This window comes from Rhipicephalus microplus, unplaced genomic scaffold (genome assembly GCF_043290135.1).
Source record: "Rhipicephalus microplus isolate Deutch F79 unplaced genomic scaffold, USDA_Rmic scaffold_339, whole genome shotgun sequence".
Lineage (NCBI taxonomy): Eukaryota > Metazoa > Arthropoda > Arachnida > Ixodida > Ixodidae > Rhipicephalus > Rhipicephalus microplus.
In genome coordinates, this window is record NW_027464907.1 from 1 (window position 1) to 134,771 (window position 134,771).

The 134,771-nt window shown below is 46.5% G+C and overlaps 2 protein-coding genes across 7 annotated transcripts; one reads left to right on the forward strand and one right to left on the reverse strand.

The window, feature by feature from the left end:
* Positions 1–744: 744 nt before the first annotated feature.
* On the forward strand, positions 745–12,716 carry LOC142793841 (uncharacterized; the record flags this gene model as incomplete). Its single annotated transcript, XM_075885812.1, has 6 exons — positions 745–878; positions 1,418–1,518; positions 2,447–2,547; positions 5,255–5,455; positions 8,334–8,397; positions 12,346–12,716. Coding segments are annotated over 6 exons (621 nt in total), but the record flags the coding sequence as incomplete, so codon positions are not given.
* A 24,597-nt stretch (positions 12,717–37,313) lies between these two features.
* On the reverse strand, positions 37,314–109,006 carry LOC142793842 (uncharacterized). 6 transcript variants are annotated; one of them, XM_075885816.1, is made up of 17 exons: positions 108,807–109,006; positions 72,032–72,159; positions 71,037–71,321; positions 68,888–69,130; positions 67,632–67,892; positions 66,415–66,471; positions 60,609–60,798; positions 59,617–59,927; positions 58,435–58,521; positions 53,510–53,807; positions 51,806–52,890; positions 47,962–48,186; positions 46,802–46,901; positions 43,053–43,283; positions 42,006–42,094; positions 41,097–41,456; positions 37,314–39,023 (listed from the first exon to the last, which is right to left on the reverse strand). In XM_075885816.1, exons 2-17 carry the CDS (start codon positions 72,104–72,106, stop codon positions 38,829–38,831), a joined length of 4,092 nt encoding a protein of 1,363 aa, XP_075741931.1. In that variant the 5' UTR covers positions 72,107–72,159; positions 108,807–109,006; the 3' UTR covers positions 37,314–38,828. The 6 variants fall into 6 exon arrangements, with proteins under 6 accessions (XP_075741931.1, XP_075741932.1, XP_075741929.1 ...); XM_075885817.1 differs by having other exon boundaries at positions 71,085–71,324; XM_075885814.1 differs by having other exon boundaries at positions 71,037–71,324.
* Between the last annotated feature and the right edge of the window lie 25,765 nt (positions 109,007–134,771).

The following is a 134,771-nucleotide window of genomic DNA, read 5'->3' on the forward strand; positions in this document are numbered from 1 at the left end:
GTCACATCGTGAGAATGCACGACACACAGAAGAAGAGACAGTGTACATGTTCTCCTATTTTCGTTCCTTTTTTTTTTCGTGCTTGCAAGCCTTGACTTGTTTAGTGAGAGCAATCCTATAATCGTAGCTGCGTTGTATAGTTGGCACACCAATTAACACGCAGTCAATGAAACACAGTAATGAAGTGTATTTTAAAAGGGTGCGGTTTGCTGTTTCTTTGTATGAACTCGTTGTTTTCACGCTGTTTCGCACCGTCAAGCCTACCATGCAAGCTCAAGCCCAATAATAAAATTTGGAAGGCTCGGGGAAACGTTTGTTCTTTTTATGAATTCATGAGTCTACTCGGTGAACACCGACGGCGACTTCACTTCGTCACCGAAGAATTCATCGGTTGTTGAATGGTTCTCACTACCTGCGACGAGAACATCGATTCTTCAGAACTATTTCCCTTTACACCACTTTTCCTGAATAACCGATAAATTTTTTGCACCACCATAGCTCTTCCCAACCACAACAGGCCAAAAGAAAAAAAAATGCGTTGATGGTCACACAAAATAACACGACTGCTGCGGTGTGTCCGGCCATCACTGCCCAATAGAATGGGTGCAAGATAGCATCGGTGCATCGTGGTGTCGGCTAGAATACAAAAACAAATTGTAGGCAGGCGCTAAAGTAGTCAGTTTGCCCCAAAGGGAGCGTCGCGAGTTCGATTAAAAGCCGCACCACCCGCCGGTGCCGTTTCAGCTGAGCGCCTCCCTTCGTAGCCTAAGAGGGCGCTACGAGCGTCGTGTACATCAGTCACGGCTGCATCTGCTCCCACAAAAACGCCGGATTGCCCCGGAACTTCTCTTCCTGCCTCCAAGATTCCTGTGCGCAAGGTCAGTAAAGCTGCTAAGACTCTTTTGCAACCAAAATCTTCGGGACTTAAAGCACAGAAGCGAAAAAAACCCCACAACGAGGACGCGCCCGGGGTACGTTCAAGGCTAGGCCTAACAAAGCACCCGCGCCGACCCAACACTGGCGCGGGCGCAACGCCGGCTACTAGTGACCCCAATGCCGAAGTGCCCATGATGCTGTCCGCGTTCGACATGGACACCACACCACCTTTGAGTGCAACAGACAAAGCACACGTGTTTTCCATGCCTGCACCGCTTGCAAGTCATACGTTCATTACTACAAAAATAGGTGTAGGAGACGACAGGGGCAGGAACTATCACTTGGCTGTGTGTAAACTTATTTTGCCATATTTGGCGGAATCTGAGTGACAGCCGTGAGGTACGATTGGTGCTCGCATTTTGCATGCAGGTTGTGTTGCATCTTGTTATTGATTTACGTGCTCAGGACCAAGTAGTGCTAGCAGTTCATTTGTTTGGTTCCTCACTTGTCAAGTTTTTTGGCGCACTCTTCACTTGTTCAGCTCAGTGGTCTCTGGCACCCTACGTGGTCAAGGCAGGCGGCTATTGTCAGAGCTCTCTCACCTTCCTGCGAAGTCCATCACCTGGCACACATCACAATCAGGTAGGCATTTATTTCACCGTTATCGATCATTACCTATCTTATAAACAGTTATAAGGTGCACTCGCATGCCACAGCTCATACGAGCTAGGCATGTAACATGTCTGTCGCTATTATAAGGTGAATAATGAAACACGTGTTTGCCATGCTTGCATCGCTCATACATACCTTATTACTAAATTAGGCACAGAAAACAGTAGGGGTAGCAACGGTAACATTACTGTGCGTAGGCATATTTCAGTGCATTTTGTGGATTTTTAGTGTCGGCTATGAGGTACGACCATAGTGCTCGCACGCTGTGTTGCACCTTTATTGAGTTGCGCATGCAGGAAGCAGTACAGTGAACAGTTTAATTCTTCGGAATTATATGAAGCATTGCTTGCACTCAGCAATAACGGCATTTTTCCTTTGTTAGTGTCACTTAATTGTATTATTGTGGTGAAGCCTGCTGTTGAGTTGCATCTTTGTAGTTTGAGGATGTCACAGGTCTGTTTGTGCACGCACTCATTAGTGATCTCCTCGGTGCCCATGCACATGGCTGTTATAAGGTGCACTTGTAAGCCGGATCAGCAGGAGTCTGCTGTCACGTACACACCAGGCGTGTACGTGTCTTTGTCGTCTTATCGAGCGCAGACAAAGCACTCGTGTTTTCCATGCCTGCATCGCTTGCAAGTCATACGTCCATTACTACAAAAATAGGTGTAGGAGACGACAGGGGCAGCAACTGTCACTTGGCTGTGTGTAAACTTATTTTGCCGTACTTGGCGGAATTTGAGTGACAGCCGTGAGGTACGATTGGTGCTCGCATTTTGCATGCAGGTTGTGTTGCATCTTGTTATTGATTTACGTGCTCAGGACCAAGTAGTGCTAGCAGTTCATTTGTTTGGTTCCTCACTTGTCAAGTTTTTTGGCGCACTCTTCACTTGTTCAGCTCAGTGGTCTCTGGCACCCTACGTGGTCAAGGCAGGCGGCTATTGTCAGAGCTCTCTCACCTTCCTGCGAAGTCCATCACCTGGCACACATCACAATCAGGTAGGCATTTATTTCACCGTTATCGATCATTACCTATCTTATAAACAGTTATAAGGTGCACTCGCATGCCACAGCTCATACGAGCTAGGCATGTAACATGTCTGTCGCTATTATAAGGTGAATAATGAAACACGTGTTTGCCATGCTTGCATCGCTCATACATACCTTATTACTAAATTAGGCACAGAAAACAGTAGGGGTAGCAACGGTAACATTACTGTGCGTAGGCATATTTCAGTGCATTTTGTGGATTTTTAGTGTCGGCTATGAGGTACGACCATAGTGCTCGCACGCTGTGTTGCACCTTTATTGAGTTGCGCATGCAGGAAGCAGTACAGTGAACAGTTTAATTCTTCGGAATTATATGAAGCATTGCTTGCACTCAGCAATAACGGCATTTTTCCTTTGTTAGTGTCACTTAATTGTATTATTGTGGTGAAGCCTGCTGTTGAGTTGCATCTTTGTAGTTTGAGGATGTCACAGGTCAGTTTGTGCACGCACTCATTAGTGATCTCCTCGGTGCCCATGCACATGGCTGTTATAAGGTGCACTTGTAAGCCGGATCAGCAGGAGTCTGCTGTCACGTACACACCAGGCGTGTACGTGTCTTTGTCGTCTTATCGAGCGCAGACAAAGCACTCGTGTTTTCCATGCCTGCATCGCTTGCAAGTCATACGTCCATTACTACAAAAATAGGTGTAGGAGACGACAGGGGCAGCAACTGTCACTTGGCTGTGTGTAAACTTATTTTGCCGTACTTGGCGGAATTTGAGTGACAGCCGTGAGGTACGATTGGCGCTCGCATTTCGCATGCATGTTCTGTTGTGTCTATTGATTTGCGTGCTCAGCAGTTCATTTCTTTGGAATTGCACGACACATTGCTTACACCCGACAACATTGCGAATTTGCACGTCACTTAGCCATACTACTGCTTAACTGCAGCTAATCCAGCATGGGAGTCCTTGTGTGTACCCAAGAAGTTGGTGTATGGCAACAGAATCAAGCGATCGCATATGCGAAGTTTTGGGTGCCCTATCTTGAAGCCACCCATTTCCATCTCTTGCGCGTACTACTGGCAGGCTACGGTGCAATTCATACTTGGTATCAACTGTTTGATTAGTCAATATATCACAAAAAGCTTTAAGTAATTGTTTAAAGTAATTATGTTTCAAGCTAAAATTTTAAAGTAATTGTATTCAATATTGGACCTGGCTGCACTTGAGAGGCTGAAGCTGCTTTCACATATGTGCAAGATATGAACATCTGTTGTCAACATTAGCGATATAATGGATAGCATTACTTAAGTTGTGAACATGTGTAATGTTGGAGCATATGCTAAGCTCACTTTTGACTGCACATTCAGGAATAGCCTTTTAAGAGACCCAAGTTGCGCAAGTATGGGTGCAGTTTTCTGTAGAATTTGTGCAGTTAATGTTACAGTCTCCGTCATTATTTCTTTTCCTTGCGCCGCCTGCTTCAACTTAGTTTAAACATTTGTAGCAGGTCAAGAATATTTATATTCACTGTGCTCTTATATAGAGGACTGCTTAAAAAGCATTGGCTAATGTTCATATGAAATTGAACATAACCTGACATGCTAACCAGATATTGGAATGATTCTACTATTGTAGACTGTAAGGTATTATTACCATTGTAGCAGTGTTTTTATTATAAAATTGGGCGGTCTGAAAAAGTGCACAAGCCAGTGAATGTAATTTAGCAAAATAAGTGCTCTACCTTCATTGCAGCCATAACATCAATGAAGAATGCCCACTTGCCGGCATTGCGCACAGACATTTTCAACATTGACCGACTACTTCGAGCACTACCACTATCACAGCAGTGTGTTGGGCGGTGCCCTTTGCCCTTGTGAGCCTTGTGGAGCTTTGTTTAAAAACTATCAGAGCCTAAGAAGTCACGTCTTCAGACATCACAAGAAGCGATGCAGCAAACAGACTGATGATGCGTTTGTCTGCTCTGTGTTGTCATGCGGGGCGAGTGTGCCTACTCGCACGGAGCTTCTTGGTCACATAGCTGCCCATCTGGAGAGTGGAATTGATGCTGTTATGTGTCCTTTTGTGGGTTGTGGTAGTGTGCTGAGGTCAGCAGGTTCCTTCAGAACACATGTTTCAAGGTATCACCGGGGCAAAACTGCAACACAGTGCACGGAAGTACCTGAAATTGAATCCAGTTCAGATCAAGAGCACAGTAGCACACCCCCTGCTGATGTTGGAGATAACTGTGAAAGGGAGTCTGGTTGTGACAGCGATTTGCCGCTGAACCCCTTTTTTTTTTTATAGTGATGTCATAATCGTGGAGTGCACGCCATTTTCCTGCTCATATGCTTTGGTGTTTACAAAAACAAAAGGAGCCTTTTTTATTTTGCAAACAAAATCTGTTGCAATCAATGCTCTATCTCGTCCACTTCTTTTTTTCTTGTCTATGTGGTTTACGTCCCTACCTTTCTTCAGCCTGAACCTACTAGCCAACAACATGTTCTAGTAAGCTGGTGCAGTAGTTTCAGGGTGGTATTCCCCACCAGTCTGTTTTTTGTCTTCTTTTTTTGGCGTGTCACAGCTGTTGCACTCAATTGTAGGGTGGTAATATAGTTCTACATTTCAATCAGTTTTCACTTTAATATCTCTACAGATGAATTCATCTATTATCAAGTAACTGTTATTTACTTTGATTTTTGGAATAATTGCAGGAAATCTTCCAGGAGAGGATGGCGGCCTGTGCGCCTGCATTATTTCAGATGATGGAGGAGGCGCCGACGAAACATACTATGGAACTGGTGGTGCGCGTGAGAGACGAAGGACAAAGAGAAAAAGCAGTCCAGGTAGCTGTGCTACCATTCCTCTGCGCGCATTTTAAGGAAGACAAGAACTACCTTTACCAAGTATTTGAAGTAAGTTTCACTTTGTTGCATTATGTTAGTACAAAACTGGACAGTAACATCTTTTCAGAAAGTGATGTATTGGTTTGTTGAGAACAGCTTTAGGTTCTAGATTTTATAGAATACAGTCGATCCCGGGTATATCAAACTATGATATATCGAATTATTGGCTATATCAAAAAGTTGAGAGATCCCCTTGAATTTCCCATGCAAAAATACGGGACTGCTGTACACATCTATCGAACTCACGCACAGCAGAACATCCGCTAAATTGAACTCTGAGCCACGCTAAAGCCCACAAATTGCATTTTTCCTAACAAATAATGATCATTTATAGCCACAATTCGACAAGTTCCGATCCCTTTTCGCGTGCAAGTGACTAAAAGGGGGTGCTGAAAAGTGAAACATTGAAACTCCATCTTGCTGATCTAGCTCGTTGCACAGCACTTGTGAGTGCACCGGTATGCTTGATGTGCGATCTGCAGGTTTTAACGTGGGGGCATGGTGATGACCGAGGGCACCAAAACGAAGTGGAATGACTTAAGGAAGTTTAGTGATCTCATTGCGATGTTCGCATTCAATCGTGTATGATGGCATGTGGGACTGAAAAGCGTGGCCTTCGAGATGTGCAACTTCATGAGGTATTTTGGTGCTTCCGGTTTTAGAACGCTCATTTCGGAGGCTACGCTTTTTTCTAGCTTTCCGCACCAAAGCAACAGCTGTCGGTTACAAAATGACAAAGCCACAAGTGACATCGCTATCACCAACATGCTGACGGTGGGAGCTTGCTCGTTTGTGGGCAGCATCGCCTTTTGTGGCTTGTGGACCTGTGTACTTCTCGCCTCGTTACTGATAAATCATCATTTGGAAGTCGGCGCTACACATTGATACGCTCGTAGCGATAAAAATCATGGCTGGTGCTAGGAGCGACCTCAAGTAAAGCACAGTCGTGAACTGTTTCTTTGCGGGCTTTGTGCCAGGTGACGACTTTGAGTGCGTCATGACTGCTGTCAAGGGCGTACAATGCCTCAGTAAATTCTATGCCTTGTTAGTGTTTTCGGGCACCATCTCGGACAGCGAGCGGCTTCATTGGAGCAGAAGACGACGTCGCTGGTTCTGACTGCATGGATGCCGAGATGATGCCCAATGTTGACGGTGCCGTGGAATTATTGCTTTCGCCACCAACGCTCTACGGAGCTTACATTGGCATTCAGTGCCACTCAGCGCTGTTGTGGCCGAATGAGCTGAATTTGCTTACTTGGAAGGGTCCAGTGATATTGAGGACAACTGAAACTTGGTGGCACGCAAAAAGAGAGAAAAGTTTACAGACTATTTTCAAGTGAAATGAAGTGCGATAACTTGCAAAAGTAGATGTTCAGGCCTTGTTCTTTATCATATTGTGAGAGAATCATTCTTTAAGTGCTTGTTAGGATTTCAAAAAACTGTTTTTAGGTCTGAGATGCTCTAATTTATGCCTTAAATACACATATTTTGTGTTTCGACTCATCGATATATTGAACTACATATATCGCGATCCCCTTCGAGTTCAATATATCTGGGATCGACTGAATGCTGTGCAGGTTTTTAGCACAAAACAATAGCTTTTTCAGTTGAATTTTGTGAAAAAAGCTGCTTTTGTATAAAGGAAAATTAAACTTTGACTGCTGAAATCAGTTTTCTTCTAATTTCACAATTTCTGAACTTTGAGCAGACTTAACTTTTTTACACTTCTTAATCGATGTATTTTCTTCCCATAAAGAACAAGTGCAATGCTACCGTATGAGAATTTAGTGACCGCTGCAGCAAAATTTTTTGACAGAACAAATATGCTAAACATCCAAAAATACCTAATTCATGAATTGCTGGACACAAGTTAAAAGGAGGATAGTGTAGCTTTGCATATCTTTTGCCTTTGTGCTTCATTTTAAGGTAATTTTGGTGGCTTTGTACAGCAGCATTATTCATTAAAATTACACCGGAACACGCGCTTTGTCACAAGTATCAGCATTTGAAGATAGTGTAAAAAAAAGGCAATTTTCAATTTTTTTGTGGAACTTACTTTGGTTATCCGCATTGTGTCGTAGTCACAAAAATGTTCTGAAAAAAAAAATACACTGCCCTTGAGCCAACAGTTAGTGCGGGCAGGTGCCATTGTTTCATCAGAGCCACTAGGATAGGGAGTGAAGTCCCCAAGCATCCGACTATAAAGTTCACAGAGTGAATGAGAAGGAACGTAGCGCTGTGAAAAGTGAGACTTCATGCAACAAAAACTGTGTTGGGGCATGGTGCACGCATGGTGAACCACAGTGCACAAACTTGGTTTACTAGCCTTTTTCAGGCTCAATGGGAAAAAAAGTGTTTGTGTGCAATCAGAGTGCTCCACATGCACAAAGCATTAGTTTTTTGCAATGCACTGCAGAACAATGTTTCTCGTCACTTTGGCTGTAGTGCCTCATTACGACGCAGTGAGGAGGGCACTAAGAATGGGAATAGGCCAGAGTTGTTGCAAGATGTTGCTCACTTTGTCCCTTGCTGTCGCACATGCAAAATAATTTTAAGCAATACTATCACCACTAACATTGATATATTGACCTGCAATCATTCAGAGTTGTCTATGATGTTGCTGTAATCCAAAGAGAAAAATGAATCAAAATGTGAGCAGGTTTTTTTGCGTGCTCGCTATCCATTCTACTTTGCTCTAAAATTGTTCCAAGTTTCAAGGCTCCTAGGTAGGTAATTTGTACTTGGTGCACACAGCCTGCAATAGACCAGGAACCATGGTGGAAAACGGAATTGCAGGGATCGCATCTCTGATTTATATATTGGAATGGCCGCAACTGTACATATCTCTTTGTGCTTTTGTGTACATGGGATATTTTTGCTCATCCAGGAGGGAACAAGCATCACTGAAAAGCTTGCCGAGTTGCCATCAACGCCTACAATCATTGCACTGGGTGAGTTCCCTTGTCGATATCATTATGTGTTGATTGTTGTGCGAGGAGGTCAAGTAAATTGATGACATTTTACAACATGAGTGTGAGCCTAACTCCAGCTACAAGGTGCAGTAGATACTTATACACTTAAATAACAGATGTTGTCGGAGGAGAAGAGTGGAAGATGAGGGCAGACCTGCAACTGGGTTTTATTCAGTACACTCATGCAGGGAACCTGCGTTCATTCTGATAGTCTGAGTGAAGTATCACAGACACAATCATTGCTTTTGTTCATTAGGAAAAAAGCCTAGGCAAGCTCAAGTGCCATTGGGTCACAACTGCATCTCAATTCTTGTCTTTGCCAGTAAAGTCTGCCATGGTTTACTAAAAGTAAACAATTCGTATGCATTTAAGTTGGGCAGGTGAGAACCTTGTCTGGTCTTTATCAAGGGCTGGTGTTCCCTACATCATTCATTTATACATTGACCTGTATGACCAATGTTAACATTCCTCCATGTCTGAGTGACTTCGTTATCCTACTTGACGAGCGCACGTCGAACTCAGTGGGGTGGCACTTAGTGCAATCTTGCACACCTCATAGAGGCAATGCGGGGTCTTAGCATTTACCTTGAACGGCACAGAAGAGTAACCTTCACCCACAAACTAGCTCACCAGACAAAATGCTGTGCTTTAATATTAACCCAACTTTAACATCAGATCATACATTCTGAACATATTTACCACGAGCATGTGAAGACTTATTTTATGATTGTGCGTATTCGAAGACTGAAAAAGGCCATTGCACATTTTTTCAAAGGAAGCCTTGGAAAAATTTTGGGAGCATACAAACCACTAGTAGGGTGTGTAAAATTGCACTAAGTGCCACACCTTTTAGTTTGTTAGTTGCTTATCAAACCAGGAGGAATGTTTACATCAATCAAACAGGCCAATATATATATGAACGGCGCAGGGAACACAAGTTGTTGATTCCTGACAAGGGTCTTATCTGCCTCTGACTTCAGTGAAAGTCCATTGATTACTTGTCAGAAACTATGACAGCCATTACTGGCAAGAATGAAATTCGGAGATGCAGCCTTGACCAATTGGCTCCTAAGCTTGCTGAGGTCTTCTTTTTTTTTTTCAGGAGGAAAATGATTGGGCCAGCGTATTTGGCTCAGATTGTACAAGAATTAATGCAAGTCTATGATGCATAGATGAGGAATTTGCAGACTGTAGCGTGTAACCATACGTGTTCTAAATGAAGCCCATTGACGAGTCTGTACCCATCCTTGTGCTCTTCTCATATGTTTCATTTGAACCACACCTTGATAACCTTAAAGGGCTCCAACACGAAAAAGGGCAGCAGGTGCGAAGGTGGCCAGAAGTCTCGCACAAGTGTGCACACAAAGATAATGAAGTTGGCCCAGAAGCTGCGTTTCAATCAGTGAAAGTGTGAGCATGAATCATACACATTTTCTGATGATATCCGGTTATTAGAGCTGAATATTATCTTGATTGTGGCTTTGCATTTTCAATTTAATTTGTTTGTAAGTATTATGAGCCTGGCGTTTTCTTTTTTTTTGTCCTTCGGAGTGTAGTCAAAATATACTGCTATTATTTCACAAGAGCCAGCACATGAAAATGCACTCTCAATTGAGATTTCTATATACTGTGAATTGTGCCAAGGACATATAGTATGTTGTGAAAAGAGAAAAATGGAAGGTTTGGCCTTAATTTTATCCTAGTTATCAATCTCACTGATGCTTCGTTAAAGAACCCCAGGTGGTCGAAATTTCCGGAGCCCTCCACTACAGCGTTTCTCATAACCATATGTGGTTTTAGGACATTAAACCCCATATATCTATCTAATCTCACTGATGCTTATGTTAAACAGGGTTTGGAAATTCATTCATCTAAACCAAGGGCATACACAGAACTTTTTAGGGGGAGGGGGCCCTTTTTGATCTGAACCAGAGGTCTGGGCAGGCAAATGGTAATTTTGCGCTAAGTATTTCATGGAGAAAAAAGTTTGGGGGGAAGGAGGGGAGAGGCACGGGCCCGGTGTGCCACCGCCTGGCTACGAATAAGTGTAGTGTATATTCACATGATGTTTCTTAGTTCAGGTCAAGCTCTTTCAGTTTTTTTACAGGATCCTCAACCCCCCCCCCCTCCCACCTCAGCATAGTGAAAAAAAACATTCTGTGATCAATAAACAGTGCTTAAAAAATTTCACTAAAGCTGCTGCTTGGGCGAGTTGGTTCATGATTAAAATATGTGCCGTCTTTTTTTGCGCTGGTAAATCTATATTAAGAAAGTTCAGCCATAATTTGTAGCTATATGTGGCACATAGAGCTTAACAGCAGAATGCAAAGTTGAAAATCAGTATAGGTATTCACCCGTGCATTCTGCTATACAATAGCAACAAATATTTCTGAAAATGTAACTGCTCATTCTGAGCATGATCAGAGCCAGTGGGAAACTTCTCAGGAGCGCCGGGCAGGCCCTATACATCCTGTGCATTTTTGCTGATTTTAGGTAGTTTTCTCAGTGACTAAAAGGGATATTCATATAATCCATACATCATTTTCTTCCAAACTTTTTGCTCTTTTAACTTCATAATATAGAATTTTTGTGAATTTTTTACCACTAGAGCTTGACTTTTGAGTTAATTGGCATCTATGAAAATTTGTAACACAATAACGGTAAAGTGCATAGCTTCTATTTTGCTTCAGTAGCTGTATACAAAAAAAATAATCAACTGGTTATCTTAAAATACATGGGAAATAATGGTAGCTAAGTAATAAAAAACTGTTTTGAGATATGGAATAAAGTTCAAAAACAGGTGAAAAGTGATCGCACTGTCAGAAACACTGTTCAATTATTTTGTTTAGTAGTTACAAGCTTGGTAATCACTGCCAAAGTCAATTTTTCGCCGTGGAGCCTCTCGCAATGCTTGTCTTGTTTTTTTTTTTTTGTGAGATGTCATTCAGCTCTATCTGCAACGTATCGTCAAGTGTGGTCAACGATTTCCAGCAAATTCATTGTAGTTTGGCCAAGCTTCAATCCTATCTCAGAATAGAGGCTCGTGTGATACTACCATTATTAAATGCAAAAAAAATATTCAATGTCGCCATTTCTAGGACTCTCACCCTAAACAAAGAAAGGAAAGATTCTGTGACTCAATTCCCATTAACTCAACACTTACACTGAGTCGTTCTCACACATTGTTATTCAGTTGCATCAGAAATATTAGTCCATGTCCATTAGAGCATACCCGTTGTCCCCATGTATATACGTGATTCACCTCGAAAGATGCTGAAAAGGCTGGGAGGTTTAACAATAAAGAGCTTGCTGGTTCAGCACCTCAGTACGTCACAGGGATTTATTCACATTAACAAGAAAACTGTACGGGCTTCAACGAAATTTACACTTCCTCAGAACCTTCTTTACCCCCAGCATCTAAGGTTATCGACAAGCACGGCAAATGCAAGGTGTAATGATGCTAGGAGCTGAAAGTGTTCCAACCTATGTATTCTGAAGGCGGATTGTGAATACAAAGGTGCACAGTGTCTTCGGACTGCTTTAGAAGTTACCCGACAATCTTCTATACACAGCTGACTCTAGACAAGCATTTTGACTTTTGTACGTCAGAAAATTAGGCCGTAAGCATAGAGCGAATGCAAGGGGCTTGCACTAGAGTGTGTTTTCACTGGCTACTTCCTTTTGGAAAAACTGGTTTTGAGCCACCAAAAATGCTGTTTATGAAAAGCACGAATGTGGATGCACAAAGGGACACCCCTCCCCAAATTGCAAAGAAAACAAAGCGATTTTTTTTTTCACATTTTGCTCTACCACGTGCCCCTACTTTTTGTATCAAGGGCCATATACATACACAGAGAAGGCATTATAAAGTGTGTGTAAGTTGCTTCTTGCATTCATTTGATCACTTGTTTTTCACATTCTTTTCAGGCATAAACATGCTGAAGTGATGAAGAATGGTGATGTAGCAAGCTACAGCACATGTATTATATGTAAATAAATTCATCTGTGTTTTGTTAATGTTGCATTATTATTTATATGGTATGCAGCAGCAGGGGTGGTTTACACACACACAGTACATAAAGACTGCATTAGTGTAGGTTGAAACAGTACATAAAATTGGACATAAAACTCAATCATGAGAATCTACAGGCAGCCACATAAACATTCCATTCCATCCCGTAAAACATCGGCTTTTCGACAGTACTGGTCAACAAAAGCTTGTGTTAGTTTTTCACAAATTAAGTTACTACCAAAACTAAGTTTATTTTATGCTCAGTGAAACAACTCTTTCCTTCAAGGCAAAGAAACTACACAAAACCTTAGTCAAGCACAGAAAAGCCATTAAACGAAACCAGGTGTTTTACTGAAGCTTCTGTTTTCATTAATAATAACGGAATAATTTACAGCCAGACTGCTCTACAGCGATCTCCGTTTATTCCTCCTCTAAATACAGCAAATTCTGTATTCCTACAAACAGAGTCATGATGTGTTTGAGATAACAGATTTGCTGTGTTTGGGATAACAGATTTGCTGTGTTTGGAATAACAGATCTGCTGTGTTTGGAATAACAGATTTGCTGTGTTTGGGTTAACAGATTTGCTGTGTTTGGGTTGACAGATTTGCTGTGTTTGGGTTGACAGATTTGCTGTGTTTGGGTTAACAGATTTGCTGTGTTTGAAATAACAGATCTGCTGTGTTCAGGAATACAGATATGATGTGAAAGAGAATACGGAAAAATGTATAACAGAGACTTCGTGATACGGAGCCTGCTGTTACTCATTTACAGAATGCCTCCGGCAACGATTTACCAGCAGCTTTTGCTGTGTACCGAGACATTTTTTTTTACAGTGTACGGAAAGCTCTTTTATCTTCTTTTTTTTTATCTTTGATTATCATTAACTCATCACTGTACCGCCCTGCATGTTGAGGTGTGCTCGTATGGAGAGACAGTTACGCGCGGCACTTTTTTTTCTTCTTTTCTTATCACAATCACTTAGAGAGAGAAGTCCTCGTAGTCTTCTTCTTCTCCGACGAATCCTCTTTCTCGCTCCAGAGGCGTCGTTACATTATTATTCCCGTTTACCCAACCCCGCGTATATGATATAAAGCCAACCTAGTCAAAGATATAGGTGAAGCTCCCTGCCTTTCCTCTTCGTTTCCACCTCTTCCTCTTTCTCTCTCTGAAGCAACAATTCAGAAGTATCGACAGAGACCGTGATTTAAAAGCGCGCCTTCTTCATTTTAGAACAAAGAGCAGGCATTGAAGACAAACAGCTAGGTTCCCTACGCACTAGAACAAGACGACTCAAATGCGAAAGCCAGCTTCTCCTTCATTTTCTTTTAAATGAAGCATTTCTTAGCGAACTTCGGCGACTTTGAGCGTATCTATCTATCTATCTATCTATCTATCTATCTATCTATCTACCCGCTAACGTTTGGGTGTTCGCGTGGTTACACCCTTAACCTGGTGTGCACCAAAATTATCATGGGAGGGTAAGATGATTTGAAGAATATGACGCGCTTGTCAAAACATGAATGATCTAACATCCCGTCACGTACGTCGTCAAACACTTCCCCCCAGACAGTGGCACATACCCACGGGCGGGTATGTGCTTCTGTTATGCGGGTATGTGCCACAGGTGATTGACACTTAGTATCTACCCTCAAACGACGAGAACAGAATGGGCAATTTTAACACGCGAGCGTTAAGAAATGCCCAACATCGGTATCGTCGACCCGACGAATGCAAAGAATAAATGTCGGGGTCACAGCTGGAATCGAACCCAAGCATTCTGCGCGGCAACGAAGCATTTTACCACAGGGCTACGCCAGGTCTCGGAATTGCTTTTCAAATGCACGCTAATCTTCTAAAAGCGTCAATGATAGTTATGGTGCTCGCTACCCAGTTTTATTGCATGTATACTCATTTTATACAGCCGTCACATCGGGTTAACGTCAATTGTGGTTAGTTGCCATGCACTGAAGTTGATTTATGTAGCAGTGTCTAGGACCAGCATCCTCGCGAGCATCAGCGCTTCTTATCAGCTTCCGGTGTTGCTAACACGCATGTTCTAGTTGTAATCATTGCGCAAGTGCAAACAACTGGTTATGTAAACATCTGCAACTCCTCAACATAAGTCTGTGCGTGCAACATTTGTACATATTTTCATTGAACATTTTTTTTGAACCACACGTCACTTCGTTCAATAAAAAAAAAACTTCAACACGGTCACCTACCTTCCGCATGCTTCGCCTGACGTCAATTCCCAGGTACGTGGGATCTGCCGAATTTTTTTTTTGTTCTCGCCCTATTGCATCCATTCACGCATCTTCCTTCTCCTATAGCTTACTGCACTGCACGCACTTTTGCAGCACTGCCTTCGAGATGAGCGCACGTTTCGCTGCCAAGTGACAGTGACGGTCGTGTGAGGACATCGCATGGTGGCGCGTTACGTGACCCCATAATGACGTCACACACTGCGGAGACCTTGTTGTGACGTCATATACCAGAGGTCTTCGCGTGATGATATTTTCGCATCACACCGCGTTGACGCCGACGATCACTTTTCGTGTCTGAGAAGGCATCCGAGGCCTTATAAATCGCATAAAGACGGGAGGGTCACGTAGTCGTTAAACGAGGCTGCAGTTGGTTGTTCGCTACAGCGAACCTTCCCTGTGTCATGCAAAGCCCAGCAGAGCCAACGTCTGCACGTGTGACAAGCTATTTCTTTATTTTTTATATATTTACTTATTCAGTACCTGCATCACCTTTGGAAGCATTACATCAGGAAGAAGGGGGAGGAGTATATACATCACTCTATCAATTGACCTTCATTTCTACACATAACTCATAATGAAATTTAATTTCTTCAGTATTTGACGGAAGAGCATTTCACTCACTCGCGGTTCTTCAAAATAATAAATAACATATTGTGCCACCTTAAAAAGGGAATTCAAGAACTTTCAAGGCCTGGTCCCTTCTACGTGAAATATATGATGGTAATGCGATATATTTGCTTCTGTCAATGCCTGTTTTTTTATAAATATAATGCTGTGAAAAAAATTTGAGTCTCAGTGCTTTCCGTCTGTCCTTTAAGTCCGGCCAATGAAGTGCACGCTTACTTTAAGAAACGTGCACCTCATTGGCAATTGTAGGTCACGTGGATCGGGTGCGAAACAAGACAGCCGACATAGTGCACCAGGCTAAACAGTACAGCTCACGTAGCAACACTTTACCGGCTAATATGCAACGATCAATTGAACTTCTGAAAATTCATACGCATGCGAAGATCGGATCGGTTCACTTAAACATATATATATATATATATATATATATATATATATATATATATATATATACATATATATATATATATATACACGCTTGTGGCCCTGTTCTGTTCGTTCCAGTGATACCCCGACTCGGACAATTTTCTTCATACTCGGTGAAAATGCAGCACGACTTGGACAACTGAGGCATATTAGCACAGAGCACGAAACGACAGGCGCAAGAAGAACGACGAGGATAAGCGCTGTATGTGGTGCACACTTGCACTTGGATGACGACAGGGAACACCGACTTCAGATCTCGTATGGGTCTCCAGATAATTGTACGTATGCTACAGCGTTTGCTTTGGGAGCGTGGGTCGCTTGGCCCTGGTCGTGGCCCTGGCATTTCTCATGACAGGCGCCATGTAAAACATGACCTCGTAAGAGCTCAAGCAGCAATTCGTAACTGTCCAGTAAGCCCAATGACAGGGTCGTGAAGACTGACATCCCTGTTCTAACGAGGGAGTAGTTATCAGTTACAGTGAATTCAATCAATTTAATTTCTCCCACTCCTGCATTCGTCTAGGCCGCGCTTCACATCCCCGTGCATTCGATTCAGTCTCCAAGATTCGTGCACCCCTGATTTCCCACACGTGGTTCCACACACGTGGGAGACGCGCGCGAATAACCAGAGCCAACAGTTGTCGCCGCCGTCTCCGGTTTGTGACGTAGGTGGCCAGGTGGCGGCATCTGTCGGGAACGCGTCGAGCGCCTCCTCCAAGGCCGCTCCTGTCGTCCTACTTGGATGTCGTTCACCTGCGCGGCTGTAACCCCCCCCCCCCCCCCCAATCTACACCCTCCTTGTTCTTTTTCGCCTCTTTTGCAACCCCCCCCCACCCCACCCCCCAAAATCCCCCCTCTATCTCGCAACACTTTTTTTTTCTCTTTTCCTGCTCGTTTTTATTCGACCGTTCTCTGTTGACGCGTTCTCCGTCTTGTCTCCTTTCACTTTCGTCTCGTGCCGCGAGATGCGGTTGCACTTTTTATTCACTTTCGCTTTCACTCGAGTGCACCGGCACTCTTCGAAAGCCGCTGAGGCAATCGAGAAAGCCCGAGCGAGCGGGGCAGTCCAACGCCGTGCAAGCAGGAAGACTCGCTACACAATCCCAACTCTGGCAATGACGTTCTGTTCTAGTTTCGCCAAATCTTGAGTCGCATAGTCAGCCGATATACACAGCTTGAAATTACACGTCGTGACTTCGTTTTGACTACAAGCTAGCCGGTGCTTTTGAGCAGCTATTAGTTACCGGCAGGCATTGGTCCACGTTTTTTTTTTTTTTAGGGAAAGGTGTCCCACTTTGATGAGGTGCTTGATCATGATAACTGCACGGATGCTTGTGGATAAATACAATAACAATAATTAATGTCCAAATGAGCGCTCCAGCGACGCTGCAACAGCTGGGGAATAATGAGTGTGTATTGTTATGTTCACACTAGGCGTTTGGGGTTTATTGGTACAAGCCTAGGAGCCGTACACTTTCAAGAAAGATCTTCCCCTCTCCTCGCTTCTTCCTCCTTTTTTTTCTTTAGTCCGGCACATACGCCGCGTAACAATACATACATATATATATATATATATATATATATATATATATATATATATATATATATATATATATATATATATATATATATAATGAACACTTAATAGGTTTATTTTGCATTTTTTAAAAGCTCTACAAAAAGTTCTCACGTCGTCTCCAGGGTATCATCTAACCATTTTGTGCATGGACGGCTTCGTTTTCGCGGACCCCTCAATTTGGCTGCACTTACCTAATTGAGGCAAAAATACTGTTATCAGTATCCTTGTTATCTCCTCTTCGAGCAGATTCAAGTTCCCAACCTTAATCTCTCTCTCTCTCTTCTCTCTCTCTTTCATTGAAGTCTCGTTCAACTGCACTCTACCGATAGGCGCTGGCGTGAGGGATACACAGCGGAAAGGCTTTCAACTGGTAATCATGGAAATACCGACATTCCATGCGCTGCCATACAACAGGTCTATCACACAGTATGAGCGGCAGTCACACAGGAGTACGTTATTTATCGCCCTATGTGCAGACGGCTCAGCATGATTATTGCCCGTCACCGCGCCGTCGGCAATGTTTAAATTTATAGCCGCGGTGTTTTATGACCGCGGTGTCATTGCCCAGGTGTACGTAGGCAAAAACACTGCCCGCTTATACACGTAGCGATTAAGTTATAAAAACGCCTTACGATTTATAGCTGCACTCACAGGGGTGCCACCGCACGCCAATCGGCGCCGAGATCAGTAGTAAACTTTCACATCCACGCTGTCATCTGGATACCTCGATATTCGGCAGCTATGCCATGGAAGTGAAGTGCACGCTTACATAGAACGAGTGATCGATTCTCGTATGAACGTAGACCACGTGGTCCGAGCTGATGACGTCATCGGGATTAAGGCAGAACGAATTGATTGATATGTGGGGTTTAACGTCCCAAAACCACCATATGATTATGAGAGACGCCGTAGTGGAGGGCTCCGGAAATTTCGACCACCTGGGGTTCTTTAACGTGCACCCAAATCTGAGCACACGGGCCTACAACATTTCCGCCTCCATCGGAGATGCAGCCGCCGAAGCCGGGATTCGAACCCGCGACCTGCGGGTCAGCAGCCGAGTACTTTAGCCACTAGACCACCGCGGCGGGGCAAGGCAGAACGAAGACTGCACTCACGGCAGTCACTAGTGGTGCAACCTTGGGCTTTGTAAACGGATTCGTAAGAGACTTTTTGGGCATATTGAAGTACGAACGTGTGCAGAAGCGAAGGGAGAGAGAAGGACGTCTTTTCATTTCATATTCTGCAGTACTCGTTTTTGGTTTACACGTGCCATCTCTCCGTTTTTTTTATTTTACTGAAGGTCACTGCCATTGAAGAATACCGCAGGGAAAGCTGACCATATATATATAAAAAACTGACATTTCCTTAAGCGTTCGCGGGCGAAAGCCAGTTTCGTTTCATCTCAGTCGATTCTATTCATTCACCCAATCTGCACTCATCTTCTGTCTTAATGTTTAGGTAATAATTGCTGGGTTTGAACTTCTCATGATTACGCTATAGTGGAGGGACGCACATGCTTCTACTACCTGAAGTTCTAAAACGAGCGCCCAAATCTAAAGCACACGGGCTTCCGGACCTTCTTCTTTCGAAATGCTGCCACCGTGGCCGGGATTCCATCCTGCGACCTTCGGGCCAGCAGTCGAGCTTCATAACCACTAGACGACTGCGGCGGGTGCTTAACGTTCAAGTGTATAGAACAAGAAACCAGGTCTCATTATTTCGCGAACAAGAGATGAGTTTATCAATGCTCTATACCACAATCATGGTTGACATATAAGATAGCGCCAAGAACCGAGCACAAGAAAAAGAAGGAGACAGACAGTGGCACTGACTTACAACAAGATTTATTTGCTGGAATTCACCGCGCAGTATGTACTTTAGCAGTGTCTGACAAATATATCAGGAAGGACAAAACAAAGAAAACATAATTCCCCTAAGACCACGAATCATCGTGATAGCACGCCAGGAATACCACGTGTGTCTGCGTTCTGAAGGAAATCTATTTCTTTCAGTGATAGCGCAATCGAAGGCCTGCTGACACATGCATTGCCCAGTCATACCATTTCGGAGGCCTCATAAATTTCGCGTATCATCTGATCCCGATGACGCTTAACGACAGACAGCACACTGCAGAAAAGTCGAGGGAACAGCCGCAGTCTCGGCAATGAATGCCGAAGTGCCCCGATACTGTGGAGACCTTGTGAGCGTGCTCTTTCAGCCGCTCATTTGAACACCGGCCAGTTTGGTCGATGTATACCTCTTGCCACCGGACAGAGGTAGAGAGTGCACCACCCTTTCTATGCATGGAACTAACTTGTTTGTTCCGGTGCTTGTTTTGGCAGGCCCGCACTCCCCTGGAACCAGGATTCACGGCCTTGCACATCCTAGCTATAGCTTTTCTGGAGCTGAAAAACCAAGCCTATTATACGTCACATCTGCTGGCCACTTATTTGAGGTTGTGGGTGCCGCCGTGGATATAGGGAATAACGACAAAGTTTCGTTTGTCACGTCCCTTTGTACGGGTTTGAGCATTAGTCTCTTGGCTCATTCTGATTTCTCTGAACAGACAATCAGTACGGCGGTCAATACATACATCGGGGAACCAGCCTCAATGAGGCCTTCGGTTTGCTGATTAAAGCTGCGTCGAATCATCTGATGGCAAGACTTCCGTAGTGCGTGTGTGTAGCATGTCAAAAGAGCATTGTCGCTCCGTCGGATTCGCTCCCTGGATTTCGTGCCGACCGGTTGTGCGCCCGCGCGCTCGCGACCTTCGGCGTCATCGTGGCTCTGGCCGACTGGGCTGGCCCTACGTCACCTCCTGTCGCCGATGGTCTTCGGTGACAGCGCAGCCCTGACCTACTGGACCTGCTCTACGCCATCTACAGACGCCGACAACATCTCTCGCAAGTGCACCCCGTCCTCGGACTCCAGTGACCGTTTTCCATCTTTCCTGTCTCTCCTATCCCCTCAGTTTGTTGTTGCTTCACCTCCCTCCCTCTTTCCTATACCTTTACTTCTACCCTTTTATCCCTCCTCACCCCCATCCCTTGTGAGCTCTGTGGCGGTGTCGCTCACTGAAGCAGACAATAACGGGGCTCACTTTTCTCTTCTTTTCTCTTAAGAACCACTTCATGTCTTTACAATAGCGCGCTTCACTACTTTCGAATGTGCCGATCCAAAAGGAAGGATTGGCTTGTTTGCACGCGGTGCATACGCCTAACACACGTGAGAAGGACTTAACGTTAACATCAAATCTAGGAACATGATGGTCCCTCTGTCCGGTTTGTAGCTGTATTGGTTAAGTAGTTTTCAACGAAAAAAGAGGATGTGTGTGTGTGTGTGTGCGTGTGCGTGTCCGTGTGTGTGTGTGTGTGTGTGTGTGTGTGTGTGTGTGTGTGTGTGTGCTTTTTAAAGACGTAAAACAGCCAGTTCAAGCCCAACATTAGGAATTTTTCGAACATTGTACGCTAAGTTAGCAGGCTTTGCGGTCACCTGCTATTCGTCACTTAGCGGGAGCCCACAAGCGGTTAGCGTACGATTCATGCACAGTGGCGGGAAACACTAACGCAAGGTTTTGCGTACGCTATTATAGAAAACTCCGCGCGTTGAAAGAGAAATGTGTCACATCACTAATGAAAGAATAGAAGGGAAAGAAAGACAGATATGACAATGAGGAGTAGAAAAAAAAGCCGTTATATTTTTCAACGGTTCCTATACGTACGCCCCCGCTCAAATCCGCTGCTACGCTTTGGCTAATACTGAATTCAAAAAATAAAGGCAGTTTCCCGATTTTGACCGTTAGGAAACGCGTTTTGTGTTCCCCAATTTTCCTAACATACTTTTTTACCTTGATTTTTTTTTAGCCCGGAACTATACACCACTGTCGTACCTCAAAATGAGAGAGATGGGGTAAAAAGAAAAACGGATACACGTAGGACGGGATCGCACATTCGCGTATCACTCCCCACACACCCGCCATGGATCAGTGCAGCTGGATATTCCCTCTTTTCGACCTTCCTAACCGAAATTCCGACAACCTTGAAGCCTTTCGTATTTCCACAAAGCCTTTGGGCACGCGCGATGCTTTCTTCGTCGGTGAATAGAATAAAAAAAAGCACAGAAAGGTTTAAAGAAAACAGTGGTTCAGACCTCGAATTCGACCAGATACCGAAAATCTATGCGAGGTGGGGGGGGGGGGAGCTTATCTAACGAAGCAGACGAAATAACAAAGATTTCGAAGCAGACGACGCGTCGTCTGCAACGCGATTCTGTAATGCATAAGTGCACACACAAAGAGTGTACGTACGTGCCGCTATCCGGGGAACATTTGTAACCGCAAGATGACACGGCTGTAAAATTAACAAAGGAAAACTACTTGGGCGGGTGAAAAAAAAAAAAAAAAGGAGCACGCACCCGCCATGCATGCACCGGCCGGCCTTCCCGCATCCGCGTCAGAGAGAGCATCTCTTTTTCAAGGTTGCCGAATTTTCGGTAACCTCGGAAAGCCTTTCTTCTTTTCCGGGATATTTTTGGAGGCCATGCGATGGGTCACCCTCTCAACGGGGAAGCGAACGGTATAACGCGAATACCGAAGGGAACTGAATCGAGCGTAGAACGTAGGGGCAGAGCAATAATGGAAACCGATCTCACGAAAAAAAGAGGCCCGGCAGGAAAGGGGGTAGACAGGAAAGAGGGGTAGACGCACCCGGAAGGGTAAACCAGAAAGCGTGGTGGGGAACAGAAAGAGGCTATTAGGGTGTACACGCTCGTATTCGCGGAAAACGGGCCAAAAAAACCCTTCGATCCCGACCGTTTGCGCGTACATAAAAAGGTGAGGATTAGGGCAGGGGTTCGATAGCAAAAAAAAGGGAAAGAAAGAAGCGGCAGATTTCGTCGGGGATGGGTTAAAATTCAAACACAAAGGGCAACACAAAACCACAGGTGGTGCAGCGGCGCGCGCTTAGACGGTGCAGCGGTATATACGTAGCGGCGGTGTTATACAATTGTGGGGAACGTGTTACGGTGTTGTATATACGTATAACTTTGAAACCAACCAACTGCTGCACCACTTTTTTTTTCGCTCTGTCTTTTACTTTGGTCTTTTACAGAAATTTCTAACCACAGGCAAACATTCAGTGGGAGTTCTACTTTTCTTTTTTTCTGGGCAGGCATAACGGCAAGCCATTCGCGGCAACCGCCGTTGCGAAGACAGTCGCCACAGCTGAACCTTTTCCCTGCCTTCTTTCTGAAGCTAGGAATCATGATGGCGGCAGTTTCTGGCAATTCGCCGTGTTTCGGGCGCAGATGCGTGCCTTCCTCTGCTAAGCAATCGCAGATGGGAAAGTTGATCCATTTCGTATACTATAGTGGTATAGACTTGCGACATGCATAATTAGCGCACAGAAAGAGAGAGAGAGAGAGAGAAATCATTGTTATTATTTGATTTGCACACACGAATATACAAGGACACAGAGTAGAGAGGGAGAGAGAAAGCCGGCAAGTGCCACTTGTACCCCGCCGCGGTGGTCTAGTGGCTAAGGTACTCGGCTGCTGACCCGTAGGTCGCGGGTTCGATTCCCGGCTGCGGCGGCTGCATTTCTGATGGAGGCGGAAATGTTGTAGGCCCGTGTACTCAGATTTGGGTGCACGTTAAAGTACCCCAGGTGGTCAAAATTTCCGGAGCCCTCCACTACGGCGTCTCTCATAATCAAATGGTGGTTTTGGGACGTTAAACCCCACAAATCAATCAAATCAAGTGCCACTTGTATAGAAGCACAAGGCCTGTTTACTCTTTCTGGCAGAAGGGAAGAGAGTGATATTGAACGAGACTAAACAAAACAAACGGTTCAAGTTTAGCGCTGTGCCCCCCTGGTCTTGTCCAACATATTCTTCACGTTTAATTATCCGTTTAATTACCCGCAGCTTATCCGTTCGCCGTGATGTCACATGTCGCGTAGTACAGCGAAAGCTGTTATGAGATCAAAACATGGGTCACTAGCGGCTCCGTAGTTGTCCGCCGCCGCCGGTGTCCGTTACCAGTATCGAACGAAAAAAAAAACTCGGTAAATAAAAAAACACCAATGACACAATGAGATTCGAGCCCAGGTCCGCTGCGTTCCAGCCCAGTATTCTATCACTGAGCCACGCCAGTTTTTTTTTCTTTATTTACCTGAGCCACGCCAGTGCTTCGATCTCGTCTCTAAACTGGCCTTAGACAGGTTTGATGCCGGGAAAGGAATCGCGTTAATATGAGTAATAAAACGTTTTAGAACACCAAAGAAACAACCAGGCGTCCCACAACGCGGATCACGTGACGAGTGGGTCGTCCGATGTTCCAACACATTACAAAAGTTTATTCTTCATCACCTATTAACTGTGGCACATAGTCACTTCAGGCGTAATTCTTCGTTGTCGTCAGCCACTGAATGCAACACAAAATTCGTTACAAGTTTTTGGCGCCCCGCCACGGTGGTCTAGTGGCTAAGGTACTCGGCTGCTGACCCGCAGGTCACGAGAGATCGAATCCCGGCTGCGACGGCTGCATTTCCGATGGAGGCGGAAATGTTGCAGGCCCGTGTGCTCAGATTTGGGTGCACCTTGAAGAACCCCAGGTGGTCGAAATTTCCGGAGTCCTCCACTATATACGGTGCCTCTCATAATTATATGGGGGTTGGTTTTGGGACGTTAAACCCCACATATCAATCATATCAATCAACAAGTCTTTAGCGGATACCACGCTTCTCCGAAGAATCCCGAATAATAGCATAGTGAATGCCACACTACTACGCAAAAACTATGAATATTTATGGCGTAGCGGGTACCCAGCAAAAGTACGTCTAGCATTTACCCCAAGAGTGTTAAGAAAAGGCTCTGAAAGGCCGCTCTCCATGCTCAGTTCGCTGTAACTGTGCTGCGTCTTCTGCGCAGGCACGGCGTTTTTTCAGCAAGGCAGATAAACTGTTCGGTACTGTTTTGTAGGTAGGTGGGCTAGCGCAGTCGGCAGTTGCCATTGGGCATTGTTTATCAAGTACTGATCGCCTAGAGCATCACGGCGACACGTCAGTATTTTGAAAAGACTTAGTCTGCCGATTACTTCGCGTGGTGGTGACGGTAGACTGAGCGACATAACAAGGTTTAATGTTTCATATTAGGCGTGGCTACAAGGGAGCGGAGAAAAAAAAAGGTGATAGCTAGCAGATAAGAAAATGATGGCAAGACACTTGTCGACCATCATTTGTTATGGTCATCATCTGCCCGTCATGCCTTGCATTTCGAACACACACTATGTGATAGCGCCAGCCGCAGCGAAATCTAGCGCTATTTACGGTGCCGCTGGCCGAAAGCACAGATTCGCCCACTGATAGTCAAGGCATGTTGAAGTTTCAGTGTACCGAAAGTCACGCGTTACTCCACTCGCGTTCATTTTCATTGCAGTAGTACATCACCACGAGCCGTTGGCGAAATCTAGGCGCCAAGTGAATCAGTTCCGAGACCACGTCTCTGTCAAGGTGTTACGAAGTTGGCTTCTTCCACATACACGGTTGCTGTGAGGCGAAAACGTCAGTCCATCAGGACGGGGATTTTCGACAATCTCTCGACTTTGGCCTCTTCCACTACCAATCTGTAACGAAGCAAGGTTTCAACTACCATATTTACTTGCATACTACAAGAACCCATGATTATTCATCCAATGTAAGCTTATACAGGCTAGTCTTGGCTCCTACGTATATTTGACACATTTTTCAGAGTTCAGATGCGAATCCTTCAAAAAGATTTGCGCTCTTGTCAATATCCGCATGTCATTCGGTGCCTGGCAGCCCCGGCATACGTTCCTTAGAGTATAATAAAGACGCAATTGTTACTTGTAAAAAAATATCGTATCTACCTTGGCTGTGCGACTTGTAAACATGAAGCCGAACGGCGTGATCGTTAGATAAATAATAATCTTACAAGTCCTTCAACATGTTCTGGCGTTGTGTAGCGGGTAGAGTAACCGGTTCGGAATCAGAATGTAGCGAGTTTGAATCATCTATGCAGACTGTTATGCCTGCGAGTCGACAGCGAACGTCCGTGCCTCTGAAAAAGGCAATCTGTGTCGAGGCCAGCCCGCAAGTCCGCCTGACGCGAACAACTCAACGGCGTCAACAGGCGACGGCGCCTTTCTGGTGCCCACGTGCAGTGAGTCAGCGCACGTGCAAGCGAGCCCGTCGAGTAAACAACCGGCGTCTTCCTGTCTGGCGGGTCTGACGCAATGCTTGCGACGTCACTCGTCCTTGGGTGCAGCCACCTGCAGCGCAGCCTCTCCAGATTCGATGAGAAAGAAGGACGCGGCCCAGCGGCGACCCCCATTGGAGGAGTCTGCCCTGACGACCAGCGGCGCTTCTGGTTGAACATTTGGGTTGGACCCGGTGCATATAAAAGAAGCCCTGCGGCGCGTCGCGATCGGCGGTCCTAGGTGAAAGAAAGAGACCTGTCGGAGGGCAGACATGTGTGTCGTAGCGGACTCGTTTGAGAGCAGACCTATGTGTTAGAGAGGAGAGCTCGGCTCTTCGAGTCTCTGTCGGCCCCAGTGCCGAATTTGTAACGCCTCTGTATATATGCTGTACATAAACCTTGTTTAACTCACCCTCGTCTCGTCCGCTCGTCTTATCAGCTCTGCGCAGAAGCAGTCGCGAGCTGAGAAACATACGCTACCAAACGGCTGGTGACCTTCCCTGCGGAGTTCGAAGCAGTGGCGCCTTCAGGACCGTGTTGGCGTCGCCGTCTTTCGAAACAGTGGTTGCAGCGGTGAGATTTCGAGGCGCCCTTCGTAACGTCGTCGGAGGTGCGCTTCACAACAGGACTTACCTTTTTTTTTTTTTCATGAAACATTTCTTGTTTTATAATGCATCAATACGCTCTATATCACTTCTTTTACTTTTGTAGTTATTTATGGCGTATAGGCACCCTCGTCTTAAGCTGTAAAGCCTTTTTGCGCTGCGTACCAAGCGCCTCCAAGTAACATGCCGCCTCAGCGTCCCAATATCCAGCGCAATACTGGGCCCATATTCCGGCATAGCACTGGACGCTGGTAACCAGTAGCGCTGGGTTTCGCTATAGGGCGATGATTATTGTTAGCAGGTACCTATGATGGCTAGTTTTGGATAATGGATAAACGATCGCTCATGTTGATCATAATAATGGATCTGTGCTTTAATAATAGCGTGGTCATTAAATGCCTATAATAACACCATTGTTTTCCATTCGATCGCATTCCGATGATCGAATTGTCCCCATTCTTCCTGACAAGTTGAAACACCTTATTACGATCTGGATCTGAGCAAACCTTAGGCATATGTAGACTTCTTCGCAGACGGCTTCATGGGCGCCCCCTTAATCCTCTTTGCAGGCTGAGCTAAAGCGGCGTGACCTGGTGTACCGAGCGGGAGGCAGACAAGCGGCGGCGTTTTAGCAGCCAGGCTTGGAAGGAAGGAGTTGACGAGCCGCCTTCAAGAGAGGTGGCGTTGCCGTCTTTCGAGGTAACACCATTAATTCCGAAAGAAGCTGGCCCCTTTTTCTTTCGGAAGATATTGCTTGAACCCGACTGCATGCAGAGCTGATGGAGCCATGGCACGGTCACGTGGGTATACCGCACTGGTCGCCATGGCAACGACCGCGCGAGGAGGTGACATAAGTGACTGCAGTAAATGGCAGTCTAAATAAAATACGAGTTCAGGGAAAGATGGGAGCTTGAAGATATATTGTTATTAAAGTATTTCACATGGAGAAGCAAGAGAGGCACCAAGGAAGACGACCTTACCTTGGCGTGTGGGGGGCGCTTTCCGGCGTAATTTTTCCTAACGCAAGGACCTATAGTGCCAATACGTCGTAAATATACCTTGCCTCCTTGTATCACCATCACGTGACAATATGAAAAAATTTTTGAACTTTGTCTCAGTGTGTCTTTGGAAAATTGTTTCCAAAGACCGCAACAGACCCATTGCTGAAACTTCGGCTCCAGCGACCCTCATGTTCGCGTTTTTTTTTGTCTTTGCGTTTTATAAACGATAGCACATTGATGAGTTGCCCCCGTATGACGATGACCCGAAGTAATGTTCCTATACAAGAGTTTGCTTTAACCTTGTGAAGCCCGTTGTCTTACATAACCTTGTGTTATCTTACGCAACCTCGTGCAAGTCCGAAAGAAAATAAGCTTTGCAATGCATGCAATAATTAAAATGAGGCGATGACGTTCCTCTCACGGCGGTCTGCCAGTGGTCCCTTGGTTAACGATTCCCGGGAAGGAAACAGTTCATTCAACGCAACATCAGGTGTGTCCTTGTTCGCATTATTGTCGAAAGACACGCGTATAGCTATAACGATGCGCATTAAAAAATGACGTGAAAGGTCTGACTGTGTAAAGGTATGGGGGCAACATTTTCATAAAATATTTTATTCTTAAAGAAACTACTGTGCGCGATGTCTCCTTTCCCTTAATTCATACTAAAGGAAATGTGTAATGTTGACATAGTGTGTTTGATTTCATGTGTAATCATTCGTCTCAGTGTGAACAGGTCTTATGTGTGGAACTTGTGATACAACACTTGTGTACACATGAACCTATTAAGCGTATCCGAACTATCATGTGATGCTCAGCTGTGCTGTACTTTCACATCTACTGAAATGAATTTGGTGCCTTTATAATTTTTCTTACAACATATTTAGTCTGTTAAGTGAGGAGGAGTATAGCAGGTGCCACAACAACAGCACCAACCTCTCATTTTTCATCATTTCAGTAAAAAAAAAAAGTATGGAGGCAAAGCAGGCGCTCCCTTTACTTGAAAAAAAAAAAGAATGGGGGGTTGGGGGGTCTGTCCCCTCGAGCAAGCCCGATCGGATGCACGTACAAACCACATGCAACGCATGCGAATGGCTTCTTATAACCCGGTGTAAATTCTACAGCGCTTACAGGAAGATACATACACTGTGATCTGCTGATATACCCTGCTCACGGAGACCATGTATAGTCGGAAGCCGTACCCGGTCAATCGGGCGCCTGCAGTAAAGTTACGTTTAACTCAGTCGTTGCATGTACTAACCTTATACGCAATTCGATGAGTGCTTGTATAGGTGTATCTGCTGTAATCTCTTATAGGACCTCGTAAACGCGTGCAATACATACTATAGCGCGGTTCGCTGTACGAAGTGTCCGATGGCTTTCACGAAGACACGTTCAGCGCTGTGCGGCGACCCATTTTTTTTTTATATACCAGCGTAGGACGCTGCACGCCTACTAATGGGCCTCGTTCTCGGCGGCCACTTTTAACGTGCCGCCGGTCATACGGGCACCCGACCCCCTACATGGTGCGCGTTCGCACTGAGCGCGTAAATCGAGTGAAAGCGACAGCACACAGCTTAGAAGTGTGGCAGCTTGGGCTAGTTGGTATGGCATGACGATAGTTATAGCGCGAGAACAGAACGACGACACAGAGACAAGAAGAACACGAAAGACACGAGCGCTCGTGTCCTTCTTGTCTCTGTGTCGTCGTTTTGTTCTCGCGCTATAACTATCGTCCTGACACAGCGTCGAGACGAGACTCCCGAATCCGTCCTCTATTTCATACCGATACGGACGCGATATAGAGTAAGGCTCACTATACCGGTACAAGTGGAAGTGTGTGTTTGAAGCTGTATAGCCCTCCATGCTTCGAATAATGGTACGGAGAAGTGAAAACGTCGCCATTTGCCAGAGATATATTACGCGATACCGAACACGTTTTACGTCGCAGAATATCCGAAGGAGGAAGTTATTTTATGAGGAGATAGCCCGCATTAGCTGTTTCACTCACAAGCGTAGGCACCTAAATAGCGGCTCGGAGAAGGGACTGGCAAATGAGAGAGAGAAAATAGAGCTGGAAATAGGAATCGGTATGACACGAAAGACGTGTCATTACATAAGTATAGTTTAGTGCTTTCTCTACATTGATATCTTATACAATGTCTGTTGGTGTTGTTGCGATCGGCCTTTGCAGGCACCAGAGACCCGGGATGATGATGTCGAGGCAGCAGGAAGGTGAACTTAACAGAGGATTTGTTTACGTAATCTACATGGCGAGCTCTCTTCGAACGAGCTGGATGGATCATTATAAAGAGTACGTTTTCCCCAGTTCCCTAGATCGGGGAATGTGTGCATATCGCGCTGTCCGATCACATACAACTTGCGAGGGTGACGACCACACCCGCCCAAATAAACGTACGCTCTTGGGGCGTGGTCACAACACTGCAATGAACCTAGGTCCGCAGCGTGCCAGCCCAGTATTCTACCACTGAGCCACGCCAGTGCTTAGAACTCGTTTCTAAACTGGCCTTAGGCAGGCTTGATGTCGGAAAATCAATCGCGTTGATATGAGTAATAAAGCGTTTTAGACCAGCAAAGGAACAACCAGGCGTCACACAATGCGAATAGCGTAACGATTGGGTCGCCCAATAGAAAACTTCTTGATCACCTATTAACTGTGGCGCATACCCACTTCAGGCATATTTGCACTGCACAAAACATTTCCACGAAATTCCTCATCAGTGTCTAGCGAATATCACTCTTCTTCAAGGAATGACAAAGAATAGCGTAGTGAATTCTGGCCTACTACACAAGATTTACGATTATTTATGGCATAGTGGGTACCCAGCACCAGCAGTGTGCTTGTGGCATCCCAAAGATTGTTTATACAGTCTCTGAAAGACCGCTCTTCTGGCTTCCGCTGTGACTGCGCTACGCGTTCCGCGCAGGCCGGGTATTTTTGTATTTTTTTCGTATAGATTGATGATATATGAGCCACACCGACGCTTTGGGTGAGGTCGCCACTTGGTAGAGTGTTAGAGGGTTGACAAAATTACACTGCTCCTATTGAAAACGCACCCAATAGGACGGACGCGTAGAAACGACATGTTGAAAGAAGTAATCGTGGATTCCCCGGTCGTGATGCATTATTACACTTTACCGAGAGTACCGTGAGAGGGCTGTCGTAGACGCTTACAACGGTATGTGGCCGTGGCGCAGTGGATAGCGTGCCCGGCAGCTGATGTCGCGGGCACGACTCCAGTTGACGGCACTTTTTTTTTCTTTGTCTTCTGATCTATATAAATTTTAGACTCATTTCTGCGATGGAAGTACATCTCTGAAATCTTGGTGGGGTGCCGGCATAAAACCCTTACGTGTTAAAAAAAAAAATAACGCCAAAGCACGTCGTGCCGATGATTAACCAGCGACGCTAAAACGCGCGGCCTCCCTTTTGTCATTGGGTTAATCCCGACGGTTCATAGAAGTATTTCTCAGTTATTAGTTAAGGTTTTTTTTTCAAAGTCTTAGTGCTTGCAGGCCATGTGTTCCCTTCTTCAATGATAGTAGACCAGTTATGATGATTAACCAGCGACGCTGAAACGTGCGGCCTCCCTTTTGTCATTGGGTTAATCCCGACGGTTCATTGGACTATTTCTCAGTTACTGGTTAAGGTTTTTTCAAAGCCTTAGTGCTTGCAGGCCATGTGTTCCCTTCTTCAATAATAGTAGACTAGCCATGAGTAGTGTCACCCTTACTGCCCCCCCCCGGAGAAAATATTTAAAGTATTTATACGTATGTGTATACGCGAATAGATAGATACACGCACTAACATGGTGAGTCAATACCGCCTCCCACATACACACAGAAAATAATGTCATGGCTAGGGTCCAGCTGGCATACGCGTCTTCAAACTAACTTATCCTCCCTAACAAAATAAGAAATGCGAAATGTATCGTCACCGATTTCAGTGACGCGAAGTAGAGTTTGCGCTTGGCTCGAAATACGTACGCATATGTTCCGGTTGTAAAAATGTAAAATAAATTCAATGATATTTTATCTTCCTTTTTTTTCGTCGACAGAACCATGTTATTACGCACTTAACAATGCACATTCTTCTGCAGAAAGTGAATTTTCAGATACTGGCCCCACCGCGGTGGTCTAGTGGCTATAAGGTACTCGGCTGCTGACCCGCAGGTCGCGCGATCGAATCCTGGCTGCGGTGGCTGCATTTTCGACCCAGGCGAAAATGCTGTAAGCTCGTGTGTTCAGATTTGGGTGCACGCTAAAGAATCCGATGTGGTCGAAATTTCCGCAGCCCTCTATTACGGCGTCTCTCCTAATCATGTGGTGGTTTTGGGACGTTAAACCCCGCATATCAATCAAATCAACGCACGCTCCAGCGCTCGGTATTTCAGACATGATACTTCACCTCAAGCATAGCAGTCGCAAACAAGAATAAATAACAGTGATGTCACTTAGGTGTACTGGCGTCGACTCGGTCCGGTTCAAAACAATATATAAGAGACAGTCGTTTTATTTTCCCTGGTAGGAATGAACTGCTCCTTTTTTTTCTCTCTCTCTTATATATATATATTATATATTCGTTGTACCTGTTCCTTATCTATGATCGTCGACGCGTGGGGCGGTGTGTCCACACGGTTTCCGTCGATGTAAACTCCTCCAACGAAATTGCGATCCCGCGAGTCACACGGGTGTGCGAAGGAAGGAAGAGGCGAACCGCGAAAGCGTATTCTCGAGCTACTCAACGATCCTCACCATCGTGCGCGCGCGGAAGAGACGCTGATCGAGCCGTCTATAAAACCTCCGGAATCGTCGGCTGGCGGCAGCACAATCACTTCGTGGGGGCGCAAACGATCGGTGCGCCCCCGTCTTCCTCCTCCCCACCCACGCACACGTGTATACAATCCGCTTGGCGGCGTCGCTATCGACGTCTCGGTGCGGCGGACGCTGCTGGCATTTCCGTTCGCAATGTTTTGCGACCGCGCTGCGCTGGCGGCTTTGGCGGTCGTCGCCGTTGCCCGTCGTCGAACCGCCGGTGAGCGATGAGGCGTCGCCCATTTATTTTCATTCCAGCGCCTTTCCTCGTCTCACTTTTTTTCCGCTGGCTCGGTAGAGAAAAGCGGGGAAGAAGGGGGGAGGGGGTCGAGTTTCGTCCCCCTCCCAGCGATCCGCCCCCCACCCCCGTGCCTGCCATACGGAGCCAGGATTTAGTGCGTTGACCCGAAAACGTCAGTCGCGTCCGGAGAACCCATCGCGGGAACATAAATTCGTCCCCTTCGGCCGGGCGTGCAACGCGTGTTTACGGGAAGTCAACGGCGGCGACAGCTTTTTCTTCCGCGCTAGAGAAACGGATTACGGTGCGCAGAGCATACTGAACTCGCTTCCTTTCGTATTTCAGTGCTAACATATCATTTTTTCCTACACGGCACCACGATGGCTCTCGGAAACGCGCGAGGAGAAGTGCGTCGTATGCGAGACAACGACACCTCACGAACAAACTAACCGATGGTTAAAAAACAGCGAACTAGAGCACCGCTTGACTTGAGAAAGGCGGATAGAAAAACATGGCTTTTTAAGATTTATACACGTCTGCCGACAAAATTAAAAGGCCTTCATGTAGGAAATAGAATACATTCTCGTCAAGATGCGTAACCGCCAGCGCGTTTGAATGCACATGCTTGTCCAAATTTTCATAGGTGGTCACGGTAGAACAGGCAGCGGCATGGGTTTAAACACGCAAGCACACAAGGAAAGGATCTCAGTCCTTACCACAAACTAACTTTTCAAACTGAAGCCGTTGCCTCTAAACCCCTTACCACCAGCGGCAACGACTGCCCCGAATTATTCCGAAACTATGAACATGTGCGCAAGGTTGTGCGACCGCTCATGACAACCAACTTCTTTAGACATGAAGAGTGACTCCTGTATTCGTCAGACGGCACATTTTGATGCGGTATGGCAAACATCACGTTCCCACGAGGAATTTTCACGTGCGGAGCATTCAAGTTCTCGCAACTGCACCGAAGATTTGCGCTGGAGCAGTGTACAACAGTAAACACAACTGGGTTGCGCTGACCGTAGCAGCTGTCATTGATTATTCGAGTAATTCATTCCTGCGCACAGACTGCGAAACAAACGAGCGCTGTGAAACGGACATGGGCGTAGCCAGCGGAAGATTGTTCACAACCCTTCAAAATTCTTTTGTTTTTGAGTTTTGCTTGCGTATTCTGGTTTCATAGCGCTCGTTCGTGTCGTATCAGCTACGAACTAACTTGCCCAAACACGCGTCTTGTTAATACTGCGGACCCGAGTGCATGTTGCGTGTTCGCAGCGATAGGTTCGCTGCGCGGCACACCGTCCCGTAGGTACCGTGATACTCGATATAGCACCTTTTTAACGTTTCAAACTCCTTAAGTTGTATTTTCTTTTGTTTTTTTGTCATTACAAACGTACGTTGGATGTTGGTAAATGACGGGTGTAGAACATACCAATCTTTACGTCTCGTAGTTCCTTAAAGGGGCCCTGAAACACTTCTTCAAGTAACCGTGGAATGAACTCTCTGAAATAGCTTATTGCCTCACGAATTAAACGGCGAAAAATTTTAAGAATACGTCGAGTGCGAGTGTAGTTACAAAGATTTGTCGCATGCTGCAATTACCTCTCCTCTCGTCCCAACGAAAGCGCTGCAAGCTAAGCAGAAAAGGATGGCAGGGAAAACAAAAACATCGCCAGCTCTTGCGATCTTTAGCGCTTTTTTTTTTTTTTTTTCGAATGCGCGGCTTCCTCAGTGTGATCGCGCGCGCACGGGTGGACAAGTCGCGGCCTCCCGCGGCGATCTCTATAACGACCGAGCGCGCCATGTTCAAATCAGCCGATGGCTTATAGACGGGCTCTCTACAAGTGATTTCGGAGCGTGTTCCGTCATTTGTCGAGAGAAGAGAAAACAATTTTCAGCTGACTTTGGTAATTTATTGTGAATTCAAGGCAGCGTGCTGCGCTATAATATTTGGCTCGCGTGTTGTCGGGAGCATCTACTACCAATCGGCAGCGTTTTCTGGCCATGCTAGTGTCCTTCTAGTAAGTACAATGTAGCCATGCTCAAAGAGTATTGCAGGGCCCCTTTAGGAAAAGATCGAGTGCTTGGGCACCATCTATCTCACGCGCTTGCCCCGTAACGGTGGTCTAGTGGTTAAGGTACTCGGCTGCTGACCCGCAGGTCGCGGGATCGAATCCCGGCTGCGGCGACTTCATTTTCGACGGAGGCGAAAATGCTGTAGGCCCGTGTGTTCGTATTCAGCTTACATAGCCTCTGTCACACATAAGCACATCAGTGAGGCAACGTACTACATATTGAAGTCGATAGCGGTTGCTTCATGAAATGGAATCGAGCACGTAATGTGCGCCCACTACCCTTTTCCTGTCTTATTTCAGCCGAAGCAAACAATGAAGTAGTGTGAAAGCACGTTCACATGCATGCTGAAACATTTTTGGTGCTGTGCTGTGGCACATTAAGATACATATGACGAGGGGGTCGCCACTCGCCCTTTCCTTGTGTATTTCCGCCTTTTCTGCTAACCTAGTGCCTATTGTGTAAGCTCTGAGGTTATTATTGCACTGAGGTAGGTTAGACTACCTCAGAATAAGAAAGAAGCTGCGCCGAATGTATAAATATATCAAAACCGACCTAGTAACGTATCGAACTAGGCTTACTTTCGGTCCGAGGTGCCGGCGGTGCTCACACGTACCCGCATATCCACTTGAGATTCAGCCGACAGTGAAGTGTCCTTTCGTCCTCGTTTTCCACGTTTCTTGGGCTACTCTACATCACTTCAACACACGGAAGAACTAGTCCAGTTTCCAAACACCGCACCTGGGCGAATCCCGCCGTCTTTCGCGCTCGTCAAAGGCATCTCGAAGTAGCTTGCGCTGCATCTGTTGTTTGTGCATCGAGACACGGACGCGGTGTCGCTCGGGTGACTTCGTTTGCTGCGAAGCGGCTTGGACAGGATCATTCCGCACTTAGGAATCCTAAAGCTGAACTTCGCCGACGTCATACTTACAAGGCGCAGACATACGCACTTTCGCGACAGCGAACTACAAGTACTGTGTACTTTTTCGCGGCTAAACTGCTGTCGTCCGAGTCATTTGGGTTCGAGGTTATCTGTTGACTTGGCCAATGCCTTCTAATGACTTAGCTTGACCAGAGTATGACTAGAGCGTGTGGTTCTGGTTTCGATAACGTGCCGAGTGTTTTCCGAGGCGTTGTTTCAGAAGCACGATAAGAGGGCATGTGCCGCCACACTCCAAGGCAAAACGGGAATGTTCGAGGCTTCTTTATGTCCTTCGATCATTTTAACCCAATTTCCTTGCGTTTCCATTCTTGAAAACATTGCGGTCACTGCGCTCCTATCAAGAATGATATGTCACGCTGATAACTGCACGCTGTCCGTGACCCGGGAAGTCATGTGGCGATAACGCAAGGACAGCACTCGAGGTTACGATTGTTTTACGTGGCAAAAAGGCGCCCCAAGAAAGTTTTTTTTTTGCTCCTAGAGTTCATTGTTTTATATCTAGTGCACAATTTAAGATAACAGCTTTTGATGCCATGACCCCTTCTAGAGTATTTTTATCTGTGAAGAATTCAAGCATGATAACAATTAAAGAAGACCGGCACATTTGGGTGTTGCGGCGATGAAGGTCACGAAGCGCACTAGAAGAAGGATGCACATAGCAGTGCCCAGTCACCATTTTGATTGCAGTAGCACAGCCAATTGGGCTATAATTTGCATTGATTCAAGGACAGTCGAAGGGAGAACAAAAATGCAAACAACACAGGCGATTGTGTATGTGTTTTTTTTTTCCTCTTCTGGGGTGGGTGCGCACCTTATTCAATTTAAAGATTAGCATGTTGTTTGGTGGTTAGGAAAGATCGGCCTACTTTATTGAGATAGTAGTTACAGAAATGTTCCGAGCAAGAATTTGCTGTTGCCGCTATATTTCATATAAAGTACAGAGTACAATAAAGTACTATCACGCCCCGCTTACATCACGCGCGTGCTTCACAGAAATGATTCAGCCGAGAGCACCAAAGGGTGAAGCTGAGTGCATGCAGACGAGGCAAGGGCGACTAGAGGTGAGCATGGGGCAGTGGAACCGAAAGGCAAGCGCATGGTAAAGGGTGTTGTGTGTAAACAGCGGTGGTCAACCACTAAAAGCGTGCACGATTTAAATCCGGCACGCACAAGGTTCGAAAGCACCATGAGGAAATACCTCACTCATGGTTCATTGTCGTGGCATTTTAGACGACAAAAAGCATTTGTAAACTTTTAGCACGGAGAGAATCGCACACAGTTAAACAAGATCTGTTCGGTAATACGTATTGTCCAACTTCTTGAGAAGCTTAATCAAAAGACACCACTCCCTGTTCACTAGTGTCATTAAAGACAAGGAGTATGTCTGTTTTTTTTTTGTTTTTGTTTAAGACATAGTACTTCGCTTGTAGCAGTTAGCAGCAAATCAATTTCTTATGTCTCACTATGAAAAGAGCTATATTGACAGCCACAACAAATGGTGCTTGAGAAATTTCAATTAGTACAGTATTAATGAGAACAAACAATGATGCCAAGGCATCATTTGTCATTCTTTGACATCACTGTCTGTTAGTTCAAATTAATATTGTGCCTAACAAAGGAAAAATATGAGCCCTTAAATTTCTACTTCTTCAAACTAGTACAGTGTTATTTAGGACGGCTCCACTTGGGCATGCGGGTTAAAAGATTCAGGAAACTTCAAAATGATGCCCACACAAAGGAAGTGTAAGGCTTATGTAAAAAGCAAAAAACTTAGAAGCACTGCCAATTTTGCAAAGTATAAAAATTCAAATTTACACACAGCAAAAACTATGCTGTACTATACAACATAATGGTGCCATCACATTTGCATACCATACGATACAGAGTTCGATACCATAAAGTCATTCTATAATCTATTGCTTACTGTGGCTCGTGTATATTCGGCTGAGGCCCAAAACGGGTTGGTCGGAATTCTCCTTAAGCCTAGTGCTTCATATCTCCTCAGTGTGATAGTGTACTCTGCTCCATCAGCAGGGGTGAGTGTGCCGCCGTATAACTTTGCAAAAGGCTTCCATAGGAGAGGATACATCATTTTATTAACATCTGGGAAAGTACTTTAAGTATAATTACACAGTGATTCTTCGAGCATGACAAATAAATATGAAATATTTGATTTTATAAGTATGAATCTCAGCAATGCAGCTTCATATAAGAAGCTGCAGGAACAAAAACAGGAGGGACATACAAGGAAATTCATTCTGCTTTCCCACATAAAAGATACTTACAAATAAAGCATGTGTAATCAACAAACGCAACTTCAGCGTGCATACTTCCATTTACTTAGAGGCATTATAGAATAGCGATGTCGCCTGATCAGTTCCACAGAAAAATATGCAGATCCATATCTAACGAATATCGCTTAACTAAATGTGTCCTCTTGCATTCAAGCAGATGCACAAACTTGCACACAACACTAAAAAAAACAGAAAGACCTTCAAGCAACAGACACTATAGACTTTGTACATGAGATGCCCACTGCAAGGCATGTCAACTCTTCTGGCTAAAATGAGATTTACAGTATGCTCTGGCCACAATGCCATGCAGTGAGCTCAATAATTAACATTTCCTCACCATTTTCACACACAGTCATGCAAAATGAATAAGGTCTACCTCTCAACTCTCAAACAGGATGTACAATAATCTTTACCGCGGGCCAACAATAAATTAGACGGAAACAAACATTCACCCACGTCGCAGCTGTGCACTGCAGGAACTCTGCAGGGTGTCAGGGAATGTCACCAAAAGTTCACACACAACACTAGAGGCAGATAGATGCTGTAAAAAATGGGGTAGTACAGCTCACACACTATGTCTTTACACACCGTAAGCAATAGGCGAATGCTGGTGGTTTGCACAGCGTCCTGGCTTGTCGCACTGCACATTTTATCAACATGTTTACGAAGATATTTATCTACAAAAGTCAGGTGGTCGTGTGTAGCTTCAAGTTGAGTTCCATTAAGAACAAGCTCCTTGCCGGGCGAGTTGTCAGGGTGATATCAATCCAAGGGCGACACGCTTGAACCAGCTTTGAAGGATGAGGAAGGTCAACGCACCTCAATCACGGTTGCTTCTCTGACAAAATCAGCATGAATCCGCACAGCAGTGTCATAGAACAGTGTCCCAGGATACGACACATAGCTTGACAAGAAAAAGTCTCGTAGATGAAAAAGACGCGAAGGAATGATGAACTTTCCTTGCGGCACTTCTCGCATCAAAGTCCACGAAGCGCAACCAACATATAGCGAAAATCGTCGTGTCTGAAGTTCGGTCACACCACGCTCACAGGGTCACGTCTGGGGTCCGCTAAATTTTCTCGTTATATGAACCTGTATACACAGACGCATGCACCACAATGATCGCACACACATAGCTGACTACACTATGACATACGCTCACTCATACTGGGGTGACTATATGCAGCACAGTTTTGGCTTTCTGAGAGCTTATTTTGAGCACGAGATGAAAAAAATAAAAAGATGCGATGAAGTCCGAACACAGACGATGTGAGAGGCTTCCGAGTGTTTTTGCACTACTGATCCTCTCGCAAGGCATTGATCTTGGCACATATCTTGAGTGCTGGGCCGAGCTTGATGTTCATGGCTGTCATCAAGTGATCCTCCTTAAGCAGAAGCAACGCCTGACCATCGATTTCCTGGGAGCGGAATTCCTCGGCATAGTCTGTGCAGCCTGGAAGGTCTTGAATGTAGTCCGCCACCTCTTGTACCTGAAAGTAAAGACAAGAAACTTCGATAAGTTTCAAACAAAAGCTGAATGTAAAAATTGGATATATTTGCACTTTCAAAAAACTTCCACAACATAGCTGGTAGGAATGCCCGGAACTCAAAGGGCCAATATCTCAAGCTAATAGGGATTGTCAAGCCATTGTAAGATCAGAATGTCCTTTCTCCCTTTACGATGAAACCCCAATTATATGACTCTGAGGGGACGACGAAAAATCATTGCATAATCAGGGTGTTGTATAATGAAAAAGTCAGAATATTGGCATTGGAACTCAGGCTCACCCAAAGAACAGGTACAGACAACTTAAATTAAGCCCTTGGCACGACCCCTGTGCTTTTCCAAAAAAAGGTAAATTATATTATTTATGAAAATTGCAGCTAAGCATTCAGGTGAAAGTAGTGTGAGCGAATTTTCGCCCTCAACCTTAAAAAGATCGAATCTAATGCACATTTTTTACCCTATGCTAAACGGAATTCAAACGCCGTACATGCATGAAAACGAAACTGAAGCCACATTGGTGACAGCCTCCAGTGACAAAAGTCAGATACAGTGTCATCGCCAGCCCGTTTTGTTAGGAGTTTGAACAGGATGCTTTCATGCGCAACTGAGCTGTGCGCACCGCATTGTATTTGTTCCCTTGTGAAGTGCAACTGTTGATGTGCCAACGCTCATATTAGGGAAAAGTTATTTTGTGCGGTGAAGACAGAACGTCGCACCCTTTATGCACCCTCAAGGCCGTCACTGCGAGTGCTGCAGATGAAGGGAAAGCCTCAGCCGCCTCTCAACCAGGAAAAGTTTCCACAGGTCAGAAACATGAAAATATCAGGATCCCAATAACAAGCTTTCTGACTACCTTACGCTACTTCTCTTGTCTATGCAACAGCGTTGGATAGGCACATATTTGAGACATATCCAGAAGTTACCTTACAGCTAGGAAAACTGAATCACAGAAGCACAAGAGAATAAATCGTCCTGTCTGTACGGTTGCAACCACTCAACTTTTTTGAACTGTCAACCTAGGGGCAGGGCACGTAAGTTTTTATTTTGGCATTGAACATTTGGTCAGAGTTAGATACAAGCAAAATGGTTATTTTTTTTTCACTGGGGTACTCAATGAATTATTTCTATGGGAGTTTCAGCGGCACTGAACTGTTTCGTTGCAAAATGCGGGTCGTCGCAAAGCTGAGAAACATAAAATCGAGGTTCCACTGTATAGTGCACTACTCCAGTATCAGCAACTTCAAAGCAGCAATAGATTTAAGAGACATTTACCACATTTAATTACGTGGACAGATGAGATACTAGGAAGTTTTCAGGTATAACGTGGCAAAAGAAAGCACAGGACCAGGTCGATCGGTGGGACATGGAAGAGGCCTTTGCCCTGTAGTGGGCGTAGTCAGGCTTCTGCTGCTGATGATGATGATGACAATAATAACGCTATCACAATAACCTGTCCCTCACATAAAAGCCCTTTTCTGTGGCCTCTTAGGTGTTGAATAAACAAACAGGCACACCAGCAGTTTTCCTGACTGTCTCTGTTTTGCTTCATCCAAACTTCTACACTGTTTGTGAAGTAGGCACACAAAACCATTTGCCTTCCGACTTGAAAAGAATGTGATTGCAGGTCAATGCCTAACGAAGGAGAGCAGCAGCTGGGACAAGTGACAAAACCTGTCACTACAGACTGCTTCTGTAGGCAGCATGCACTAATGCGTAAGCATGCGTGAAATGAGTGCTGCTGAAATGAGGGCTGAACTTCATGCGCACTCCACCAATGCCAGGACACATAGTACAGAATAAGCACATCTGCTGGCATCAACCAATGGTGTTATCGTCACTGAGAGTTGCGACATAGAAAATTGTATGCAAGGTTCCCACCACATAGCCGAGTGTGACACCGTCGAAATTAGGTGCTATAATTTACGCTCACAACGCTAAACTTGCCATCTCGCCCTCAGCAGTATTCACACTGCCATTTCAGTTTGTTCCTGGCTCCATCACTCGAACTTCACCAGCTTTCTAATCCACAAAGCGCTGCAACTCCCACTAAACTCACCGTCCAACTCCTTGGATTCTTGACCGGCAGGGCGGGTGTTGGCTCGGGCACATCCACTTCCATTTCTACAGGTGGGGCCGGTGCGGGCGACTCCACCGAGCTCTCGGGCCTCAGCAACTGCTGCTCAGGTGCAGAGGCATTGGCAGCTGTCTCCATGGGTGTGCTGGCATCTTCTTTAGCTGGCTCAACGGTGTCCATGTTGACGTCTTTGTTTTGAGCCTGCTGCTGTTGGTCTGGCTGAGGCTGCTGCAGTTGCTGTGGTTGTGGCTGTGACTGTGATTGAGGTGCACCCTCTTTTGGCTGCGGCAACTGCTGCTGTTGCTGCTGCTGTTGCTGCTGCTGTTGCTGCTGCTGCGGTGGCTGAGAAGCAGAAAAGTGGGGGTAGTAAATCAATCGTGAACTTCTGGTCTTGTTGATATGGCATATTTTATTGTGTTCAGTGAAGAAACTTTTTTGTAGATGAACACAAGAAGAAACGCAAACAAGCACTATGCTTTGTAAACGAGGTAATTGTTTCAGTAAAACTTCAAATGTGGGTAAAGAAGTCAAGACGAAAACAGGCGTAGACAAAGCAAAGCGCACATTTTCCAATTTACGTCCCGCCTTCTTTGCACAGTTTGGATTCTTGCTGAATCTATTAAGCCCAACAGCATGCTTTGTTTAAAGTTTCATGCTCAACATTTTGGGAAGTGAACCCAGTAAATGTCAAGCAGCACCAACATGAGTTCCATGCAGAGGAGAGAAAAACCACCACGCCTGGAATAAAATACTTTCCCAACAGTTTAGCATTGTGGCACCTCGGCTACTGAGTTAACATGGCAGCTAGGTATTCCCACTTGGCGCCCCTGAATTCGCACCACAAAGCCACTTCGATGAGATGAGGGCATCGATGAGATCAGTATATCTTACCCATTTTTCGGGAGAGTACTCGTTGAAGTGATTTCCTTGCGGTTTTCGCCAGCTCTTCCTTCCCATTTTCTTCTTCTTAGTTACCTTGCCTGCATTAGAGTAAAACGTACAATTTAAAAAATCGATATATGAATTACGTCTACTACACACAAAAGATACTATCCTCTGGAAAATATATATTCAAATATAATGATAACATCATCATATTAACGAGGACCACAATGGCATTTCAGTTTACTTTCCCAGCGAAGCAATGTTCACTATCACGAAGAGCTTGTTAACAGACTAATCAAATGTGTATGCAAATTAGTCTGCATGAACCTCGATTTGAAGTGAGATAAGTTCAATCATTATGAAGAAGGCAAGCAGTAACGGTGACCTTTTTCACTGCTGAAGTTTCTGGAATAAAATACATCTGCTTTTGCAAGCCTTTCATGACACGTTCACTTGTATTGGAAGCGTAGTATCTTTAAATGAGGCTGTTCTACCTCTGAACATCACAGAAAATTGTGGGTATGATTTTTGTTGTAAAGTACTGCAGTGTCGCTGACAACTTCTGGTGTCACTACGGACATCGAAATGCTTGTCAAGATATATATAAATAAAAGTTCTTTAGGCTCGCCTACTTGTTTTTCTTTACCTTCCTCACTAGCTAGCTTCAAAGTTGCTCAACTGAATCAGCAGCCCACATTATATGACCACTGAATTAAGCAAATTGGTTCTGCAGAATTACGAACTGGAGGGGAGAGGTTCACGAAAGAAATAAGTTGTCAATGTGTCTGCAGCATGATGCTACAAGGAAATTAATTTCTCAGAAAGAAGGTATCCCAAGACCAGGTACAAAGTTTGTGTCAACCAGGATGCTTTCTTTACAAGAAATACAAACAGATTTCTTCAAAGCTTCATGCTACAAGACAATTGGATGACAATTTTTTTTCATTTCATGACGCAACCAAAGTAAGAAAGTGTTAGTATCGTCAAGCAGTCTGCCTTTTGAAGCCACACGAGAGCAGTGTGCAGCTATGGGAGATGGTGAGATGGCCTCACCTGGGAGCTCGTCCTCGTTCTCAGGCTCCGAGGTGAACGCGAATATGCCCAGCCGCTCAGAGCATGCCAAGTTATAGCGCTTGACGCACGACGACGAGCAAAAGCGCTTGGACTTTTTGAACTTTGACTTTGTGCCTAGCTTGCCACACATCTCGCACTTGGCCAATTCCACCCGGTCCGACCCAGGGGCCGCAACCTTCGAAGGGAGAGGCTCGGCCTCCGAAGGCGGAACTGCAGGGACCACAGGAGAGGGAGGGGAAGAAGGAGAGGAGGAGGAGAGAGAGCATGCATGTGAGCAAGGGAGCAAAGCATGTGACAGGAAAGAAGAAGCAGTGAGGTGCCAAAGGCTACAGTAAGTACGGTGAAACCTCGTTAAACCGCAGTTGTCCGGAGCTCGGAAAAAGTATGTTCTAAACGGTAGTACTGCTCAACCGAAATAGCGTCGGGTCGCTCACTTACCTGTCAAAAAAAGAAACCTTCAGGGAGTGCGATGAAAGAACAAAAAACATGCAGTAACTTATTAACTTCGCATGACAAAGTCTGTTCTCTTCATTTGACGACGTGGCGGCCTAGCAGCAATGACAGCGGCCTCAAACTCACTTACGCTGTGAGCCAGCTTTTCCGCCAGCCCCCTCTTCTCGGCAAATACCCGCATGACACTGACGCAATGCGCAGCTTCGGCCACTGTCGGACCTAAATCACCCGTGTTGTCGTTTTCCATGTCGTCCTCATCACTACCATTTGGCGACACTTCGACAACCGAGGCAACAATGGCTTCGTCGGACATGTCCGGAGATGTCTGCACATCGCTGTCTGCGTCTCTGAAGTCGGGGAAGGAAATGCCTTCCATAACGCCCTGCCACTCCAGCACTTCAGCTAGTAGAGTTTTGCAAGCTTCGTCTACGATGTCCGAAGTATGGTCGATGGTGTCACTGGCGTCATCTGCGTTGCCTGCACACACACTGAAGCCAGCAAGCTTGAAGCAATTTTTAACTGTCGTTGCTTCAACCTGCTGCCACGAGTATTCGAGCAGGTGAATCGCGCCAATCAGGTCGATGGAGAGTAATTTGCACCATTCAACGGCGAGAAGAAATCTGCGGAGCAGATTCTTCTTGTAGAGCTGTTTTACAGCTCGAATGATGCCTTGGTCCAAGGGCTGGGCAATCGCTGTTGTGTTTAGTGGCAGAAAGGCCAACTTCACAGCCGTCAGGTTGTCCAGGGCGACGTGCCACCGAAGCGTTGTCTATAATAACTCTTCTGTTCTTAGCCGCAAAACGACGATCGATGAGGCACACATACTCCTCAAAGAGTTTTGCTGTCATCCATGTTTTGGTGTTGCTGCGATAGATGACCCCTGATGGCAACCGGGCGCCTTTGAAACATCTAGGCTTCGCCGACTTTCCAATCACGAGGAGAGGAGTTTTGTCGGTTCCAGTCATGTTTACGCAAAACGCCACTGATATTCTGTCTTTTGCATGTTTGCCGCCGGTGCACGTCTCACCTTTGAACGCGAGCGTTTTGTCTGGTAGCAGCTTAAAGAATAGCGCCGATTCATCCATATTAAAGATGTCATCAGGTGCGTAGTCTTCCTAGATGTTCTTCAGCTGACCATTTTGCAGCTGCTCCACGCCATCCACGTCAGCAGCATCACCTTCTCCCGAAACAGTCCTCGTGGTAATGCCATGCCTCACCTTAAATCTGGCCGGCCAGCCATTGCCGCACACGAAGTTGTCATGGTTGAGCTGCGAGGCAAAAACCTGGGCCTTCTCCACGAGCAGGGGTCCGCTGATAGGCAGATTTTTTGACCGTGCAGCTTTTAGCCACTTCACCAGCGCCTCCTCTACATCCGAAAACGCCGAACCGCGTAGCCGGCACCTTTTCGCAGTTGCAGCAGCACTGCGGAGCAACTTCTCGCTGGAATTTCAAATTCCACACACCGTGGTTAACGGCAGGTCCTCCTCGCGTGCCAGCGCCGTTTTTTTTTTGTGCCACATTCAATAGCACGAATTATGTCCAATTTCTCCTCTATTTTCAGCACTCGATGCTTTTGTCTCAGCTTCGGCATGACGCAAGTACGAAGCAGCACAAGCACACATACACAACACGTGAAAAACGACGCGAGAGCTGTACGGCACGGATCAACCAGAGAACACCTATGCACGGTGCCAAAGGAACAAAGAAAGCAAAGCAAACGCACACCGTTTTTGCGTGTTTGTGCAAAGCGCCATCGTGTGGACAACACCAGAAGCCTAGCCGGCTGAGTGCTTCTTGTTGCAAAAAAATCCAAGAGATGGCGCTCACCAACACAGCCACCATCATCATCAACACAAACAAGCGAGGCGTGTTTCAATCTCTGGGGCTTGCTGTTCTGTCGGGACGCCCAGTGGGGGACGACATGCCGCGGCGAGTGCGCAACGAAAATTGAAAAAATTACTTATTAACCAATACATACACGATAAGCTGGTACGGCTTATGAGGATACAAAATGCATTATGTTCAATGGCCGCCGAGTCGGGGATTCGACTTCACTACTTTTAAAACGAAACTACTGTTTACGCGGGTACGGTTTAACGAGGTTTCACTGTTCAAGCAGTTTGCGAGGCACAGGAGAAGTGAGAACCGAAGGCCCTGTACTGCATAAATGACCACTTTCGGGGATGCGCAATGCAACTGCTCTCAGAAGACGGTAACTCAAAGCACAAAACTAACTTGGCTGAACGAATTTGTGAGAACCAACATTGGAATTGAAAGTTGTTTTTCTTCTTTCATGCACGGGCACAGATGTAATGAATGAGGCACTCTTCCCGTCAGTTTCCCTTGATTCATGAGATGGCTATGATCAACAATGAATGTACAAGAAAACCCCTAGCTTGAACCAATGCCATGACATCAAGATTCGCTTCTGTTGGCTCTGGGCTGATGCTTTCCCTGTTAGGTCACTTCAAGGTCACAAGTGTTTTTTACAAACCTTCCACCTTTTGGGGAGTTGATACGTGCATGTTTGGGCTGAAAAGGTGGCTTACGAGACTTTGAAGATGAGACAATGAATGCATGTCACCGAAAGTGGTCACTTCAAAAAGAAAAAAGAATCCTACTTCCGATACCAAAAGATGACAAGCAGTGCGTGGCTGCAGCACCGTGTTCAGCTAGAAAAGAAAGTTGCCAGGAAAATGTCGGACAGATAGATAGCGAGGGACTCCCAGTTTTTCCTTGGTGCCGAAACGTTATATGCTCAATCCCTGGACAGCCTTCTCGAAGTCCACATGCAACAACGAGCTGCTATGCTACAATGAAATAAGCCTTGCTATGCACTGCCTTGACAGTAATAAATGCAAAAAAAGCATAAATCAATTTGGAAATTCCATATACACTCAAACCTCTGCAGTGAAAATGTTTTATATCCGAAAATTCGTTATAAACATATATTTGCAGCACCATACCTATACTTCATGTACTTTGTTATAACCAATAATTTGTTGTATTCGGGTTCGTTATGTCGAGGTGTGAGTGTGGATGTCATTGAGCTAGGAATGCCACAGGAGCCAACGCATCAACCAGGGGACAACACCCCTACTCGAAACACCTGCTTCAATGAAATTCCCTGTTCAATGACACCTCCTATTCTCTAAGTGGCCGAGTTGTCAGCTTTATTTATGCTGAAAGCAAATCAACCAGTGGCTCGCACTAATGAGCGAGATAATTGCTGTTTCACATTATCCAAACGCATAAAAAAAATCAAAGCGGCGTACCTTGAGCAATGTGTTGGATTTCGTCACTCCCTGCCTTGCCGTTTGTCTCGACAGAAGGCTTGGGTGATTCGGTCTCGGCAACAAGGGATGAGCGGCTGACCTATGCGTGGAAAATGGCCCGCATGAGCATGTAGAAACCTCTCTAATCGCACGAGTCATTTCAGAAGAAAAACAAAATTGGTAAGACGTCAATTAGCTTTTTTCAAAGCATCGGGACTGCAATCTAATGTAGTAGCCATATATAATTCAATATTTTCTGGAGCATTCTCAAAATGCGGCCAATCAGAATCTAAAAACAGCCATTGGATCCAACATGCACATTTCAAATACAACAGCAGCATCGTTATATTGCATAGACTCAGCAAGCTCCCATCAGACTAAGCAGCTCTGAATATAATCCTAAATTCATTCCAAGCATTCGAAGCTTAATTTACCATCCTAGTGTGACAGCCAAAATTGCAGTTTCCCAACTACCGTACAGTAAACTTTTATGGAACCTGAATGTACTGGAAAAATATGTCCCATTCACCAGTAGTTCCATTTACTAAGAAATGAACAAGCGGTGTAGAATACAGGTAATAAACCAATAATATCAGAGACAGTTGTTCCATTTAAGCAACAAGTATGTTTAACAAATTTCCAAATACCGAGTCTACTGAACTACACAGCCTTGTCATCACCATTATGAGACCAGCCCAACTACGCCCACTACAGGAAAAGGTCTCCCGCATGTTTTACCAACTAACCCGGTCCTCCACTTGGTAAGTCGTTCACCTTCTTTTGGAATCCAGCCCATCACTCTTCATGGCTACCGGTTATCTTGCCTGCACACTACATGCCCTGCCCATTTCTCCTTCTCGTATTTTGAGCAAAATGTCCCTAACACCCGTTTGTTTACTCCTCACCCTGCTCTCTTCTTGTACCTTAATTAAATGCTTACATAGTCTTGTAGGCTTTAATAATCAAAGCAGGTAATGCAACACAGTATGAGTAACGTACACATTTCATTCTTTAATATTAAAGATAATTAAAAATCCTACAAAAATGCCGTAGTGCGTATCGCATACCTCAACCTCTTTGGCTGAACACTAGGTCTCAATCGTTACACGTACAGCATGAAAAAAAAAAAGCAAGGAAAAACATCATGTAAGAGTTCTCACTGGAAATGGCTCAGGTCCCTCTTGAATGATGTATCCTTCAATGACATGCGTTAGAACGTTGGGCTTGACCACTGGCTTCTGTGAGATTTGGCGAACGGGCTCCGACGCCGTCAACATGGTCATCTGAGGCGTCACCGCACCGCCATTGGTCATGGCTTCGGGCTTCTGACCCGATTCACCGCCTTGCTTGTCGTACGGCATGGCAGCCTCCGGGGGCGCTGAAACCTGCAAAGCAGCTGAACGTGTCACGTGCGCTCGTAGCTTGCATGTGGCATTTACGTTTCTTGGGTTTTAACGCACTTTCCGCTGTATAAGCATCTCAGCTTTCACACCTCAAGGAATGCCAAGTGCAATTTTCGACACCAGCAGACAGCTAGGCCACGAAAACATGGAACATTAATCTGCTTTTTCCACAACGCCACGACGCAAGCGCCCTTGTCTTAACAGAGAAGTCAAGAAACGCTTCTCTGATATGGCATGAATAGAACCCTCAAAGGGTTCTATTCATGCCATATCAGTTGTTCCGGCCCCAACTAAGACCCTACCGCAACGGCAGAGGGAAGTCGAGTTGTTCTCTTTAATAGTAATTATGACATAATTAAATCAAACAGTATTGAAGTGGGTGAAAATTGCCTTTTTTAATGTTGGAATCCGGTTCCAAAACCTTCGAATTATGCGTCCAATGCCCTACCGATTGTAACCGAGATGTGATGAGGCACTACCCCATTTGCTTTGTTGAGTATTGATGTACATTTTATTTCAGAGAGTGTTAGCCACCACCACTCAAGGCCAAGGCGGCAAGTATGAAACACACTCGTTTTGCCAGAGGGTGTCACATCGCACATGAAGCAGCAGCTGACCAATAAAACGCTGCACACTAACCCAAGGCACTAAGTATGCCGTGGCAAGGCTCGGGCTATAAATGAAAGAAAAAGGGGAATTTCATGCGATGTTGTGTGACAGAAAAATGACTTGAGAGCTTTTTTTTTTTTCAGGGTAACACCGACAGTAACGGCTGCGTGTTCTCACCAAGACAAAGAATTTGTTTCGTACAAGCCACACTGGACCTGGTAACATTGTCGCAAAATTCCTCCTTATCACTAAGGGCAAATACGAGCAATCCAAGTTTAACGTCACCCATGAAATTTGAAACTAAGCTTTTTATAAACACCTTGCAGGGCCATGGCGACCTCGTAAACTTGCTAAGCTCTCCCTCAATGATGACAACTTGCGTATCGACAATGGAAATTTCTAAACGCAAAGAAAATAGCATTCCACTATCATAGCACTATCTATGTAATTTTATTTACATTTTCAAAAAAATATGTGCATCTGATATCTGAGTAGTGTTAACATGGTGCCATCAGCAGCCTATTTTAAATATTCCCACTGGACAACAGCTTAAGGAAGAAAAGTCCAGGATTACTAATCAACATCTCATCCAGTGCCAGTTTGAAATATTTCGCCCTCACAAAGTTCCCACTTTCATTGCTTCATCCTATCTTCTGCTATTAACAGAAAAGTGGCTCTACACCAGCTACACGATCACAAATGTGCACTGCCATCTTTTGCACTTGTGAGCATTACACGTCATGTTGCGTTGAATTTCATCGCTTGCTATAGCTCTCCTCCATCATGTACATCACTCAGACCAATTGATCAATGGTGGCCTACATAATAAAGACACTTTTGTGTTATTCCACCACATTAGGAATCTTATTGCCGCTATTACCCCCATTTCTTCACACTAATACAGCCCAATGCACTAAAAGCAAAACAAAATTTAAAACAAGCCATGGAAACCTTTGCACGGTGAAACTGCACCAAGGTGGTTGTCATGACAATGGTGATGAACTTTCCAACAAAAAGTCTTCATTCTCATTTTGTTTTAATTATTTAACCCTACCCCCTGGCCGTCTGACCTGCGCGACAACTACAGTCGAGCCCACATATAACGGGCCCACTTAAAACGAACAATATCCGCGTGACCGTGAAAATATACATTAGTTCAATGGCACAAAATCGCAACGAACGTATTTGAGCGCCGCTGATCGGTTACAGCCCCGAGAAACCAGATCAGGCATTGGCGAGGTGCCCATACATTCTTATTGTTAAACGCCGACCCTGCCTCCACGCCCTTCTAGTTGCCGCTCTTCCCGACTGCTTTTTGTTATGCACCCCTCCGTCCTTTGTACCCCCCCGCTACTCTGAGCACCCTGCATCGCCAGATGCGGCCTGTGTTTTCATACTGCCACCTATCTTTCGAAGACCAGTCACCCATCTTTCGAAGACCGGTCACCCATCTCCCCTGTTTTTGAACGCTGGTACTGTCATTGGCATCGCCGGCCTGGAGTCACCAGACCATTTGCCAACATCTTTGGCCACCAACTGTATCCAACCGTCTGTGTCTAGTGCACGCGCGTACACTACCCCACCGACACTGATAATTTGCGATTCGTTTCGTGTTTAGGACTTGTTCTCCCTCACTTCGCACTCGGCTCAGCATGCCCCCCGCACGCGTGCGGAAGCATGAAAACGACTGCTAATTTGCGCGGAACGAATCGCGAAATATCGAAGTTGGTGAGGCCACGCAAACCCGCCGGTGCAACAAAGTGATTTTTTTAGCACCGCCGCGCGCACCGATCCAGGAAATCGAGCTTTAACTTCTGCGCGCGCAAGCACTCTTTCGAGCTTTTCTATGTGCGAGTTGTGCGTTCCGCGGACCTTTCAAGCAAGCTACCCAACCTGCCTCCTTCCTATATGTTTTGGTTTTCAAGGTCCCCTCCCGCCGCATCCTCCCCTTTCTTCACTCTATCGCAACTCCTTGCCCTTCTTTCACAAATATGCTCTCCTCTCTTGATCACAACCTCATCGCCCGTCTCCACCACTCCGCGACACCAGCCACGTAGGCTCGAATTAGTTTCGTTTTCTGACAAGATACGGACCCAGAGCTGTTCCACGCGTTCTGGCATGTGTGTCACATGTGCACGTTTTGCTCACTTTTGGTGGAGGTGTGTGGTCAGGATGGCAGGTGGGAGGACTTGCACGTTTTTTCCTGCCACTCAACAAAACGTCGTAAGTGTGACCGCTTGGCTTGAGCGTAATTCGTGCGTTAGGTGCTGCGTCGCGAAGCGCTTGCTCATAGCTGTTGACCATCTGGCAGCCAACTTGCCCCTTCGGGCCTCCCGGTATTCAGCTGCGGTGACGGCTACATGCGCACGAAACTGTTTTCGCGAGGCCAACTTCATGGACCTCGGGCCTGATGCAGAGCCTGAAGCTTCGGAACAGGATCACTCCGGCAGCGATTTGTGGCAGCGCATTGTCGACTCCGACCTGGGAGAGCGGGTGGGACATCTGTTGCAATGGTTTAATTACGGCCGATGATGATACCGACACTGCGGAACCGTGCACGGATTAGGGCATTGTGAATGAAGTACGTGGCGAGAGCGATTTGGAGGAATCAGACTGCGAGAATGACGAAACTTGGGAGCCAGTGCCTCATGCTGCTTATGCCACGGGCCTCGGCGAACGAGCACCCTGCCGTTTAAATGAACACGAGACCGCCCTTATTGCTTCTGCTCTTTGAAACATGTGCATCACGAACTTTCTAGGCAAAAAAAGTGTGTTTTCACTTGCAAATTTTTAAATAAAAGCTGTGTTTCATTTACTACGAACTTCGGGATACAGCGAACGGATGCCGCGTCAGGCTCAGGTTCGTTACTACTACTACTACTACTACTACTACTACTACTACTACTACTACTACTACTACTACTACTTCCTGAACAATGACAACAACGACGATGGCACAGGGTAGACTCAGATAGCTTTGCTAATAACTCACCTCAACCTTATCTTCAGCCGACCCCTTGACAGCTGCCGGTGGTGGTGCTGCGACCGGCGGAGACGGCACGCCAACAGTTGCCTTCTGCTGAGGTGCAACAGCCACATGGCTGCTCACGCTGAGACCTCCGGACACAGCATTGCCAGTCAAGTGGTGGTTACCCATGTGAGGTCCTGGCACGTGAGCAGCGGCGATGTGACTCCCCACCGGAGCGTGGACCATGGTCGGATGCGTGGTGCTCGACGTGTGCGTGACCGACGTCGGTGTCACGGACACGTGCGTGGAAGTCATGTGACTGACCGATGTGTGGCACGGACCCGAGTGGCTGGTGATTCCGTGCACTGTTGAGCTAGGAAGACTGACGTGGATGGAAGGAGAATGGTTGGGTGCCACGGTGAGATTGCCTGTCGGATGACTCGGCGATGCCGCGTGACTCGTGGGCGTTGCCGCACGACCCATAGTCGAGTGACCGGTCACCGAGTGGCTGTTCGGTGTGCCGTGACTCGCCGTCGGGTGACTCTGCGTGGTGTGAGATGGAGCCGAGCTTGGCATGGGCGCGTTTGCAGTGGCAGCATGGTTCCCTGGTGTTCCGTGGTTCACCATATTTGTGTTCTGAGCTTGCTGCTGGTGACTCTGGGACTGGTTGGACTGCATGTTCGCTGGCTTCGGCTCAATGTTCACCACGGCTGACGTCTTCGCTGTGCTTTGAGTTGAAGTGCTCTTCATCTCGGGAACAATACGTGGTTGAATGGGAGTGTGCTGATGGTGGTGGTGGTGATGATGATGAAGCTGCTGCTGCTGCTGTTGTTGGGGCGGATGTTGTGCAAGCTGCATCTGCTGCTGCGACACTTGTTGCACCTGCACTTGCACTTGCACTTGTTGCTGTTGGGCCTGTTGCTGCTGCGCTTGCTGCTGCTGAGCTTGCTGTTGAGCCTGCTGTTGAGCTTGCTGGTGTGCTTGCTGCTGTGCTTGTTGCTGTGCTTGTTGCTGTGCTTGTTGTTGTGCTTGCTGCTGCGCTTGCTGCTGCGCTTGCTGCTGTGCTTGCTGCTGTTGCTGGGCGACTGCTGTCTGGTTGGCTGCATCAGCTGCAAAAACAGAAAAAGATACTTCGTTGCAAGCTCCAGGCCCAAAATGAATTGTGATCAGCTCTAAAGTAAGATAACAGTGAACAAAATTTTAATAAAGTGCACATGCGACTTCTGACAGACATACACCACACTCATGGTAATGTGGCACTGGTGTGAAAGGCGCAAGTGGAATTGGAATCAATCAACCAGACATGGCTCCCTTCATGCTATCTAGGTCTTAATGCCGTCGTGGTGGTCTAGTAGCTAAGATACTCTGCTGCTGACCCGCAGGAGGCGGGATCGAATCCCAGCTGCGGCGGCTGCGTTTTTGATGGAGGCGAAAATGCTGAAGGTCCGTGTGTTCAGATTTGGGTGCACGTTAAAGAACCCCAGGTGGTCGAAATTTCCCCACATATCAATCAATAAATCGAAAGGGTGGTGGCTTGGAGAAGGGCCAGCCCCCTTCACTGAAATGTGCGAAACCTGGCCTCCCGTACGTACATACATATATACAGCCACCATGTGAATTGGGTGAGGCACTCGTTGGGCAAAAACAAACAAAAAAAGCTTCATTCCAATGTTACCCAAAGGCAAGTGTGTGCCAAACTATGCTAACCATAAGGGAGGGCCTGCACACCTTTTTGTTGCTGCTGATGCTGGTGAATTTGCTGATGAATCTGTTGCTGGAACTGAGCATTTGCATGCTGGTGAGGGTGAGTGTGCTGGTGCTGGATGTTCTGCTGATGTTGATGATGATGGTGCTGCTGCTGCTGCTGCTGCTGTTGTTGTTGTTGCTGTGCTGTCGTCTGCTGCTGCGGAGATGGCACAGCAAAAGTCTGCGTCTGCGTGTTAGCCGTCTGAGTGTGAATCATATTCTGCTGCTGTCCGGGACCTGGGGAAGTACGGTTTGTCTGGGCTCTGATCCTTGGCTTGGCCTGTCATATGAGAAAGAAACGAAAGGGAAAGACCATAAGAGATCGGATGTGCACAAGGCATGACCCACTGCCAATACAATATCTGCAAATGTGCAGCAATATATTAAGATACCAATAATGGAGACAAGCGTACATGAGGGTAATTGAGAGCGAACTTGGGACAATGCCTAAATGTAGGTTTTTTTATCAATGAATAACAGCATGAGGCACTATTCAAAGAAAACAAGCAAAGCATTAGATTATACCCATTTACACCATAGAGCTTTTCCATTTTCTCGTTTGACAAAACTGGTTATGAGAAGATGGCCGAAACGTTTCGGACAAATAACCCGCAGGCAGGCTTACATTGAACGTAGAAACTGAGCTCCCATTAAAACTGCGTGAAACTTCTATGAGTCACTACAGAGAAAGGTTTCCTCGATTAGTAACCTACTAAATCTGTACAGCACCCCAGAATTGACACGTGATAACTTAGGGCTATTAAATGCACATAATTTCATATGCAGCAACTACAGTTCGTGTCACATCGACATAATTTCAACTCGAATGCGTATATAAGCAATATGACGTAAGCAATGCGTAAGCAATATGACGTGGTTATCATGCGCAATCACTCAAAGTACTCATTATACTAAACAGAACGATGTTGCATCTCAATATGTGATTTCTGTAATTTAATTGGCCCCCAAAGAGAAAAAAAAAAGATATTTATTTATTCATTCATATATAATACCATCAGGGCCAAAATGACATTAAAGAGGGGAGTGGGTAAATACATGAAAAATACAAATAAAACAGTGCAATAAATAGAAGTAAAACAATACAATAAAAGACTTAGATAATATCAACATTTCTGCAGAATATACAATAATAGTTATTTCGAAAATATAAAAAAAAACAGAAGCAATAAGTATAGGTAACAGATTTTCCTGGTTATACAATGTTAGCTAATGTTTCGAGAAAAAGTTTGAAGTGTGATGGTTGCGACATTCGAGGGAAGGTGGTTCCAATCACGAGATCTGCGGCGAATAAATGACTGAAACGAAGACTTAGTGTGACATGATGCGATTCCTACCTTATTGCGATGATCAACACGGTTTGAGATGTACAGAGGCCGAAGTATCAGATCATTATGAAGTGTTGGGTGATAGAAAATTTTATGAAACAGTAAAAGACGGGTGATTTTTCGTCGATGAGCCAATGGAATAAGCGATAAGTTATTTTTCATTGAAGTCATACTTGCAGTGCGGTTGTAGTTAGAGAGGATGAACGTAGCAGAGTTTTCTTGTACTAGTTCAAGAGAGGTGATGCGATTAGCATGACTGATATCCCATACGGCAGATGCAGACTCGAGTTTAGGGCGTATGAGAGACATATTAAGTATTAGTTTTAAGGAAGAGGGTGCCTTAAAGAAGTTACGTCATAAGTATCCAAGCATGCGATTAGCATTGTTAATTACATACTTAATTATGTACATGTTAATTACGTCTAACTTAAGTTATTTGTGATGTGCACACTACAAGATGGAATCTAAGAGAATGTTGTTTAGATGGTAGGTGTTATGATTCGAGTTAGTTTTTAATACGTGCATTATCTTACATTTCTTAATATTAAGTTTCAGCCACCAGTTATTGCACCAATTAGCTATATTATTTAGGTCAGTTTGAAGTGTTTTAGTATCATCGACATTGGTAATTTCACGGTAGATAACACAGTCATCTGCGAACGGATGTATGTGAGAAGTTATTGAAGAAGTTAGATCAATAATATATACAAGAAATAATAAAGGTCCCAACACTGAACCTTGAGGCATACCTGAATGTACTTCAGTGAGTGGTGAATGATGGTCATCAGCAGTTACGAATTGGAAGCCATTAGAGAGAAAATGTTCTATCCATTGAAGAAGGTTAGTGTCGATATTTGGCAAGCTCAGTTTTAAGAGCAGTACGGTATTTACTCGATTCTACCGCGCCCTCGATTGTAACGCGCACCCGATTTCCATGATGAAAAAAAAAGTAAGACATCGATTGCAACGCGCACCCATTTTTCTCGCTGGCCCGCATGATCACACCACTCGAAAAAACAACTCCTTTCGGGAGCGTCTTCCATTTAAATACGAGGTACGGGGGAAGCTTGTGCCCATCTGATGTGTAACAGAGCATTGCCATCACTGTAGTTTTACCACGGACCGATGTCAGCACGCGAACTTCCTTTGCCCCCTTCTTCTTGACGGGTGTGGTGCCAGGCATGTCAAAGTAAAGAGGCGTCTGATCGGCATTCCCGATTCGCCCAAGCAGGTAGCCATTGTTGAGCCGCAAGTTTAGGACGAACCTCTGAAAACTGTGAAGCTTTTCATCGTACTCCTCCGTAAAACTTTTTGCATATGCCCGTTCACCTTCGGAGGGAAAAGCCTTTCCTCTTCATAAAATTAGATAGCCAGCACCTGCTCGCTTGAAACTGGCTCCGCGTTAGACCTTTTACTAAGGCTAATTGCATAGCCCGTACTTGGAGCAGTTCTGTCGTCACGGGCCGCTGTGGTCCCCTGAAGCCTTTGCGTGAAGCTTTGCTGTCGACAATCTTCTGCTTTTGTTTCCGCCAGTCCCGCACGCAAGTTTCGGGAACTGCGAACGACCGCGATGCGGCCCGATTTCCGTCCGTTTTTGCACACGCGATAACTTTTCATTTAAAAGCGGCATCATGGTGCACTCAAGTTTTTGGAGTCGGCCCTTCCATGCCGTCGATGCTCATGCACTACAATATGACGAACTCCTCAGCACACGTACGAAGTGCTGCACATGGGAAACACATAGGAAGAAATGGCCGACGCGCCATGCCGACACACGTAGGGGGCGGCCATTTTGGAAATGCCCATGGCAATAGAATGACCGTATTCATTTTTTTTCCTACTCAATTCTAACGTGCATGCGATTTATGAACTCGCTATACCGGAAAAAAGGTGCGCGTTAGATTGGAGTAATTACGGTAATTCATGGCAAACCTTGTCAAATGCTTTGCTAAAATCTAAAAAAATACTGTCAGCGCAAGATGATCAATCCAGGATTTGATACTATAGAAAGTTAGGAAGATTCGAGAAGATTACATGTTCTAATAATTTGCAACAACTACTTGTTAGTAATGTGGGTCGGTAATTAAGAGGTGAGTTTCTGTGGCCAGATTTATAGATTGGAACCACCTTCCCTATTTTCCATTCCTTTGGAAGTTGACAAGTACTCAATGATTGTCCAAATATTTTACTTTGTATCATAGAACTAACTACGCTAGTGCTTTTAAAAAATTTGCTATTAACGCCATCACAGCCAGGAGCGAAGTGGAATAATAACTTATCTATTAGCTTCAACATTCCAGGTACCTCGATAATTACTGGATCCATGGGCATGTAATTATATTGGTGCGCATAATGGAGTATGATGTTGGCGAATTTAAAGTACTGGCTTGAAAATGAATTATTAATAGCTGATGCGCACATGTTATCGGGGATATTATTTCCAGATGAATCTTCTAGTGGTATAGCGTTGTTAGTGGTTGGGTTAATCATTTGTCAAAACTTTCTAAGGTTATTTTTTAGCGTTTCAGGTAGTGTTCTAGTTAGGTAGTTGTTTTTTGCAGTTTTTAAGGCCCTTAAGTAGGTGTTTGTAGCAGATTTGTAAGTTGTCCAGTGCGAAGGTGAAGGCGAGTTTTTAGCTAAATGAAAGAAATGCTTTTTTTTGATTACATGGGAGTTTTATACATAGGATTACATAGGAGTTAGATGACTGGAATACTACAGTGCTTGGGGATTGGAAATCAGTGTGCGATTAGGGATATACTTTTCGATCAATTCATGGTCTATGCATGCGAACAGGTCCCAGTTAGATTGAATGGAACGAGATTCAAAATCTCTAACAAAATCATCGTAAAAGTGAGTTAGCTCATTATTTATTGCTTTGAAGTTAGCTTTCCAGTAGTATAGCATGCGTTTCTGCTGTTTAGTCTTTTTACTAGGGCTAATATTGATAACAAAGTTTAGCGAAACGTGGTCGCTGATTCTTGGCAAGTATGTAATGTCGGAGACGAGGGCAGGATGCATTGCCAGTATTAGGTCAAGAATGCTTGCTGCATTACTTGTAATTCTGGTGGCTTGAGTTATTAACTGAGTCAAGCAATAAACAGAGCATGTATTCAGAAAATCTTCATTCTGCTGTGAAAAAAGGGAAATACGTATCGGCATTGTGTTCCACGTTACGTTTGGATGCTTTCCACATCAATCTAAAACACCAGCAGGTTTTACAAGCTGCAATTATAATGAACGCCAGGTGTGCATCCACCTTCGAGGTATCAGAACGGTCAATTGGGGCAAGTTGGCGTGCTTACATTTTCAAAGAATACTAGCATGACAAAAATGAGGACGAGAAAGAAAAGACAGGCTGTCTTTCTTTTCTTTAGTCTGCCTTTCCTTATGGCTGTCCTGGTTTTTTGTCATGCGAGTATTCGTTCGAGATCTTCAAGATGCATATGCTGCAGACTCCTAAAATTGTACCAGACTGATGACGGTTGATAAAGAGTCTGTTCGGGATGGCACTTTGTATGTTGGTGGAAATGCTACAAATGTGATCCCCACAACACGCACCTGTGATCTTGCCGGAAGGACATGAGAGTTGACAGTAACAGCGGTTGAAGTGGCAGTCTGGGTGGCCACTGAACTGGCTGGACGAACCTGGATAAATATGGATAAACATAACTAACCTTCACATATAAGGTGCACACATGAGCTCTTATTGTCAAGTTCACCACCGCTGCCACCCGTATTAAAATTTCGGTAACTTGCACTTTGGAAAGGAATAAGTGGCTACAAATAGTTTTTTTCTCATGCAACGTGAGCGCAGAAATTAAATCATGTAGTGAAATGCCAAATTAAAGACCCAAGCACCCAGAATTCGGAAATGAATGCCACTTCTCAACACAGAACTATTCTTACACTTTGCCCCATTCAGAATGCAAGAAGCACGATTTGAAAATGAAAGCAAAATTAAAATATGTAATTTCAAGTTCTAAAGCAGTGCCCACGCTACGAGAAGCCAAAATTGTAATTTAGCTGTTATGGCCAAAATAAGCGAATGAACTCCTGAACATTAGAAAAATTATATTCTTACAGCCAATTCTTAATTTCTATTCTTGCAACCTTCAAAATATTTGTATTTAAATACTACATTTCCACTCACTCTCAGTAAACAAAACTGTTGTAAAATGAAACAAAGTTTCTTGTTCTCTTCAGCTTTTTTTAATGAGAGTCTACTGTACATGTGCTCATGCATCGTAACAAGTCATTTTTTTAACTTACAAAGATGTTTCTAGTAATACACTCAGATCTCGATATAACAAACATGAATATAACAAATTCTTGTTTTAACAAAGTGATTTAAAAATATTCTTGCCAAAAATGCAGTACTAGGAATATACCATTATAAAGAAGTTTTGGATATAAAGAGCGTATTTTTGTGTAAGATGAAATGCTGTTATAATGAGGTTTAAGTGAACACTGCTTCTGATTCAATTGAAACCTTTAGTTCAACAGTTTATTTTTCTTAACTCATATGTTCATTATTTGTAGCAATAATTATATTTCACATCTATATTTACATCTCCCCCTTTGTTATTGCCCTTTCCAAGAGCCTCGGGAAGCAATTTAAAAATAAAAAATGCCACATATCCACAAAACTACAGAAGCAGCTTTTTCAGCTGACTTTTGCAACTGGCAACGACTGGACGTTTCTATGGGCACACTACTGTGAATGAGGCAAGCCATGCCAACCTGCTTAGGCTTGGGTGGCTGCTGCTGGATTGGCTGCGGCTGCTGCGCAGGAGGGGCAGCAGCCAGTGCTACGGTGGGCTGCTGGGGAGCCTGAGGTTGTGCTTGGGGCTGTGCCTGAGCCACAGCGGGCTGAGCAGTGGCCACGGGCAGCGCGTGAAGGGCCTGCTGGGGTCCTGGCTGTAGGAACACGTCCGACTGCTGGCTACGTATGTAAATGGGGTTCTGGGAGAGCAGGGTGGGGCCCTGCAGCTGGCCCGGCTGCGCCCATGTGATGCCGTGCGGAAACGTGGCATTGAGAGCTTGCAGTGAGCCTGCGAACCGGAGAACACGCACGAAGTGCGCAACATGACAAAGGTTTGTCATTTTTGTCTCAATTTACAAACGCTGCCAAAAGGGCTCTAACTCAATTTATGGCAAATCTTTCGATGCAAGTAGGCATTGCAGAAAAACAAGTGTGCAAATAATTTATGCTATTTACAGTGTAGTCACATCGAAGCAATCATCACAGCAACCAGGAGACAAAGTGTATAATATAAAAATTTAGTTATCCAGGGGCTGTGCCCCCTAGCAACAAAATCTAGGCAACACCCCTAGTAGCATCTCGAACAAGCTCCAAAAAAGTATGAAGACGGGCATGCTTGGTGACAGGTGCACTAGCAGAAGTTCATGTTGTTGATTTACTAAACCCCCACCACCACCCCCCACACCCACCACAAGAAAAATTCTGGTTATGCCCTTGATTTGCTTACTTATTTGCATAATCAAACTTCTCATGTCTCCCAGGCAATCGAGAATGGCCTTATTCTTTTCCATGAACAAATAAAAAATAACATTCTTCACCATTTTACTTCATTCCTATTTGCACCCAATTCTGTTGAAATCATTTCTGTCCTCATTGTTTCATCCCGACCAACATCACAAACCAGCCTTAGCTCTTTTTGGAGTTATAAACTTGCTGGTTTCGATTTGGTAGTGAAAGAGCTTACACCAACCTAGAAGCTGTGCTTGGCTGATGACAGTGGGCTGCTGGCTAGAGATAATCTGTGGGTTGTTCTGGGAAAGCTGCTTGAACTGGTTGGTGTTGATGACTTGAGCAGTGGCCATCTGGCCTGATCCGTGGGCATTGACCGTATTGGCCATTAGTGGCGATTTCGGCTGTAGTGGCGTCTGTTGACTCATCACCTGAAAGTGGGAGCGATATTACTATCTAAGAAGATATGAAATCTGACAGTGAATCGTCGCTAAAACAATAGCTATAACACTGGCACAAAAAACACCAAACACACCTGTCCATTAATAAAAGTGTGTTACTGACAGCTTCATAGTTGCAGTGGAAACTAGGTCACATGAAAACGAATAGTCTTTACAGAATTTTTCATTTTGTTGCTGGATTCATTAGGAGTTGTTGTCCTAGCCTTTAATGCAGTTGCCACGACATCATGACATAGGACGAAATTTTTCATCATTTTGTAGCAGTAGGCTTAGGCATTACGATCTTGCTAAGAACGAGATAAATTGGTGCACTGTGTACATTTCTTCTGGCTGCACAACCACACAGTTTATGGTTTGAGATTTAGCATATCACGATGCAACAATAAACAGATATCCTACGTACGCCAAAACAAATATGCATCATGGCAACCACAAAGATCAGACAAGGGAGACACACGGACAGGGCTTGCGTTATCCTGCCTTTATGAGCCCTTTCGATGTTTTGTGCCTGCCTAATGCACAAGAGTTCGAGTCATCAATTGACCCATATTTATTCACGAGCAAGAGTTATGAGTTAATTATGTAAGGCAATGATTGAGAAAATGCAAAGTACATTTCGCAACGTTTGATTTAGAAAAGCCCAACGATGCCTTTCCAAAGCATCATAAAACGACCTCAATGTCGGAATTCCTTGCCTCATGAATTAACTGCGACAAAAATATCAAGAATCCATTACATATGAGCATTGTTTCTAGGGATTTTTTGCATGCTCTAAAAGCTTGCTCCATCCTTTATTTTCAGTGAGCGCACTAAAAGACACACGGGAGGTGCATCAAAGGGAGCAGAGCACTTTCTTTCCCTGTTTTCTCTGAACATGCACGCGACCATCGTATCAGTGTTGGGTGCGGCCCACTTGCTTGCACTGTGGCGTGTCGCGACGTGGGTGTGTCCAGCGCACGGCGGCAGCCATAGAATTTCCTAAAGTTACCTAGAGGAGAGACTGGCACTGCGTTCATTCAGCGACCATGGGAATGATGGGTAGTACACATGTTTGCCTAGCTTTCGTGCTTTCGGGCTTTGAACCCACTTGTGGCTTGGCTTATTGCTGTGTTTTGATATAGCTTCGACTGAAAGAACCAATTGTAGAGAACTTCGTAACCTGAATCGAATTCAGGAGCCTAGAAGGTTAAGGCGGTGAAGTTCAACAGCTGAAAATTGGCTGTTGTCTCGTGACAAAACAGAAGAACAAAAGATTAGACAAATCCGTGTATTACGCATCATTCTCCTGCTCGCTGAAGCACAGTGTGTTGCAGCTCCCACAGACACTGTTGCCAGGATTCCCTTTAGCATATTTATAGAAAACTCTAAGGCGGCAGCTGTGGTAAGTAGGCAACTCGCTATGTTCACATCAGCCCCCTTTCTCTCATTTTATTCTCTCTCTACCGGATCAGTCAACGGTCGTGTCTTTTGGTGATGCGCCACCATTTATTTAGGTATATGGCATTATTTGCCAAGAGAAGAGTGAGCGATTTCTGGCTGAATTTGAAACTTAATTATGAATACCATGACATGTGCTGAGCTTTGATGTTTGGCTCACATGCTCACAGGAGCCTCGACTACCAGTCGATGTCCAGCATTTTCAGACGATGTTGAAAAAGCGTTACAGGGCTGCTTTAAAGAAAGATTTAAATAGAAGATATTCTGCAGTGCCGGCACTCATTCATGAAAGATAATTAACTAGTACCAACATATTCTATAAATAAGTAACAGACGACATTCCACTCGGCAAACAGTTTATTTTACACCAGGTGCGCAATTTTTCCCGGATACAGACACCCCAACTACGTGCACGCAATAACCAAGATTTGGGCCAAAACTCACCACCTATGAAGCACTAAGCTGGAGAGAAAGACCTAACTTCACTTACAGGTTAACTTGGTTGAGGGTAACCATAATTTTATTATTTTGCCTTATGTAGATTAACTGCAGGAGACTGTAACTTAGTTTTAGCATCACTACAATTAGCAGGTCTTCATAACATGGGACTCGGAAACAATTCCAATTTTGTTGAACCAGATGAAATTTCAGAAGCAGGGTGTCTACCAACTTACTTTTTCAAAATTCCCTGACTTTTCCAGGTTTTCCACTATAATTTGATGCAAATTCCATAACCGCCACATCTGCTTGTAAAACTCTGTGCACTGGAAACAGACCCTTGGGTGATAAAAAAATCAGGCGCCCCCATGTATAAAATAAGTGAATAAATGTACCACAAGTGCTCAGAATATTCTGTGCACGTGCGGTAAATATGAAAAAATATGCATATCTGGCCAAAATGAAACCTCCGGGCGAGAGCAAGCAAGTTGGCTGTTTAATGTTTGGAAGAACCAGAAAGCAAACACACGAGTTGAAATTAACTTCAGCTAAAAGTTCAAAGAAGCCCACGACAATCCTACAATGCAGCCATAGCTGCTATAAAATGTAGAAGTGGCCCCATCTCGACGCATTTGTGTAAAAGGAGGATGCCGGAGCCTGGTCGGTTCCGCCACTGGAATATATCCTAGTTTACTATAATGGTCACAGCCCAGGCCACTTAGGATGTGGATTGGATTAGATTGACCTGTATTTACTCACTATTTTTTATATTTAAGATGTAGATTGGATTAGATTTGATGCGACATGGATTGCTGTATTTACTATAGATTTACATTCCCACCTAAATTGCACACCTCTAACATATACTTTTCAGAAAAAAAAAAAACATTACTAGTCGCGTATTCTGTGCACCTTGCATTGAACAATGACCAACAGTGTCGCAAGAACGGAGCCTTAGTGCATAAATCTTTCTTTCATTCTTTTCTTTTCCACGACGAGCACATGCGTGTTGATGTTTAATTTCTCTGGGCTCTGACGCTTACAGTACGACAAAGTCCTCAGATGGCTGGAATGAAAGCCAAGGGTAGCGTTTAAAGCAATGATGTTTGAACATGTGCTGGCAAGAAGGAATCTGTCAGAGCGCAACATCTCCCCTCATTCCATAGATTTTTCACAGATGCCCGCGGGTTTACCTTCATTTGTGTACTCTTCTATGAATATAAGGCTAAAAAGTAATCACACATTTAACAATACCATCTTAAAAAACTAAAATGAGAAATTTAGATGAAGTTCCCAACTATAGCCTTGAATTGTGACCTACCAGAAATAAGTGTGTAGCTGAGGACGTTTGCCATTGCATCGTCAAGAATAATGATGGTAGTAGTAGTAATAATAAAAGGCATGGCATAGCCCAGCAAGCCTCTGCTAATGGCAGTCCTAGCCGAACCAGAAGGCCTTCAAGCCGAGCCAAATCATGGCCAAGACAAACATGCATAAATTTAACGACGTGAATGCTGTAATTGAAAAGTCAGATACGCTGCATGATATGTAGAAGCAAGAGACATCAACATAGTATATGTATAAATATTGAAGCTAGGGAAATGCTTTAACCAATGTGAAGGACAAGTTGCCAAGCGAAAATTTCCACTGTCTTTTTTACTTTAGGCTGCCACAATTGTGACAACCAATACATCCGTGAGACCACTGATTTCAAGAAAAGAGGTGAAAACCCCCCTGATTCATTATCACCCAGGACCGACCATCTGCAAAGAGATTATACTCCGTGAATATGACGTCAGGAAACTACGTGACCTCGTATGCCCTTGCTAAACATGTGGATTCTACAGGCCACCAAACTGACTGGTCAAATGTGCATGTTCTGGCCAAAGGAAGGCTTGCATCATGCTTGCACCCGAAATACCAGCACATGCAGACAACTGTTCATAAGCTGAACAGGAGTGATGGGACGCTCCCAACGATGTACTTCCGATGCTTACGCCACTTGGGCGTACTTCATTTCATTTTGTAATTTTCAGTTTATTGTTTTCAAAAAAAAAGTTACAAGATTAACAAAAATACAGGCGAGGGTCCCAAAGTAAAAAAACTGTAGTGGGACGCTGTGCCTTTTTTTGTGGATGTTTTTGTGAACAAGGTTACCGTAGCGGGTGCCATGATGTCGGTAAACTTTGTATTTGTTTGGTAGGTGCATCCTTTTCTGTCTTTACTAAGAAGCAACAGTTGTGCACTGCTTTTTTCTCACACTACTTTTAGCTGTTCGCTGTAGTTGCAGCCGAAGGAGTAGCTTTTTAAGCTTTGATCTATAATAATGCTTATTTTTGTGATGGTCGCACAGGCTACAGTAAGTTTCCACGACGAGGCCAAATTTTTCAGAAATTCCCAGACTTTTCCACGACTATTCCAGAAGGGTTCAAATTCCCCGACTTTTCAGGGTTTTCAATGTTGGCAGACACCCTGAGGAAACACCTGCCATTATTGAAAATTGGTAAGCTTACAAACTCGCAAATTATAAAGAAACCATTCGCACCATGAAGTGCATGCTAAATGCATTGTTGTGCTGTTATTGAGCCAGCAAGAAAGTAACACAAGATAGCAATGGCAATTATACTCCAAATTGAAGAATCTACAAGTTCTGACATTCAATGCCAGAGTTGCACAGCACACACAGATCACGCAAGCATTTGAGATAGCTACTACATGGTAGCAAGCAAGACATTGGGAAGAGAAGCAAAATGGGATAACAAAAGAAAAATACTAGCACACGGCTGAGCCTCCCTACCTGGAAGCGATACAGAATTTTGTAGCGTGTGATCGTAACGTAACAGTGTGCCTGACGTTGTTGAGAAGAAAAACTGTAATCAAGATACAAGATGACGTTATCAAAAAAATTATCTGATTAGGTCGTCGTAACACTGAAGAATAATGCGTCCTATGAGCCAGCGAACGGCCCTTTTTGAATTGATGACTGGGTGACACTGTGCTAATGTAGGGCACACCTTTATTGCTGTGCCGTGATTTGGCGGGCTGTTTGCATACGGTGCTATCAGCGTTTTTCTCATGGCATGGCATGCGAAAATTGTCGAATAACAAGCATTGGCTTTTTCCCATCAAAGCACTGCCATGCAACCAGTGTAATAGCGTACCAATGACATGCTGGCTCAACTGTTTCCTGCTGGCCAACTAAATGAAGCAAAGTGAATAAACCTCGTTTTAACAAAGTGTTTAACCCAGCAAGCGTCCAATGCGTGGCTGAATACAGTTACCACTGAGCTTCATGCAAATAAATATTGACTTTTCCCACAATGACACATCTTCAGACATTGCATTTTTCACATTCCTTGTAGTGTTGGTGAAACAGCGCAACGAATCAAGCTTCACATTTGCTCCTTTACTTTCAGTAATTGCTTATGTTCTTTAAAATGAGGCTCAACCATAAGTAAGAAAGATAACAGGGTGTTTTAGCAGTGCTGGTGTTACTGTACCAATTATGCTACGGTATTGCTGGTTCATGTTACAGCAGGCCACAACTCAAAAACATTTCAGCAGCGCCAACTGCTAAATGTGGGTCTCAGACTAAAACAGGTCCATGCTGACCGTAACAGTAATGGTACTGCCTTGTTTACCACACAGTGAACCAGTGCTGCTAAAACATTCCAGTAATGGTAAAAACAAATGTGTTCACCAGGGGCTGACCTGAGCATAAGAGGTAGGGGGTACCTTCTGGGACATCAAGGAAGCATGCTTTACCATCTGGATGCATGGGAGGAAAAGAAGAGGAACAAACACAAGAGGGATATAGCAGGGCCAACCAAAAGGGAAGAGAGACATAACACAACAGACAAAACCCCCTTCACGAGGAGGAGCACCCAAAGCGGGGACAGAAGCGGGGGGAAAAAACACAAAAGGGCATGCCGATACCGCCCGTCACAAAACACAAAAGGGGGAGCATTTACCCGGAAGGGTTATGGCCATCAGGCAAGAGCAATGCAAAGGCACCTGTCCAGATGCAAACCAGATTTCCGTTGATAAGGGTGTGCATTTTGTGTGACTGGTAAATCGGCACGGCACACAGTTTGTCTGTGCTAAGGCCCGTTGCTTGAAACAGCTGGAAAAGTGATCTTCAACACTTTCATATAAGCACTTTTCCTCCCTTTTATTGAACTTTTCAAGCAGTTAGTTCACTGCAACTATTCAGTTTTCAGACATAAAGCAAACGGCAAAGCAGCCGTGGGCGGAGAACATGACGGGAAATTAATTTCTTGAAACGACGATGCCGGTACTCACCATGTCAGTTATGGGAGGGTGGCCATCGTTTGCACCATGTGCAATTACTCTGTGTGTCACAGTGAAGAATGTAGCTATTAGCTCAGCACACATGCTACACTTACAGCCACATACTTCACCATGATAAAAGTAATTGCCCAATATGCAAGAAGTGGTAACCCTCCCATGACTAACTACTAACAGGTAATATACCGATAAAGAGAACGTGAATACTAGGGAGGTCAATATCCTCAACCCTTTCAATGTACGACTTTCGACGCATATTTTGAGGTGTGTAACTCAAAAAGTGATGTGCTTCAACACAATCACTGTTGCGTTTGCAAAGCTATGCTAACCTTTAATGAACTTTTGGTGCTGCTTTGAATGACGCCATGAACATTAACAAAGTGGCCTCAAAAACAACATAAAACGTGATCAATACTGTGCAGAGGGGTATGAGAAGAGAGACGGTTCCTCACGGGAGAATCCCGATTATAGCACACTACCTCAAACTTGCAGGCTAAAACCCACAACCTTTGCTTGCATGCATACCAAAATGTCAGCACAAAACAAAGCGGGCCTTGCCGAACCTGTTGTTGATGTTGCCACATTGAAACTGGATGCTCGTGGATTCCGAAGTAACTTACGAAAGGCTTGGCCTTGTTAGCGTCCATCTGCTTCGCTTGAGTGGCAGCCGGGAGGATGCTCTGGCCCGAGATGAGCCCCAGGGGATTGATGACCAGCGTCTGCTGGCTCGTGCTGGTCTGCGGCAGTTGGTAGCCACCGTGACCCATGACCGTGGTGCCCTTGGGGATCATCTGGCCCGTGGGAAGGCAGGGCTTGCCCGCAGTGCCCATCATGTGGCAGTTGGTGGTCACCAGCGTCGGCGCGCTGCTGATGGTCACACCCTGCAAGACAGAGACCGAAAATCCGCAAAACGAAAAATCACGATACCCTGCCACTACCGGGAAAATGGGGGCATGCCTTACAGACTACTTTCTTTCTATCGCATCGCAGAATGCTCACTCCTTGAATTTTCCTTTCTCGCGCTGAGCAGTGCAACACTTCATTCGCTAAAATAGACGGCGATGATCATGCTTTCATATACATACAGGCAACAATTTAATGTGGCAACATGACATGACAAGCGACCTTGATAGAAGATCAGATTGTCATATTGGAAATGGCTTATTGCCAACAAGTCCATGACTGTGTGTGCACACAATGCCAGATTGAAGTTGAAACACTTCCTTCTAGTAAATCCATATTCTAATTTTTTCCTACCTACTCAACATCCACAGAGTTTCAATGTGGGAAAACTTATAAGTGTTGTACATTTAGCCTGTAAGCTATGTTGGCCCTTTTAGAAGTGATGGGAAAGCTCTTGTGGCTTTGTGACAGATACAGCTATGTGGACTAGCTCTGCAACATATGCCCAAAACAAAACTCCAGATTCAATGTTTAAAATGGAAAACATTTGCAATTTCTTGTTTTTTGGTCAACTGGAACTGCACAGTGCCAGTGGTCAACTGGACGACTTGCACAGTGCTTTCTTTGTTCTAGGGAAATCCATCATTATAGGCAGATTCTAAAACGTTACCTCTTTTATTTATTTTTCTTTCAATTACATGTGTACTAGGACCGAATCCACTAGGGCCATAGCTTCACAAATTTTGCAAGCTGTTGTGACCACTTAACGTGCGCAAGCACTCTTCTGTCAGCAACAACAGGATCAGATCCAACCATTTCAGCATATTTGTCACCAACATGTAGAGCGCCAAGTCGATAATTACTAAAGCATTTCTTTTCCAATTGTTGTTGACATTTCTGCTGACTTGTGCACTTGTTGATCAGTCACCAATAACACACTGCGACAGATTCTACACAAAACGTCAACACCCACCTTGCCGCCTGGGTTGACACTCGCAATGGACACGGCGGGGATGATGGTGGTCGTCCCATGCGGTCCCCCTGCCCCTCCCTGCTTTGTGTGGTCTACATGGGCCTTGCTCTGAAGCTGCAAGTTCAAGCCCTGCAAGGCCCCCATGCTGTGTTGCTGGATGGCCAGGTTCCCTGGCAGCATCATCTGCTGCGAATACAGCTGTGGCAGGTAGTGGTTTGGCAGCGACTGCTGTATCACCTGCACCTGAGCATTCAAAACAGAGAAAGTCGTTAAAGAACCCGTTTTGTGCTTATTTAATTGCTGGGTACAGGCAGCCGGTGGTGGGCGGGAATAAGTTAACACCTGCGCCCCTCGTACTATACTGCTTACCTCCACCACACCTGCTATTCCTGTCAGGTCAGGGGCTAAAAGCTGTACAATTGCAGTTTGTCACAGTGATGGACACTATATAGCTGACCAGAGTCAATGTAAAAGCCATCAATGCAAATTGAAGCATGAAACACGCATCATGACACATTAGAAAAAATCATTATGCTAACATGTTTACGAACGTACTCTGGTAGCATTTATTGTCAAATCAGTAATAACGTTTGCAATGTTTTTTCTATAGAGACCATGCCATGCGAGAGACCAATTAACAGCAATAAGTAGAGTAGTTACTAGCGACGAAGTCAAAATAGGGAGATTGTTAAATGCCAGTGATGATTAATAAGAAATAAAGAAGTCCGGCTATAAAAGGTACGACAAAAAGAATATAACACTGTGTGAACCGAGATATATTTATGCTCATGTAAATAAAATAGATGCTTGAGAAACTTGTTCCACAAAGGTGACTTTGGTATTTCACAATCACAGTATCTTTTGACTCTCCAGTCAACTTTTCTTGTAGTGAACTAGCCCATGTAAAGCCTGCTTCACACTTAGGGGAAATCTCAGAGAGCGTGGCATCACGGTGTGGCCTGTCGGCAGCTGCTCACACATGCGCACGCACAAAAGCTTGGGGAAGTGTTGAACCGTGTCATTGGCTATGGTGGCGTCCGCTGGCCGCTCTGTCGGGCAGCACGTGGATTTTCTCGTTACTGCGGGAACAGGGTCTATATTGCTCCCAGATTCACAGCACGCCTCACTGCCACCCAAAATGAGTGCTATCATCGCTGCAGCTGGAGGCATGATGAGTTAGAGGCCTCGCGCGTACATTCCCGTGCCGGCGAGCGAGTGTTGCCTGATGTAATCAAATGGCATCGAGAAGAAGGACGCCCAGGTTGCTCCCTTGACCTTCCGCATTCGTTCCCATTTGTATTACTATGTTGAACCGCATAACTGTATGGAAGTCACTGTGAAGTGCTTCGTTTTTCTTTAGCTTGAAATAAGTAACAAGCAGGGCGCGTGCTGGTTTTGTAATTTGACATCGAAGCATACGGGAGTGCACCCACAAAGAAGAAATATACGTGAATGCGCTCAGTACAACGATGTTTCGAAAGAGGGAACAAAGTATGCTGTAAAATACTGTTTCCAAAATCTCGCTATTGCCAGTGAAGGCTGAGAGATTGGCGTCACATAACATTTAGTTCAGAATATTGACCTAGCAGTTCCTGCAGCAACGATGAAATCAGCAGGCTGCCCGACAAAATGTAGACATTGCGCACGCCGCCGATGCAAACCAACACCACGCTCCTCATGCACCGGCGCACGCACAAGCTGCTGCTGGCATGTGACTGAAGTGCTGGCCACATCACGATGACATGCATTCCAAGGTTGCCCCCGAGTGTGAAACAGACTGTGCATAACAGCAGCTGTCGCTATGCCGGTATAAATCATTCCCATCCATCACTTTTAGTATGCAGGGCTGGCCATTAAGCTTCTTTGAAAATCATTCCGGCTCTGCAATGGAAGCATGTTCTCAAGACACCATACTTTCTCTCTGTAGCATTCTGTCCAAACATGACATGTTACTGGGAAAACCAATTGCCAGATATCTTGACCTGTTAGCAAGTAAGCTACCTAACCATTTGAACAGCACAATGCCCTACCAGTAAAGACTGTGATATAACTAGCAGGCAACAGGTCTTGCTGCTCAATGACTGAATGTTAGGTTATGTTAGGTGCTTGAAACAATGTTATCAACCAAACATATTTTGCATTAACTCACAGGATAGTGACTTCGTGCACAATACGGTGGCGCACAGTAGCCACTTACAGGCTGCAACTGCGACTGGGTCATGCTCTGAATGGCCTGTTGGGGGATGACAGTGCACGTTGACGAGTGCGGGGGCATGGGGCCACCGATGGGCGACTGCGGTTGCTGCGGCTGCAGGTGGGCACTTGTGGTCATGGTGACCTGGTTCGGAACTTGGGTCACAGTCACGGATGTCGGTGATGCCATTGTCTGCTGCGAGCTAACTACAACCTGCTGCGGCTGCTGGTTTTGCTGCTGCTGCTGTGGAAGAGAGCAGGAGTCTGACTTTTAACAACTTCACAAGAGCACTGCAAAACATGCTGTCGACACACACTCCCTCTAGCCCCGCCGCTGTGGTCTAGTAGCTAAGGTACTCGGCTGCTGACCTGCAAGTCGCGGGATCAAATCCCAGCTGCGGCGGCTGCATTTTCGATGGAGGCAAAAATTCTGTAGGCCCGCGTGCTCAGATTTGGGTGCACGTTAAAGAATCCCAGATCGTCAAAATTTCCGAGCCCATTCCACACAGAAAAGGCCCATTTTAGTAGGTTTATACTTCATCTTTCATGTAATATTCATCTCTGCAGTCCAAACAAGACAGTTTGAGGAATATCAGAAGCCATCAAGCAAGGATGATTACTGGAGCCAATTTTTTACCTAGTTGCGCACCCACCGCATGAGCTCCGGCAAAAATGAGGCTTCGTCGAAGCTCATGGCGAAATGTTGGCTCCAGCAACAACCTTTGTTTCTGCAACTCCCAGTGTCTTTTTCATAGCTATACATTAAACAAATCCTTTGTTTATGAAGTTGGGTATGAATGTAATGGGGCATGAAGCAAGCATGTGCTCCTAAGTCAATAGATGAAGTGAAGAAGCAAATATACTTGGAGTATATACAATATTTGCTATAATTTTTTCCTAGGCATATAGACTCAGTTCATGTGTGCATTTCTAGTTCAGCCAGAGACCTACCTGCTGGACGTTCATAGGTGAGCTCACAGCAGGTGGCGGTGCAGGTGGTGGCATCGCAGTCTGTGTGGAAACCATGTTGGGTGCAGCAGGCCCACCTTCTCCTCACAAATTCATCATCTTCATAAAATCTGTGTGCAGTAAAAAGTTTTAAAAAGAAGACTGCATGTTAGTTTCTATGACTAGTACAAGATGCTGTGTGTAGAAGTACTGCAATACAAAAACTCTTTGCCAAACCATTTCCTCACAAACAAACAACTTTCACGAGAAAGTGAAGATCTCGCAAGTGATCCACAGTTTGCATTATGCATTTCCATGCCAGTAAAAAAAACGTCAAAAAATGTTGAAAGACAAGGGTAAAGCTTATATGTGAGAGGCACACAAATTTCTTGTGGCTCAGTCCAATACAGGTCGAAGTGAAATGCTGGGCCGAGTTGTTGCCGTTCATTGCACCAAGGCATGAATATTTGATGTTTGCCAGTTCTAGAGTCGTTTGTCAGTAAGCATCGCATAATTTGAGAAGTTTAATGTATACACGTAGTGAAGCTTGAAAACAAGGCACACTCTTTAACTGATGCTATGAAACAAATGGTCTGATGACACCTTAATATTGCTATGAAGCGCTGTCGAAGATGAAGAGGAAGAGAGCAAAGGTGTCTAAATATATTCTGCAATGCCTTTTTTCCTAATGACAATATTTATGCGGGCCCTAGCCTTATCTGGGCGAGAGCCCGCAAAGAACTACAGCGAGTCATGGATGTATATTCTCAACATGGCAATGTCGCCCTTTTACGGTTCTCAGTGCACCGATATGCTAACGAAAAAAAAAGAAAATAAAATCATGATTTAAGAACAACAGTAGGCGAAAGGCTGCAGCGCACTAGCTGTATCGCCCACACCAAAATGTGAGCGAGAAAGACAGTTGCTACGCGCCAATCCGCACTGGCGGCCGCAAGCCATCGATTGCCGTACCAACAGCCAGCCAATCACTTCCTCGTCGCCACAGCGTCGACTGTGCCCGGAACCCACAGCGGTGACAGCGTTACGGCCTGTCTAACCTATCTACTCTTCTTCGCCAGCAGCACCATCCCTCAATTTCTAACTGGTGCCCCGCGGCACTCCTAACGAATGTGCGCTCGCCATGCCAGTTGACACTGCGACTACGTTTCGCGGATATCCGTGGTACTTGCCGCAGCGACGAGGTCACGCGACTCGGGAAACTTGGTCGTCGACTTTGCCGTCTGTAGTTGAGTCAACCGTCCATCCTCACGGTCCTAGCGGGCGGGACGAAGGCACTTCGGCGTGTTTCTCGCCACACTTCGTGGGTGAGGCAAAACAGAAATATACAAGAGAGCTCCGACAACGACGACTCTCGTTCATTCCTCGACTCGAGCGGGTAATAAAAATATAAGCTAGCAAGCAGCGCGATGTTCGATTCGTCGTGCGAGCCAAGCAACGTAGGAAAGAGGGGGGAGGAAGTAATGGAGGGGGGGAGGCGACCTATGTGGAAACGCGCTCAGACTACCCGGCTGTTCGCCCGTGCAGCTCGGATGAAGTAGGTAGGGTCACACGAAGGAAGAGAGAAGGAAAGATAAGCTTGAAAGGAAGGAAGGAGGAGAGAACTAGACAAAGGGAGCAGTCGCGCACAACCTCCTCCCGCCATCACGTGCAGGGCTGCAAATTAAAGAGATCCCACATGCCGCCCTAAGCGGGCCACGTCGGCGGGTGGGAGCGAATAGATTTTTGGCTCCGCCTACAACCACAGCGGAAAGGAGGTTGCGGCCAATGGCAAAGCGGCTGCTTTTGTACAGAGTTTTTTTTTCTCTTCACATCGCTCTTTTTTTTTATAGGCGCTTTTTTTATATACTTCTGCTCTCTCCCGCTTCTACCAGCTTCGCCCACGGCCTCTTCTCGTAAAGCCCTTTCCACCACCGTCGTTCAAACTTTCATCTATCTATCCACCAATCCATCTTTCTTTCCTTCTCCTCCTCTTCTGTGTTTATCTCCAGCTTCTTTCATTTTTTTAGTTCCCTCTCTCGTTCCATCTTCTTTTTTCGCGAAAGCACCCCTCGCTTCCCGTGCTTGGATTGGCTTCGCTTCGTTCGCTTATTCTGGCTACGCATAGTACCTCCCCCCCCTTTTTTTTACCCCCACTGCACAAACACCGCCATCTGGCAACGTTAATTTTTTCCCCCCTCCACAAGCCCCTTCCGCTGATCATACCTTACTTGTGCCTTGCTTTTTTTTGTTTTTTTTAACATTCCAAACACTGAGCGTTTCTTTGCCATCTTACCCCAACTGCGATAAAGAGGGTGCACTGGAGTTCGCTATCTTTCCTCGCATCTTTATGTTATTCTGCGCCGAATTTCGTGCGGGATTTAACGGCCCGCTAATGACGTTAATGACTCCTGCAAGAAACCGACATCTGGTTCGCTGAGCTATATGTATGCATATTAGGCCGCAGTATTGGCAATCCACTCTTCGTTTTTTAATTGAGCTCTTTTCTCTTTATTTATTTGACTTTTTTGCTAAGGTCTTTGATACTCCTCCGTGCACAATTTCTTTTTTTAAGGATCGTTGCATCACTCCGTACGAGGCATGCAATTATTTTTACCTTTCCTTATCCGCTTGCCGAAACGCCTGTGGATATGCGAAACGGGAAACTTTTATTGCGACGCTGTAGAGGCCATTGCACCGGTGGGTGTTGGGACATTAGAAACGAATTTAGCGTTCCCCATGAGCGATAGCCGGCGCCTTAGGCGTATCGGGCGGATGATAAGTAGGAAGGCATGATGGATACGTCTATGTTGCGGTTTTACGAAAAAAAAACAAAAAACAAATGTGCTGTGAGGAAAACAACAGCAAACAAGGAAAGCTGCACAGCTGGAGCCCAAAAAATCTAACTCTACTAACCTACCATAGATGGCGCTAGGCCCGTTTCTGAAGAGCAGATGTTTCAACCATATACTGCTAGATGGAAGCACTACTACTATTACTGCGGGCGTCCGCGCTTGGCGTGTATGATCCCTCTTGGTGCATAGGTTTTTTTGTTTGTTTGTTTTTAAAATCATTTCTTAGTAAACTTCAGCGACTTTGAGCGTATCTATCTATCTATCTATCTATCTATCTATCTATCTATCTATCTATCTATCTATCAACTTACGTTTGTGCGCTCTCGTGGTCACCCCCTTGGCGCGAACCAAAATTAGCCTGGGAGGGTAAGATGGTTTGACGAAAAAGACGCGTTGGTCAAGAATGTCACAATCGCGTCACGTACGTCGTCAAACACTTCCCGCCAGAGAGTGGCACATACTCACTGGCGGGTATGTGCCGCTGGTAAGCGGGTATGTGCCACAGGTGATTGACACTTAGTATCTACCCAGGAACGACGAGAATACACGTGGGCAATTTTAGCGCGTGAGCGTTAAGCAATACCCGACATCGGTAGCCTCGACCGAACGAAGGCATAGAATAAATGTCAGTGTTAAGAAAACCCTGACATAGGCAGCGTTGGCACCCGACGAATGCACATAATAAATTTCAGGGTCCCAGCAGGAATCTGACCCAATCCTGGCATTCTGCATGGCAGTGAAGCATTCTACCAAAGAGCTACGTTATGTCTCGGAACAATACTTTTTAAATAGACGCTAATCTTCGTGAAACGTCAATAGTGGTCGCAGTGCTGCCGACCCAATTTTACAAACATTACATATGTACACCTTTCATACAGCCGTCACGTCGGCTTAACGTCAATTGTGGTGTGGTACCATGCGCCGAAGTTGATTTAAGTAGCAGTGCCAAGTGCCAGCATCTTCGCGAGCATCAGCGCTTCATATTAGCTTCTGGTGTTGCTAAAACACATTGTCAGCTGACATCGTTGTGCAAGTGAAAAATTGGTTATATAAACATCTGCAACTCTTCAACATACGTCTCTGCGTGCAGCATTTGTACATATATTTAGCGTCATTTCATGACGTGTCGCTCAATTAAAAAAAATGCAACGCAGTCACCTTCCTTCCACGTGCTTCGCATAAGGTTGATTCCCAGGTACGTGGGATCTCCCGAATTTTTTGTGCAGCTTCCAGTGTTTCTCAAGTTTTGGCAGGTCATTAGTGTGTGGAAATGCGCAGCACTTAAGACTTAGCTCTATCTATACAGACTCAAATAGGTGGCCTTTCAAAAGGTATTTATTGTCGTTCAAAAACTTGCCCGGATAACGAGATCGGCGCGTGGGAAACGATGCTAGAAAAAAAAAAAAGGGGGGGGGGGGTCGGCGTGCATGCGAACTGAGATGCAAACCCACTGCATCTTCGATGAGAATCAAACTAAATATGGGACCATACAGGCGTATGCACATGGTTCAGTGGGGAGGGGGTCGCACCCTCCCCCGCCCCATATCTCGTATTCGCACTTCATTCTAATCGTAACGGCTTCAGTAAGAGGTGGTCGTGAAAAGGGAAGGGGATTCCGGGATGAACCTGCCCGCACACTCCATGAAAGACCCTGAGCTTGGTACGGGTGGCCCCATGGTGACGTTTACAAGAACCATACAGTGGACTGATAAAGGTAAGTTTGTTTACCCACGCATTCTTTAACACGGCTCCTGTAAATCAGTCACATAAAAAGTGGAGAGCAGAGCATATTGCGAATATGCATCCGCCATATGGGATCCCAGTCATGCTAATCTCATCACATCTCTTGAACTAGTACAAAATAACTCTGCTAGGTTCATCCTCTCTAACTACAACCGCGCTGCAAGTATGACTTCAATGAAAAATAATTTATCACTTATTCCATTGGCTCACCGACGAAAAATCGCCCGTCTTTCACTGTTTCATAAAATTTTCTATCACCCTACACTTCATAATGACCTGATACTCCAGCCTCTGTACATCTCAAACCGTGTTGATCATCGCAATAAGGTAGGAATCGCATCATGTCACACTAGGTCTTTCTTTCAGTCATTTATTCCCCGCACATCTCATGATTGGAACCGCCTTCCCCCGAATGTCGCAACCATTACTGACTTCAAACTTTTCCACGAAACATTAGCTAACATTGTATGACCAAGAAAATCTGTTACCTATGCTTATTGCTTCTGTTTTTGTATATTTAGTAATAACTATTTTTTATACATTCTGCAGAAATGTTAATAATATCTGTCTTTTATTGTATTGTTTTATTTGTAATTATTGTATTGTTTATTTGTATTTATTGCACTGTTTTATTTGTATTTTTCATGTATTTACCCACTCCCCTCTTTAATGCCTTGTTGGCCCTGAGGGTATTATAAATAAAAAATAAATAAACAAATAGGACGAAATTAACTCCTTCCTTGTCTTTACTACGTTTAGTACGGTAACCAAAGTCAACTGTCGGTGGAGCAAGAAAAAAAATTAGACGCATGCACAGGGGTCAACGCACTTGTACAGAACACTGTAACGGCAATCTCCACACTGTACCGACGACGTTTGAAGAATACGCCAACTTTGAAAGAGCCCTAATCAAAACATGCAAGGCCGCTTAGGATTAATACTAAATCGTGGGCTATCTCAAAACGTTCCGGTGTTCTAGACAAGTGTGTTGACTTCTGTACAAGAGGATGGCCACATACGAGCGCAAACAGCTTGTTTTCGTCCCTCCTGTGGTATGTGTCTAATTTCGCGTTACGCCTACCCTTGTGCATCGCCAACAAGTAGAAATTCCCTCTCTCGACAACTTAAGCATTGTTTCATCAGTGCGGCGTCATCAGTCTCTTGATTATTTTGTCATATATACAGCGCATTTATGAAAAAAACGCAAAGCACAAAAATATTAGGTTACTTTTGTTTCTTTAAAAGTGACTGTATTAATCATTTTAGCTGAAAACGTTTTAGCTATAGCACGATTCACAAAACATATCCGATTTGTCACAACCGGTGTCAATTAATCGGCTATCGCGGTTAAGATCTACAGTTACCGTCATTACTCATATAAAAATATGCTTTTGGCACATCAGATTTTGCAATGTACAGGCGGTAGCTGGCTTGTCGATGGGTAACAGCTAGCAAAGCGTCAAATGTATGCCCTGGAAAGGCTGTTTTTACCACAGGCTTACCCAGCAGGTTATAACTTCAGCAGATAGTAATGACAGCTATCAATGTTTTATTTTCTTTATTTAAGGCTACAAACAAATCCAGAACTTCCGAACATGCAATCACAGTGTGTACTGTCGTCTGACGACAAACACATATACGCGTCCCATTTTCTCAGTCAAGATATAAACAATATTATCTGAGGCAATTTCTCTCAAAAATTGCCACTTGAAAAGAAGACAACAATAAATTACTATCCTCTAACCTATAAGTCTACACACAGTTGCGGTATTCAGCTTATGCGTTACTGTCCTTATACCACCATACATAATTACAATATGGTACCAATACAGACATTCACTGGCACTGTGCTAATGATAGGCTGGCTCCTACATTGACAAAATGCTCGCCCATTGTTGGCTTCAGTAAGAGACTAGCACAGGATTGAGTTGCTCTTGACCAAAACCACCAACACGGTGCCACAAACCGTGTGCTGACTGGGTACTGCCTCGCGTTCAGCACCACGATACGATCACTGTACAGCAGTAAGTTGTATCAGCAGACTGAAGCCTATTGCAACGGTGGCATAGGCAAAGCATGGACGAGAAGCTGTCAGAATTGCTCCTGTCGGTCCCTCTGACAACTCATTGCTCTTATATTAGAAATACCGCGTTCAGAATCCTCCAACACACACCTTTGTGTGATCTCCCAGAATAACCAAACTGTTTCTCGCGATTTGTAGGGTTATTGAGACGTCCAGTTATCGAGGAAACCCGTCCAGAAGCTGTATCCTCCCTCATGTTGTCGGTACTTTCGAAAGTTCTCGCGTGATGTCAAGAGTTTCCAAGAAAATGATGACATCACCGTATAGCCTCAAAAGACGTCGAACACACAGCTGGGTAAGTTTGATGCTTCACTCCCTTCACTGACCAGAAGGCGCCACGGAGCTTTGATTGGCCGCCTTGGCATCGCTGACATCGGCTGCAAGACATACTTCAGAAGAAAATAACATTTTTCAACGCAGGCTCCTTGCGGTCCCCCCCCCCCCCAAGGTGTTGCAAACATGCGTGACACCCCTTCCCCCCCTTTAAAAATTAAAATGAAAAGAATCTGTGCCAGACACGATTCTGCTGCTCCTTTCCTATGCTGCGTTCTGGTGCTACTGTCAGATCTTGAAAACTCCACTGCCGGACATTGCAACAGAAGGCGACGAAAGCTCTATTGAAATTCCTACGCGACACCGACTTGAACAAGCGACTGTAACAGCAATGCCACACACCGCGAAAGACAAGACTGGACTATGACTGAGTGTGAGCGCGTGTGCTGCCGAATGTGCTGTTTCTCTCTTCCCTCTCTGCTCTCTTTCATCTCCACCATCCCTCTCCCATGCACAGGGTAGCAAACCGGCTGCCTATAGGCTGGTTAACCTCCCTGCCTTTCTTTTCCCCCTATTTTCCTTCTTTCCTTCCTCCACTGCCGGAAGAAAAACTTCTTTGTCGAGGACAAAAGGGACAAGACTCACCGAGATCAAATCGGTTAGCATGCACGGTAATCTATCCTACGTTCAAAAAGAAGAGATCCCAGGCATAAACAAATGAAAACATCCAGAGCAGCGTTTGATTTGGTCCAAGTGCAAAGCACAAAGAAAAGAAGAGCGAAAGCTGGAACGAACAGCAGAAGGGGGCTCCAAGCGGCCAAGCCCCCCGAAACTATGCAGCTCGGCATTTCGCGCCCGCCTGCGCAGCGCGTTGCATTGCAGAAGGGACAGCTCACGCGGTCCCGCCCGTTCGTTGCCACGGCTTATCATTAAGAGCGCGCGCGCTCTCGGAAAAAAGTCTGCATTATGCAGAGGGACGGATGGAAGGCACGCCGCGTGCTCAGAGCGACGCAGCCATGCGATACAGACAGAAGGGAGGAAAGCGAGATAAAAAAGGATAAAAACAAAAGAGCGTATAATAAAGGGGCAAAAAAAGGGGGGGGGGAGAGGTATGAAACGTGTCAGGCGCAAGAGCGAGCGCGCCAGCCGTCCCACCATCGGCTTTCCGCTGGCCTACCGCTCGGCTCGTGACGTCAAGCATCGGGACCCACCCCTCATTGGCCAAAGGGGAGCGGCGCTGGGCCTTCGTTAGTTGGCTTCGTGCCCTGGGGCGTCCTTTGGCCGCGCGGCTCGCCTTCCAATAATCAACGTCATTTCGAAAAGGGAAGAAGAGAGAGCGACAGGCGAGAAACAAGCCGCCACTGAGGGAGGGGGAAAAGGGGGGGGCACCATAGCAGCTTCATGCCGGGAACACAAAAGCTCTAAGCAAGAAAAAGAACCCCCGTGCAGTCCCCACGTGCACAAACCGAAAGGAGGCCGTGCGGAACCGCAACCAAACGATGCGAATGCTGCGAAAAATTAAAAGAGAACGAAAGAAGAAAAAACCCAGTAGGGAGAAAACACTACAGGACCAGTGACCAAAAAAAAAAAAAGAACGGGCCGCAAAACTTGAGGGGAGGTGGGGAGGAGGCTCGGAGTTGAGAGATAGAGAGGAGAGACAGAATCTCGCACAGGGAAAGGCCGCGATGGGCGCTGCAGTAAACTAAATGAGGAAAAACCGAAATTAAAAGGGGCGAGCCGGTCGTGATGGAGGGGAAGGTTCGCGCTAGAGAGATGAAAAGAAAGCCTCCAGCAGGGGGTCGATAGCGGATAAAAAAAAATAAAAAGGAAGTTTTTCTATCCTCTCCTCCACCTCGTCCGTTTAATCTGCAATCTTCTTTCGTTGTCGGACCGAAACAAAAACAAATAAATAAAACGAAACCCAAGTAAAGTAAAAAGATACAGCCGCGATGGCGTCCCTTTTTGCACTTCCGTCTCTCACGGGCGCGTCGTCTCCAAATGCATCCTTGTTGGTCGTCGTCGGCTGGGAGCGGGTGCACCGCGCTCCTCCTTCCTAACGAAGGAGAGAGAGAGAGAGCATCCACGTGCCCGCTGCGTGGTGTGCAGCCGGCGGCAAGCGTCCCCGATATGAGGTAACGATCGTTATTTATTCCGCCATCGGCCGATGACGATGCCCGCTGGGAGGGGCTTGCTGCGAAGCGATCACCCTTCTCTTCGTTTCTTTCAGTCATTTTTTTTTAACTTCTTCTTCTTCTAGCTGACTCGGCCTGTTGGAAGGAAGCTTCGTCTCGCCACAACAGCCCGTTGAATCGCACCCGCTTTCTCAAACCTCCTGCTCCCCCCCCCCCCCCCCCGTTTGATGTAGCGGGGACATTTCGTCCTCTTGTCTCCAATTATCGGCGCTCGTCATTATCCCGTGTCGGACACTTGCGGTGAGTGAGACGGAAGCGTCCGCGGTCGTCGCTGCCTTCGCTCGTCGGACCGTCGGTCGTGTCCTGGGAGGGAAGCACGGACTTCGACACAAAGATAATAAAAGAGACAAATCGCTCGACGGAGGACGCGAGTTTCTTCTGAGAAAATAGAGGCAGCGTTCAACAAATGCACTATTTCTTGTTCCTTTTTTTTTTTCCTTGTCGAGCCTGAGCTTTTTTTTTTCTGAGCGCACTAGAGGCTTGGGTGTCTTATTGACTTGGAAAGAGGAGGATCAAGTCAGACGAATTGAGCACTGAATGAAGTTCACCAAATAAATCTGTAATTATTGATATCAAAGTAGAATGTACCCTTGACATCCCCGCAACTGACGCGAGGAACTGAATGTCGTTAGCATGCGTTGTGCCGTTCGCTGTTTATGACTTGAGCCAAAGCTCACATCGCAACTGGCATCAAATGACCCAGTCCCGAAACCTCCATACAACGGCGGCTTTCATTTCACATTATTAATTCACTTGGCTATGTGCTGAGAGATATGTCTCGGAAGTGGAAAAATGTTGCGACTCAGGGCGTTGAACTCAAGGGAACACTGAAGAGAAATAATGACTCGCTTTAGATTGAAAAACTGCATTCTGAAAACTCTAATAACATCGACATATGTTTCACTATCACAAGTACATTAGAGAGTTTTCGAATAAAGAAATAGCGTAAAGGCCACTGCACATGCGCAAAACCCAGACCTCGTTTGGGTTTTGGGGATGGGGACGCTATTTCTCGAATTTATTGGGAACCCCAAAGCCTGCCCCAAAAATTTTGGGTCAGACAAACGTAACGGCACCCACTGAAGTGACATGACCAAGAATTGGGTGAGCATTCAAAACGCCGCAGACCCGATTCGAAAACTTTTCGCTCCTGCTTGACCCAGAGCGTTCATAAGCAAATGGCTTCCCAAACTTTTGGGGCCACTATTCGAAAACTCCCAATTATTAGCGCAGAAAATCAAGGGCGATCTCATTTTTTTTTAAATTTCGCGCTGAAATCTCCGCGCGTTACGTCAGAAATTTCAAAATGCATCTTTGGTATTTTCGGGACATTGGCTCGATAAGTTTCTGAAACATAGTATGCTACGTCCATGGCACCTACAGACGACAATGTACTGCATTTTTTTTTATCGATTAGAGGCTACGTAGGACCCAGGAAACGCCTCAAAAATCTATGACGTCACGGTGTTTGGTGCGGCAATCTCAAGATGGCGTCTCCATGCACCCTCCTTTTTTTTTTTCGCGCGTGGTAAGAGAGGTGTTTTCGGGAATGCGAAGGTACACTTTACTGAAACGCAAAAAAAAAAAAACGTTGTGCTCTTCAGTTTCCTTTTGAAAAGCTGCGAAGGACGAACCAACATCTCGGACTTGTACTGATTCCAAATGTCACGCACTACACACGGATAAGACTGTTCGTGAAATATAAAGCATCGACGCATTCTCAATATAACTAGGTCGCGCAGTTCAGAGAGAGAAACGATTGGAAATTGGACATTACGTTAATATTTGAAAAACTGGCCTACTTCTGAAGAATAATGGAAGTTTTTGTCACGCACTGCTCCATTCAAGATATTCAGAAAAGTACAGAAGCAAAGGGTTTTTTTCGTCGGGGCAGTAAGAAAGGGTTCTACCCACCAATTTTTTTTTTCAATTTTGCTAGTGTATGTACACACGCACACGTACAAACTCGCGCACAAACGTAGATAAAAAATAGTTGACCCCCCCCCCCTTTCCCCGAACAAAAAATTAAGGCAAAGCCCCTAGTTTTCTTATTGTGAAGCCACGAACTTTCAAATGACGAAGATGCAGAGCGATATTTCTTAACTACAGTAAAAGCCCGTTAATCGCTAATTCTAACTTACACTTGATTCGAATGATGAGCCCCTGGTTATCATAGCTCCTCGCAGAAGTCAGTCACGAGTCAAAACCAGCCAAACCGAATTTACTTGAGATTCAAAATAAGAAAACAGCAGCATTTCGCAGCAGATGAGATTTCGAACGCTGCGCTGGAGCTCTTGAACAAGCTGCAAACAATGACCACAAAGTCGCGACTGAGAGAACACAAGCAAATGCAAAATGATTGATTGTTATGAGGGGTTTAACGCCCCAAAACCAGCATACGAGAGACGCCGTAGTGGAGGGCTCCGGAAACTTCGACCACCTGGGGTTAATGCATAGTGATTACTTTTAGTTTTGATTGCGTTAGCTCTAGCTGCCGTACAAATGGACGTGTTTTGGAGGATAAATAGTGTCATATATTTCGACATCAGGGCTGACTGCCTACACGAATACATGCAAGTGCTTGTTTATGGCGTATCACCGATCAATCAAATGTGTTCCCTGCTTTAGAGCTCCACTTAATTTCCGAAATCATCTTCCAGAACTGTGAATCGGCGCCTATAGTTCGTGATTACGAATCCAGCTAGAGGTGGCTTCTTTGGGTTCACTCACACACGAAAGCTTCTTCTGCACGCACGAATTTAGGCACAACCTCAACAAACCCCGACAAAATTATCCCACACCTTGACAAAATGGCAATCATTCCTTCCCCCTCTCCCATTCTAACAAGATATAAAAATTATGAATAAAACCACGGCTGGGCGAAAATATGCAAAGTTGCGCGGAAAACTCTCCCTTAGGAAACATTATAATCTTCTTACAAAGAATCATTTATTTAACCAATGACAGAAGCTTCTGGCGGTAGCACTGCATGAACTTCAATGGAACACGGGCACATTGTTTTCGGCCAACGCTAGCTGCGCAGTTTGCGTAGTAGTAAACATGTGCACTGGCCCTCACTTGTACACCTGCAAAATAAATAGCCTTGTACCTCTCACAAGTGTCCTAAAGGCAAAATGAGGTGAAGAACCCCGACGAATCAGTTTATAGACTGATATAACTTCGAAAATTTTATTGCTGTCAATTACGACATCATAGGTTCATCTCTGCAAAAGCAAATGAAAGTCCAGTATGAGTCCAGTACTGTAGTTTTTGCATTTTCGCGATGTGAGGTCGCGGATATGGAGTACTCGTTTTAGCATTTCACTGACCACACTGACTCAGTAAGATTTTCAGAAACTTGCCGACTCCTCAAGCGATTAATTTCTACCGACTGCGGCTTGCGTGGCCCAACGACGTCACGGGGACTTGGGCGCGAGAAGCTGCAGCATCCCTTCACGCGAAACGGTAATTTACAAATATTTGATAAATGTATTTTTTTTCCTGTGCTTAGTGTCTGTTAGGACGAGCATGTTTTTGGTAGCAACTTCCTGCAACCCACAAAACATGAAGTGAAACGCGTGATATCAGAGAAAAGCGTGCTAATTTATAAACTTGGATCACTATATAAGGTAGAAATGGATACGACAGTAAAATAGATTGTAAAGTACATTTGGTCGCTGTTAAAGCAAAGGTAAACAAACACAAGTCGTTTATCACTGTAAACGGCCACGGAAAACAACTGAACGAAACAAGACAACCGCCTACTAGACAAAACGGGACCACGCTCTCGCCAAAGCATTGCGGTGCACAACACTGAAAATACTCGCGTAGAAATAATTAAAACATAGATAAAATATAAAATACATTATTGAATTACACAGGTAGAAAAGCAGTTATCGTTAGCTTTCTAGTTAATAAATGGCAGTAATTACCAGAAAAACCACAGCTTTGCGTCGAAGAGGCGTTAGACTGTGGTCAAAAGCACTTGATTCGCTTACACGTCTTTCGTGCGAGTCCGCGGCAGCATCAAATTGAAACAATATACTAAATGAATAGTAAATAAACGAAAAATAGTCACATAAATATCGCGCGTCACCGAAATCACACACTCGCAAGACCATGTCGTTTCTCGTCAAACAACAGAGATACACAAGAGCCCCCCATCAGCTGCCAGATAGGCTGCTGTTTCAGGTGAGGTAACACATCTGGGAACAACGTCGCATGTATCCAGAGGTAAACCAATGGGAATAGAGGATCAGCTGGTCACATCAGCACTCGGCACAAAAAAAGCGCCCTGAAAAGCGCGACCAGCTGCGACAAACCGCACCGACGAACATCACACACGTCGTCGACCGCGAACACCGAACTAGAATTGCCAACGCGACGGCTCGGAGCCGCTGCGCGCGAGCCGGCGGCAAACAGCAATGTGACCCATCCGAGTTCCGCGCATGCGCGACCTTGGGCGATACCACTTAGTCCGCGGGGGAAGAGCGTCCGCCCGCGCAGCTTCCGAACAAACGTCGGCGGTAGCAGACGCTCTCGTTTCTGCGCATGCGCGACCTTGGAAGAACCCACTTTGCTCGGGGACGGGGGAAGTGGGCCGCTGTCGCAGCACGCGGAGAACTTTGAGACGGCAAACCAAAGAAGAAAAAAAGAAGAAAAAAGAGCAGGGAATGCCAAGGGCGTCGTCCGCATTCTGTGCACTTCTGAGAGCTCGCTCGTTGCCTGCAGCGAGGCCGTGGTGTGCTTTCGCCGTAGGGGCGTACGTTGTGTTGCTATTGCCGCTGTCGTCCCAACCCTGGGTGTGTCGAGAGTCCAAGGTACAACCCGATATCCAGACAGCGGGAAGTTTGGTTGGGGGGGGGACCGGAGAGAAAGTGAGGACCGAGAGAAATGGAGGGCTGCCCGCGCAGGCTGGCGGGCGGGCTTGCTTGATTGCAGTCAAATTACGGCCTAGCCGAGAGGAGACGACCGACAGAGAGCTCCCCCTCCTCTATCTCTCGTTTGGTTTGTTTGTTTTTTTTTCTCTCGCGTGCTTGCTTTATTTCTTCCCTTCGGAGCTAGGCCGTACCACGCACTGGCGCCGTCAAAATGTTTTGGCGCGTGCGATGTACCGTGTGGAGAAAGGCGACTACCGCCCCCAGTACACGCGGCTGGAAGGACGGCAGACGGCGCCAGATAAATCGACAGGAGGCACGAAAACTTTCATTGCATCCGTTGTTTGGTGCGGCAAGCCTCGAATATACGCTGTCGCGGGATGTCTCACGCCCCCTCGTGAGCCGGTTGTTGAAAAACCCTTTCGAAAGAAACTACATGCCGCGGGTGCCCCACCTTTTCATGTGCAGCTGTTCATCTACGCCAAGACCCGATCGTGAAACGAGCGCAAATGTCGTCGTGAAACTAGCGCACATGTAAAGCAAAAAGAGAGAGAGAGAAACAAGAGCAAGCGTAGGGGAAGCAAACGTAAACGTAGTCACATCTCTAAATTCACAAAAATTTTACCAAAGTGCCTCGGGCACGTGTCGAAGCACGAATCAACGATCTATGCGCAAACAGTACATGGATTGACGGTACGTGCTTCAATCTCAAGCCACGACCAAAAGCGCCGCAAACGTTGGTACTTTGGAGAAATCCGGAGGGGAAGAGTTGGGTGTGTCGTTTACGCAGCACGTGAAAACCATTCATACGAGGCACGAAGATAAGCTACATTAAGGTTACCGAGAAAGAAGAATAGGTGAACGTCGAATAGAACAAACGACGAAAAAAAAAAAAAAGTTGCGTGCACACTGTAGACATTTTTTACCGCGAACCTTTGTCTGCTCTGTGCTATCGTCGTCGTTCCAGTAGTAGTAGTAGTAGTAATAAGTTGTACTAGTAGTAAGCGCCACGAAGGTCGCGCGACCATATATGATGATGATGTTGCTCCGAATGAGACACTCACGCACTTACAGCATTGGCTATTCTGCGGTTTACATGGCGTGGACCTTTCTATTTTTTATTGTCTTTTTTTTTCTCTTCAGGACGGAAGTCCCACGGAAAGCGTCCACGTCACGCAAGCCACACCGGTCTTGAATTCGGTCGTCACATCAACGAGACGAGGATTGGAGCCTTCGTTCCAAACGTCGCTACTACAGCTGAGATACAATAAGATATTAAAAAAAAAAGGTGGCATGACAAAATGATCGCGCACGAACGAATAAATACGAAATCTCTACGGTCTTCCCTCCCAACCGTGCATGTGTGTCGCGGCAGTATACAGCGACCGGCCCCGTCAGCGTGTCGTTCCTGTGAACGAAGTCGACGTGCGCGGTTCCTTATTTATGCATCAGTGCGGTGACGCTACCATCACAATCTATCACCAGCGCGACGTGCCGTTACTGAGACCCGCCGTCTCCTATATGCTGCTCCTTTTTTCTTCCTTCGCACAGTGCCTATATCGCGCATACAGAAAAGAAAGAGCGGGGGCGAAAAAATATGATGATGGCGATATCTATATATACGCCCACGCGGTATCAGCTATATGAGAAAGGATGCCCGTATTTTCTCGTTCACATAACGACGCGGCGTTCGCGACGGTTGTTGTATATATCAACGTCTGGGGCTGTAATATATATATATATATATATATATATATATATATATATATATATATATATATATATATCCGCGGCAGCGCTATTGGGAAGGTAAGCAAAACAAACAACAATGCAAGGCATAATGGGACAGTGACATGTCAGACAAAAAAAAATGTTTGGTTCGACCAGAGCGTCGAAGGACGCGACACGATGATGCGAGAAGAATGACGCGAGTGATGATCAATCGCGAATTTCGCCCGTTAACATGCATGTACGCTATATATAGCTCGTTCTTGGCACAGGTCGATTCCGTAACGTGGTTTAGAGATGATAACATCATATATACATCGAACTACTGATAAAACGGTTGGTCGTCACACACACACAATTATATATACCGTTCAGCTGCGATGGAGAGCCACACCACGTGGCGCACTTCCATATTCTATACTCTAATAAAGAAAAAATAATGTTGCGTGTTACTCTTTTTGGTGATTCCTCAGTTGCCAAGTATACTTGACCCCCTTGAGAGAGACACGTTAACATTATTTTGAATTAGGCGACTCTCCGAAGGGGGTATAGTGACCCCCAAAGGAAGTACACGAGTCACTTTAAAGGGAGTCATACACGTGGCAAGCAAATGCTGATAAAAAAAGGGGGGGGGGGACGTGGTCAGAGGAGGTTTCACCTTAGAGCGTAAAAAGGGGCAATAACGAAACTTCCGGTCACAGCCACACAAGCGGAAACGTCGTGCATGACATCATATACCACAGCAGTAAAATCTGAAGGGCAATGTTCCATCTGGCGTTGCGTAAGCATCGCTAATTTTTCACAGCCACGGTGGTTGTCCCCTTCTTCCACTGGTTAGGGGGCGGGGGGCGAGCGGGGGGCAGCAGCTTGATATATACGTCGCGCCGCCTCGTGGTTCTCGCTACATTTGCCAGCATCACAGCCGGAACCAGAGCCGACAACGGCGTGTCGTTCTACCAATGACGTCACACGTGAAGTTTCTGCTTGCACGCGAGATGGCAGGCGGAAGTTAAAGACTCCGTACGGTATTTGGAAATGCGCTACACTTCGACTCGCATATTCGTTTGCGAAAACAATGTGCACGATTCGCCGCGATAGCCTGCTAAATCATCATCAGTGATAACGCATGCTGATAAGATGCTATCAATATCAAGCATACTAATAACGGACATTCAATCTGATTCGGGAAGAAGATTGTGAACGAGGACGGCATCGGAGAGTTGCATTGAAGGAACCATGGTTGTAGCCAACCTTTCCAGCCCCCCCCCCCCGCCCACCGCCTGCGGAAATCTGAATCCTGGTACGACCACTGAAAACCTCTTCAGCAGACAGAAATGGTACTCTAGAGCCTCTATCTAAGGCAGGAGCTCCTGGGTTAGATCCCTAGAGCCGCCGGACACCCAGGGGTTCTTGTGAAGGAGGCATGGCGCTCGGTAACGTAAGGCACTTTTGCACCCCAGACTCCCAGTTGTTCAATAGGCAGAGAGGTACGCGAATCTGACACCTGGTGGATCTCGAAAGTCGGCCCTTCCTTCCCTTTCTCTCCTATACTTCAACAGCACACGACAGCACTTGATTTTGCACGAACTATTCACCTGAGGTTCAGCAGTGCTGCACGGTACTGAGCGAGACGTTCGGTAACAAGTCGCCGCGGTAACAAGACCAACACCGGGACGGAGAGGAGGACGAAAGAAAGAAAAAACGAATGGGAGGGGGGCGTCATTTGTTACTACCCCTCCCCGAGCAGAAACCAACGAGGCTGTGAGTGTGCCTGTTCTTCCGAAAGAAGCAGAGAAGACGAAGCTGCGCGGCAAAGATGTATGAAAGAGGCCGAGACCAAACAGGCTCACCTTCTGCTCCCCCCCCCCTGCGCCTCCCCCTCTCTCACTCTCGAAAACCTGACGCACAGCCAACGCTGGAAGGCTGGCATGGCCGACTGGCTCTACGGAAGGAGCCTCCTCTTCCTCCCCAGCGCCGCCACTGAAGTACACCATCGCCACTATGCGGGCCCGACCAAGCAGCACGCACACCACCGTGCTGCAGGGAGCCCCACACTCCAGGCCCGAAATAATAAAGAAGCCATTAGAATCGTGAGAGACCCACGGTCGTATAAAAGGCGGTAGGGCTTCGGCGCGAACCTCTCGCACAACAGCGTCCGACCCTCCTTGGCGAAGCCGTCAAGGAGGAAGCGGCGGCCAACACCGTCGCTCCTCCGCCGGTGGAAAGGCCATCATGCTTTTAACTGGAAAGCCTGCGCAGCGTGAAGTGGGTAGTACGCGGCAAGCGTTGTTGTCCGTCGGGGATCCTGCTCACGGCCGAACCCGCTTCCCAGAAAAGCGCCAACACTATTCGCAGTCTTTCATTGTAGAGCAGCCATGCGCCTAGTTTGATGTACCGGGGGAGCGCCTACTGTTATATACTGAATGATAGGTTTGCCGTGCACACACGCTTGGTGGAGAAAAATCAACAACGCGGCCGTCTCTTTAAACCAATGCGCGCAACGCTCTTGTCTTTGAAACTTTATTCACTACAACATTCCATCATTCGGGAAGCTGAGAACCGGGGTCGAAAAGCCTCTTCACGGGCTTGACTAGGACCACGACCCCGTATACAAAGTTGCAGGGATAGGCAAGTGTATAGGGCAACACAATAATGTATGGAGTGAAAAACATATAAAATTTAAATTTCATCACACATAGGCACAAAAAACTACCTCAGTGATTTTTTTCTCTTTTTTTTCTTTACCTCTTCTTTTTTTAACGAAAAAAAATGCGATTCTTTTAAAGAAAGATATAACTTCAGAATAAATAATGAATAAAGTATTGTCTATACGATCGCGCTTTCCTTCGAAAGCGTGGTCTCAGACAGATATGGTCTTCAAAACGCGTCCCCATCGTGGTCATGCAGAACCAAATAGCCCAACTGGTTGCCACCCACCATCTATATGTCCCACTTAACACCAGATGGTGCTAAATGACCAGCTTCCCCCTTTCTCGAGCTTTGCTTATTGTTATAGTGTGTTGTATACGTGCGTAATATTTTGATTTAGTTCTCTACTACAAAAAACTGCCCCTTACACGCTGTTTCCGCGAGGTGTCTCGTCGACTCGACAGAACACCGGTGAGTTCATTTACGTATGCAGCCTACAAACAACACAAATAACCGCGACAAGCGTGCCAAAAGGTGAAGGAAAATCTCTCATTATTAAAAAAAAATGGCTGATCCCCCTATATAGAAATCGGAATAACACTAAAGTGAAACGTGTCGTTGGCGAGGTAGTGAGCGTTTATTGCGCATTGTTTCAGCAGCAGCATCAAATTGCAAAGTCACGTTAAGCGAACGGTAAGCAGCTCGAAACTTGCAGCGCACACCTCAAGCAAAAAGCACGCACGAGATTAGCATACAAACTACGAGCGTGGACTAACAACTGTCACAGCTCGAGACTTGAAGCGCGCTGTTCAAAGAGAAAGACGCGCGAAACGAGCGCACAAAGTATACACAGGGCAAGCTCGAACAACTGTCACAACTCTTCTTGCGTCGTATGTCATCAGCGCGCTCCTTTCGTGAACGCGGCCGCGGCAGCGTGCGAAGTGACCTACGTCTTCTCCCGAATTACCCGCCCGCGCTGGACAGACCACGCTCCGCGGAGGCGGCGCTTCGTGAAGGCGACGATCTTTAGAGCATGCCCATCGCGAGCCTGTCGCGCCATCTCGCTGAGAACGCGCTAAAATTTCGAAGTTCTGAAAAGTGCCAAACGATGTACGGCGTGTATAAATGGCTTGCCGTTAAAACTGCCGTCAACATACGCTCCGTGGCGTAGCGGTTAGCGCCGCGCTCTGAGAATCGAGACGCTGCTGGTTTGATTCCGCGCGACAAATACTGGTTTTCGTTTTTTCTTTGCAATCTCTTGATAAATATTTTTCAACGCCACTTCCGTGACAGGAAATACGTCAGCGGGGCCGTGGTGGACCCCGGCATGGAGCACTTCCGTGTTAATAAGCATGAGCAAGAGTGGGAGGGAGAGATCGGGATAGCAACACCAAAGGGCCAAACGCAAGAAGCATGCGTACCGCTATATAACGTACAGCACTGCCCGACGTTGACAACGAAGTCGTCCTACCACCCAGCTTCCATTTCTGGCAATATTCTAGCGCGCGATTCTTCATCTCGCGGGGAATAATAATAAGAGCAGCCATAGCATTCGTTCGCGTGTCCGCTGAAGCGCGCGAGATATGTCTGCAGGCAAATTACGGCGCGTGCCGCAGCGCGTCGCAAGCACGCGCCGGAGAGAGAGACCGCATGCCACGCGCTCCTGACGTTCCGCGTCCCTGCCCCTCGCCTCTTCCTCTTACCCGCATGTCTGCTACCTATTGCACTATATAGATTCCATTCCCTTTCCTAGACCTCTCTCCATCCACGCCCTCCCTCATTTCATTCTCGACAAACACTGAACTGCGCTGCCTTCACCATCGCCCCCACCCCCGACAATCCCCCCCCCCCCCCATATCTCCGCTGGCTATCCCACTATACAGATTCCATTCCCTTTCTTCAAAACCTATTTCCATCCACTCCTCCACCGTTCCATTTCCCGCAAGAACGCTATAGAGCCGTGCTGCCTAGCGTTTCTTCCGCAAGTCATTCACCGTATATATGTATTACTGCCCGGAAAAAAACGAGAGGGCAGCAAAGTAAGCAGCCATCATGAGCGCTTTCAGTCGCATAACGTGCGCGCAGAAGAGCACGACGTGCCAGTTAAATGCCCTCGAGAGGAGAACCCCTCCATCCTTCCCCTATCAAACCGAGAGAAACCGCGGCGTCATTCCCATATCGCGAACCGCGTCCACATGTATACACGCGCCGCAATTGGCGTCCTCAAAAATAGAAGGCAATGTGGTATCCCCTCCCCCCACGTGGTTTAAATGCGCGAAATTCAGGGAACAAAAGGAGGGAAGTTAGGGAGCTGTGAGCTGTAAACATGCGGCGAAAAAATAAAACTAATCTAAGAGCAATTGCTCTCTCTCTCTCTCCTAATGCACGCGGAAGAAATCCTATCTGTTTCTGACGCGCCGCACGTCGTGACTTTTATTTATTTGTTTATTTTTCTTGAATACACTCGCAAACAAGCCCCGAGTCGTCGGGCGCCGTTACATAAACGTTATCTCGACACGGCGGGCTGTTTCGGAAGATGACGTGGCTTTTCTTTTTTTAAGAAACTTTCACATTATATGCGCTCAGTAGTCAACGAATTTTATTCGCGCAGACATCCTTTTATTTCGGGTGCCACGGGATATCGCAAAAGTATATAGCAATATATTTGCAAAACACGACGCGATTGGCTTTTATTGCGGATATCTCTGCATGTGCGCTTGGTTGAACAAAAATCTCGCTCTCGTGTTGCCAGCGAGCTGTGTAATCGATAACATAGGCCTGGCGATACCATCGGCAAGAACAGGGCATTGGCTGGGATAACGTAGTTGTTCGTATGCATTTGTTTTCTAATTGTGCTCGGAGAAGGGAAGACCCACATCGCCAAGCATGGATTGACCGGTACAGTGAAGCACGGATTATAAAAATGACACTGAACCTCCACACCTCCCTGAAACTCTCTAATTGGAAGTCTTAGTAAGGTATACCTTGGGCACCGCAGTTCTCACGTTATTTTGTACTGTTTCCGCCTCCGTATAACGTCAGCCGCCCGTATAGGGAAAATACAAAAGAGCGAAAAAGCGTGCGTACGCACGCCACTTAGCGCACTCACCGTTTTAACTCTCCAACAGGGAGTTTCAGGGGTGAGTTTTTTTTTTTCGTTCTTGCACCAACACTACAATATAATATAGTTTTGTTGGTAGTGTCGCTAAGCATCTCTAATAGTTTTAAAGTCGAGAACTCAAAGACACTTCCTTACATATACGCTCTCGCGTTCCTTCGTACTTCCTGCCACACCCACGAAGAATACAAAAAAAAGCGCAAGTGCTTACGTACGAAAGCAGCTTTGGGGCAACGGTGCTAAAACTCGAATTTGTAAGTGCTAAAACCAAGTATTAACAATGCATAGGAGAATATTTCCATAACTTTTACTAGGGTTACTCAAAATTTTACCTGGGCAGAGATCTCGCGTCTATACAGGAAACAAACAAAAAAAGAAACCCATCTGACGGAAAAAAGACTCTCACGACACGGGCAAGTCGCCTATACCCTCCCGCGTCTACTGTAACCAGTTGAACGACCCCCGTACATGGCTTTGAAACGCAGCGTCGCACCCTCAGGAAGTGGCGACCCTTTGGCATCTTCCAGCTCGACTCGAGAGAAGCAGCTGCAACGCGCCCTCAGAGATAAGACCGCGCAGTTATCGCCTCTTAGTTCTCGTATATGCGTGGCCGGAGACACGCCGATAAGAAGGCGCGCGGCGAAACCTTCGCCGTAATCATTCACTGCCGGCGATTGTGGCCACAAACCTGTCGCATAACTTTTCTCTCAACTTCGTGGCAAGCCAACGACCTCGCAACGGTACTTAAAGTTTGGTCCTACCTACACTTGGTTAACGCCAACGAATAAGCGTAAGATCTGCCCACAGAGGTCACCGTCTCTATACAGACAAAATTTTCATAAATGTTCCACTAATTACAATCGCTTATTTACGTCACGTTCACATATTTGAGGTATATGGCTTGGCCGTTCACGCACGTGATCATTTGGATAGTTTCCGGTCAAGAAATTATACTTCTTCACAAATTTTATAAAATTCAGACTTCACTGCTGAGACAGTGCTACGCGTTGCGCGCGCAGGTCTGGCGGTTTTTTTTTTAACTCATTAGACGTATATAAAAAGTTTATTGACTCGTATATGTTAATCAACCAACCAATCAATCAATCAATCAGAGCAAAGATATTCAGCGCATTGATATTGCGCCTTCTAAATGTCAGAATCGTTTGAAACAAGTCTTGGCGTTTTTATGCGATATACCACGTAATTATTATTATGCACGCCGTATAATGGGTGATTGAATTTTTCCTGCTATAACTTATTTATTATTTTCGAGCAGTTGAAGTGTTTTTTTAGGCATCGCTTTCGTCGAAATGTGACATGGAATCAAACCCTCGTCCATGTGCCCCGTATGATACACCGTAGCCGCTAAAATATATGTATACCCACCCGTGGGTTAGTGGCTTTGGTGCTCAACTGCTGTACACACCGAAGGTAGCAGAATCGACTCCCGGCAGCGGCGACCGCATATTCGCTAGAGGCAGAAATTATTGAAGCTCGTGCCCGTATAGATTCAGGTGCGCGTTAAAGAAACCCGGGTGGTCGAAACTTCCGGAGCCCTCCACCACTACAGACTCCCTCATTTTCGTATCATGGTTTCGAGGCGTGAAACGTCAAAAATTATATGTTATGAACGTCTATACCTCGGCAGCTACAATATGGGTGCCGCCATTATTTCAGATTCACAGGCGAAAACATTCTGAAACGTATATATATCGGCATGGTATTTAGTCTTGAGTAATACTGAATTGATACTGGGTTGATAGCATCGCTGGTGTCGTTTTCTCTATATATCCATGTGTGAGTTTGTGCTATATAGAGAACAGTCATTACGACGTATTCAGTCGCTTGCTGTCGGAATATGGCATAAGCGTGTAATAGCGCAACAGGCGAATTCCGGAGCACGCTGAATGTGGTTGTTGGGACTTTTCGGGAGCCAACCCGGTTTTAGCGTGCCGCCTACACGCGTGCTGCGGCGTCGAAAAGGTGCCTACGCGAACACTTGTCCCAGGCAGTCATTAGGTCCGTTCGATTCGCCTGCACCACGTGAACCAGTTCACGAGGTGCTGCACCTTACCATTCGTTTCAGCGGTGCAGCATTGACGACTGCTGAACCCTGCCATTCGTTTCGAAAGGTGCAGAAAAGGTGCAGCACCGGTTCACAATTTTCCTGCACCTCCTTCGCTGACGGTGCCGGCTTGGTGCAGGCGCGCGTGCAGCTGAGCAGACGACGCAGCACTTAGACGTAGGTGGCTTAGGCGCCGTACCCGCCTCTACAAATGCGGTGTGTTTTGCCAAGATGTTTGCGCCTCATAAACTGTCCGCATGTGCGTTTCGCCATAGGTCGGTGTTTGCTGAATGGTGTAAATTAACCGAAAAGAAATAAGGCCAACACCTTGTCGGCACATCGTCATTTGTTTCGGGTGTCGTGCAGTGCCTGCACCGCTGAACTCACGCTGCACTATTTCTGAACTTCGTGTGCCCAGCCGTGAACCGGTTCCGACCGGTGCAGGTTAATCGAACGGACCTATTATGTGAGTGTAGCACGCGTTCGCTCATTATATACGCGTGCTGCCCTCTCTCTCTCTCTCTCGGCACCGCTTCCATGCTGATAGGGCATACACCAACGTACCGCGAGACGCAATTTCGCGCTCCAACGCCGAGATCAGCGATACGGTGAGTTGTAGGGTTCTCCCCCGCGCCCGAGAGTTTCCTATCCCCTGCATAATATACGAGGTTAGCCAGGAGATACGCGTCCGGAAGCCAGGTGCTACGCCATAGGGGGCGGGAATGGTGCGAAGAAGATTGCGCACACGTATAATACCGGGGATATGCGGCAGAACAGCAAGCTCCGTTTGCGACTATATGTCGCGTGCGATATTCACCGTGTCGTGCGGGAAAGTTTTCCAAGGGCTATTTCGAGCCCTCCGAAGATGGTCGAACACTGCGTACGACTGTCATCGTCCGTCATATTTATCGTTAAAACGAACAACTCAGCTCTTCGGTCGAGGATGACTGCAGTCACCACGTGCGATCGACCACGAAGATCGTCTACGCACAAGAAGTTACGCTGCAATTTATTCTCCCGTTGCAGATAAGCCTTGAACTGAGAGAGGGGGGGCATAAAATGAGGGAAAGGCAGGGAGGTTAACCAGAAAATGGAGCATCCGGTTTACTACCCTGCACTAGGGGAAGGGAGAAGGGGAAGAAAGATGGGAAAGAAAGCGAAGAGGGAAATAGACGCGCGCAAAAAAAAGGGGGGGGGGGGCTGGCGTGCTATAGTCTATACAATAGGCCACTGCCACGCAAAAAGTTCAGTAAGGCCTTCACTGATTTTCTGTGAGCACACAAATCATGCCGCCTTTCAAGCACTGATTGTTCAGACAAAGTTCTGCCGTCAAGGCGAGCTAGTTGCCGTCTTTGCAAGCTGTAACGAGGGCAGTGACAGAGAACGTGCTCTGTATATAAGCCTTGTCGGCCATCAAAACCAACGGGCTTAGAACTTTAGCAGTGTTGCGATCGGCAAGCTTTCCTTTGCGGCGGGCACCGAGACGGAGGAAAGGCAGCCGCCTGGTGAGGAGGAACGAAAAGACTCCCGGCTGTTCTTCACGATTTGGGAAGTGCGTGGTTGTAATTACTGCACGCAGCATTGCTGTCGCTTGGTGCCGGCGCGGAAATGCGACACGTGGCGCCTTCATACACCCAAGGCCCCGACGCCGAGTTTCTGCCGAAGACGGACCTCGGACCACCATGCTGTGCGTCTCTGGCAGAGAGGTCACCGACGCTCAAATCAACGCCAGATGACCCAGCACGTGTCAGTGAAGTTGTCTGGCCTGCGACTGCCACGATAGTTATAGCGCGAGAACAAAACGACGACACAGAGACAAGAAGGACACGAAAGACACTTTCTTGTCTCTGTGTCGTCGTTTTCTTCTCGCGCTATAACTATCGTCATGCCATACCAACTAGCCCAAGCTGCCACACTTCTGCGACCACCGTTCCACAGTGTGGGTGGTCGACCCGAGCAGCGACACGATGAACTCGTTGGTATGATGGGCTAGTTGGTGACATGACGATAGTTATAGCGCGAGAACAGAACGACGACAAAGAGACAAGAAGGACGCGAAGGGCTCTTCTTGTCTCTTTGTCATCGTTCTGTTCTCGCGCTCTAACTATCGACAGGACTCGTTACATCCCTTAGAAGTGTGGCAGCTTGGGCTAGTTGGTATGACATGGCGATAGTTATAGCGCGAGAAGAAAACGACGACACAGAGACAAGAAGGTGTCTTTCGTGTCCTTCTTGTCTCTGTGTCGTCGTTTTGTTCTCGCGCTATAACTATCGTCATTGTTACACCCCGTTTGCTGGCTACATTATTCCCCGGATACGACAGCGTGGCCGGAACACTACCTGTTTTGGATTGTTTGTGTGTGTGTGTGTGTGTGTGTGTGTGTGTGTGTGTGTGTGTGTGTGTGTGTGTGTGTGTGTGTGTGTGTGTGTGTGTGTGTGTGTGTGTGTGTGTGTGTGTGTGTGTGTGTGTGTGTGTGTGTGTGTGTGTGTTGGTTGGGGGGGTGCCGGCAAAATGACCCTCAACAGTGGTGACCAGATTGGGTGAAAACGCCTTTCCCCGTTTCAGACGCCTGGCGTCTGAGGACTGCGAAAGGAGAAAAGGCGGCAGTGTGTTCCAGAGAGGGCAGGGCCTTCGACGAGACCGTCACAATGTAGGACGACATCTTGTAGATTTTCGTCTTATGGAGAGATACGCTCGTTTGTAAATAATGAATATAGAATAAACCCCTGTAAAGTTTTTCTCATCAGTCTCTTCATGGTCGCCGTCTTCCTCCTGAGTCCCCGGTGCCAGTAATGGCTAAGTCCCAACACCTCAACAACGGATAGCAGGGGGTGGTATATTCAAAACCACAACTTCAATAGCAGTTATTTCGTGCATCAAGAGAAATGTTTTATAATTTTGCTAATGAAACTCGCCCTATTTTCTCCGCTATTGCGGCTAGCAATGGCTTTTTCGAGTAACATTCCACGAGGCATCCCACGAGGTCTCCGATTGTTGAAACATATAACCGTAGATCAAAAATTCATTATTTGAGAGTCGGCGTCCAGATTTCAGTATTACAGTTCCGTTTGGTGTTTCTTGAGAAATGACCATCAGAAATGACCCACAGGTAAGATACGAAAAAGACTTTTTTTTTTCAAATTTAAAGCTCCATATACAAGTACCGCGATAGCTGTTGCGATGTTACAAAGCCCTCACATTAAAAAGATGCTACACTTACACCAAATTTCGTGTCTATTGCGGGAAGGGTATTTCCAAAATCCCGCGAGAAAAAGACAAAAGAAAAAAAAACATCGTTCCTCTGTATACCGTTCTGCAGAGCATCCGCCGACAGGCTGCCGTTGCAGTGCACCGTATACGGTGTCCGCGCAGCCGGGAAGGATCATCTGAGTCACGCGCAGCAGTCGCCGTTCGTTACGTAGCTATGGAAACCCCTCCTCATCCCCTCGAGGTCCGGAGGAGAAGAGGGGCTCCCCGCTCGATTTCCTCCCCTGCACGGACCGCGGTTCTGAGCGCCGTGCCTGCGAGTCTGTCAGTGTGCGTGTGTGAGCTTCTGAGAAAGAGTGTATACGTTCTCGTGTGTTGTGTGTGTGTGAGAGAGAGAGAAGAGGATAGCAAGAAAGAGAGTTTGGATGTGTGTGATGTTTTTGTGCCATGGTTTGTGCGCGCGCGTACTGATTGTCGGAGGGAATAGAGAGAGGATATTTGTAGCAGAAGAAAAAAACATGTGTGTGTGTGTGTGTGTGTGTGTGTGTGTGTGTGTGTGTGTGTGTGTGTGTGTGTCCACATAGTTAACTTTTCGCATGAGCGAGACGACGACACAAACAGGACGACAGAACAGAGAGATAGATAATACAGGATTATTAGTACTGTCTGTAAGTAACTAAAGTGGGTGGGGCGCTTCGTCCAGAGTTCCACATGCACAGCTCGCCGGGCCTCGTCCAGGGTTGCCAATTCGATTCCCAAGGCCTGATCTGAAAGTCGCGCCTCCCACGACCAGTGTGGTAGCATGTGCGCTTGCATGTGCGTCGAGTTTGCCGCAACAGGACGCGAGGGTCAGCTGTACCACTTGAAGGAGACACTCACAACAAACCTAAGGCAAGTGTGATTGATTGATTTGTGGGGTTTAACGTCCCAAAACCACCATTTGATTATGAGAGACGCCGTAGTGGAGGGCTCCGGAAATTTCGACCACCTGGGGTTCTTTAACGTGCACCCAAATCTGAGCACACGGGCCTACAACATTTGCAATGTGTGGGTACCCCTCCGCACCAAGGCCACTCATCGCGATGTTAGGAGAGGTGTGTTCCAGAAAGTGCGCGCAGATTGGGGTACGTGTTCGTCTGAAGACGGCGCCAGTCCCTCGATTTCGCTCTGTTCAGTTTCGGGTAAGGTGGTGTCATGGTTCGTCGCTCCAGCCGTTCAGCTTCGAGAATGTCAGCTCGACCGCTTAGGCGCTCATCGTATAGAGGGACGTCTGCAGGCGCGTCCGTCGCTCGGCCCGTTCATTACCGGGAACACCCGTATGTGCTGGGCACCAGATGATGCCATGGTCAGATACGATGCGTGAGCCTAAGATGTTTAAAACAGTTCGTGGTATTGTGCCATGTATGCATGTAAAGTGAACATGCTGTTTGTGAATCCGTGAAGATAGCGGAGTTTGTACTTCACTTGTCCGCGTCTGTGATGGCCAGGGCGATTGCAGCGGCCTGGCCATCGGAACAATTGCAACGGAACATGTACGTATTGTCGCTGCTGCCATCAGTCTTGCTATATTAGTAGCCACTGCGGTGTACGTGCGCGACCCATGGACCTGTAGTGGTGCCGGAAGGTTAGGCGTCCGTATAGTACACGTCAGGGTCAGTGCCGTGGTTCCGAAGCTTCCGTGCACGAGCTTGGCGTCCGGCACTGCGGAAGACCGGGTGCATGTGACGGGATATTGGTGCCTCGTAGATCTGCGAGTGCATAGTCGGAGGAAGTGATTCTGTACTATATCTCCACTGTACTGCTGGGCAAGAGGAAAACCATGCTTGGCCAGTATAGCCCGTCTTTCTGGTGTGGTGTTTAGCCGTTCGCGCTGAGCGAGGAGGGTATCTGTTGCATATTCTTCATACGTATTCAGCATCCCGAGCCGACACAAAGCTGTGGTGCTGGCGTTATGCGGCAGCCCAAGGGCTGCCTTGCAAACATTTTGAAGGAGTCAAACCCCCTGCTCGATGTCCGTCTTAAGGGTTGCTTGATAAGGCACTGCATAGGTGGCACGGCTGAGTATACGAAAGCGTGCACTATAGCCGTAAGGTGTCAGCTTGGCGCATTCCTTCTCTGCTGCGAGCGAGCCAACCCAAGAGGTTGGTGATGCTCCTTACCACGCGCTTGAGATTCGCAAGGATGAGCACTGCTAGTGCTCCCCGCTACCTTGACGTGCATATACGCATAATTGGAAGCTGCGTCAGCGCTACTCTTATCCTACATTGTGAGTCTGAGCGTATGTGAGAGAAGGAGATAGATATTTTAAAATTTAGAGGACATTCCTCCAATATATTCGGTGACCACTAGATATTCACCAGACAGGACGTAAACGCGGCGGCAACAAAGGTCCACGTTTTTGTATAACGCTCCATTTCGTTTCGCAATATATGTCGACCTCATTTTAAATCATTGGCTCACCCGCATTTGCGACGCCTTCGATGCGAACGACATTGGCGGATATTTGGGATTGATCTGCGACGAGCAACAGCAACTACATTTCGGTTCAGTCGCTGTGCGAGGAATACGCGCACTGCGACGGCTTTTCTTTCTCTCTGTCCATTCTTAACGTCATACGCAACCCAAGACGAAATGCAGCTCGAAATGGCTTGCATTATAAATAACTACGGTGACCTTCATACGGTATACGACTACTTTAACTGTAACACACGAGAAAATTTGGTAACCACTTCAAATTCTCCCCTATAGTATGCAAATCCCGTTGCGAACCGGGTGGGAGGCGAGCAAAGCGTAACAATCAAGCAAATTCCAGTGTGAGGGCACATTTATATCTAATCTGCGCTATGTCCGATGCTGTCCTTCGAAGGGTGTGTGTGGCTGCTGCTTCTTTCATTGCTCATTGAAAGATAAATAAAGCGCTGAATTGAACAATAGACTTTTAAGGTTGATCATTGTTTTTCCGTCGTTATCACCCACGGCAACGAGAGCATGACCAGTATTAGAGATAACACCTATACATATGAAGTCCTGCCAATCAGTGGCGAAAGGCACCAAGAATGGAATATGCATATGCGTACCCAGGGTTCCCCTTCAGAGGGTGCGGAGAGGGGGGCGAAGGAATTCAATGTATGAGGCTAACATTCCCTCCCCCCCCCCCCGTGGGCACGCTTATGGGAATATGAACATAATCGCCACGTACGTACGGCCCATCGGCTGTGTCTGTATGCAGCGTACTTTTCACGGAAACAGTGGGAATAGAGAATGCTTCAATTTCTACGTCACAAGGGCCAAGTATGGTCAGAGAAGGACGGACTGGTGTTGATCAATGGCAAAGAAGCGAAAAGGTACCATAGGTAAATGCGTGTTAGCTGTCGTGAGCCTCCGAACAGTCGTCCTAAAGCGCATAAAATTTGTCATAAAACCATGGACGACATTTACCAGTGAGGCGAGGCGTGCTACTACGTCTGAATGTAGATTTCTAAGGAATTCGTTATGGTATATATATATATATATATATATATATATATATATATATATATATATATATATATATATATATATATATATATATATTGTAACGGATATAACAACCTCACAACCGGGACGTCCTATTTACAAGGTTTAATAAGGGCGAACTTGTGCCCAAAGCCAAAAGAACTACACAGTAGCTGGGAGAAAGCAGCGAACGCTCGTCGTCCTCTTCTTCTCTTCTTTTCCGCTGCTCGGTAGCAGCTCGTGCACAGGCTGGGCCGGCTCGTGCCTTCCGGCGGGCTTCATGAGTCGTAGCGATGCCGTCAGCGTTCCTCTTTTAACAACGTCTGCGTTGTACTGCGCCTTAACAATTCCTCGTGGCATTATCCCCCCTCTCAAGCGGCATCGCCCCGATGCTTGCGATGAGGCTGTTTTTTTTTTTTTTTTTGTGTGTGCAAGTTTGTAAAAATGAGGTTGCAGTACGTCAAGGTATTGGGGTGGCTAGGTTTGGAATCGGTCGTAGTACGGTTTCATCCGTACAATGTGTACACGCTCCGTGGGATTGCGTCGCCTCGAATGCAGGTGGCCTGCAGGCTTGACTTCGTAGACGAGGTCATTGTGTCGCTGTACGATCTCGTAGGGGCCAAAATACCGGGAAATGAGTTTTTCGGAGAGGCCTCGTCGTCGTACTGGAGTCCATATCCACACTTTGTCGCCAACGTCATATCGCGTGTCAAGTCTTCCTCGGTTGTAGCGGTCGGCATCGATGCGGTGTTGGTGGCGTATTCGGTATCTTGCTAACTGGCGGGCTTCTTCCGCTCTTTGTAGAAAGTCGTCAAGATCGGGGGGGTAGTCATCTTGGTCTATTGGTAACATAGCATCCAGTGTTGTGGTAACAGCACGACCGTAAACTAGTTCAAATGGGGTGATTTTGGTGGTCTCTTGTACAGCCGTATTGTAGGCGAAAGTGACGTATGGTAAAATTTCGTCCCACTTTTTGTGCTCGACATCCACATACATGGATATCATGTCCGCTAAAGTTCTGTTAAGGCGTTCGGTCAGGCCATTGCATTGAGGATGATATGCAGTGGTTTTCCTATGAACAGTGTGAGTCATGTTGAGCAGGCACTTCAAAAGTTGCGCCGTGAAAGCCGTTCCGCGATCGGTGATTACAACCGTTGGAGCGCCATGTCGCAGGACTATTTTGTGTACGAAGAATTGGGCCACTTCTGCTGCCGTTCCTCGTTCCAAAGAGTCTGTTTCGGCGTATCTAGTTAAATAATCAGTGGCCACAACGATCCATTTCTTGCCGAGTAAAGATGTCGGGAAGGGTCCAAGGAGGTCCATTCCAACTTGGCGGAAAGGCGCTTTCGGTGGATCTATAGGTTGTAGAAGGCCCGCTGGTTTAGAACGTGGTGTTTTTCGTCTTTGGCACTCGCGGCATGTTTTGACGTAGTGTTGCACTGAAGCTAGTAGCTTGGGCCAATAATAATGGAGACTGATCCTTGCAAGCGTTCGCGTCACACCCAAATGTCCAGATGTGGGCTCATCGTGACACGCTCGAAGTATTTCTTGTCGCATAGTTGCTGGAACGACAAGCAGGAACTTTTCGCGGTTGGGCTTGAAGTTTCTCTTGTAGAGAACGTTTCCTCGGAGGCAGAACAATGCGAGGCTTCGAGAAAATATACGGGGTACTTGTACGTCAATTCCTTGCAGGTGTTCGATAAGCGGGAGTAATTCTTTGTCTGTACGTTGGAGTTCGGCTATTTGAGTGGTCTCGACAATTCCTACGAACGGAAAGTCGTCTTCTTCTGATAGTGGTGTGTCTGTAGGAGCCCGTGACAAACAGTCGGCATCGGTATGTTTTTTGCCAGATCGGTATACCACTGTTATATCGTATTCTTGCAGTCTGAGGCTCCACCTTGCTAGTCGTCCAGATGGTTCCTTTATGTTCGCCAGCCAGCAAAGCGCATGGTGATCGCTGACTGCCTTGAATGGTCTACCATATAGGTACGGCCGAAATTTACTGATGGCCCAGACGACGGCAAGGCATTCTTTTTCCGTGGCCGAATAGTTTGTCTCTGCTTTTGTTAGAGTCCGACTGGCATAAGCTATCACTTTTTCTTCACCTTTCTGCCACTGTATTAGAACGCATCCAAGGCCGATGTTACTGGCATCTGTGTGTATTTCCGTGTCGGCTGTCTCATCAAAGTGAGAAAGAATCGGGGGGTTTTCTAACCTCTTTCTCAATTCGTTGAAGGCGCTTTGTTGCTCGTTTTGCCACTGGAAAGGCACATCTTCTCTCGTAAGTCTCGTTAAGGGTTCTGCGATCTTTGAAAAATTTCTCACAAATCGTCTATAGTACGCACATAGACCTAGAAATCTCCGTACTGACTTTTTGTCTGTTGGCACCGGAAACCTTGCGACGGCGGCCGTCTTATCAGGATCAGGGCGAACACCTTGGGCGCTGACGACATGCCCAAGAAAACGAAGCTCTTCGAAAGCTAATCGGCACTTCTCTGGCTTGATTGTCAAATCTGCCGAACGGATTGCCTCTAACACTGACCGAAGGCGCTTGATGTGCTCCTCAAATGTAGCCGCGAAGATGACCACGTCGTCTAGGTACACTAGGCAACACTGCCACTTCAATCCGGAAAGCACAGTGTCCATCATGCGTTGGAACGTTGCCGGCGCACAACAGAGACCAAACGGGAGAGCCTTAAATTCGTAAAGTCCGTCCGGGGTAACAAAAGCAGTCTTTTCGCGATCACGTTCATCAACCTCGATCTGCCAGTATCCACTTTTCAGATCTAGTGATGAGAAGAACTTGGCACACCGAAGTCGATCTAACGTGTCGTCGATGCGTGGAAGGGGATATACATCCCGTTTAGTCACAGCATTCAGTTTCCTGTAGTCGACACAAAACCGTAGCGTGTTATCCTTCTTCTTGACAAGCACCACGGGAGATGACCACGGGCTGTTAGAAGGCTGGATAACATCATCTTCAAGCATTTCTCGTACCTGCTTCTTGATGACTTCCCTTTCCTTAGGGGAAACACGATACGGGTGCTGGCATACCGGCCTGGTTGTCTCGTCCGTTATGATCCTGTGTTTTGTAATGCTCGTGCGCCGTACCTTTGAACTGTTGGAGAAACAGCTGCCAAATTCCCGCACGAGGTCGTATAGCTGTTGACGTTGAATCTCTGAAAGATTAGGATTTACGTATATTGTGTCGCAGGTATCAGATGGAAGTTTCACATTCGGTGACGTCGTTTCAAGACTGCATATTTCTGTCACTTCACAGAACTCATGAAGAAACGCTATTGCCGTCCCTTTTGCGATGTGCTGGAATTCGTTACCGAAATTCGTCAAGAGGATGTCTGTGCACCCGTTTCGCAGCTGGATAATCCCTCGTGCCACACAAACGCCTCTTTTCAAGAAAACATCCACGTTGCTCTCCGCCACACCCTCGTAGTCGCTGAATGCATCATTATGCACGAGAACCATTATACTGCTCCGTGGCGGTACAGTCACATCATCGTCGACGACGCGCAGTGGAGTGGTACATCGTTCATCTGATCGTGCTACCTTTAAAGCTTGCTCCGTCGAAAAGGACACGCTCGACCTCTGTAAATTGATAATCGCACCATTAGCTTGTAGGAAATCCATTCCCAGTATCACTTCCCTCGAGCACACAGGCAGGACGACAAAGTCACCGACGTAAGTGAAGCCCCGTATCATGACCCTTGCGGTACATCGGCCGGAAGGGGTTATGAGGTGACCACCTGCAGTACGTACTTGAGGTCCACCCCATTCGGTCAGAACTTTCTTGAGTCGCTTCGCTAATTCGTAACTTATCACAGAATAATCCGCACCAGTATCGATCAAAGCATTGAGCTCTAGTCCGTCAATCACCAACGGCAAGTCTGAAGTAATTTTCTCTGTACTGCACTCCTTTACCTGGAAACAGTCGTCGTTATCAGGCTCGTACCGCAGTGGAGGATCTTCATATCCCAAGTCGCCAGCGGCCTCGCCTCCACAGGTCGCCCTCTTCAGTTTCCCGGATTTGGGCTAGGCGAACGCTGCCTAGACGTGCTTGGGAAGGGACGTGGGCTAGACGAGCGGTAGCGCATAGGGGATGGTGAGCGTGGTTGATGACGACGAGGCGGGTCAAATTCCCGACGTGAGCATAGGTATTCTTCAATCTCGGAAGGTCTTTCGCCGTTTCGCGGACACGGTGCATTGATGGCGAATCCCCTAAGACCAGCTTGACGATATCGGCAGAATCGGTACAGGTGGCCAGCCTCTCCACAGTGGAAACACAAGGGCCTACGTGTGGCATCTCGCCACACATCGCTCTTCCGTGGCATCATCTCTCTCGCACGAGGTGGAGTGCGTGTTGCCTCTACGATTTCAGGCGGGCTGCGCATTGTCTGCACATAAGTACTTGGTGTCTCGATCGGCGAACAGTGCAGAGTAGGTCGCCTGAGCACCTCGGAGTACGTTACCGCCCGTCGTGTCGCCGGCACATCACTCCGCGGCTCCCGCATGGCCTGTCGAATTTCGTCTCGGACAACTTCAGCAAGAGACAGCTCGGGGGTGACATCAGGTGACTGCAGTTTCCTTAATTCTTCCCTGACAACAGACCGGACGAGCTCGCGCAATGTGTCAAGATTATCCACGACGCCTGCTGAGTAGACTCCTGCGGATGCACCGGCTACGTCGCGGTTGTACTGTCGGGCTCTCTGCTGAAGCGTCGTTTCGATGGTTGTTGCTTCCGACCGAAACTCAGCAACAGTACGGGGCGGATTGCGGATGAGTCCCGCGAACAATTCTTGCTTTACCCCGTGCATGAGGTGGCGCACTTTCTTGTCTTCCGTCATGCCAGGATCAGCTCGCTTGAAAAGGCGGGACATGTCTTCGATGTACATCGCGACAGTTTCGTTCGTTCGTTGAATCCGTGTGCGGAGAGCTGCTTCCGCCTTTTCCCGGCGATCACTGTTGGCGAACGTACTCAGTAGCTGCCGCCGAAACTCTTGCCACGACGTCAGAGATGCCTCGTGGTTTTCGTACCACACTCGTGCAGAGTCTTCCAACGCAATGTAGACGTTACGCAGCTTGCCTTCCTCGTTCCACTGATTTAGATTTCCCACTCTCTCGAAATGCTCTAACCAGTCTTCGGCGTCCTCGTATGGGTCACCATGAAACACCTTTGGGATGACCGGTTGGCTTACGATGAGTTGTGCCGGCGTAACTTGGCTCGTCATGGTGGTGGCGGCGCTTGTCTCCGTCACCGATGCCCTTGATACAGAAGGGAGTGGCCCAAATTCTGGCAACTCTCCTCGGATACGGCGGCTGACTCGTTGGTGCACCGGTGTAAGCTCCACTGGTTGCGGCTGGTCAGTGCTTGGACTTCGCTCTTGCGTGGGGCTCGGAATCATGTACCCAGGCTCCTCCACCAGAAAATGTAACGGATATAACAACCTCACAACCGGGACGTCCTATTTACAAGGTTTAATAAGGGCGAACTTGTGCCCAAAGCCAAAAGAACTACACAGTAGCTGGGAGAAAGCAGCGAACGCTCGTCGTCCTCTTCTTCTCTTCTTTTCCGCTGCTCGGTAGCAGCTCGTGCACAGGCTGGGCCGGCTCGTGCCTTCCGGCGGGCTTCATGAGTCGTAGCGATGCCGTCAGCGTTCCTCTTTTAACAACGTCTGCGTTGTACTGCGCCTTAACAATTCCTCGTGGCAATATATATATATATATATATATATATATATATATATATATATATATACCATAACGCATTTTCGCAATTTTCGCAAATATACACCACAACTCGCAAATATACACCATAACGCAAACCGCTAATTTCGCCACCAACCATAGCCGGTGGCGAAATTTGCGGTTAAAAAAATACCGAAAGGAAAAAGCACCGTCACTGTACGCAACTATAGTGCAAAAACGTAACACTAAATGATCCGCAATTAACGCCGTCTAGACACGAGTCATTGCATAGAACAATGATGTGAGTGTGTATAAATCACAGTATCAGCCCTGTCCATATAGTCACAGTATCAGCCCTGTCCATATAGTACGCTGCTCTGGTGAAAATGTACGAACTCACTCAAGTTGCACCGCTGCTATAGAACCCACGTAGAGTTACTGTATATATATGCTATACAGTAAGCATATACTGCATAGTATAGCAGTATAACATATACAGTAACTTTACAGTACCTTTAGCATACCTTCAGCATACAGTACCTTTAAGTAGCATATATATGCTACCTATAGGTAGCATATACAGTAACTCTAATCCCACCTGCCCCGTGCGAACGCCTATCCTTTTACACGGCTAAGATTAAATAACCTTCTATATGTCTTCCCTTCCCGCTTTCGCACATTATGAGTTACGTTTATCGAAGATATCAATAGATACGACGCACACAGCCATCGAACATGGGGCGCTGTTGGCTGAATATGTAAATAAGTACAGGCAGCGCTCCCTGAGCCACTCACCAGGCTGTTGGCTCATAATCCTCCTCGCGGTATCCTCGGAAGTCTTCCCTTTCTTCGTCTCACTCACTCTCTTCTCGTATTTCTTGTTTGTTTTGTTTTTTCGATGCGGCACACGCTATCCCGCTGCACTGGTGTAGTGGAGTGGCGCGCGGTTTTGGGGCGTGCGCTTCGTCGATACTCGTGGTGTACAGTTGGCGGGATGTCCCTGGAGAAAGAGAACGAGAGACGTATTCAGCGATTGGTTCGTTTTTTTTTTTTTACCCCCTCCCCGACACGTATCGCACAGTTTAAGCATATACGAGTCAGACGCGATGGAGTGGGGAGAGGGGAGCAGCGCACATTAAACAAAGAAAAAAAAACAAAAGATACGCGAGAATGCAAGGAAGAAATGGAAACTATGAGTGCAGAGGGCGTGCTCTGCAGCGAGGACAATCAGTGATAAGGACGCGCAAGGAAAGCCCACCCGAGGGGCAAGGACGATTTCGGGACGACGATTACAAGGAAAGGGTAAACAAACAAAAGCGCGCTCTTGAAAGTGGGAATCCCCGTGCATTCGCGCTCCTCGATGGCGGTGGCTCATTTGTTGCGAACTAGGCGCGTTTTAAGGCCTCTACCCTGAAACTAAAGTGAATGTGACTTTCTTGAGATATACTTCAATGCAAAAATTTTGTCTATCTATCTATCTATCTATCTATCTATCTATCTATCTATCTATCTATCTATCTATCTATCTATCTATGTGTCTGTCTGTCGCACGAAACGATTCCGCAACACGGCCAAAGTTTAAGCAGTTGCTAAACGCCCAGCCATCGTGGCCTGGCGTTTATACTTGTGTGAACATACTCGATCAAGAAGTAAATATTACGCGTATCGGAGGCGCAACATCAATACGTAAGTATTAGGTGGCCTTTACATAGATCCGTATTTCTGGAGGTCCTGGGGTTCCTTAGGATGCCCTGAAAATGTGATGCTATGCATGAAAGAAGGTGCACAGAAAACTATATATAATCTTTTGAAGACATTTGCAGCAAAGCACACAGATACGCGGGAGATATTTATTTTGTTTTGCTTTTTAATGTACAGTCGACACGCATGTGCAATATGCCCTGTGTAATATTTGTCGAAGCAACGTACACTAAAGTGCAAATCATTCGCGCGATGTGCTGAACTCGTAGTAAAACGTGACGCATTTGCATATTATATATATATATATATATATATATATATATATATATATATATATATATATATATATATATATATATATATATACACACGTGACATCACCAGCGACACAACTTGCATCGTTGTAACATGCCAAGCCAAGCTTGGTGCATATATGTACCCTGTTCAAAGCCACCGCATCCTTACTATAGTGTAGAGAATCGTAGTACAGCAGCGCATAATAGTGCAGGCAGTGCAGACACGCGAAGCTCGTGAATTCCGCGAGTCCCGGCTGCAGAGGCATGATATCAAAGTGAACGTTGATGCCTCCTCAGTCCCGCTGACACACATTATGGACACGTGCAATACACGTGCACGATTTACAAATGTGAGTCGAGATCCAACGCGGTTCACCGATCCACTGATCGCACACCAGGGGAATATCCAAACAACGTTATTCCTCCAGCATCCCGTTCGAACAGATTGAAGTAGTGCGATCAGCCATCCTTTCAAACCTTTAGACAAAAGTTAAGGTGTTCAGCTTAAATTGAGGACGACGCAGCGAGGAATGGAAAGAAAAAATGGTAACTATAAAGGGTAACTAACTATATTCCCAGAGAAGGCAAGCGGATTAGGGGGAGACAGAAGGTTAGCAGATGAGAATAAGAAGTTTGCGGGTATACGTTGGCAGCAGCAAGCACAGGACCCAGTTGACTGGCGGAGCACGGGAGAGGCCTTTGTCCTGCAGTGGACGTAGTCAGGCTGATGATGATGATGGTGATAATGATGATATGGTGTCCGGCTGCTGACTCGCAGGTAGTGGGTTCGATTCCAGTGATGGCGGTCACATTTCAACGGAGGCGAAATGCTGTAGAGGCTTGTGTACTGGGCGGGTTCAGCGCGCATTAAATAACATATCAGATGGTGAAAAATTTCCGAAGTTCTCCACTACAGGAGCGTCCCTCATAATCACATATCACGGTTTTGGAACGTCCAACCGCAGATATGATAATAACCTTTGGACAGATCGTCGACCAGTCAGCGCTGACCGTCATCATGGTGTCCATAGATAAGAAGCCGCGAGCAGCCACTCCGAGATAAGGAGGCAAACGAGCCACTTACGCTTTCCCCTTCTCTTATCTTCGCACACACAGCAACACGTGCGCGTCCAACCAGTGACAAACACGGAAAAAACTGCACGCAGAGATAACTGCAGTCGGTGAATTCGTGAAGTAAAGAATACGGCGCCGCTCGACTACGCACAACACTGGACTGAGATAAGGAGAGATATTGCTCGCCACTGTTTCCGTGCCTATGTAAGTAATTTACGGCGTATTCGGTTGGCCGCTCTGGTCCTCTGGCCCAGAGTCGCCAGATTCGGCGGCAGCTCGCAATCAGAGTGCGATAGAAAGCGTACCAACCGAACACATCGGCGATCTCAGAGCGCCCAGAGCAGTGCACCTGTAGCGCCACCGTGCAGCCAGCGCGGAAAGCTGCCGGGTAAACATAGCTGCGCCGCGTCAACATTGTCAACAAGTGATGCCGATCACTTCAGTGGACATCAGTGACATGTCTTACCTTTTGTTATATTCTTCCTCTCTCTGACATGTCTGGATGCAGTGAAAGCCTTCTGGACTCGGCACATAAATCTGACGATTGTCCTCGTCCGAACTGCTATCTTAAAAGCAAATCACGAGGCTGTATGCGAGCTGCTTTAACTACACCATTGAAGTCTCCTCCGCCTTGGCTAGCCGCCTCGTTATTGACATGGTGCATTTATCGCTTCATGGACATGAATTCGCCCTACACAGGCGCGAAAACGCCATTAACAACACCCGTGTATTACGCACCCGGCAATTCCCCCTTCCGAAATGCACGCTCGCGCTCCTCACCTCGTTCCCCTGCCAGCAGTGACGTGATTGGCTGGCTTGTGCCACGTGATTCGTCCTCCCGGTCAGATCACGCCACGCTCTCACTTCGAAGTCAGAGCGGTCGGGGGCGCTCCGAGTCAGCTGAGGCTGACGCTCTCAAACAACCAACCGAAGGTAGTCCGAGCGCTCGAATTCTACCGACCGAAGGCATAGCCACTTTTCAGAGCACTCCAGAGCGCTCTAAAACGCCCAACCGAATACGCCATTAGATTGTGAAGCCTTATATTTTGTGACATGTTATCCCGTTTCACGTGTCTTGCGGCAGTTCATCGGCATGGGAAACAAAATAGTACCGCAGCCAGCATGGACAGAAATCGTCGTGTTTATTGCACGGCATATTTGTAACATGGTGCGAAACCAACAGGTCTAATCAGCGACAATGCCGAAATTTATCGGCGTCACGGCAAAGGAAGGCGGGATATGTAAGCGGCATGAGCGTATACGGCGCCATCTTAGAAGCGATACCACTGAGAGGCCACGATAAGAAAGCGCGCAAGAGGACACAATAGCAGCTGTAATATATATGGGCTCGGAATTCGAGAACACCCCTGCACCACGTGAATGGATCGTACAGAGTGTGTACAGAATGCAATGCGTGAATGTGGGGCTATAATCAGTGCAGGCATCTTGTATTCCGCCGTATACTTACTTCGTGTCCCGTCTGCGGACACTATTGGTCCGTATACACTTACACAGCCCGGATGTCGCGGGTTCCATCGCAGCAGCGGCGGTCGCATTGGCGGAATGTTAAAGGAGCGTGTACACTGTGCGATTTCAGTGCACGTTAAAAAAACCACAGGCGGTCAAAATTTCCGAAGCCCTCCACTGCAGTATACGGCGTCCCACAATCGTATCGCGGTTTTGGGACGTTAACCCCCAGATATTATTGCAGCCTAAGCCAAAAGGTAGCGGTTACCTCTGAAACGACTTGGTTATCTCGAGCAATTGAGCACACCACGCTCGAATATGATACGCCGCGTTACGTCGCGCATGTAGAGGCAATGCGTACTAAGCAAAATCGAGATAAAGAATATACGTGCGAGTGTACGTGGCTAAACTGAGTTGACTTATTGCTCCATTTGCCGGTCCACTAATACCCCTTATCCACAGGCGTGCATATTTTCACTCGGACAGGGCTTGTAGGCGTGGGCCCTGGAAGGGTAGTTTTGTAACCAGTGCATAATAAGGACGCGTTATCGCGTCGTTAGCACGACCACCGTCCAAACCATTATACAACACCGCCACGCGCGAGAGAGGTGTGCAGCGATATACGCGGGCGCAGGCACGGACGACCTAAATGACGCACCGATGGCAAAAGCCACGCCCGCGCCTGTTGACGGCCCGTGATCGAGCCAGCGCAAGCCGAAGCCACAGCTCAGTCCCGAAGTATTTGTGGATTAGTACAAGTCAAGCAAATCCAAAGGCAGCTTTTTCCCGTGAAAGGACTGTATACCCTACATTCACTGTGCCCGATGACGGACGTCCGGCATTTGAAGCGCATGCTCTTAACCGGTGGTTTGGACAACGCGACGTCACCAGACGACATTCGATGACGTATTAGCTCTGTGTAATGTTTTCGAAGTTTTTTCTTTTGTTTCTTTATTGGAAGGGAGCTGACCTTATTTATGCATGTTTGTGCGTGTAAAATGCTTATGTGCAAAATTCAAAAAATACATAAAGGGGGAAGGAGGGTTTAAATCCACTGAACAAACCTTCTGGCTACACGATATACATCACTGCTTTGAGGGAAGGAGTCTGTCTGCTTTTTTCAAGGTGCTCCGGTGTATGCCACTTTCCCATAACGGATAAGGCTCTAAACGGCTTGTGTGATCTGTGAATTTGTTTCTATAAACGTTGTTTTGCACGCCTTTCGATCTCGGAGGCTTTCTTTCGTTCCGGTGATCCCGGTTGCCTAAGATCACCACGAAAAACTCTGCAGCGGCAGAAACGAGCCTTTGCAAAAATGTTACTGCATACGCGACGAGTACCCTCCCTGTTTTTTTTTATTTTCGTTTTTTTTGTTTCCTCCCTTTTCTGTGTACACATACGACGCATGACATTCTCACAGAAATTTCTGATGAGTATGTGCACATAGAGCTAAGGCGCCGTCAATAGATTATGGAGTAGTGAACTCACTAAGAGCGAGGAAACTTAGCGAAGCGAACAGATCATGAAGCCGAAGAAGAGACATATAGGGGGACATTATTCCTAGTATTCATCGGCAGTGTGTTAATGCGACTAAAGTGGAACGAAATTAAGGTAGATGAAAAAAAAAAACAACTTCGCGTCGGTAGCAACAAGGGCCAACAATTTCAATTTTCGGATAACACGTCGGAATGCTCTGCCGAAGAATGGGATAAACATTCTGGAAACGAGAGCCTCCGGTCGAAAAACTACTTTTGCAGGAAAACCAACTTACAGATTTTTTATTTATTTTTTTGCAATGTGTCAATTCTTTCTCGTGTTTTTTTTTTTTTTTTTTTTTGCCAGAATGCTTTCGGCCACAGCATAGGAGCAAGAAGTGGTCTTCACCGCCACACAGAGGCGGCCACCGTGCGCACATCTGGGGCCGCAGAACGGTGGGCAGGAGAAAAGGCTCGGTCAAGAAAAACACGCACGACGCGAGACGTCGGAGGTGCGGTCGACGGCGTTCCAGGAAGCAATGCGCAGCAACCGCAAAGGCCCGAAACGGTAGGGGGTGGGGGGGGCGGCACGCCGGTTTCAAACTCGAGGGAGCAGCGACGAAGGCACACTCTGCGGCATGCCGCTCCCTTTCTTCTCCTTCGACAGGATCGCTCGCTCGAAGTGGCGTGTGCCGAAAGGGTCGGCGAAATGAGCCTCCCCAGTTCGTCAACGTCAGTAAAGATTAGTACACGCTTGTCACAGAGCCACTTTGACCGCTTCTGGCGCTAGTTTTAAAGGAGAGAGAGAGAGAGAAGATTTGGACTGCAGGCTCTCCCAGTGACGGTTGGTAGTCGATCATCGACATGAGGCACTGCGCCGTGTCGCCTGTAGGCAGACAGAAATTAGGTGCCTTCTTCCTTTTCCTCATGAACCACTAACAACAACATCGACATGGAAGTCGCCTGATAAAGAGGTGGGTTCGCATTGCCATGATGTGCAAAAACTACCACATGATTGTGAGCCAGGCCCTATACGAGAGCTCCGGAAATGTCGAACATCTCGAATGTGCACCGATTCCGTACAATACGCAGGCTGACTTTAGCATTTCACCTCCCATCAAAGCGACACCGCCGTGGTCGGCATCGAACCCGCGACCATCGCCTCAGCAGCCCAACACCGTAACCACAGTACCAACCTGGTAGACGGCTCTCATTCTAGAAATGCCACGTAGCTCATTGAGTTATTCACCTGCTGCCGTCTCTTTTTTTATTCCTTTAGTGCGACAGGTGGGACGCGAGCAGTTAGGCGAGAATCACAAACGGCAACACTGTTTTTTTCTTATCACCAACAAATGCGCGTGAAGCAGCACTACAATTGTACTAAAAGGCATGACGATCATCTTCTGCCCAAAGATAGGGGTTTGCCACGGCAAGCCACTCCGCAAGATCAGATCCACCACGGCAGCTAATCAGTAAACAAACAAACATACCCTACGAAATCCCAGCCATTCAGCCCCCCTTTTTTTTTCTTTACTTTTTTTCCTTAGGAATCTGCAACGAGCGATGGCCTGCATGGAAGCGCACAAAGCTGCTGAGCCATGCGGTTTACTGAAAATTATAAATATAACGCAAGTGCACAGCACAAAAGCGCACGGCAGCGTAAACAGGAAGAAAAATTTAAAAAAACGTGAAGGAAGCACTCGGGGCCCGGAATTTATTTCGTTTCGCGCTCAGCCCATCCATCCATCCATTCGCCCTCCGGTTCGTTCATTCATTTAAGGCCCCTCCTTTCGCGGTGCTCGGCATTACATATAGGAAAGCTAAGGACGGCAGCTCTATATATATATATATATATATATATATATATATATATATATATATATATATATATATATATATATATATATATATATATATATATATATATATATAGAGAGAGAGAGAGAGAGAGAGAGAGAGAGAAACAACACAAAAACAAGCGTGAGCTGCATGGTGGACGTGCCCGTAGCCGGGGAGAGGAGGAGACAGCACGACAAATGCGCCTCTTCCTCGCGCATGCTGGCATGATGCTCGAGTGGAGGCAAGTCTTATGCAGAGCTAACGCAGAGGTAAAGAGGAAGAAAGAAGAGGGCCGCGAGTGTACACGACACAGAAACAAACGCGCGTGACATTGACGACGACATAGCAGAGCAGAGGCAACGGAGGGCAGGCAGAAAGACGGTGCAGAGAGAGAAGAGAGCCGTGCGGTAGTTCTTCTCGCGTGTATTGCGTCTGGCATTATGAAGTCAGTTGCGGGCAACGGAAAGAATGCGCATGCGAGTCAAAAATACGGATATGTGATGTACACAAGAAAAGGAAAATCTCAACAGAAGAAGCATTCCATACTATAACAAGGTTGAGAGGAGGGAGGGAGTAAGAAAGGAGGATAAGGGCGCGTCGAGAAAGCAAGGAGGGTTTGTTGGAGATGCGTCGGGGATGAGGAGAAACGGATTGGAACAGTTGACGCAGAGAAGAACTAAAAAAAAGGGGGAGAGGGTAAGAGGGAGTGGAGGCTGCCTCGCTTGATCAGAGCAAGCTGCATGCGGGAAGAAACGAGCAGACGGGGTGTCCTTTTTGTGTTTTTTTTTTTAAATCGTAGTTGTTGATGGCTGGCTGCGCGGAGCAGCTATTGAAGCGACGCGGGAGCGAGAATCAGGAAAGGATGGGGGAGGGTGACGCTGCTGCAAGTGCGGCGTGATGGATGGCTACAAAATGACGACGGAAGCAGCTTCCCACACGTGCGGGGCGCGACAACAACCACGCTGCTGCCGCGGCTGCTTCGCGACATTACACTTGCCCCCATAAGCTGGGTAGAAGGCGACCTCGTCGCCCCCCCCCCCCCCTCTTCCGGCACCCACACGCTCCCAGCCCCTTTCCTTTTTGTATCTCTATTCCTTTTTTTTTCATTTCTTACCATTCCGTACACAATAGAGAATGAATACTCAAAACAAAAAAAAAAGAAGAAAGACAGCAACATACAAGAAACTGCAAGCTGTCAATCGGGAACGGCCGAACTGAACTCTTCTGCGAAGTCGTCAACAAGCAACCGTCGTGTACGAACAACAATCGCGCGTGGTAAAAGAAAACGAACATGACACACGAAATACATGAAAGACTCGGGAGGGGGGGGGGGGGGGGACGAAAGAACGCGAACGGTGCAACGCAGAACATGATGGAGCAGTCCACTCACTACACGGCAGTGGGTATGAGTTCCAATGCGATAGCAACAATACCCACTTCACTGCAGTCTCATATAGTTACACCAGCGGTAACATGAGCGCGACAAACGCGCGAATTGCCCACAAGCTGGCATACCATGCAAGGACGTGTAGCCTGAACTTTCTATCGGCGTCGAAAGGGAAAAGGTGGGTGTCAAGCTCCATTTATGTATGTTAGTGCTTTTTTTATGTGTGCGTGTACACATACATATACGAAATTGAAGAAATTATAGAGAAGGCTACATTAATGATAACCTGTATGTCGATTCTTGCGCCATCGAAGTAGCAACCTCCGACGTTGTGGAGTGTTACGAACTTACAAAAAGGTGGCTGACTGCGCCGGCAGCCACGTATACTGAGCTGGGATGCTATAGTGGACACTATCGATTCCGCAATAACGCCGTATTCGCCATCTTGTAAACGCATTGACTCGTAGCTCTATTTCCATTGCTGTAGTCAGAAGGGAAGGAGAATTAACCCCTCGAAAAGTTTCACTTTTGCATGTGTATTTACACACGCACACTTACAAACACATACAGGAACATGCATAATGTATGTTTGGACCTACTTCCGCGAAAATATTTCCCGCTACTCGGTCTCATTCACTAGGTTCCTCTAACTAGAGGTAAGTTTTCGTAAATAAGTCCCACGCAACTGATGAAACACTTGAAAACGAGTTTAAAAGTTGCGTGAAGACAACGAATAGGAAAAAAGCACAATGTTAGGGTTCTGATATGCATTTAATTTTCTTTCTATCACGCCTGAACTCAGCCTTTTGAACAATCGCGCGACACCTGCTCGACGTGGAATAAAGAAAATACGGTACTATTCCCGCTCAGGATTATTGAAAATCGCAGCTGTCACCCCTGCACACTTCATTACTTATGATTGCGTTGCGTAATTAATCTCCGCTATGATTATTTATACTCCGGCTCATTCTCAAGTTCATTTTGCTACGACCAGGGTATCTCCTGGATGACGATCGAAAGTATAGTAGCACCTTTTGAATACACCACATGCGTTATGTATCAACCCTTTTTCATGGTACACTGTTAAAGGCAACACTCGAATGTGCAGCTTTCATATTGTTGTCAGCCTGGGCATGAAAAGATAGTTCTCGCACGTTCCTGCGAACACCAGCAGTCTTATGCAAATATATTCCACTATGTTTCAGCGAGTCCGAACACCCCCTGCATGCAAGTGTCCTCTTTCTTTAGCAGGGAACCCGTCTGTATAAGTAAAGACAGGTCTGAACAGGACACGCACACAAACACAAGGGAGAGAGATTGGGCGGGGGCAGTGGCGTATCTGCAGAGGTGGCAAACAGGGTCAGTGACCCTCCTCCCCTCTCCCCCTAATTTATTTCGCCATTGCATGACACGCCATGACACTCGACCACGTCATCCTGTCCGCAATCCATTTCAGATCAAGGTGGTGTCCCCACCCACACCCCTTTTCCTCCGAAAAAAAGACACGATCCTATGGGTGCGTTGAGTAACGCTGAATCATTTCACGTATAAAGTTGACTATCTCGACGAGGGCGAATTGTCCCCACCATCGTGAGCCTCTACAAGATCGCCTGTCGTTTGCCGGAAAATACAACTGCCAACCGTTATCACAATCCTCCAAGATAGCAGGTTGAACGTCCTTCTGAGAAATCACTCTCTCTTGGTGAACATGCAGCCCGCTGATTTCCAGCCAACGGATAGTCTTAGATCTTGCTTCTTCGGGTAAACCAAAGAATTTTTACGTAGACAAAGCATAGGTTAATACATGCGTGTATTCTTTTGTAAACAAATGTTTGGTTCATACGGACTTCCGGGTGTTTGGCTCATCTATACATGGGAGTACAAAACTTAGTTGTAACTCTCCGTTAGCATCACTTCTAATAACTTTTCTATCACTCTTTTAATCAATACATCATGAGATATACGCCAACCTTAATTTAGACTCGCTCTCTGGATTACGTGCCGAATGGTTGTGCCCCCGCGATCTCCGACGACAGCGCAGCTCTGGCCGACTGGCTCGCCCTACGCCATCTCCTGACGCCGACAAGAGTTCTCACTGCGTGGTGTCCCGTCCTCGGACTCCTGCGACCATGTCCATCTTTCTTATCTCCTCTCAACTTCCGTCGTTTTCTGTCGTTCGTTGTCCCTGCGCCTCGCTCTCTCCTTCCTCTCTCTAACTATTTACCTTTTAATCCTATCCTTTTAATCCCTCCTTACCCCCATCCCTTGTGAGCTACTGTTGAGGTTTCCTCCGCCTGAGAGACAGCTACGGGGCTCACTTTTCTCTTCTCTTCTCTTTAAGAATCAAACAATAATTAGACACTTGAAGCTGACTGAAGATTAACGCTGATCTCCCCCTCTCATTTCTTAGAGAGCCATTATTCTCGGAAGCCACGGCGTCCGAATACCTGATAAAATTCGCTTGCTCTGCTAAAATGGGTTAAGGCAATGAACAGGCAGACTAAAGTGCACAAAAAGTTCAAAGTGCGAAACTGGTTTACTACGCTGCTTTGGTGCGCACTTCATGTACACCAGCCAAACTATGTGCCTACCTATCGGGAAAAAAAGAAGCCTGAATACTTCATGCTTTTGTACATAATCTGCTTCAGAGAAACATCATATAAATAAATAAACACACACACACACACATATATATATATATATATATATATATATATATATATATATATATATATATATATATATATATATATATATATATATATATATATATATATATATATATAGTCTGACAGAAAGATATAACAAAACAAAAAAAAGCCAGGCGCGCGCTACTTTTTTGGGCTTAATATCTATGAGCAATTTGTATATAGACATTTCCTAAAACGCTCTTGCCTTTTCGCTGCGCATATTTCATCTGTCAGTCACGCTTAAGATATGATCGAGAGGCGATCTCCATTCCTCCTAACAAGTCCGGCAACTGTAGCGTTTAAATCAAGCTGGTTAATGCACCGCAGCACGCCACCCACACTCACTTCTATACCTAGGAGTGGCGGTGCGGCATAATATATAGTTAGGTTACGAGCACAACGGCCTTGACTGGCCGCCATCAAATGGTGACGCACGCTACACTACGTAGCCTTCGCGAGACGTCTCGATAAGCCTTCCTCGCGGGCTCGGGCAACTATAGCAGAGCGATCGTGCCTGGCGATCGGTACAGGCGATTTGGGCCCGTATACTATATACATGGTTAATCGCGGCTGCGCCGAGTCGGTTGAGACAAACGTAGGAAGACATACCAAACAGTGAAAAAAAGTATATATATGGGAAAGAAGTGTGTGCCTGAGGGCTCATTTTTCCACTTTGACACACTATTTGACACACTGTTAATGAACTCTAACAGACAATAATGCCAAGGAATGTATAGGGGAAGTTATTAGAACCAATGTAAAGTAAATAATAAGAAAAAAAAGCGGGTGAAAAAATAACTCACGAAATAACTCGTAAAATAACATATATCGTATTTTCTCGCATATAGGCAGTACAAAGAAAAATAAAAAATGGTCCTAAAAAGTGGAGATGTGTGGTATATTCAACAACATAAAACACACACACACACACACACACACACAGAGAGAGAGAGAGAGACGCCTCGACGCCTGTCTGCATGACGCGTGCCTGCGACTAAAACAGTTGTGGAACTGTAGTGTGCATAAGCGATGGACGAATGCGTACTCGAAAAGGAGACTTGCTCGCTGGATTTCGTGCCGACCGGTTGTGCCCCCGCGGTCTCCGACGACAGCGCAGCTCTAAGGGGGGGACTGGCTCGCCCTACGCCATCTCCCGACGCCCTCGCTGAGTGGTGCCCCGGCCTCGGACTTCTGCGACCGTGTCCATCCCTCCTATCTTCTCCTTACTTCCGTGTCTCGCTGTCCCTGCGCCTCGCTCTCTCTATCTCTGTAACTTTTAATTCTATCTTTTTCATCCCTCCTTACCCCCATCCCACTTGAGCTACTGTTGCGGTGAGAGACAGTTGCGGGGCTCACTTTTCTGCCCGTGTCCACCTCTCCTATTTTCTCCTTACTTCCGTGTCTTGCTATGCCTGCGCCTCGCTCTCTCTATGTCTGTAGCTTTTAATTCTATCTTTTTTTCATCCCTCCTTACCCCCATCCCACGTGAGCTACTGTTGTGGTGAGAGACAGTTGCGGGGATCATTTTGCATTTAAGAAGCACTCCCCCCCCCCCCCCCCATACACGTAAATGAGAAAGGTGCAGTGTAGAGTGGCGGCCCGCACAACGCTGATTAGAAGACCGCGCCGCTATACATACATACAGAAAAAAACAGGCCACGCAGACAGGGCGGCGAAAAAGGGGAGGGGGGGGTGCAGAACCAGAGAGATGGACACATTGATGCCAATTCCGTACAATGCTTCCCACGAATCGAAAAGAAAAATATAAAAAATCTAGCAGAGGAAAGAAGACGGGCCCCGCCGAAAGAAATCTTCCTGCTATCTTCTAGGACTGCATTCTGCAGGAGCTTGCGTTAGAGCGCGTGTTTTCGAAGCGGCCTGCAGAGCGGAGTTAGTACCGAGTACCGAGTGTGCGTGCGTGTGAGGCGATGCTTCTCGCGCGCGATCTAATACAAAACCGGCCCGCAAAGCCGAGGTATATCCGTCCCCCCCCCCCCCCCCCCCCCTTCGAGCCGGCACTTCTCTCCCCTGCAGTCTGCGGCGGCGAGACGATGAATAGTCGGCCTGCCCCTTGACGAGGACTTAGCCTATCAGTGGCGGCGCACGTGCCTCGAGTGTCGATGGGCCGCGCCGGCCGAACGAACGGCACCCGCTCAACGTCGGGAAGAAGCAGCGCTATATATACCCGGATCAAGCTTTTGCCGAGGACCACGAGGGCAGATGCCCCGAAGACCGCATTCGGCACCGCAATTGTGTTTCGGGCGCGGGTCGGTGGCGGCTTCGTCTTCTATAGGCGAAGAGGCTGAAGACCAAGGAGGGGCAATCATCCGTAATGCTTAATTTTGGGAGCCGACGGGGTAATGGTCGTAGAAGGATACACCGTTGCGAGTCGTGGCATCGGGTTTAGCTTTAGGTTTTTCCGCATACTACGCCGTATGCGTCAGGGGCGCAGCGCATGGGCGCCGTCGGGGAAATGTAAAAGGAGCACTTGCACTCCCGCGCCACACAGGCACTTGCCCCCACCCAACACCACCAGCGCCCCCTAATACCACCTCGAAGCAACACTGACTTGCCTAGACCCCCCCCCCCCTCCTCCCGAACACAAATTCTTGCCGACGACCATGGCGTAGCCAGAATTTTCTTAAGGACGGCGGGGGGAAATGTAAATGTCTTGAGGGAAAGGGGTGTGTGAACTCCTCTACGTATCCCTTGCCTAAGCCACTGGTCTGCTGGGTACAGTTTTCCGAAGCCTCGAAAGGAACTTTAGAGCGACATAGAGGCGAACGGGCGCATCGAGGCCCTCTGGAGCGACATAGAAATAATGTAGAAATACTCTACAGCGACAACGCTCGTAGCGACACCTGACGATGGACAGCCTAACCAAAGGCACGAAAAGCAAATATTTCAGCTGATGTAACGCTTTGGACGGTGACATCCTCATCATAACGCACTGAACTGTCGCTGCTTTGTTTCGACAAATATGACAACACAGCTGAATCAAATAAACGTTTTCCCATATGTATTAGGGAGTTTTAGCTTGTACGTATACTTCTTTCCGTTAACGTGTTAGCTCCTCATACGTAAACGTTTACGTACGTACGTAGACCCCCATACCTTTACGTTTTCACAAACCACAAATGGTGATGCTAACTGCATATAAACTGAATTTAACTTAGATAGAATTGAATCACCGTTGTGGCAAAATCACGACACGTTTTTTTTTTTTTTAATCGCGTGCAGTATCGTCGTATGCACAAAAAGGTGAAAAGTACAAGGCTCTTGCAACGATGGTGTCGACATCTTGTGACACTTCGTGTAACCACAGTCATGAACACGTTGGCTTATGCGTAATGTTTTTGCTGTGAAAATGATTAAAAAGGTAACTCACTTGTAATAACGCCGCTGCGCGGTTTTTGCATCAGACGTACAATGCACGATGTTTCTGCAATAACAATTTCGTGATTACCTGGTTCACTATTTACCCGCTAGATGGCGCCACCTATCAAGCTTGTCGTGAATTTGCACGTTCACGGCGTTTATGTCCTAGGCCATTCTAGCTTTGGTAATCCGGCTGAAACAACGTAAAGGCTATTGGCGCTCGCACTTCGGCTTATTTCAACTGAACGGCTCGGAACCCCGCAATACGGATACCACGAGTTTCTAAGAACGAAGGTGGATTTGCGATATAGGGCGAAAAACGTAAAGCATATATGGCGGGAAACGTGTAAATTTTTAAAGCCCATCCGGCGGGAAACGTAAAGGTTTACGTTCTGTACACACCCGCGCATGCGCAGATTCTATCCGGTATCCGGTAATGTAAATAAGTATAGATACAAGTGAAAAGCCCTTATTGTAGTTGGGCAAAAGTCCGCAAGGTGTTCCTACCAGCTTTGCTACTGCTGTCAATGGCACTCTGGCAGGCCGACACACGCAAACGGTAGTTTGCAGTGAAACCACGAGCTTCTCTTGAGAATCGCACACGCTAGCGATTATTATGCCGAATAGTGCGAGTCTTAGCCATCGCCAGTGGCGTACGTAGCCAGGGGTTGGCTCAGCGGGCCCGTACCTGCCCCCTCCCCCCCCCCCCCCCATAATTTTCTTTAGTCATGGCATATACGGCACAAAATGACACCCGACCACATCAGCACGCCCGGCCAGCACTTCATATCAAGATGGCGACCGTCCCACCCCAATTGAAACAAAAAAAAGAAACTCTGCATACACCCCTGGCCATCACGATTGTCGGTGAGCGGCGCGAGAACGTAATCACGTGTGCGGGTGAGCATGTATGAAGTACTATGCATCACTACAAGCAGTCACGTACTACAAGAGCACGAGCGTAAGCACCACTTGACATTTTAAAGTACGCTCTTGGCACACTCGTATCGGCTACAGCGCCAAGCCTCCATCAAGCAATGCAGTATTTACGAAGAAAGTGATGAACGAAATAGGCCAGTCACAAAATGCTGCAATCATTGAGCGACCATCAGCACGCGTGTACCGGACACTCAGTCAAAAATGTGAAAACAATCGCACTTCCGCTCCGCGCGAAAAAACCTAACACAGAACGCCGTACTTTGCGCAGTTCGCGGGAGCCCTCGCGATGCGCGACCACGTAGCAGGATGAGATAAACGGTAGCAGAGTGCGAGCGGAGGTGGCCTCGTACTGTAACTGTCGGCGGGTCAAAAGAAAAACGAAAACAAAATTGTGCGCACAGATAACGCTACAGCCAACTAGAGAAAGGAGCAGAGATTACGAGGGTAAACTGCGACAACGGCAGAACGGGGCCTTCCCATCATACACTAGCGCCAAGAAAGGAAAAAAAAAAAAAACAACTTCTTCGGAAGAGGCGCCACCAACGCAACGCACACGTTCGGTATACAACGCGCTTGCCGCAATCTTTCTACGCTTGCGCCAGTTTTATTTTGGTTGCGCGCACAACGAGCACGTGACGAGGAAGAAGAGAGAGAAGGGGCGCCAAACAACGGCACGGGTGCTCGTTTAGTCCACTTCACGCATGGCGAGGCCCGGATAACACTCCTTTAATTGGTTTATAATTACGAGAACAATCGAAAACGAGCCGCCCGCCCGACTGCCTTCTCCGGAGACGCGCTCAACCGCCCTTCTCTTCCTTCACTTCCACTGCTTTCCGCCGCGTCTGCCCTCCTCCTCTATCTCCCCTTCCTGCTTACAACTCGGCGTTCGTCTCAACCTCGCCCTTCTCAACCTTCCCTCTCCGTCAGTTGCACTGCTATCAGCGCGTCTCCGCCCATCTCCCTCGTTTCCCTTTCTCAGCCTTTGTTAAAACCTCCCAAACCCTCTCCCCTTTTCAATCTCCCCTCCTGTCGACTACCCTGGTCGTCGTCCGGCCTTATTATTTTTCCCCCGCTCTGGACTTCCTGGTGTAGATGAGAGACGCACGCGATTCCAACCTCTTGCCTCGGCTCAGTAGTTTATCTCTCTATTTTTCTTTTACTGATTTTCAACTGTTTGCTCCGAGACAAGTTTGCACAAAGAGCCCAGCCACGGAGCGGCGAGACAGACGAGCTTATTTACGCTGCGCCATTGTTAGCGCGAAAAAGAAGGGTCTTGGGCCCTCCCCCTGTTGTCAGTCGTTCCTTATCGTCGTTGCCGGATTAATTCGTAACGCAAGGCTGCCCATCGGGGTCTCATCTTTATATACCGTCCACTGCGACGCATACGAGCGCCACACTCGGGAAAATGTGCCAGGCGCCGCCGCCGAGCGCGCTGCTTGTCGCAGACCACAGAGGGTGATAGCAAGATATCTCGCGCGCACGTGAATACACTGCAGCTGTATCGTACACTTGGGAGCACTGACCTCCGGTCAGGCAAGCCAGGCCGGATACGTTTTACCCTTGCTAAGCACTATAGCGCTTTTTTTTTTTTTTTGTAGTGTGTCCAGTACTCCTTGCATGCCGCAAAGGCGTAGCGTAACATCGAATACCGTGTGGCGGAGCTGCTACCACGTCAAGTTGCGCAAGCTATGGAAAATGAAAAACAACTAACATAAACGTAATGTCCTCTGAAATTCCGAAGGCGCCCATCACCATTCGCCAAATCAATAGCATCGATTATTTGAGAATGGGTTGATTACAACACACGCCATGCACAGTTACTCCAAACGGCGCATAAATCTGCACCCAGGAGGAACTACCCAGCACAGGAACTGCCTTCCATCAATGGTTTATTGCGCGAATGCGAAATATGAAGTGGAGATTTTAAAGGCTCGTCTTTCTTTGTTCAGACAGAAGATCAATGCTGCAAAATAGGGCACAGGTGATCCTATTTGAACTAAATGTAACATGATCTAACCCCCCCCCCCCCACACGTTTAAATGCCATAAGGTGTACGGCGAATGGACGCCGAGGTAGCTCAGTTGGCAGAACCTCGGACGCACTATTCGAAGGGCACAGGTTCGGATCCTGCCAGAGGCAAGTTATCATTTCGTCCACATTTACTATACATTTATTACAAATAACATGCCGTACACTCTATGTGTCATTATTGTATGTTAGTTGATTTGATATGTGGGGTCTAACGTCCCAAAACCACCATATGATTATGAGAGACGCCGTAGTGGAGGGCTCCGGAAATTTAGACCATTTGGGGTTCTTTAACGTGCACCCAAATCTGAGCACACGGGCCTACAACATTTCCGCCTCCATCGGAAATGCAGCCGCCGCAGCCGGGATTTGAACCCGCGACCTGCGGGTCAGCAGCCGAGTACCTTAGCCACTAGACCACCGCGGCGGGGCTTATTGTATGTTAGTTCTCAATATATATATATATATATATATATATATATATATATATATATATATATATATATATATATATATATAATTCCAACAGGAAAACTTCCATTTGTCGTTATGCCACCAGAAAAAAAAAAACGGAAGCCACCACAAGCCCAACATCGAAAAGGAACGCGATACGCGTAATCGCATAAGCGGTAACAAGATGATGGTCTCATTCGCCGGGGGCTGAAAGTGTAAAAAAAAATCAAAAAAGAGAAAAAAAGAACCAACAAGATACCAAATAAAAAGGCAAAAAACGCACGCGGGAAAGACGACTCCATCGGTCGCCGCGAGGTGAACGTGCTTGCATATGCATACACATCTTCTCGGAGGAAGGTTCGCATATATACCGCGCCTGAAGCTCGCATAGCCATAAATACAAGGCGCAGAAACACTAGAGGACGAGGCGCTTCAATAGAGAACGCCGTGCTCGTGCACCTATCGAATAAAAAACGCAGATCTGATGACTAAAAGGACAAAAAAAGTATAAGCATCGCCCACTTTTATTATCACTATTTTTTTTGTCATTTTACCTGTCCGTATCTTTTGCACTTTGCTATACAGATATTATTTTTTTATTCTATCGCAACGGGGGTTGGAAGGAGGGCTGAAGGGAGGAGCTGAGGTTAGGATCTCTAGCCCCGGCGAAATTTGCATAATAAAAGACCGCGCGCTCGGAGCCCGCCATTCCTCCCTCGCACCCTCCTCTTCCCGAGTGAGTGTGTGTGGTGCCCCAGCATGCCCCGCGAAGCAGAAACCGATGACCCGTCACTCTTATTTCGCCCTTCCGTATTCCACTCCCATGGTGTCCCCTTCCGCCCTTCCATTCTTCCGTCTGCCCCCGGCCGCGATGTGCCTCCTCTGTCGTCCTTTTTTTTTATCTGCGCGACATCTCCCATCGGTTTATTCTTCCTTTTCCTTCCTTTTTTGTTCATTTGTGGTATGGTGCACTGTTTCTCACTCCTCGTCAAGACTACTGTGTTTCATTACACATACATACATACATACATACATACATACATACATACATACATACATACATACATACATACATACATACATACATACACACACACACACATACATACATACATATATGCATGCATACATACATACATAACATGTACAGTGACTGAAAATGTAATACAGGCGGTGACATCTGCTAGTAGTTCCCACACGAACGTGCCGTGACGTCATATATTATGACGGCCGATGATACGACCCAGATATAGCTATTATTTCGTACAAACTGATTACATCGCGTTCGAAGGGGGCACCATTGATTCGACATCACATGACTCTCCAAACGTACTGCGGCCGAAATTCTAAAAAAATGCTCGACTGGGATCCATCACGCCACACTATATGATGCTGGAGCTTAGAGAAGCAAAATCGACCTTCAGTTTTCATTTTTTATACAGCGAAGCTGCCTCAGCCTACCCTAGACGTCGTTAACGTTGTCATAGTAGTAGTAGTAGTAGTAGTAGTAGTAGTAGTAGTAGTAGTAGTAGTAGTAGTAGTAGTAGTAGTAGAGTATAGTAGCAAGCAGTAGAGGTATAGGCGTCACGTACATCACACGTGTGGGCAGAAGTGGGTTTCAATGAAGAAGGAAGTAAAACGAAGTGATGGTTATAATCATACTTGAAATGATGATGGTGCCGGTGCTCCATCACACACACTCTCACGCGCTTACAGCTTCGCTGTGCAACGGTTGTTGCCGCGTGCAACTGATGATACGTGGGGTCTAACGTCCCAAAACCACCATATGATTACGAGAGACGCCGTAGTGGAGAGCTAAGAAAATTTTGACCACCTGGGGTTCTTTAACGTGCACCCGAATCTGAGCACACGGGCCTACAACATTTCGGCTTCAATCGGAAATGCAGCCACCGCAGCCGAGATTTGAACCCGGGACCTGCGGGTCAGCAGCCAAGTAAGTACCTTAGCTCAGCAGCCAAGTACCTTGTGCTCAGATTTGGGTGCACGTTAAAGAACCCCAGGTGGTCAAGATTTCCGGAGTCCTCCACTACGGCGTCTCTCCTAATCATATGGTGGTTTTGGGACGTTAAACCCCGCATATCAATCAATCAATCAATCGAGTACCTTAGCCACTAGACCACCGCGGCGGGGCGCCGCGTGCAACTGGCAGATATTTTTTTTTATTATTTTCCAGTAACAAGATATACTATCGAGAAATAAATGATCGATCACTGAATTATTCGAGAGTAATTTATCAGTCGAAACTGATACACTCTCGCCATTTAGTGTCTCTTTTAAACCGGTCCGCCAAACGACAATGTATATGCCGCGCGATGGATCGCTATCTTGTAAGGACCCGCCGTTCCGCCGAGTTCTCTAAATAATGCGCGCGCATGGGCGAACCTTGGATCGTTTTTATCTCCGAGAGACGGCCAGTTTACCTTCCCGAAGGCGTCGTTTATCACTGGCGCTATCGTGTTCATTTCAATGCCGCCCACGAAATGGCAGAAAACCCAAGCACGCAGGCTTCGCAATAAGCGGGCTTTAAAAAAAAAGGGTGGGGGTGGGAGAGGGGGGCTTTGGCGTCACGAACGCGAGAAAAAAATGAGGCCATAAACTGAGAAGTGCTAAAGCAAAATAGAAAGCGAGATAACTTGAAAGTATAGAAGCATGAAAGAGCGACGATAGACAGCACGGATCAGGAAAAAAAATGCACATAAAATTAGTATAAAGAGTGACGCATCGTGAGTGCTGCGATGGCCAACGCAAGATCACCGCGAGATAACGTGGAGCGTATTACTATATTACATCTTGCTAGGAAGGGCAGACACTATTACAAAGAACACAAAACACAAGCGCTTGTGTTGTGTGTTCTTTGTACTAGTGGCTGCGCTTCCTATATAGCAAGATGGATCCTTACCAACTGGCCCGATACAATTGTTTAATGAGTTACTATATTACCTTCCATTCCATTGTCGCTAAAGGTATGAGCAGACGGGCCCCTGCATGGCTACTCCTCTCTGCAAATAACCGCTCGCAACCTATAGTCTCATCTACTGAAGTAACAGCGGCGGCGAACGGCGGTATATACGCTTTTTCATGGCTGCTCGTTTCCGTGAGGTACGGTCCGCTGGGCAATTTTCATTGACTGTTAGCGGTTTCATATTCAAATTTTAGGGCAGCGTCATTGATTGGAAAGCGGAGGGTGATTGGTGGAGATTGAAGAGAGTGCAGATAAACTGCCACCTTCTGGAGAAGTCGGATTTATCACTCTCTGCGCAAGGAAAAACAAAAAAACACAGCTGTTGGCAGCCCTTGGAAACGAGCGCACGCAGCCCTTCAATGCTTCAAAACGTATATGCTCTTTCACATAAGCATGATCTCTATAGGATATATGGGACTATGCTATACCACTCCGAAGCCGCGTCTTCGCTTTATCCGAAAAATTCAGCTTCCTTTTAAAGGCGAATGCTCTTCAAACGCCAAAATTAGCAGTCGGCGTCAAGAGTGCTGAAAGAAAAAAAAAGAACAAAAAAAGAGGGGCGAAGCAATGTATAGGAAGGGTGTTTCAGCTATACAATGTGAAACTTGGGCAGGAGGTGCTTATGCGGTGCTTCTTCCCTATAGGGAAGAAGCACCGCATAGGGTATAACCAGGCGTGTATATATACACGCCCGGTTTCGGTTCCAAACCGCGCGTACGGAAAGGTGTTTCAGCTCGTCGCCGGCTAATTATTGAGCTGACTGCTTCTCCCTTCATATAGTGTACACCTGTGTATTATGCAAAATTGTGGCGCACAGCCGTTTATGATGGACCGCGACGACAGTCACAAATCGTGGGACGCCATGATGACGATCATGAGACATCACGTTTGGTTCGAGGTGCATGGACCAATCACCCCCTGCGAGATTTACATTAAGGCTTGCATTGCCTATACTTTCCCAGAGGCTGTACAAAACCACGTCATCCAGGTATAGTACATCTGTACAAAACCACGTCAGCTGCAAAAAGCATTCGAAGGAGATCAATTCAATCGACTATAAAAAAGAGACTAAGGCTTTCGATTCTTTACGTCAGTCGTCTCAGGGAAACGCAAAAGAAAAGGACTCTGCGAATTCTTTTTCTTTATTTGCGTTTTTATGGGCATGCCACTAGCTATATACAAGTAATCAACTTCATTTATTTGTTTTACCCTCATACATACACATACGAAGACACGTACAAAAGCCGCCTTATTCCCACCCCACCACTGAAAAGGCTTTCTGTCTACGCCCATTTAAACGAAACTTGTAAAATACAACAGAAAAAAACTCGAGAAAAATTGATAAAGACCGCTACGGCTCCAAGCGTTACGAATTTGTACATGAAGCTTTTCCTATTTATTCGCTCGTATACATGAACTCTCATCCATTTTTCGTAAACCTTGCAACCCTCGTAAAGCATTTCGCCTTGCTTCGAGTTTCTTGTAAACGACCCCGTCCGCTTTCAAAATACGGGACGAGGTATATATAAATACGCGGGGAGCTTCGAGACGGCAAGGGTGGACAAATCGTGACATATATCTTAGCATCACGGCCACTCGGACGCATCTATAGTAACCTACTTCGACATCGGTAAAAGAAGACTGCACGCTGTCGCTGCGTTGGAAAGGCTCAAAAATAAGCAACTATACGCCTCGGGCACGGTGTAAGTTACGAACCATTTGTATCTTACACCGTGGCTTCAGGCCAGACTCTTTATAAAGAAAAAAAAAAAAAAGGGGGGGGGGGGTCTCTAATATCGTCGACATCGCGGACACGGAAAATCGATGAAGACAGACGATGAAGTCGATAGCAGACATTACAGAAACACAAATATGTACACTAAACACGTGCTCAGATACAAAAAAAAGCATATACCCTCGTTTCATGATACGGTCGGTGGATGCACTGCGCGCTGTCTTCTGTATCTCGATGAAACGATCGCTCTGAATTGGAGGAAGATCGGTTAGATCGGCGTTTTTTTTTTTCTTCGCGATGCCTTCAGCGCGCGCATCTTGTTTATTTGGGTCACTGCAGCCAGACGCAATAATCAAGTTTCCCGAGTTCAGGCGACGCGGCAATATATGTAACCGTGATGACCAGCTGCGCATGAACGCGCGCCAGCCAAAAGGCCTGCGGGGTCGGGTAATACGAGATAGAATGCGAGCACGTTCGCAAACGCGGATGGCGCGGTTCACTGCGCCACCGCTCAAGGGGACACTTAAAGTTAAATAACAGTTTACGAGAGAATGAAAGCTCAATGTGTGACCACGGCCACTGGATAAAAAAAAAATCAACTCAGGCAATCAACAATTTTGATGGAAATACAAGGTTGTTTTTTTGTTTAGCCGCCGTGCTATGATAACGTCTAAAACGACAATATTATCAACAGCAGTGCCCTAATTACCGAGAAACTAAGGTAAATGCACGAGAACACATGCGCCGCAGTATAGGGCATGCGAAAAATGCTCCCGATGACGTCAGAGTCACAGCCTACAATCAATCACTAGAAATCGAACTAGCTGCAATATATAGAGAACCTTCCGTGCATCCAGAGACATAATAAAATGCTGCTTGTTCGCTTCTGCTTGATTGGTGGAAAAAATAACCAGCGGACGTGTTACTATAGGGAATTGCGCGAGTGGTTCGAAAGTTCAATTTTCGCCTGGTCAAACTAAAAAGATCAAGGGGCTTTAGGTTAAACTGGACAGCTCGAGTTAGCGGGGCCCCAGTTGAACAGAGCAACGGCCGTCCTTGCTACTCTGGCTTCCACTACTTAAAAGCCGGACCACGTTGTATACACGGTAACAGTGACGTGAAATGTTCTCCTTGACGCGGGTAACTTGAAGTGCGCTAACCCGATGCGGACCATTAAAACGTGATTTAATTTCAAAATAAGCACTTGCTTGGCACAAAAGTAACACTACGAGGTTTCTAGACCACTCTTTCAACAATCAACGTCGGCCTTTAACACTTGCCTTAGTGTCCCTTCAAGAAATGATGCGTCGCTGGCATATCTGCGAGATATTATTCTCCGATAAGAGGCTAAACGAAGCCCGCCTCTGGGAAAGAGAGACGACCGAGCGGGGGGTGTGACCGGCCACAACAAACAGAGCGATAATTAAGCTCGGCCTTAGGTTCAGTCTAGCAAATCGCGTATAGACTTGGAAGCTGCCGTGCATAACAGCAAATCACGGCGGGCCTCCAGGGAGCACGAATGCGATAGTGCGAGTTCTGCAATCGGAGTGCAGTCTCGCGCAGATTGCGTGCAGCTGGCGGAGAACGCGGCCCATGCAGTCAAAACAAGGTATCGTCTGCGCGCAGGGGCCGTTCGTTTGCGCGCCCACAGAGCAACGCTGTTGCAAAGCGAAGTCGGTAGAAACGCCCACCTCGCGGCCAAAACGTGACAAAGTGCGGAGCGCTGCCGTATAGTTAAGCGCAATAGCCGAGGGCTAAAATAGTAATGGGCGTTGCTTTGGAGAGATTGGCTAGTTAGGCGAAGTTGACGCCCTGCAGCCCCCTTCCCCCTCCCTTTTCTGTTTTGCTTTTTTAGAGAGAAGCGGTATTTGCTTGAGTTTCGTGCGCAACGGAGGTAGCTTCAATTAGAGAATGTCCGCGCTCAGTTGTTGTTCTGCGCGAACAACGTGATCGTTTGTGAAAGTTCGTTGTTATAATAACGAGCGAGTATACACAAGAGCAAACATATGAAACTTCGAACACTGGCATGAGCATATACGCAACCCAATAAGTGGAAGGAATTCGATTATGTAAGGACGGTGTCACCGTTAGAACCATGTCCATTAGACAACATATAGTCTCAACGAACTGTTTCATAACGTTAATTGTTCCTGTTTGCATGCGAGTACACTTAAACGTCGTACGGTGTTTTGCCTAAATACCACGTAAATATGGGGAGGGATGCTTGCAGCTGAAGCATGCATCCGTAAGACGGATGCTTGCAGTGGTGAAGAAAAAATCCTAGGAACAAGGGTGTCGCTTGAGTTTCGGCGACACCCCTCGTCCCGAGGATTTTTCACATTGTGTTAAGGGGTCACCCTCAGAAGAGAAAATCTCAATTGTACAACGTAGCCGTAGCTTGGGGCGGGGGGCGGGGGGGTGTATTTCTGATTGTTGACCGCCTGCCTCTGGTTCTCCAACGCACGCTTCAATCGAGGTGCACGAGCATTCCTGCGTACCGCTTCGAAACGAAATGCTGAACAGTTACGGCCACAAGCATGCGCGGGGAAGGGGGGGGGGGGGTCCTAATGCTTTGTCCTTGTATTGCGTTTTCCTCTTGCAGGCTTCAGTGGGTTTGGGGAAAGCGGAGGAGGGCGACGATTAAACCATATATATATATATATATATATATATATATATATATATATATATATATATATATATATATATATATATATATATATAAATTTAATCGAGAGATGTGATAGCGCTGACGCATACGAACGAGGAGGACGCATCGGGACAAGCGTTACGATCAGTCGAAAGTTAGTGCGTCTCGTTGTGTCTTCCTGGTTCGTGTTTTTTAACGCTATAACACTTTTTAAGGCATATAATGCTCGAAAAGCAACTCGCTCTCTGGATTTCGTGCCGACTGGGCTCGCCCTACGCCACCTCTTGACACCGACAAGAGCTCTCGCCGAGTGGTGCCCGTCCTCGGACTCCTGCGACCGTGTCCATCTTTCCTATCTCCTCTTTACTTCCGTCGTTTTCTGTTGTTCGCTGTCCCTGCGCCTCGCTCTCTTTTTCTCTTTACCTTTTAATCCTGTCCTTTCAATTCCTCCTTACCCCCATCCCTCGTGGGCTACTACTGTTGAAGTGTCGCACTCTGATGCGGTTACGGGGCTGACTTTTCTCCTTAAGAATCACCTAAGAACTTGAGCAACGGTGAAACTTCACCTAACCCTTTTACTGAAGTACACTTGACAGCGGCGCAAAAAAGTTTTGCGAAAAGGAGGGGAGCAGAAGAGAAGCACGTATTTTAGGCCACAGTCAAGT

Coding starts and splice junctions, on each gene's coding strand:
- LOC142793842 (XM_075885814.1), bottom strand. CDS start 72,106: ATGGTTTCCACACAGACTGCGATGCCACCACCTGCACCGCCACCTGCT. Junction 67,893..68,887: donor GTGTCAACCCAGGCGGCAAG/GTGGGTGTTGAC, acceptor TCTGTCTTGCAG/GGTGTGACCATCAGCAGCGC. Junction 52,891..53,509: donor GCATCAGCAGCAACAAAAAG/GTGTGCAGGCCC, acceptor CTGTTTTTGCAG/CTGATGCAGCCAACCAGACA.